Source organism: Protomyctophum parallelum (assembly GCF_964188405.1).
Source record: "Protomyctophum parallelum genome assembly, chromosome: 10".
Lineage (NCBI taxonomy): Eukaryota > Metazoa > Chordata > Actinopteri > Myctophiformes > Myctophidae > Protomyctophum > Protomyctophum parallelum.
In genome coordinates, this window is record NC_139704.1 from 22120558 (window position 1) to 22238955 (window position 118398).

General features: G+C 43.9%; 9 protein-coding genes and 1 pseudogene across 12 annotated transcripts; 3 read left to right on the forward strand and 7 right to left on the reverse strand.

The window, feature by feature from the left end:
- Positions 1 to 2348: 2348 nt before the first annotated feature.
- Positions 2349 to 76826, reverse strand: slc25a28 (solute carrier family 25 member 28). 3 transcript variants are annotated; one of them, XM_083775355.1, is made up of 6 exons: positions 76532 to 76826; positions 51571 to 51636; positions 29650 to 29762; positions 8134 to 8362; positions 6476 to 6532; positions 2349 to 4574 (listed from the first exon to the last, which is right to left on the reverse strand). In XM_083775355.1, exons 3-6 carry the CDS (start codon positions 29668 to 29670, stop codon positions 3973 to 3975), a joined length of 909 nt encoding a protein of 302 aa, XP_083631481.1. In that variant the 5' UTR covers positions 29671 to 29762; positions 51571 to 51636; positions 76532 to 76826; the 3' UTR covers positions 2349 to 3972. The 3 variants fall into 3 exon arrangements, 2 of the variants coding, with proteins under 2 accessions (XP_083631481.1, XP_083631480.1); XR_014569874.1 differs by lacking the exons at positions 29650 to 29762; positions 51571 to 51636; positions 76532 to 76826 and adding an exon at positions 13895 to 14491 and having other exon boundaries at positions 2349 to 2569; positions 2831 to 4574; XM_083775354.1 differs by lacking the exons at positions 29650 to 29762; positions 51571 to 51636; positions 76532 to 76826 and adding an exon at positions 13895 to 14491.
- LOC310865187 (solute carrier family 23 member 2-like) lies at positions 25935 to 27875 on the forward strand (the record flags this gene model as incomplete). The annotated part of the gene is made up of 1 exon (XM_083774211.1): positions 25935 to 27875. The coding sequence occupies one exon, from the start codon at positions 25935 to 25937 to the stop codon at positions 27873 to 27875; it is 1941 nt and encodes a 646-aa protein (XP_083630337.1).
- LOC310865930 (GPI mannosyltransferase 2-like) lies at positions 30656 to 32197 on the reverse strand (the record flags this gene model as incomplete). Its single annotated transcript, XM_083775130.1, has 1 exon — positions 30656 to 32197. The coding sequence occupies one exon, from the start codon at positions 32195 to 32197 to the stop codon at positions 30656 to 30658; it is 1542 nt and encodes a 513-aa protein (XP_083631256.1).
- LOC310865731 (RING finger and CHY zinc finger domain-containing protein 1-like) lies at positions 38919 to 39738 on the reverse strand (annotated as a pseudogene). The gene has a single exon. The product of its transcript is annotated as an RING finger and CHY zinc finger domain-containing protein 1-like (transcript).
- LOC310865732 (glyceraldehyde-3-phosphate dehydrogenase 2-like) lies at positions 41911 to 46139 on the reverse strand (the record flags this gene model as incomplete). Its single annotated transcript, XM_083774941.1, has 2 exons — positions 41911 to 42929; positions 46115 to 46139. 2 exons carry the CDS (start codon positions 46137 to 46139, stop codon positions 41911 to 41913), a joined length of 1044 nt encoding a protein of 347 aa, XP_083631067.1.
- Positions 46742 to 48091, reverse strand: LOC310866055 (6-phosphofructo-2-kinase/fructose-2,6-bisphosphatase 3-like; the record flags this gene model as incomplete). The annotated part of the gene is made up of 1 exon (XM_083775353.1): positions 46742 to 48091. One exon carries the CDS (start codon positions 48089 to 48091, stop codon positions 46742 to 46744), a length of 1350 nt encoding a protein of 449 aa, XP_083631479.1.
- On the forward strand, positions 48981 to 49682 carry LOC310865734 (aly/REF export factor 2-like; the record flags this gene model as incomplete). The annotated part of the gene is made up of 1 exon (XM_083774943.1): positions 48981 to 49682. One exon carries the CDS (start codon positions 48981 to 48983, stop codon positions 49680 to 49682), a length of 702 nt encoding a protein of 233 aa, XP_083631069.1.
- LOC310865735 (AN1-type zinc finger protein 6-like) lies at positions 57895 to 58503 on the forward strand (the record flags this gene model as incomplete). Its single annotated transcript, XM_083774944.1, has 1 exon — positions 57895 to 58503. One exon carries the CDS (start codon positions 57895 to 57897, stop codon positions 58501 to 58503), a length of 609 nt encoding a protein of 202 aa, XP_083631070.1.
- LOC310866054 (zinc finger MYND domain-containing protein 10-like) lies at positions 73893 to 75248 on the reverse strand (the record flags this gene model as incomplete). Its single annotated transcript, XM_083775352.1, has 1 exon — positions 73893 to 75248. The coding sequence occupies one exon, from the start codon at positions 75246 to 75248 to the stop codon at positions 73893 to 73895; it is 1356 nt and encodes a 451-aa protein (XP_083631478.1).
- A 25048-nt stretch (positions 76827 to 101874) lies between the features above and the next one.
- On the reverse strand, positions 101875 to 106024 carry epcam (epithelial cell adhesion molecule). Its single transcript, XM_083775357.1, has 9 exons — positions 105608 to 106024; positions 104806 to 104913; positions 104340 to 104601; positions 104130 to 104195; positions 103958 to 104024; positions 103706 to 103804; positions 103333 to 103530; positions 102366 to 102410; positions 101875 to 102234 (listed from the first exon to the last, which is right to left on the reverse strand). Exons 1-9 carry the CDS (start codon positions 105672 to 105674, stop codon positions 102211 to 102213), a joined length of 936 nt encoding a protein of 311 aa, XP_083631483.1. The 5' UTR covers positions 105675 to 106024; the 3' UTR covers positions 101875 to 102210.
- Positions 106025 to 118398: the final 12374 nt, after the last annotated feature.

A 118398-nucleotide genomic window follows, 5' to 3' on the forward strand; every position in this document is an offset into this window, starting at 1 on the left:
GTGGAGGTGGGCGTGTTCAACGGCAAATCTACAGGGACAAAAAGCTCAACTATACAAGCTATCTCAAACCCTCACCCTAACCCTAACCTCCCACGGGCAGCACACCTAAACCTAACCTTAACGCAGTTAGACCAGTCATTAGTCCTACAACTATACAAGCTATCTCAAACCCTCACCCTAACCCTAACCTCCCACGGGCAGCACACCTAAACCTAACCTTAACGCAGTTAGACCAGTCATTAGTCCTACAACTATACAAGCTATCTCAAACCCTCACCCTAACCCTAACCTCCCACGGTCAAGATTTTCCGAGAGCTTTTATTGTGAAATTTCGAGGCTTGGGGGGTGTGGCTTCAACTGGTCCGGTTGAGAGGTACGCCCACCGACCTCCTCGAGAGGTCTGTCTGCACGCTGCAGAGATACAGTCTTGGGCGAGTGCGCTCCCGGTGTGCAACTGTGGTTTCCCAAACGAATCCCGTTTGAAAAAAGTAGCCGGGGAGCTCGGACAAAAATGCTTTTTATTAAAGGTATATTCAGTGATTTCACTTAATTCAAATATCACTTATTTTTTTGTTTTGTTTAACTTGTGATAATCCTCCCTACTATAGAGTGTGCTGACCATATAAGGAGTTCCTCCCTGTCCCCAGTTAACCCCTGGGGGTCAAAAAACCTTAGGTTTCGTTTTTGACTCTCTATCCTGATTGGACGAAAGGCTGGTTCCCACAGCCAAAAACGAAACCTAAGGTTTTTTGAGTGAAATCACTGAATATACCTTTAAACAACGCGGGACGCAGCAATTCTTTATATTTGAAATCTGAATGTTTATATATACGGAAATCTTGTAAATGCAGCGAGCGCAAAAAACAGGGCAAAGTTACTGCATGACTGTCATGATAATCATCATGGCAGTCATGTTCCTGCATGACTGTCATGATAATCATCATGGCAGACAGTCATGTTCCAGGGCTATAGCCTATATGGATATGGACACTGGAAATGCATACCCTACTCTGCAACTTTCTCTCCCAAATACGAGCGTCTATAATTCTTGTACATTTAACGTTTAACCCCCAGCATCCCTATTCTGAGGGGAAACAAATTGAAAATATTTAATCTTTTTACCGTTCCGTGCCGTCCATTTGGCAAAAATAGGCGATCTACAAGTTTCCAACATGTCACAATGGCACACGTTGTGAGCTTGTAGATCTGGTAGAGTACAGTGTAACTCAGGTCTGTTTTACAAAGTCAAATATCAAAGTATTCTGCGGCACCCACTTTAAGAAAACGCAGCCTACGTACACTACAGTTTTTTTGCTTCCGGGGGACCCATTCCCTGGAAGATAAACGTTTTGAAATGGGGGTCGGTGGGCCAAATAATAGATAATACATTTTTCAGATCTTTGTGGAATCGGCCTCAGGTCTTAGGTCAGATTCTCACCTAATACTTCGGTAGACTCAGATCCGTATGGGCGGGGAATTGGGATTCTTGCATATTTAATTGGCTGGGGTTTGCCTTCACACTGTCATTCGCAGCAATTGGAAACGCAGCAGGGGGGACCTTTATCAATGTGTTCCATTCATAAACTATAGCCTACACAGTGAAATCTGTGATAAAGTTACACTCATAACGTGCATGTGTCGTGCCGTCTGGGACCCCCCCCCCCCTCTCTCTCTACGCACGCAGCCGCCACACACTGTTCTTTTGGGCATGCAGTACAGCGCTGCATGAGCGCACTGATATAACTCCCCAGTCCCACACAGTGACAGCACTCCATGTTTACGGCACGCACAGACAGACAGACAGAATATTATGTAGGCTATAATACACTGCAGTGTTTTTATGTGTTTTCTTAAGCAATTGATTAATGTACACGTCCTCATTTCGATCAGGGCTTCAGTCTCCTTATTCGACCACGTCTATCCACAGTAACGGGACATCTTTGCGCTGCGTAAAATATGCCTTCTCCGTCTCCAACTGTGTTCAGCTCCTCACCCGCCACATTATGTTTGCTTCATTTCCTTTATTTACTGCGGATTTACACACTTGCACCGAATCGTAGTCAAGTGCGATTCGAAACCCACGTTTTTGGGCGGAGTAAAATGCGGTTATTTGCTGCGCATTAGGATTCGAATGAGCCTTCACACCTGCCAAACGAAGCGCACTTTCTGACAATGCGCAGCAGGATTCGTTTTAATCGCAGCAAAGCTCTCTGGTATGAATGTGACCTTAATGGGTTACGTGACTTGGTTGAAACTTACATGAATGTCTTCCAAAAGGACATGTTGGTGAAGCAGCATAGTCACAATGACAGGCAAGACTTTCCAGCAAATATGAGCAGGAGGCGGCCTACAGCTCAGACTTTATTGAACAGCGACAGTGCAGTGTTGGGCTGAGTGGGAACAATCACACAAATTAATAAGAATCACAGCTCTTGCTCATGTCTCTCCCTACCTTGACAGCAGTAGTGGTTTTCAACCCTTTTCATACCAAAAATGACCTGCTTTTGAGTCACGGACCACCATTTTATGAGGTTTAGCCTCTCAGACCCCAAGAATTAATATCTTTTGTCTGCATTTAAGATTTTGTCCACAATTCCATGCTGTATTGATGTGGTAACATAAGAGAGACAACAGGCAAACGTTGATCAAAATAACAATTATTCTACATTCCCTAATTGCATGACCTCTTGTAAATTAATTAATGCAGACGTTTAACAAAATGTTTTACTCGAGCCAGTAAAATTAAACCAAATGGACCATTTAGTTTCATCTTACGCTCTCAAGATCTACCGGTAATAAAGATCTAATAAGGGTCCTTCCATTTGGTTACCAACTCTCCATCATTTAGCTGGGGACCACCTCGAAGCCCCTTTAAGGACCACTGGTTGAAAACCACTGGTCTAATGTGCATAATGATGATAATAGTTATTGACAGGTTACAATGTTATGGAAGATTTGATGCCCTGCATGGCAAGTACTAAAATGTGTTAACTCTGAAAAGGACCTCTGGCTGATAAGTAAAGTTAATCGGCATGTACACGTTTAAATGCTGCATGTATCTATTCGGTCACTCTGAAACATGACATTAAATATTGGATTTAACAATTACAGGATGGATTCAAGAGTCAGTGGACTAGCAACACATGCACAGATGTCAAGAAAGATTGAGATGTTTATGTTCAAAATGCCATTCTAGGAAACAGATCTCAGATGGGGGTCAGCGGCCAAATACATATAATTCTAGGGGTCCTTGACATTAAATAGTTTGAGAACCACTGACATAGAAACATAGGGTTTTTCAGAAAACTGTCAGGATTTAGAAGGCATTTGTAGAATCGTTCCCAGGTCAAAATGGGTTTTAAACTGACAATTATGGCTTGATGAAGAGATCACGGCAGGACCTTGATTATGATTAGTTAGTAGTACACATGCTCTTGGGGTGCTCTCATACTGACCAAAACGAAGAGACCCACCCATTCATAGGGAGATATCCTATGCTTTCATGATCTGATCCTAGAACAGCCAGTTCGGTGAAAACCCACAGGACTGCAGGCAAAGTTGACAAAGCCACATCACTGCCCCCTGCTGGCTGCCTCTCCAAGTCCCAACTAGTGTGGCTTTCCTCTTAATTTCATTCATAACCTGAGCTTTGAGGAACAGAACTGTCAAATATGATAGGATTGTCACATTATCTCATTATAATACTGCCTATAAAGTATCTGCTTTAGACACAAGTAACACAACTTAAACCACTCCCATTCTTCTTTAAAACAGCACAGCAGGAATGTAGGTGACTAAACAGCATGGGGGGGAGGGGGAGGGTGCTCTCCTTCTTTATTGGCTTTGTGTGATAGGCGTGAAGACAGCTGAAAGTGGTTGATTCTCTGAGTCCAAGCAGTTGACTTAATTTCCTCTCTAAAAGAGAGCAGACTGGTGGTGGTTGAGACGGAGACGGCGGCGGGCACCGTGCCTTCACATTTCGGCCTCGCGGTGCTGCTGCTGCTGCGCTCTCCTCTTCTCGTGCTGGTGCTTGGTGATGCCGTACTTGAAGAACTCGTACACCGACCAGCTGATGGCCGTGGAGGGCATCTGGTAGATGACCCTGGCCTGGACTCCCTTCAGGAAGCCCTGCAGGCCGCCCAGCCTGTACACGGTCCGGAAGGCGTGGGCCAGGCCCGAGATGTGTCTGTTGTTGTTGTTGTTCCCCCCCCCCGGCCCCCCCCCCTGGGGCCCGGGGTGGGGCGACGACGATGACGGCCGGAGGGCCAGGGACTCCTGAGTGTTCAGCAGGGTCTTGCAAACGTCCAGCGGGGTGGTGGCGGCGGCTGCGATGGCCCCGGCCAGCGCCCCCGACACCATGTGCGACGAGGGGTTGTACTGCCGCCGCGGGTTGAGCAGCTCCTGCAGGTACTCATAGGTCATGAAGTGGAGCGCCTGGAACGGCACGTTCATGGTGAGCTGCGTGGTGTAGCTGCGGTAGAAGGCGGCGGCGCCCTCCGCCGCCCATATGGCGCGCACGCACTCCAGCACGCCGCGGTACGGAGAGTTGTACATCTGCATGCGCTGCTTCACCACTTCGACGTGCCCGTTGTGTGTGTGTTTCGGGTCATTTGACGGATGGATGGATGGATGGGACACGTGGAGCAGGGGGGGCGATTGGATGTTTAAGAAAGAAAAAAGGTGGGAAAGTTAATAAGAAAGCAGACCAAACATTCACGCAAACAAAAAACAGAGTTGCAGTGTATCGTTCTAACAGTACAGTCAGTCCCACATCTGAAGCCGTGGAAAGTAACTAAGTACATGTTGCTTTTGAGGTATTTGTACCTTATTTGAGTATTTCCAATGTCCAATACTTTGTCTTCGACTCCACTACATCTCAGAGGCAAATATTGTACTCCACTAGACTTATTTGAAAACCTTTTTTGTTACTTTGTACATTTTTATTACAAAACATTTAATCACTTCAGCCCCATATACATTTCGGCCATTTGAAAATAATCGATTGTAGATCTGCCATTTTCAAGATTTTTATACATTTTGAAAACTTGGAAATGGGACATTCTGCATAATACGTTTTCGATAACAATATACTTTCACTCAAGTACCGTAGATCTCGAATTACGGGATGTTAATTAACAGTATTTCTACATTGCAGGATTGATACCTTTACTTTAGTAAAAAATTTGAGTACACTACTATTTTCACCACTGGCTTGGTGTCCTTCTACTGACACCCTTGGACAGGTGGCCTACACGTGTCAGAGGAACTACTAGACCACAGGCTCAAGGCCATTCAATGCAGAGAGCATGGCACCTGCAACTTTCTGCATTTTCTGTTGCAACTTTCAACTTGTGGAGGAAGGAATGCACGCACACGCGCACACGCGCGCACACACACACACACACACACACACACACACACACACACACTTTTGTTATGTGCCAAAACGCTACCCGTTGAGGAAAAAGAAAGAAAAGAAAATGTCTTCCAATGGATTCAATGTAGTTTAGTCTCCAATACTGCATTCACATGGAATCAGGCATGTCATTTTAGCAGGACGGTAAACGGAACAGGACGGCACGGCAGCCAGAACCGGTGATGGCAAACAGAACCGGTGACGGCAGACAGCATCAAATTGAAAATATTTAATCTTTTTACCGTTCCGTGCCGTCCAGCCGGTTTTGTCATTTGCCGTCTACAGCTTGCCTGATTCCATGTGAATGCAGTATTAGTCAACTTTCCATCGGTTAACTATTTATAAAACTTTCAACCTGACACCACCATTTTGGTAATTTAACATTTTTCACAAATAGCCGTTGTACAAGCTCACACTCAACGCGCCACATCGTGATGGGCTGTGAGTGAGCGTGTAGATTGGCCATATTTGTGACACCGTCGTACGACGAGTGTTGATTAGTTGATACAAGGTTTCTGGCGAACAGTGACAATATGAACAGGGACATGCACACAGACATCAAAGGGGGCTTCAGCCCCTGCCCTTTTACCCGTCTGTAAAACAACTGCCCTTTCCAGACCACGAATGCAGCATTTACTATGGTGAAAGAAATGCATATGCCACTCCTTTACCATACTATGCTGGAAGCAGCATTCAGGAGAATTCCTTTTTTTCCGAAGTCTCCTGAACTTGAACACATTTTGTTTAGAAATCCAGGTCGTATACCGCATCTCCACTAGCTAGAGTGCTGGGTTGTCCCCCGAAAATAGCTGAGAGCACCCTCCCCCTCCCCCCATAGCTGATCAACGCGTCGCAAAGCGACGCGTTGAGAGCTTGTAGATCAGCTATTTTTGTCTAAAAGTGCCCTTATGGGATGTCAGCACCTGCCTCTCTAACACTCTGCACGTCCACGTCTGAATATGAACTTGGTTTTACTCATTCCTTTCGTTTCTTCCTCCTGTCCGTCATTCATTTTTTATAAGAAATCAATGTATGTGTAAGAAGAAATGTCTTCTTTACCTTCAGAAGGGTTCATAGCTGCATCGTGAAGCAGTGTGGCCACACACCCTGCAGCTCCTGGAACACAACACCGCAAGAGGACACCACAGGCAAAATTACTACAAGAACCATGTCCTGGAATTCCCCACTGGGACACCTATCAATAACACAAGGACTCAAAGAGGAAGTGTGTGTGTGGACACACGTAGGCTATACTGTACATATAGTGTGTGCCTGTGTGGCAAACTGCCATATGTATTAAGTGTATTTAGCTTAACTCCGCAATAGACAGAAGTGACGCCTTTGATAACATTTACACAGCAGACTCGACAAGGTAGTTTCTGCCACACTGTAGTTAGAACAAGGTGATTTAGGTTAAAATCTGCAGTATCCCCCCCCCCCCATAAATAAAGTGCATATATTTGAGGTGCGGCTTTCTGCAGAGCAGAAGACTGCACTGCTAGGACTGCAAATCAGGTTGATAAACGTGCAGTTCTCTGGATCTGCAGGGAATCCAACATTGATATATTTGGCAAAACCGGACTGGTAGAAACTGATCACAGAGACTAAACCTGATCACAGAGAGACACCTAGTGGAGAAAGCGGTTCATTGCTTCTTGGGGATTAAGAACCAAAACCCATGAACTAGGAAAGAAAGGACGAACAGAAAGATGCCAGGTGACAGACAGGTGAGAAAGAGAACTTACCAAGACTCCTACTAAACTGGAAAAGAGGGAAGAGAGAGAGAGAGAGAGAGTAGAGACAACAAAGGAAGGTAGGTAAATGTAGACACAGTCAGACAGAGCATGACATTTTTCAAGAAGAATCTTTGGTAGAATGGGCTTCACGTGTCAAAACTACAGACTTTTGTGTGCTTATTTTTCTAAATTCTCAAAATCAGACGGATTTCTCAAACAGTTCAATAGTTGACATGACAGGTACTTCCCCAGGAGATTAAACCTGTAACACAAGCTATGAGAGGCTTTATTCCCCTCGGATGGCCTGCCAAGGCTACTAAATACTGGTCAGGCAGGTAGTGTCTCCGGTCTATATTTGGATTAGGCTGACTCAGCCAGAGAGAGAGAGCTGGCATTGAGGGGTAGGGGGGGTCACCTCAGGCCCCGTTATCAACTCCCTGGCTGGCTAACGGTGACCTCATGGCTCAGACGCGTCGCTGTTGTTCCTACCCGATTTCGCACCAGTGAGGGGTGGGAGGGCGAGACCCCCGTCACACACTGCCTTATTTATTACAGCAAAGAACCTTTACAATTGTTTTAGTTGGCTTAACAAGATTCATAACTTGTAATATGCTATTGGCTGTTTGAATTATTTTTGGAAAAATATAAAAAGTTATTTTACATATATAAACATTATTATTTTACCTATATAAACAATATAATTTAGTATATGTAAGGTTTAGCCCTACTTTAATAGGCTGTCTGCTGTTGTGAAAGTTTATACTTGGATGAATTCAAAGTTTCAACACCAAAGTAGTAGTACAAGTTGTTAGCAAACTGGTCATTTGTGTGCCCCCCCCCCCCCTCACTGGTATGAAATTGGGTAGGCAAAAACAGGGACACGGTTCAGACACCTGCACAACTGCTGTAGCACTGCGTGACACTTTTCACACACACATGTGTGTGTAGATGGTATACAATACATGTATGCTTTTATGGTACCATTAGCTAAATGACTGTTAGCCCCTGGGTGTATGGCATCGCTTAGAGTCTTTTTGAGTTTCTCGTAGCAGGCGAAATAGAGGGCGTGGGCCGGTCCCGCCCCTACGGCCGTCGCATTCAGCCCTCTGATTGGCCGCAAGACGCCCTCGGTGGTCACGATTCGCCGAAGAGCGTCCATCACGTTCCTGTAGCGGGCCGCAGGGTCGGGCTGGAGGCTCTGCATGCGCGTCTGCGAGAAGGAAAGCAGACATGATCACAAAGTTACCGTTATGCTCCCTCTCTCTCTCTCTCTTTCACCACCCACTGAGGGCTGTAGAGTCACATTAACACCAGGTCTCTCTCTCTCTTTCCCCACCCACTGAGGGCTGTAGAGTCACATTAACACCAGGTCGACTGAACAAGGTTAAGGCAACTAGCATGCACTAGGGCGGCTAACTAACAGTCTGGGCCCATGGGTCAGTTATATCGTCGATTGTGGCAAGGAAAAGCGTAGCAAAGGCTTGAGTCAAATCACAGGAACTTGGTTGTCCTGCATCGTGTGAGTGGGTCTGAATAGAAGGAAGCACAAGTTAATGATATGCAAGGTCAAAGTGGGACATAAGCTGACTTCCTGTAAGCCTCTTTTCCTGCTGACCTTAAGGCAAAGCCCTCTCAATCAATGTCTTTTAGCGAGACATTGTATGAATGTGTACTCACTCAGTCCTGCAGTATGAGATTCACATGGCATGCTAGTATTCAAATACCATTCATTTAGGCCTGACGTCGAAATAAATAACGTCTTCTGAAAGAATATATATTCAAAGATTTGTGCCACATTTTCACGATTTAAAAAAAATAGCGGACCTACAAGCTCGTGGCACGCTATGAGCTTCTAGATCTGCTATTTTTCAATAGCTAAAGTATAACATAATGCTTAGTTAAAACACCAAAACGGGTTCCCGTCCAGTAAAATAAGGTTTAAGTGGACAGCCCCCTCCCACCCCCACAAGACACTATCTGCATAACTTGAAACATTGGACTTCCGCCTGACTGGACACTCATTGCCTGCAGTGCAGAGAGTGTGTGTGTGTGTGTGTGTGTGTGTGTGTGTGGGGGCTCAAATCACTAATCAACAGCTGTGGAATGCTGTGCGCAGTAAGTACTAACATTGGAGTCTGTATTCTTCGCATCACTTCACATTTCAGGACGAGGGAGCTTGACTGACAAGAGGATTTTTTTTACATCCATTTATTTAAATTATTTCACATTTAGCTAATGGGAAAATGCTTGTATGGGCATTATGGACCAATTACCTAAACATTGATGACATCAAGATGAGATTGTAGGCTTTTCACTAAAAAGAATACTTCAGATCTTTGATAAATAATCATCAGTAATACATATAATAACTAAAATGTGGAAAAGGTAAATTAGACAACCTTTCTAATAAAGAAAATGACTCAATGAATCACTTTTACTGTAACCAGGAAAAGATAACATTTATGCCATAAAGATATGACATCCAACATCCCAGACGATATCTACTGTGTAGACCATACATGGGCAACTGGTGGCCCGGGGGCCACATGTGGCCCCCACCTTCACTTCCCTTAGTGAAGGTGATTTCAGCTGATTATTGATTTCAGCTGTTACAATTCCAAACATGACCCGCTTTTGTATGTCCAATGTGTTTGGATTTAGTTCATAAAGTTAACATAACTGTAACTAAATTAATTTGAAATTAAATAAAAAGGTTTTTTTTCATTCAGGATAAAAAAAATAAAAAAATAAACATTCAAATTCAAATATTTCAATTCAATAAAAAAAATAGCCTATCTACAAGCTCAAAACGCGAGCTTTGTAGATCGGCTATTTTTGCTACGACAGTAATATGCCACGTGGCCCTCTGGAGTGAGTGTGGAAATATCGTGGCCCTCTCCATCGTCAAAGTGTAGACTCATATACACTATCACTACAATGATTCAATATAGCCTAAGCCAACAAGCCCTACAATCAACCACTTCCTCAATGGCTGTCCCAAACTCATCTTGCATAATACAGACCCAGGGAGTGCAATGCCAAAAAATGTTGTGCAATGTGACTTTTACGGTGTGTGCGTGTGTGGGTTAGAGATTGTACTGTTTTGTAACTACTACTAAGGGCAAAGTTTGAAATCCGTTGTTATCATTGTCCAATTAACAGCCCTGTAGTAAGTAAACAAGGCCGTTGAATTTAGTTTGAGAATAATTATTAACCTCTCTACCTGCTTATGCAGAAAATATCCCATCCACAAGCTCGCGACGCGCTGTGAGCTTGTAAAATTGATTATTTGACTTGTAATGAGGTATGAATGAGGCTGTACTTATGTAAAGTTTTTCCTGTTAAAGCATTATGTTATACTTTAGCTATTGAAAAATAGCAGATCTACAAGCTCATAGCGTTGAAAAATCGTGAAAATGTGGTGCAAATCTTTAAATATATATTCGTTTTTAACTCAAATATTTGATTCTGCCACTGACATAGAAACATAGGTTTATCAGAAAACAGTTAGGATTTAGAACACATTATTTTCTGGGTGAGTCTTACTCTAGGTATGCTGTAAGAGGGGTGTTGTTTACATACTGTTGATATCTCCATATCCTAACTTGTAAATCAATGCTCTACTCTACTACTACTATCATACTAGAGCATCACACTAAAGTAGCAGATCTACAAACTCGAAATGTGGAGCGAAGCAATGCGGTTTGAGCTTGAAGATCTGCTACTTTTGCCGTTTTTGGAGTAGACTCCTGAAAAGTAACCGTGTTGGACATATGAGGTTTCCACCCAACAGAGACGATATCCTGAGCGCCCCCCACTCAGCAAGGAACTTTGCACTTAATGCAGAATGTAAATAGAATTTCAATGCAACAACATTTCCAGGTCATGAAAACAGTTTCATGACTGGTTGAAGAGACAGCTTTTCAGTTATTTTTTCCTTTTCAAAGTGAGAAAACTCGGCGAACAAGGTTATCTTTTTAGTATACGGAAAAAATAATTCCATAGTATACTACAAAATGATGGAGCGTGCACCCAAAAAATATATATCGGTATGTGGTATGTGGTATATATGTGATGTATTCCCATGCTTTTTGTTCCTGCTTAATGTAAGTCGCTCTGGATTAAGAGCGTCTGCTAAATGCCTAAATTGTAAATTGTAACTTCACCCACTTCTTCAAATCAGATTCTGCGATACAAATTTCATTTAAACAGGAGAGAACTCATACAGGATAAAGTAGTGCAATTGCAAGTGATGACACAGACAATTTGCAGACAAAATTGTAAGCAGAATACTATGCAAAAAGAACCACCGCTCATCTGCTGAAGAAAACTTAAGTGAGGTGCTGGACAAAGGGACACTCACACTCGGAATACTATAAAATGTAAGTTGACATGAGACTATAAAATAAATGTAAGTTGCTAAATTATCTTAGTGGGGTTATCTGATCTCTCCTGACAGTTCATCATATTCTGTTATAACTGTAGTCTACCTATTTTCTGACCAAAGTCACTGCCATGTGGGTACAACTTCTTCCTTGATTTGATTTTTCTTCTACTCCCAAACATCGCTCTAATAATTATCTTTCTAATAATTATCTGACCCAAAATTGGTTCGCCTTTACAATCTAGTAGACATTCACCTGCATGCGATGCCTATATTAGTGAATGAATGATAAAACCTAAAACAACCACAAAATGAATTCAGACTGGCTGAAACAGAGGACCGGAAGACATTGGACAACAAACGACGGAGACATCGATGAAGCTTGATGAAGCTCACCAGAATAGCTTTTCAGCATGACACAGGCAGCTGACCACCCTGCCTTTATAATGGCATTATTCATTACCACTGAAACAGACATACTGACTGAGGCAATACAGCACTGCCTGCTTTTGGTTTAATTAAATTCAACAACGTGGGGCTGTTGATGGTAAAAAAGTAGACCTTTGTCTGAAAAAGTAGAGACACGTCAGAGCTCTCCAGGACAGACATCCGAGTGCTGACCTGTGCTTCGAGGGGCGCCCTACCAACGGACTGATATGGAGCGAATCTCGATAGATTCGCAATATAACAGGTCGTATCTGCTTTTATTCATGTTCATTTGCTGTTCATATTTATTTATCATGAAGGGACGTCACGTGGTCTCATTTTGTAATCATTAAATATGCCAGTGCTAGGTTCCATTAAACCTGTCTACAGCCTTTTCATTGGACTTTACATAATTGAACAAGCCCACACAACGCAACACTATCCTCAACCGTACTACAACATCAGTGCCAGTGATCGCACATATAAGGCCCATTTCCAACGAGGGCACCTCCCACCCAACAGGGATATATTTGTTAAAGCTGGCCACCTTTCAGCCGGCATGACTTGCATGTGAGCATAACTCGCATGCCTCCTCCTGAGACAGTCCGTCACCAAACATTTTAAAACTTATTTTTAATAAACAATGGGTTGACTTATCAGAAAAAAAAGACAGGCCTGTTTTCTTTCGTAGTGAGGAGGAGGAGGAGCGGGGGTCATTCTCCATCGCTCACCAATGATGGCAGGTGTTTGGAATCGCCAAATAAAAAACACATAATGGTCTGTGTTGAGGCACATGTGTGTGCCAGTGTGGTGGATCAATGTGGTCAAATGTTTGATAGTTGGGAACCAAATTGGCATTTTAGGGGTCTGTTAACTCACCGCATAAGGGTCCATTTGGTTCCATTTGAACCAAAGGTGAAAGTAGAAAAAACATTTTTTTTTCAGTTAAATGAACCTGTTGAAAGTATGACTTCACACGCAATGACTGGTGCTGTGTTGACATGCAACAAGTGATGACATTTGCTTTGGTAGTTTCATATCATCAAATTATTTAATTAATTCATCGTGATATTAGGCCTGCTTTAGTACCATCATTTAATATCCGTCATGTGTATATGGGCGAGTCACTGGGTATGTAACCTTGGGTACAAAATTGTACCTTTATGGGTGACTAAACTGGGTACAAATGTAACCATTGCAGTAATGAACTTTGGTGTATAACAGGTGTCTTAAATGCCCTAAAAGGATCCCTGGCTAATAAGACAAATATGCGTTAAAACATTATACTTGCCCTCTACAACTAAAATAAAATAAAAAACACTTAAATACGATGATGTCATGTCCATGTGGTCTAGCCCTATAGAATGTATGGACTATGGAGTGCATATGCTAATACAAAACAACTGTATGCTTCCTAAGGATAATATGAGCATCAAAGCAACATTTTAAAATAGTTTGTATTAGGATGTGCATTCTATATATTCCATAGGGCTGGACCACACAGACATATGACATCATCAACTTCTAACAGGAGCAGTGAAATATTCTCTATTTATGAAAGAAATAAAATATTTAAGTGTAAAATTTAGTTAGAGGGCAAGTATAATCATGTTTTACGGCATATTTGTCACATTAGCCAGGGACCTTGTTCCTTTTAAATTGTCACTTCACGGTCACCCAATGGACCCTCCATTGGGGTCCACTCATGACACTGACTGACCTTGCCCTGGTCTGGTCGCTCGCACGGGGACAGCCCTGCCGCTGCTGCACTGTGTTTACTTTAGCACGGCAGGCTAGTTGAAGCGCTAAGCTAACAAGAGTTTAGACCATGATGCTAACACACCGACTGCACACAGTTTAGACAGAACCACACCATCACTTTAGCCCCGTTAGCCACACCGCTATACTAGCATCGATGCCGCTCGGCTATACCTTGACACAGTCGATGGGGAACATGAGGCAGTGCTCCATGATCCCCGCCACGGCCCCAGCCAGCATGTGCGTGCTGGTGGACGCTCCCACGGGGAGACCCTCATAGTCCGGCTCGTCATCTCCACCACCACCACAGTCCCGGTGGTGGAGGTCCCCCTCTCCTCCCAGCAGGTCCGGAACCGCAACGCAACTAAAATGAACTTTCTGCAGCTCTCCTCCTCCGAGCCGAAGAGGATGTGGCGGCGTCGAAATGAATGACATACTAGTCCGGCTACTCTCAGAGATCCCCCACAGTCCTCGTCCTATTCCTCCTCCTCCCCCGAGGAGCCATCGAGCTTCTGCCCCGGCGGAGGCACCGGCGACCGGTGGCGGCGAGGAGCCCGGTGGTGGCACCGGTGCCTCCTCCGTCGTCGTCCCCCGCCGCCGCCTCACGAAGGCGTCCGCTTCCATTCAGAGCCTGCAGGGCCAGGAGGAGGACGGCTTCAAGTCTCTTTGGTTCTGGTTGTTGTGAGTTATTATGATTCATAAGTTTCATCAACATCCTCTCCTTCACGGCTCTGCTGCTGCTGCCATCTCCACACGCACACGTCTCGCCATTCCCGAGGCGAGCATAGCAGTGCGGATATCCGCCCGGTAGTAAAGCCCGCCCACTGCCACTGCTTCCGGAAATATCCACAAAAGCACACAGGTCGTTTCCGTCTCCGCTCCAGGCCGGACATGACAACTACTACTAAGTGAATAATAATAATAATAATAATAATAATAATAACAAAAGTAAAATATATTCCATTGCAGTGCGGTGTCACTTGACGAAAAGAAAATAGGCCTATCTACAAGCCAGCAGTCACGTTCAAACCAGAATCGGCTCAAGGAGTTAAAAAAGATCAAATTACCTACCTAGGTTCCATCCTGGAGGCCAATCTTTCCGGTGATAAAATGGCCACCAACGTAATCAAAAAAGTCAATCAAAGAACAAGATTCCTTTACAGGATCTCCTCACTGGTCAGCAAAAACACCTTGAAGACCTTAACAGGAGCCCTCGTACAAGGTTTCTTTGACTATGCATCCACCTCTTGGTACCACAGCACCTCAAAGGCCCTTAAAACAAGGCTCCAGACCTCTCAAAACAAACTGGTCAGGCTCCTACTTGGCCTCACCCCCCGAACCCACCTCACCCCTGCCCACTTTGACAGGCTGGGATGGCTTAGGGTCGACGACAGAGTACAGCATCTTGCAATGGGTCTGGTCCACAAGATTCGATACACCACCAAGATACCCATGTACCTGTCTAAATACTTCCTTAATGTAAACGAAGTCCACACCCACAACACCAGAGGGAGTGCAACAAACCATGTACAACCCAGATTCGGCACAAACAAGGGACTAAATTATTTTCGCTCCTATGCCACCAAAATGTGGAACGCCCTACCAACAGTCATTAAGACATGTGAATCCCTTGACTCCTTCAAAACCGCTCTCAAAGGGCACCTACGGATGGCTGCATTTCGAAACTGGCCTCTGTAAAATCTGAATCCCCCCCCCCCCCCATTTTCCCTCACTGTATATTGTATCTTTTCCCTTTTTTGCTTCCCATATGATGAATTCCTGTTCTGTTCTTTACCTACAGAGAAATGTCTATTTGTATGTCTCTAAATGTTTGTATGTCTTTATATGTTTTGATGAATTGAACAATGTGGACCCTGTTGTAAACAAGTGTAATGCTTAATTGGGTCGTCCACTCACAGTTGACAGTCTTTGTATTGAGTTTGTGCTTAAAATGTACTGTAAATTCTACAAACTGTTAATAAAGATTTCAATCAATCAATCAATCAATTAAACTAATTTAGCTCCTATGCCACTAAAATGTGTAACGCCCTGCCAACAAGCTTTTAAGAAATGTGAATCCCTAGACTCCTTCAATACCGCTCTCAAAGAGAGCGGCTGCAATTCGAAACTGCCCCCCCCCTACTTTTTTTTTTTTTAAGATATTTTTTTTTGCGGCTTACGCCTTTTATTGATTTTTTAAGGGACAGATAGTAGGCTGACAGGAAACGGGAGAGAGATGGGGGGATGACATGCGGTAAAGGCCGTGTCGGGTTCGGGAGTCGAACCCGCGGCACACCGCGACTGGATCACCAGTCCGGTGCCCAGACCGTTACGCTATGGCCTGGGCCACCCCCCCCCTACTTGACTATACTGTAGCCTACATATTTTGAATTTAATATTTCCCCTTATTTTCTAACCGTGTATATGATGATTTCCTTTTTTTTGCATAGCCTAGGCTATAGTGTATATAAAGGTGGTCGCATGCACACCGGCCACGTTTTTCGGAAAATCGATGGAGAAACGCAGCAAAAAATCTGAAAAACGGGCTCGGTATGTGCGGACCTTAAGTGCTTTTTCTGGTTTTATCCTCTTAGCAGTATTGACCCGTACTTTCGTTGAACTGTAGTCTACCCATTCTACAAACTGTTAATACAAATTTCAATCAATCAATCAATCAATTAATCAATCAATCAGCGTTGAGCTAAAGCCGAGGCCGAGGTACTGACCGACACTGACCTACACTGACTGGCATGAAGGAAATGGAATCTGGTTAGGCCGTTAGCCTACACTGCAGCTACCAATCCCTCTCCTTTCATTGGCTAATCAATATGCCATTCAAGCTACAGGAATTTGGACCAACTAGCCTATCTTCTCTTATCTAAGCAGAGATAGTGTTCACAATAAAGTTGTAAAATAGGAAATTAACGTTCTCAGCGTGGGGTCGTCTGGGGACCCCCAGGCGTCCTTAAAGGTTTTATGACATTCATTTTCATTTATTTTTGTTTTTTGTTTTAGGTTTTATGACCTCAATTACACCCAAAAAACCTGAACTTCAGTGGATTTTGCTGGCAAATCCCATTGACATATATGGGATTTGCAGGATCTTACATCACAAACTGCCGGCAAATCAGAGCACCTGTTTGAGCCAGAAAACCCCAGATCACATAAAATCTACTGAATGTTAAAAGTTCATGTTTTTTGGGTGCAATTGAGCTTAGAAAACCTAAAAAAAATAAGAACAATTCCAAAACCTTTTTTTTAATGTCACAATCCCTTTAAAGGGAGTTCCAGGGGGTCCCGAACAAATGGACCCTCAGCTGTCTCTAACTCAGAGAGTGTAGCTACAAATGGAACCAAAATGAAAAGATTACAATCATATGAAATTGGGGTCCGTAACCCAATACGCGGCACAACACTGAATAGGTCTACACGCCTCTGATAGTTTGTTATTGTCTTGGCCCAATTAGGACCTGCAGAACTGCATGTGCTGTCCCTATAATGTCCCATTAAGAGTGTGGAAACTATATGCACAGAACCGAACAAAATAAATTGTTAATGGATTATGTGCCGTGGCCTTCTGTAACTTGGAAGTAGTAAACAATTAATGTCCTGTGTATTCAGGTTAGTCTTTCGACCTCTTCTAACCTTGACACCACTACAGCCCCAATATAGAGACACACGGGGACTACAAATTTCACGCCCCCAAATGAGACAGCGGCCCCACTTCTTGTCCGTTTGAACGGTGTACTGCAGCTGTCAATGCAATCCCTATGAGAGATATCATGAAATATATATCACTGGTTCATTACTGAGGCTGTAGCGATTATTTTTGTGTTCTAATAAAGTGTCCCATATGTTTGATTTGTCCTTTTCAATGTCACATACCTGCCATCTAAATATAAAACCCACAATATACTATAATATACTCCATCAGAGATTCAAAAGTGCTAACATTGTAAATTTCAAGTTAAAGTGGGCGCAGCCGCACAGTATATACATCACAGTCGCATCCCTTGAGGGTTTCAATACCCAGATATATTTGTTGTGTTTCTTTTTATATGCCATGTATTTGTGGAAAATTATCTAAACAGCATCTTGCAAGACTAATTATTAATACTCTGGAGAATTTACTAGGTATGACAATTTCAGGATATAATGTCACTCTTTAGCTGGGTTATTTACACAACTATTCAGCCAAGTTAATTATACAACAAGTTGACAACGTATAACACACCATCGGAGCTCCGAGGTAGGTAGAACATATTAGTAAGCCCGTGACATGTTCACAATATAGACATGAAATGAATGAACAAAGTCAGTCGGGATCGGGATGTATGAGAATTATGATCCATTCTTCAAAGTCGGCGCTCGTAGCCTCGTAAAGGCAGTGACGTCCCTTAAAAGAGTCAGGTTCTCTATCTGCCGTCTCCCCTCTGCTCTGTTAACATTATGGGTAACTCATTCAAGTGGTAAATTAAATGTGAAATACATCCTCTATTGAGAAAACAACAATATACGTTGACAAAGACACTTAATACATATGGAAACATATTTTTTATTCAAATCAGTATACCGGTAGTCTTCAGTTCATTTTGTTACATTTTAAAAGTAGGCTAACTACAGTTGAATTTCAATGGACTATGGGCTGGCCTGCAGTACACCGTTCTAACGGACCAGAAGTGGGGACGCTGTCTCATTTGGGGGCGTGGAATTTGTAGTCCCTGTGTGTCTCTATGGATACTTTAATGCTTAGTATGAGGTATAAAGTACAGCAGCCTTGTGTTCCTAAAACATTAATTGGGTAAGACTGACGTTATCTATCTTTCAGGACCTTTCACTGCTTTGTCTCAACCATTACTCAATGGCTCTGGTCTCAGCCACCGCAGATATTTTGACATTCCGTTTTCTTTTTATGTTGCCACTACTGTTGGAGCAGCCATAAACTACACAGGTTCATCCTGATGTTCTGGGCATCTTTGTAATGTTAGTGTTAGTAAAAAGCAGGTAAAAGAGTAACATTTGAAGCAGACTAACATCAGTCACTTTTCCATTCACTGTAGTAGAAGCTTGGTGCGGGGAAACCGCAGATGTGTCGTCTCCGCCTACAGGAAATACGTAGGCTGCGACCGTTACGGAATCGGTCCATACCAGTAGCATGCTGCAGATAAAGATAGAATCAGGAAGGCACCCCCAAGTGTTCATTCTGCGTCATAGCGCAGTCATAGGTCAGCTAGGCCGGGCAGAAAAAAGCCTACTAATCAATCATTAGTGATAGAAAGTAACTAAGTAGTAAAGTAAAGTACCGAAGTACTGTAATTGAATAATTTGAGGTGCTTTTACTTTACTTGAGTATGTCCATTTCTTGATACTTTATAATTCTACTCCACTACATCTCAGAGGGTTGTACTCGACTTGACTACAAATTTGAAAACTTTTTAGGTTTCGATTATTATTACAAAACATACTTTAACCAATTGAACCCTATTTTATACTTTTTGAAAAGATTCGACCAATGTTGAAAGATTCTGTAGTTTAAATAGGCCCACATTTTCATGCATTGCAAATACTTGCACTCAACATTTTTCCCCCCAATGTGAAGTATTTTGATAGGCCTACTTTAATTTAAAGCTCTATTATGTAAATTGTTATTTCGTCCAATCTGTCTAGTATAATTACTCTATCATAGTTCTATATAACTCATGCAATTGGGGTGGTTGTATTTGGTCTCCCTGCTCTTCTATTGAGACATTTAGGTCGATCAGTTGGACATGACCTTTGACTTTGACACAACGACAATCCTGTTTCTTGTTTGACATGCGTTTTGACCTTCGGGTCAAAACGGGGAACAAGTCAAAACCAGAACAAGCAATGTAAACAGGCTAGTCCGACCTACCATTAGTAATATATGTAAACATATGTTTCACATGCCAATAACTTGAGAGAGAGAGAGAGAGAGAGAGAGAGAGAGAGAGAGAGAGAGATGAGAACGCTGTTCTCTACAAGAAGAGTCCTCAGATTATTGTCTCCAGGCTAAGTATACCACTCTGCCTTGAGGGAAACAGGGTGATTTCTCCAGAAAATTAGGTAATTGTGTTTTGGTCCGGAGCTGTTTTAACATAATTCGATTTCCCCCTTTATTGCCTGGGAGGGCCTTCAAGGGGCGCAGTGTTGAATTTCTGCCGACAAAGGGGAATGAAGTGTTAATTTCTGCTTACAAGAACAGAATCTCCTGCTCCTGATCTAGTTAAGGTTGATTGCGCGTCATCCACAGACGTTCCTTAAGGAAAAGGAGGCAGACAGCATAGCCTGGTGATTCCTCTTCCCTGAAACTAATGCTACTCTAATTACACCAATAAGGGAGAGGCATGTTCGGTCTGGCTGGAAACCCAATCACACCTCACCTCATCCCTTCTCCTTAGAGAGTGCACCATCCGTAATATAGGCCTGAGGAGTTGTTTTACACCGGCTAAGCAAAAACATGGCAGAAAATTCACATTATAACGGATAGAAAATGGGAACGTAACTTGCTTATGTTCTGCTGTGTTTGGTTGTTTACTCTAGTTAACACCCTTCCTTCTTTCCTCCCTTCCCATACCTTCCTTCATTCCTCCCTTCCTTAACCACTTAGTTTCAATACCCTGTTTTGGGTATTATTATAGGCAAACATTTACAAAAGTTACATTGCTATTTCCGTTATTTCTTAAATAGAAACTTTGTATCTCCATATTTCAACTTTCTATGTTTTTTATCGTAATTTAATGGCCTATACTTCATCATACAAGAGTGTCGCACGGACAATAGCTAATTTACAATTTTCACTATATATATATTTTTTTTTTTAATAATAAAAAAGGAACGGTTTTGGACATTATACAGTCAGTAACGAAATAGGACTTAAGTGGTTAATTGGCAGGAGACTGACTCCCACGTGCTCTCTCCAGGTGCTGCTTAGCTCCATGGCATGATGATCTATGGTCTCTTATCGTATTAAAGTGCAGGCACTGAATCACTTAAAACAGTGGCCAAGGACAATTAGACATCCTCAATAATAGCACTATAGGAAAACATTTTGTGTTAAGAGCCCCGATGTAACACTCTTGAGACGGGCCCTTATGATAAGATAGCTTATGCATGTGGGCCGATACGTATTACGTATAGTCCACATACTATGTGCATACAGTATTATGTAACAGTCTGTTTTGGATTTGATTTCAGATTTTTGATATATGTTCATTATATGAGTACTATGATGCATTAAGTGCCTTATTCTCTGGGTGATTAGGTGGGGTGGGAGCGGCCAGCTTGGGAGAGCTTTCTGTTTTGTAATGTATGCATGGATGTATTTGTTGTAATGTTTTTCTCTACAGTATTGCTCTATATTTTCTCTATGTTGCTGGACCCCCTCGAAAACGAGATGATACATCTCAAGGGGATATCCTTTTCTCAATAAAGGTTCATACGTCACACCCTACCCAACCCTAGTCACCGTGGTGGACACTAGTAATAATAAGTACGTTTACTGTAGACCAGGGGTTTTCAACTGGTTTTGATCCAGGGACCACCATTCTGACTAGCAGCAGCCTGGGGACCACCATGTTGTGTCGGGTGGGTCCATCGTAGATCTACGATGGACCCACCCGACACAATAGTGGTGGGGCATTCATGCACCATGGGTTAGGGTTAAGATTGTTTTTGTTTTCTTCTTACTTGTTACTCACTAATCACACTATCACAGGCTACATTCATGAGCTGGACAGTAGGTTTGTTTCTGACAACACCCCCCCCCCCCCCCCCCCCCCCACACACACACACACACACACACACACCATTCCATTTTAATAATCTTCTCTTTATTTTAACCAACCTACAACCTGCACTACATTTTACTAGGGCCTTATACAGTACCTTTCTAACATACAGAGGGAACTGTTCATTGTGTACCGTCACTTTAAAAGCGTAATGTATACATCATCGTACGACGGTGTCACGCACCAAAAATAGCCAATCTACAAGCTCACACCGGGGCTCCACCGGTTGCGCCTCCGTCGTGTGCGTCAAAAAACGAACCGGCCAACCGGGGCAATTTTAATGCAGTCACGCAACGCAACACAACGTGGGCAGTGGAGCCACCCTTCATTGATTAAAACGGGAACATTCCCTGACGGAGACGCGACGCTGACGGGCCCGGTGGAGCCCGCACCTGGTTGCATCGCGTTGTGAGCTTGTAGCTCTGCCTTTTCGGCATAGATAGACTGAGAAGTTGCACATTGAATAGTGAATACGTCACGTATTATGTGAGACTATTCAATCGATCCGCGGCAGATATTATAACTCTATGGCAGGGAGATTTGACTTTCCCAAACGTATTATTATGAATTGAATGAATAATTTATGGAAACGTCTTACCGTGCTTGCCTAGGGCAGCAAGCACGGTAAGCATGCATGCGTTGGGTGGAAGAGCAGGATGGTTGTTCCGCTGGCCGCTGATGACTCTGTCAGCTTTTTGAGTGGTGCAAACCACTCCTACAACCAGCTTGCAATGTCCTCGTACCTGTTTGTTTGTTTGTGTGTGTGTCTGTCTGTCTGTCTGAGCATGAGTATGTGACTTAATAATAGCAGTAGGGGGCGCCAGAAACAGTGAGAGGGGTAGTGACTCTAATGAGAGAGAGTGAGAGAGAGAGAGAGAGAGAGAGAGGGGGGGGGGGGGGGGGGGGGAATTGCACCACTCAGTTCACACGTGTGTGATTTTTTTTTGTTTATTTGACACCTTGAGCACTTGACTTTTTGAAATGTTAGATTCGACTTAAGTTATTATTATTTACAAACAAGTAAAAAGAGTGCAAATAAGTTTTATATTATATATTAGAAAGGTTAAAAAAAAGTAAAGAAAAAAAAGGCAAAAATATAACTTTTCTGAATGCCTGGCTGCGGACCACCAGCAGTACCTCCGCGGACCACCAGGGGGCCGCGGACCACCGGTTGAAAACCCCTGCAGTGTAGACTACTAATTTACGTTTTTTTGCCTCCTATATACAGCTTTTGTCCCCACACGTCTCAATATTTGCCATTGGAAGGAGAAATTAGGTCAAATGTCCGCTAAATATGATGTAAATTTAACCAACTGATCACATGAATTCAGTTGTTCATGAGATGATGTATGATGATGTATAATGGTAAGAGCGGCCCTCACTTCACACGGGTCTGATTTTGTTTTAACGTAGGCCTATTTACACCTCTACATTTCAACACTTGATTTTGTATTTTTGAAATCAGCTGAAGGAAGCAGAAGGACTTCTTCAACTTTGAATCAGTGTTGTTTTCGTCGACTAATACTATGACGAAAAATGTTTGTCGACTACCTTTTTTTCACTGACAAAAACTACATAAAAACTAAATAAAAACTAAGCCATGATGACTAAAACTATGACTAAAATAAAAAACTGTCAAACTAAAATGTTAGGAAGGGACTAATGTATAAGAGATCCAGTATAAGTAATCCAGTATAAAATTCATTTTACACTTGGTTGCATGCTGAAAATAGCAGATCTACAAGCTCACAACGCGTCGTAGCCATTACAACGGCATCAAGGCCCGCCAAAACACATTTTTGTCGACTAAATCAACTGTAGATTTAGTCGACTAAATCTTATGATATGTAGTCGACTAAAACTAGACTAACACTAAAACATTCCAGGCTAAAGTGTGACTAAAACTAAATGAAAACTATTCAAGAGACTATGACTAAAACTAAAATAGAAATTTGCTGCCAAAAACAACACGTTTGAATAGTTTGTTTGACCATGCGCGCTGACTTGTCAGCACTAGAGACATCGTCATTGACAAACATGCATAATAAACATATATTTAATTTCAACATTCCTAATGAATTGTTTACATATATGAAAATATACAAAAACATAATAGCCCACTGTAGTTCCTTCTATGAAGGCTTGTCTAGGTTCTCAATTAATACAATTCTTTATTGAGTTTGTCTCATCTTGAGCAGTGCTCTTGTTCGGACCATAGGTCGCAGTTCACTATGAAAACCTGCATCTCCCGTCAGTCAGTCAGTTAGTCAGTCTGTCACACTTAAGACATGCTCCAGTACAGGATTCATTCCATATGTTGATCTGACTTCATCAAACCCGTAGATCTCAATATAGGCTGTACTGTATGGAGCTGGCCTGTTCTGACATCACAATGTGGTTCTGACATTTTTGGGTCAAAGTTGATCTCATGCCAAAGCGCCAGCGCTCGCCCAGCAGTCTGCCGTCACCCAGGCGGAGGCACGCACGCACCGACCTGCCCCAGCAGTGCAACCTCCACACTCTCACGGAGGAGACTGCCGACAAGCGGCGCCGCCGTCCGGCCAGTGAATGCCAGCAGCGCTACCGCCAGAGTCTCACGGATGCCACGACTCCATGCTGCAGCCCAACAGATGGCCTTTGACACCCTCTGCAAGGCCGTCCAGGCACGCAGCACGTGTGTGTGTGTGTGTGTGTGTGTGTGTGTGTGTGTGTGTGTGTGTGTGTGTGTGTGCAATGTGCATGCATGCATGCATGCGTGTGGGGGTTTTCTATTGTATTTTTATGCTGAAGTTTGTATAGGCTTTGGGGTCCTACAAGGCAGCTAGTGCATTCATTAGGTCTTTCAGAGGGTTATGGAACTCTCTCAAACTGAAACCAACACTGCAATGATATGAAAAAGAAAATGTAATTTTCAATACTAATATTTTAGTTAGGTAGGGTATGTGATATCTTTTGGTTAAAGCAAAACATGAAAAAGGTTAAATCACTATATTCTGAGTTATAGAGTTGCTTGTTCAGTAACAGTCTGTCTCCCTGTCTCTAGCTCTTTATTAATATATTTTTGTTTGTAAAAGAATATATTTGTGTGAAGTATACTCACGTAATGAAGAATACTCACGTATTCAAACAAAAACAAAAACTGCTTTGTTTGCTATAGTAGCTTTAGCTTACTGCAGTGGTTACACTTTGTCCTTTCCATGACTAAATTATGAGACAGGCTGGATGTTCAGTAGCCATGTTGTGGTTACACTATATGTCCTTCCCATTACTAGATTATGTGACAGGCAGACTGTGACAACTCGTTACTCGTTTTATGGTATAACTACTCCTCCAAGTGGTAAGTTGGAAAATGACAGACCCATATGACCTAATTTCCCCTTTGATTGTCAAAGGCATATGAGACGTGTGGGGACCAAAGCGGTACTTTTTTTCAACCATTTTTTCAGCAATGAGATTTATTTTGTTTTTGGTGGGTATATCTCGTTTAGCTGGGCATTTTGAAAGTAGCTCTCAAGTCAAAAAAGTGTGGGGGCCCCAGCTGTAGGCTATATGTGATTGGTTCGCCGATTTGCTCGTTTACAGATATATGACGTAAAATATCCCTTCATTGTCAATGGCATTTAATGTTTGTGTTGACACAAATGTATGTCATATTTGATGGACATTTGACCTAATTTCTCCTTTCATTTTCAATGGCAAATATGAGACGTGTGGGGGACAAAATGAGCTGTATCCCCTAAAAAAAGATCACAAACATGCATGTGAAGTGAGCGGCACACGCACACGCACACGCACACACACACACACACACAAAGCTGTGCAACGCCAACAAAAGATATATAATATCACACTCGTGTGAAGTGAGCGGTGTCTTTGATGAGTTGATCTGCTGCACTACCACTATCAACTAACCAATGACTTGAATTTCATACACATACAATCATCATCTGGCGTAGACATACACACAAAGCCACGCGTTGGAGTGGTTCGCACAGCTCAAAAACAAATCACGTGGATCTATATATTATATTATTATTATTATCATCATTATATGGAATGTGGCCAGTCCGTTGCGTATGTAATCTGACGTCAGATGTCTGTGACATATCATTATTCATGACGTATGACTAATTCGTTTAATATAGTATAAGTATAAAATGTGGACAAATACCTTGTGGTGGTACTTCTGCCTACACTGACCAGACACTGTGAGCAGGTCAACACTGTGTCTGATGAAAAGCAAAGTCTTTCCATGGACAACCTGTCCACTTACCGTATGGTGAGAGAATATAATATTTGACTTATTTGACAGAGCATAGTGCATTTCTGCACGGCTTCCTCTTAAATCCAGACCTCTTTCAAACCGTATCCGTGCTTCCATCACCACACCAACACGGTCTAAGTCGATGGATGGAGACGGAGAACACGGTGCAGACTTCTACTCCATCCCACTGGTGGTAAATGGCGCGGGCCAGACCGGCGGAGGTCATGATCACCATCAGGACACCGAGCTGGTGGCCGTCTACGCTAAAGAGAGCCAAGGAGCCGAGAAGAGCTCCAGCAGGTCCGACACGTCCGACGGCGCCACAGACAACGTGGACGCCAGGAGGAGGACGGACATGCTCTACACGATAGAAGACACCCCACCCTGGTACCTGTGTGTGCCGTTAGGTCTACAGCACTACCTCACGTGCTTCAGCGGTACCATCGCCGTCCCGTTCCTCCTGGCCGAGGCCATGTGTGTGGGCTACGACCAGTGGGCCACCAGCCAGCTCATAGGGACCATCTTCTTTTGCGTGGGCGTCACCACTCTTCTCCAGACCACGCTGGGCTGCAGGTTGCCTCTCTTCCAGGCCAGCGCTTTTGCCTTTCTGTCCCCAGCCATGGCCATTCTGTCCCAAGACAAGTGGAAGTGTAACGATGACACGGCGGTTCCACTGCTGAATAGCACAACAGGGCTCATGCAAACGGAGCACATCTGGCACCCCAGGATGCGAGAGATCCAAGGGGCCATCATCGTGTCGTCGATGATCGAGGTTGTGATCGGAGCGCTGGGCCTGCCGGGGGCACTGATGAAGTACCTCGGACCGCTGACCATCACTCCCACCGTGGCGCTCATTGGCCTGTCCGGCTTTCAGTCTGCGGGCGAGAGGGCCGGCAAACACTGGGGTATGGCCATGCTGACCATCTTCTTGATACTGCTGTTTTCCCAGTATGCCAGAAATGTCCATTTGCCTCTTCCGTTCTACAACAAGGCCAAGAGAGGATGGAGCTCTTACAGGCTGCAGGTCTTCAAGATGTTTCCCATCATCATGGCCATCCTGGTTTCATGGGGGTTGTGTTTCATTTTCACAGTGACCGACGTTTTCCCGCCAGAGAAGGACAAATACGGTTTCCACGCGCGCACGGACGCGCGACAGGGCATCTTGGCTGCGGCACCGTGGTTCATGGTCCCTTATCCCTTCCCGTGGGGCGTCCCAACAGTAACGGCTGCGGGCGTGATTGGCATGATGAGTGCGGTGGTGGCGAGCATGATCGAGTCTATTGGAGATTATTATGCCTGCGCGCGTCTCTCTTGTGCCCCTCCACCACCGATCCATGCAATCAACAGGGGGATATTTTTCGAGGGCATATCCTGCGTGCTGGATGGCCTGTTTGGGACAGGCAATGGTTCCACGTCTTCCAGTCCCAATATAGGCATAATGGGACTCACAAAGGTGGGCAGCAGACGCGTGATCCAGTACGGGGCGGTCATAACGCTGCTGCTGGGGCTTGTGGGTAAATTCAGCGCAATGTTTGCCTCGCTCCCCGACCCCGTCCTAGGCGCACTGTTCTGCACCTTGTTCGGCATGATCACGGCGGTGGGGCTGTCCAACCTGCAGTTCGTGGACCTCGACTCGTCCCGGAACCTCTTCGTCCTGGGCTTTTCCATCTTCTTTGGCCTCATGCTCCCGAGCTACCTCAGACAGAATCCGCTGGCCACCGGCGTCGTCGAGATAGACCAGGTGCTGAACGTGCTGCTGACCACCGCCATGTTCGTTGGCGGCTCCGTTGCATTCGTTCTGGACAACACCATCCCGGGTTCTCCGGAAGAGCGTGGGATCACGAAGCTAAAGTGCAGCTCCGGGACCAGAGCCACGGAGCCAGAGGGGATGAGATCCTACGACTTGCCATTCGGCATGGATTTCATCCGCAGACACGACGTCCTCAAGTACATCCCAATCAGCCCCACCTTCACAGGGTACCAGTGGGGTACACTGCACGGGGCCTGTGCCTGCTGGACCGGACATGCAGAGACTAGGGAAGTAAGGGTTGGAGTGGGAGTGGAGGGAGCGAGTGGGGTGTAACCATAGACATATAAACATATAGACGCCTCTTCCGGCTCTGATTCCTTGCAAATCATTTGCCTTCAATGTCAAGCTTCCGCATGCGTAACATTAGTCAAGTCAAGTACATTTTATTTCTAGAGCACATTTAAACAAACATATACCGTAGGCAAAATGCACAAGAAGATACAGTAAAAACATTTTTCACAGGTAAAAAAAAAGAAGTACAGAACAAGACTGTAGAATGGGAGAGCACAGCAACACATGATTAAAAAGTGGGGAGGGGCATGTGGTGTTAAAAGGCCAGGGAGAACATGTGTGTTTTTAGACGAGATTTAAAAATGTCCATAGAAAGTGCAGCTTTCACAACTAGTGGCAGGGCGTTCCAAAGTCTGGGTGCAGCGACCGAGAACGCCCGGTCGCCTTTTGTTTTCAGGTGAGTGGGAGGGATCTTCAGGACCATCTGGTCTGCTGATCTGAGTGCCCTAGTCGAGTCGGACGGAGTGATACTTTGCCCATTTTTTTTTTACTATTTTGAGAAACATTTTTTAATAGTTACAGTATAATAGCCTATACCTACAAGCTCACAACGTGTCGATGTAGATGGGCAATTTTAACTATTCAAATAAGCAAAAGAGTCAAAGTAGTTTAGGGATAAAGGGTTTAGCATGGATGAGAGCCCTTAGTGTAAGTAGATTGAAAGATCACACCTGTGTGAAGTGAGGGGCGCTCTTATAATCGTACATCATCATGATGTAAAATACACACTATGACGTAAAATTCTCCATTCATTGTCAATGGGAATTTAATGATTGTGTAGGGCAAAGTTTGTGGACAGACACCAAAAGCTGGATATATTATAAAAAGAATGCACCAATAAGTACAGTTAAATGCAAAAATAAGTAGAGTCTAAGTGGGACTTAGAGAAAGTAAAAGATGAGTGTTCTTTTTTTTCATTTGCTGCTTTCTTTCATTTTAGCGATTTTAGCTGTTTTTGACAGGGGGGGGGGGCGGGACACACACACACACACACACACACACACACACACACACACACACACACACACACACACACACACACACACACACACACACACACACACACACACACACACACACACACACACACGCACACGCACACACACGCACAATGCATACTGAACTAGTTAGTTAGTTTCATTTATTGTCCACGTGTGGAAATCTGTCTTCGGTCTCAACAACAGTAAAAAACAAACATTACAACATGCACACAATGCATACTGAATATGCACACACACAGACTCACACACTCACACACACTGTTACGAAACCCTTTTGGGTCTAGGGATGAGTCTGTAACATAAAGTTAGTTTACCAGGTTGTTGAGCATAGGAAGTGCAAATAAATGGAGCTAACACAGTTTTAGAGGGAGAAAAGTACAAAGTGTTCTCTTTACTCTTGACTTTCCAAAATGGTAGTTTAGGATATTTCCATATTTACAGTCACAAACAGTAGGTGTGCACAAGCACACATGAAACAGTAAAGCCACTACCAAGGGACACGGGTGTTGCCAAAATAACAAAAGAAGCATAGGGAAACAAAAGACAGACTAACTAACTAACTCGTAATTAGTAAAACAAAAACCTGCCTGCCAAAAGCCTGCCTACCTAACTTAGTTAAAAATACATGTGGTGGAAAACACCCGTTACCTAGTGTGCATAAGGGGGAGGCGTCATAAGGCGTCCTGTGGCACTGAGTGAGTTTTAACAATGTTCTACCTACATGGTGCCTGTGTGCACAGAGGCCTCTGTCTTACCTGCATGCTCAGGTGGAACATAGCCTTTTATAGACAGCAGGTGGTGGTGATTGGATGAGGGTGGAGTCAGGTAAGAGGCTGATTGGCAGATGAGGTAACTGGTGACTTCAAACCTGCAGAGAATGATAGAGTGGAGGGAAGGAGAGACAGGGGAGGAATACAGGAATACAGAAGAAAAGTCACAATTTTGAAAAATCGCAAAGTGTGGTTGCCGCAGTCGCTTAAATAGGCCCCTCCTTAATTTGAAATTTTCTATAACGCTTGAATAGTTTGGTCTTCTGCCCCTGCAAGGTAATTTATGTCTTTATAAATGATTGTAAAACATAGATTGGTTACATAACTAACAACAGCCAATTAACAGCCAATAACTACAAACGTTATGCAAAGCTCGGCCAATCACAGCAGAAGAAAATTGCAAAGTGTGGTTGCCGCAGTCGCTTACATAGGCCCCTCCCCCTAACATTGTCAGCCAATTACAATGTCACGTAAGCCCTGTGATCATGCGTAGATTGGTTACGTACAGCAACAACAGCCAATTAGCTACTACAAACGTTATGCAAAGCTCTGCCAATCACAGCGGAAGTTAAGTAGGTTACTCCGGAAGAATAATAATAAAGTGTGACAATAACTATAGTCTGGTCCACACTAATAACATGGGGTCATCTTAAATATATATCCAAATATAAATAAGCTGTCTCTGCGTTATTGTCAGGGAGGTGTGGAGGTCTCTGTATCGTTTGTGACAGTCAGTCACTCATATACAGTCTGTTTCTAGCGAAAATGTAACTTAGTAACAGTAACAATAGCATTTTCTCTCAGTCAGTTGATTCTTCATATCCATATGAGTGAAACAGCCGGGATGACATGTTTATTTTTCAAACACAGTTCTCATATGAGGCGATCTAAAATCCCCCTATGGGGATTACAATGCAAATAAAAAGTACATGAACCCGTGGATTTGCGGCCTCTACCGATATTGACGTCAGTCTTCGGTGCTCTATAAGCTTTAAGTCCAGGGAAGGAAATTGCAGTGCAGTGCCAGACCCAGCAACCAGTAGGAGATGAAGTATCCCAAGATGCATTGGGTGGTCAGGGAGCATGCCCTCCACTGTGACAGCAGAGCAGTGAGTGGGTTAAGATGAGGCATGTGCTCACATCCGTCTCCGGAAGAGACGCGGGTTTGTGACTGCAGGTCGTGCGTCGTCGTGGCCATTTTTCTGCGAAGGAGTGGCTCGTTGAGCAGCAGCAGATGACCACTGATCCAGAAGGGAACCGGAGAGGAGGACGCCAGGAATCTCGTGAGAACCTGCACGTGCATGCACAACGTCCCGAAACACAGCAGTGTGGTGCAATGCACAACATATACAAACACCCGTGGGCTGAGAAATCCATGTGTGCAGGGCTTATCTAGCTGCTTGTTGTTTGCACCCATTTCCCAAAGCCCCAGTGTCAGGCACACGTCTGGGTTAGCTCGATAGTACCCATAGGCCGCCGTTATGCCGAGGGTGGCCATGGGCAGAGCCAGGAGGAAGTTGGGTATCTGCTTCAAATGGTAGTAGCGCAGGAAACCCACATCCCAATACACATCCTGGACGTGGGAGTAGAGCACAGGGAGGAGTCCCTCGCACCAGAGCGGCAGTGGGGCATTTTCAACGGGGAGGTGGTAGCGTTTCCTTTCAGCCAGCGACAGGAGAGCATGGGGAATCCGCTCCATGGAGAGAGATGGAAAACAAAATGTCTTATATCCGTAATACTGGAATGCGCCGAATGGCAAGGCGATAATCACGGTTCCCAAAAGAGCCGTGGACAGCAGGCGAATTACGATCCAGGAGCAGTGACAGAGCGCGCCGTAGCCTTTCCCAGACGTGCGCCGCTCGCGTATCCAGGAAATGGCGCGCAGCAACAGAAGGTACAACAGGAATCCAATGTTCACCAGTCCATTGGATCGCGTCGCGGTGGCCATGCCCAATGCTAGGCAGGCCCTGAAGGTGAGCCCCTTCTCCAGGAGGAACAGGCCGCCAAATGTGAGCGTGGCGAACAGGCTCTCCGAGTATCCGGCCAGCATGAAGACGTTGGCGGGCGTGAGGCAGTAGAGCAGGCTGGAGAGCAGAGCCAGGCGCCTGTCCCGCAGAACTGTCCCGCTCAGGGCATGCAGCGCCAGCACGCTCAGCAGGAAGAGGCCGCTGTTGCCGAAGGCGACGGCCAGCAGCAGGCGGCCACGCGTCGTCAGCCAACCGCTGAAGGGCCACAGCAGGGTCTTGGACAGGCCTCGCAGGAAGACTGGGAGGAGGGGAAAGAAAGCAAAGCTGTGCTCGTACAGGTAGCCTCTCTCCGCAATGAAGAGGAAATGCTCGGCATCCCAGCGGGACAGGCCGCCCAGCAACCAGCCCACCACAGAGTCCAGATATCGAGGCTCGTCTGTCCGCGGGGGCATGAACGCCTCTGCCTCGTGATCAGGGATGACAGCGTTGAAGACAACCTGCAAAAGCAAAGACAGGGCCCTGGTGGCCGTGGCAAACTGTACAACCGTTCTGACATCCATCGCCATTGACTCGTTCAGCAGATTCTCAAATAAAGATACATACTGTCACTGGCTAACAAACGAGACAGTGTTTGAGGATAAATCACACCAGGTTACACTAAAGACATGATTTGTATACGCCATCGAGGATGACGTCATAGCCGTGGTGGCGAAAAAAAGCATCATTGTGTCTATGGCATCACCGCATACATGAATTGTATGCATGAATGTATGCACACAATTCTGTATAATGCGGATAGAAATACAGAATCGAAAAGGGTATTCTTTGACAAGCTACATATATCTACTGTGTTGGACAGTAATGCGTAACACTGATCGTATATGTAGCGTGGCAAAACAGTACTTTTACGTTTGTTTAGAGCACTTTAAACAAACATTACCAAGCACCCATCACTAAGTTCACACGGGTGTGATTTTTTATTTAGTTTTGATTTCCTACTGAAGGTTTAATATTTGCGTTATCGTTACTTTGGAAACATTCCTGCTCAGTCATTTACAAGCAGAACATGCATTTTGGTAACCAGCATTATTATTGCAAGGGTCCTCTTTGTCTGTGTGTCTTTAGGTAAAGTGTTAGAGCTGATGTAACTTTGCACTTCTAACAGGGATATAAACCCGGTTTCCTATGCTCAAGTGCTGACAGTGCAATTCAGCTACTGTAATAGAGCCTGCATGCTTGCTCAGGGGATACATTGAATCCTGACCATCAGGTAAAAAAATCATGTCAGATCCTGTGTCTAGTCATGACACAATCTAAATGTCTCAATAGAAGAACAGGGAGACAAAATATGACAACCCTAAAAGTTATATTGTATTAACATAATCTACCATACAGATTGGACACAACTACATTTTATCCATCCATCCATCCATCTTCAAGCGCTTATCCGTAGTCGGGTCGCGGGCGCAACAGCTCCACCAGAGTGTTCCAGAGCAACATTAGTGACTTCCTCCTGGGGGATCCCGAGACGTTCCAAGGCCAGTGAGTAGATGTGTTTCCTCCAACTGCGCCTTCTCTCTCGTGTCTCTGTCGTGTGACTGGGAGAAGTCCCAGCCACCCGTTGAAGAAAACTCATTTTGGACGCTTTTCGCGAATCACATTTTACTCATAAAAAAATAAGTTACATAAATCCAGGGGTCGTCCATTTCCATGAATTCACTGACCTGGTTTGCCGCTTACTCACTGGCAGATGCAGCAGCAGAGGGGTCGAGGACTGGTGGTTTTGGTGCACATTCAACAACAGCATGATGCATGGCTGCTCACAAAGCTGTCTTCTACATCCTCCCTCTCACTCTTGCTGGAACCCATAACGTCATAAATCACTCCCAACACATCCGTTCCACCTCTTCTTCACAGCTCTTCCCACTGTTCTCTGTTCTCGTTCAGAGACACATATTCTGTCTCACTCCTGTTGACTTTTATTCCTCTTCTCAAGAAAACAATAAAGGGCTCAGAGCCGATCCTTGGTGTAGGACAGGCCTACCCGCGGTGGTGGTAGAGTGGCTGGATGGTAACCGCAAGGTTGCCAGTTCAAACCCGGGCTCCCCCAGAGTTAGTGTCGAAGTGTCCTTGAGCAAGACACTGAACCCCTAATTGCTCCTGATGTGCTGGTTGGTGCCTTGCATGGTTTCCACCGCCATCGGTGTATGAATGTGTGTGTGAATGGGTGAATGTAATGCACAATCTATGTAAAGGTGTATGAATGTGTGTGTGAATGGGTGAATGTAATGCACATCTATGTAAAGGTGTATGAATGTGTGTGTGAATGGGTGAATGTAATGCACATCTATGTAAAGCGCCTTGGATAAAGGCGCTATATAAATGCACCATTTACCATTTACCCCCACCTCGAAATCCTAATGGCAGGCAGTAGGGCTCCAGTAAGTAACCTACTGGTGATCATTCAAAGCGGGTGTCCTTTTCTCCTTCTCCAACAGCTTCTTTTTCAGTGCCTCAATGTCTTTCTTCAGTTGGGCATTTTCCACAGCCACGTCTCTCACTCTCCGCCCCATCTCTTTCTCCAACAGCACTCTTCTCAGTTCCTCGATGTCTATCTTCAGTTTGGCATTTTCCACCATGAGCTTATTCTCTCTTGTGACGATGGTCTGGACAATGACTTCCTCCATCCGCAGTCGAACCTGTGGTTTGGGACCGTCAATGATCTTTTCCAAATCAGACATCTTGTCAAAGGTGCGAGGTGGTAACATTGAATAGCTCTCTGAAGACACACTTTTAAGAGTCTCACGGCATCTGTCTCACGATTAGTGTTACAACACCTGCTGTGCCCAAATATGGTGTCAACTATATTTGGGTACAGCGGGACCACCATGGGAGCAGAGATGGGCGAAAAAACATCAAATTACAAACCTGCAAGGGGGGGTCAACCACGACACTTATTTCCTATTGGTTGATGCCCGGACAAAGTTCACCAATGTTGAACCATGTTGAAAACCACATGGGTCAAAGCATTTCCTGCCGGCATGTTCTTGGGCACCTCTGTAAATGGTAAATGGTGCATTTATATAGCACCTTTATCCAAGGCGCTTTACATAGATTGTGCATTACATTCACCCATTCATACACCGATTGTGGCAGAAGCCATCCAAGGTACCAACCAGCACATCGGGAGCAATTTGGGGTTCAGTGTCTTGCCCAAGGACACTTTGACATGTAGACAGGAGGAGCCGGGATTCGAACCACCAAACCATGGATCATTGAACGACCTGCTCTACCTCCTGAGCCACAGTCACCCCACTGTAAACCCAAATATCATGTCTTCCCGAGTCACGTTGTGAATGACCAGAAGGTTTCCCTTCTTCACAGAGTACCTGCCTTTGAAAGTCTCATTGAAATGTACAGCAACCGTGCTTAATGTATAGAAAGTTCTCAGGATCTGAACAGGATCTCCCAGTAGCTGCATGTTCCAGATGATATCATTTTCATCCAGAGAACAGTTGAGGATGGAGCCTTGTACCACAGGTACATCGGTCCATTTCACAGTGTGGACAGAGGTCAGAAAAACACCACAGAAAAACAACAGAATCTCTACATGATTCTCCATGTTGTTGATCAGCTCACACACCAGGAGACAGGTGTCCTACGTATACTGTCTGTCTGTCTATCTGTCTGTCTCTCAGATGGCCTTCTGTCTGTCTGTCTCTCGTCTCAGCTGTGCTACTGTCTATAAGTACATCCGAGGTATGACGGCGGATAAACATCTTCCTCTTTAAAGTAATAACTTTGACGTCAGTCAAGCCTCCACTGAGTCTTTTTCTCAGTGACCACAGAAACCAGCTGACCATCGTTTTGGAAAGAACACCGCTGTATAACATCCTGTTTGACAGCAGTATAGCATCCTGTGGTGTGTGTGTGTGTGTGTGTGTGTGTGTGTATGTGTGCGTGCGTGTCACTGTCATATTGACTTCTACACGGTGACCAAAGTCAGCTGAAACGTAGTGTTGAATTATATCCAAAGTGAATAATTTTGTATTATTATTAGTATTATTATTATTATTAGCAGCTGTATCACTCTGGTGTACCCTGAGGTTACAATAAAAATAAAAATAAATCCACCTCATTATCATACTATAATTCTAACAATGTCTGAGTGTGTGTCTGTGTGTCTGTGTGTCTGTCAGAAACACTGCCGTAACTCCTTACTGCCTGCACCAATCACTCCCTTTTCACAATGGAATTGACCATATGCATGTGGAGGGCGTAACAAAGCCCTTTTTTCGATTTGACACATTAATGATTATTAATGAATTGATTAGTCAATTACAAACGCACCCGGGCGCAGTACCCCCCACGGCCCCAAGGGGGGGGGGCAAATATCTCACAACGGGTAAGGGCTAGTAATAATTATTATTAAATTAGTCTAGTGATGTTACATCTCGTCAGTGGTCTGATATGCACGCCTGATGTTACATTACATTATGTTAAATATGAACTCAAGACTGTTTCACAACTAAATTAACATTTGAGTAAACACTGTTACCTGCATCTGTAGAATACAGTTATGGTAAATAATATAATTGCTAATATTTGGAATTGAGTTCAATGCATTTTCCTAAAGGAAATCAGCTGCCTTTTATAATATTGTTGTTTTAGAACGTCGGGCCGTATTGAAATGCTCCAGGGACCGACAGGGCCATGGCCCTCGGACCGTATGTTGACCATGTGTGAACCTGATGCTGTGATCCACGTCACATGACCACAGACACCTCACCGTGTTGGCAGACAGGAACACACACAATCTACTTTGAGCTCTGAAAGCAGACCAGTATTCTCATCTTAAGCTTTTTACACTATATTCATTTAAAAAAAAGTTTGAACATGATTGATTGATTGAATACTTTATTGGCAGAAATGTAAACAGTACAGTCAAACACTTAGGGCCCTACAGTATCTATAGCGCCACCGTCCACCCCTTACGCCTTGTCACAACTTTTGTTTTAAACATTTTAAAATAGTTGATCTACATCGACACGTTGTGAGCTTGTAGAACTATTTGTAAAAAAATTGTTTAGGGATAAAGGGTAAAAGGGCAAGTAAAAAGTCCTTGTTGGTCTTGTTTCCATTCAGGTCCTGCATGGGTATTCAATTCATAGTCATGACATGAAAACCAATATTAAAGCTACTGGAAACCGTCAGTAAAAATGCAATGTCAATACTGTGCATTCCTAGTACGTTAGCTTGATTGAATATTGTATTGATGATTATTTTCTCTTTTTCGAGTAGCAAATTATTTTACCCCCCGTTTCTCCCCAAATTAGTCGTTATGCCAGTGTATTCCCCCCCCACACAAACATTTATGTGTTGTCACTGCTGTAGTATACTGACTCACCTGCCAGTGAGGAGCCCCCACCGAGAGGACATACTGTTGTATCCTACTGACTCACCTGCCAGTGAGGAACCCCCACCGAGAGGACATACTGTTGTATCCTACTGACTCACCTGCCAGTGAGGAGCCCCCACCGAGAGGACATACTGTTGTATCCTACTGACTCACCTGCCAGTGAGGAACCACCACCGAGAGGACATACTGTTGTATCCTATACTGACTCACCTGCCAGTGAGGATCCCCCACCGGGAGGACGTACTGTTGTATCCTACTGACTCACCTGCCAGTGAGGAGCCCCCACCGAGAGGACATACTGTTGTATCCTATACTGACTCACCTGCCAGTGAGGAGCCCCCACCGAGAGGACATAGTGTTGTATCCTACTGACTCACCTGCCAGTGAGGAGCCCCCACCGGGAGGACGTACTGTTGTATCCTTGATCGGCACAAAATATTGTGTTTGTTGTCATGATCCGAGTTGGCTTTGTCCGTGGCGTAACCGTCTTTATATAAATACTTTTTGAAAAGCCTATGGAGAAAATGAATGGAGAATAATTTCCTGGGCCACATGTCGTTCTGAAAAGGGGTGGGACTGCGACGCTCTATACTGACTCACCTGCCAGTGAGGAGCCCCCACAGGGAGGACGTAGAGATTTTGTCCTTCCCTCCCAACACTCCCTGCTGACAGGGTCCGCCCCTCAGCCTGTAGGCATACGTGCAGTGACAAATTCCCTACCCCACGTTAACTAGCATAAATAAAACCAAATGGACCTGTGGTCTATAGTGATTCAGTAAAACAGACCAGGCTTTCCTCCGAGGTGGAAAGCCTGGTGACGCCAAATGAGGTTACTATTGATGATTCAAACTAAACAGTAAATCACTAACTAAACAGTAAAACAGCAGTACAAACTAAGAGACAATCAAAGCTTGTCTCCGTTGTGGTCCATTAAACATTCAACGGTCAAACAACTGATTTAAAACAAGTCATCATATTGTAATTAACCGAATGTCTGAGTGTGTGTCTGTGTGTCAGAAACAGTGCCGTAACTCCTTACTGCCTGCACCAATCACTCCCACTTTTTTCGATTTGACACATTAATGATTATTAATTTATTTATTAGTCAATTACAAACGCACCCGGGCGCAGTACCCTTCACGGCCACAAGGGGGGGCAAATATCTCACAACGGGTAAGGACTAGTATTTATAACAAAAAAAAAGTCTAAATTTTGAAAAATTGCAAAGTGTGGTTGCCGCAGTCGCTTACATAGGTCTTGTCTTGGTCGATGTGTCTCTCTTGACTCTCTTGAAAAGTAATTTGAAATTTTCTATAACGCTTGAATAGTTTTGTAGTCTGCCCCTGCAAGGGAATTCATGTCTTTATAAACGATTGTAAAACATAGATTGGTTACATAACTAACAACAGCTAGCTACTACAAACATTATGCAAAGCTCTGCCAATCACAGCGGAAGTTAGGTAGGTTACTCCAGAAAAATAATAATAAAGTGTGACAATAACTATAGTCTGGTTGCAACCACACTAACAAGCAACAGTGAAACCAAATCAACATATCTATCTATAAATGCACCACGTCTCTGTGTGTACGTCTAATCCACATAACTCGAAAACCATTCGCCCCACCGACTTCAAACACGTTCCACACCCCCACAGGGAGGGCAGTGCCCGGTGTCGAGTCCGTCGGTTGTCCAGAACCAGCACTAAAGCCTCTGCCCAGGCTATGGACCTCCGGGCGGTCAGAGTGTTAACGTGCACCCCATTGCTCCCATATAATGTAAGAAACCAGCCTGACGTCGAGGTGTGACCGTGCTGTAAAACAGACATCAGTCACCCACCCTACTACAACTACCATTCTGATTCTTAGGTTCATTCTCCTGGATCTGGTTGTGGGGCTGCTGCAATGACATCCGTGTTGTAGGAGCCACAAACGCCACATTTTGTGCCCAAAACATGGAGAAGCACCGTGCAGTGGGCCTGGCAGATGTTGCATATGATCTTGACAGTCGTATCCTGGCGTTCGAGAGGAGGCATGGGAATCCGGGCAATGGCATTGTCTAGAACATTCCAAATGCCCTCCATGTTGATGGCATAGTGCTTTCACAGGGGGCAGCGAGCCTGCACATGTGTCGTTGTTTTGACCATGTCATCAAAGCATGTTGTATGCAGCAGGTGGCCACATGGAAGAATGCGGGCTTCGATTCTGGAAGTGTGCAGGTCCTCCAGACACACAGGGCAGCTCTGTCTCGACACATTTTCAACACACTTGTGGTTCTCATGCTTATCACTGGGCAAACACAGATTACACTTCTCACAGTGGAAAAAACCTATCGCTTGGCCCGATCCTGCATATTCCACAGGGTTGACAGTGGTACTGTTTCTTGTCTTCGTCAAACAAGTGGCACGTATCGCAGTAGTATTCCCCAAACTGTACATGACACTGCTGGCAAGACTGCTTCGCCGGCTGCAACGTGTGACAGTCCATACACTCCACCTATTTGACCTGGAAGCGGTCCATTTGGTGATTCTCCTCTGCATCATGGCACAGTCTGCATACATACAGTTTACCACAGCAGGGTGCTTTTAATAAACACCTGCGTGTGTAGTGTTCGCATACGGCAGCTGAATGCATGCTTTCCGATCGATCGTCAACAACCTCGCCTCTGGACTTCGTTGCAGCGTTGCCCATTGTTTATCATGGAAATTTGCCAGGTGTACTGCTATATGCCATAATGATGTCATTTTGACATCAATATCCCTTCACGACGAAATAGTGACGTCAGAAAATGCATCTGCTCAATTAACATTACAAACGTAGTCTTGAATATTCCCAGAGTATGTATGGATGTTCATGTAAGTGACCCTGTAACCTTTTTATTTGCATTGTAATCCCCATAGGAGGGGGATTTAGATCGCCTCATATAAGAACTGTGTTTGAAAAATATGTCATCCCGGCCGTTTCACTCATATGGATATGAATAATCAACTGACTGAGATAAAACGCTAATATTACTGCTGCTGAATTAGTAAAATTTTCGCTAGAAGCAGAGTGACTGACTGTCGGTAATAAGGCCGGCAATAACCGCGGTAATAAAAATCCCATACCGCCCCAGCCCTAGCTCAGGCAAAACATTTGTGACATATAATCCTGTCCTTATGTTGTCTCTCCTGAACTGCTGCAGGTCCTCAATGCAATCTCTCTGGTTCCGAGTTATTTTTGGGTGAGGTCCAGTTGGTACTGGAATTGTCCATTTACACATTATCGTATGTTGAATTGCCTGGCCATTTTTAAGATTCAGATTTAACATTAGCTATTAGTACAAATACATGTATGTGGAGTTAAATGTTGGTATGACTCAGCTAATGACAAGCATCATAGCTGAGGCTTCAGAGTGGGTAATAGTTAATAGTTATTCTTCTCCGAGTGCCCCATTCCCTGCCAGGTGTGTGGGTTTAGCAGACTCCGTCCAGACAGGGCCAGCCCATCTGCACGCAGTTTAATGACTTAAATATTAAACAATTCATAATTACATAAATTAGTAAAGAAAAGACATAAGAAATAAATAAAAACTAAAAATAATGGCTAAAAGAAAGGCCACACTAAAGAAACAAACAAAAAAACTAAACTCTTTAAAAAGCAATAAAAAGGGAGGTTATGTCTAATTGGCAGTGGCAGATGTGCCATTGAGTGGTCCAGTGGTTTGCTCATTTATCCACAGACATTCAACACACTATACCTATACCTAGCAACAGTAAGCATATTTGGACGTCGACCATTTTGTGTACCAGTTTTCACCCTAAATTAAGCATCGCTGCTACATGCAAAGAGGTTCCAGACAAGGAGACGGCGCTCAAGTGGTCCGTTACTCGTCTCCTTCGCTCCTTCACCACTAATGACTAATTTATTTATCCAACTTATGAATGGATCAAAGCAGAAATAAAAAAAAACGTTAATTCAGAATGTCAGTGTGCGCGTGCGCGCATGCATGCGTGTGCATGCACGCGTGCGTGCGTCGTATATTAACATTTGTTCAAGTCCATTTGACTTTACTTGATAAGAAATTACATCCCATAACACATGTTACTATAACAAAACTTTTACTAACGAACTAAACGACAGCATCAATAGAAGTGGACATTTGAGACATTGCCTGCTAACTCATTCCATTCTCTCTTTCCACTCGGAATTCCATTTCTCTGTCATTTTTGTCTGAGTAGGTACAGGTTCCATCTGTTATCCGAGCGACCCTCCAAGATGGTGGCAGATCTAAACTGGTGGAAGTGGGGTTCGAGGTGTATGTGGCCTTCGTCATCACAGCCTGAAGGTGACAGGTAGTCTACAGAGAACTGGCTCTGAACTTGTAAACCCTCAGTTAAATTACCACTGAGGATTTGGTACGGTATCAAATGGGGATCCGTGCACACTAAACTGGTGGTACTTGAATTTAAAAAAGGGTTGAGAAACACTAGGAATCATGGGATGCGGCCGTTGTGGCTGTGTCCCAGGAGTGCGTCCTGCGAGAGGAAGATCTTCTCTGTTGCCTCTCAATCTTTTCCTCACCTCTTCCATCTCCCCAATTCTTCTCTGCCTTCCTCCCTCCCTGTTGGTCTCTCCCGAAATGGCGGGAGCTGGTGTTCTCACCTCTGGTCAGCAATTACGTGCCTGAGCATCATACAGGCGTTTTGCGATGCACTGTGAGCTTATAGATCGACTATTTTCTGCGAATGTTTGCCCCCAGAATAGGGACGCTATAGGGTTCATGTCAGGTTAGGCATGCATTGGCTGGTGCCATGGTTGCCTTGGTAGAACATACAACTCCTTATTGTTGTTCCAGTCTGCAGGGAATTGCTTAAACCACCTCTAGTCCTGCGGCTCCTTGGAGTGCATGTACAGTAGCAGGTCGGCCACACGGTGGCTGTAGCCAAACTCATTGTCGTACCAGGCAATGAGTTTGACAAAGTTTTCGTTGAGGGAGATTCCGGCTCCGGCGTCAAAGATGCAGGAGTGCGTGTCACCGATAAAGTCAGACGACACCACCTGGTCCTCCGTGTACCCCAGTATACCATGCAGAGGGCCTTCCGAAGCCATCTTCACCGCTTCCTTGATCTCGTCGTAGGTGGCGGGTTTTTTCAGACGGCACGTCAGGTCCACGACGGACACGTCGGCCACGGGAACCCGGAAGGCCATGCCCGTCAACTTACCGTTGAGCTTGGGGATGACTTTCCCCACGGCCTTGGCAGCTCCGGTGGTCGCGGGTATGATGTTCTGCTGGGCGCCCCGCCCGTCGCGCCACACCTTGGTGCTGGGACCGTCCACGGTCTTCTGCGTGGCCGTGTACGCGTGCACGGTGGTCATCAGGGCCTCCTCGATTTCAAAATTGTCGTCGATGACCTTCGCCAGGGGAGCCAGGCAGTTGGTGGTGCAGGAGGCGTTGCTGACTATGGTCATGGTGGCGGGGTCGTATTGGTCTTCGTTGACTCCCATAACGAACATGGGGACGTCGGGGGAGGGGGCAGAGATTAGCACACGCTTTGCTCCACCCGTCATGTGAGCGGTGGCCCGCTTCAGACTGACGTAGACGCCGGTGGACTCAACAACGTAGTTCACGTCAGCGGTATGCCAGGGTATGTCGTGTGCTTTCATGCACTGAAACACGTGTATGACGTTCCCGTCGACAATGAGCTTTCCGTCCTGGTGGTTGACCTCGCCATGGTAACGTCCGTGGGTGGAGTCATACTTGAACATGTAGGCCATGTACTGGAGGTCAATGTAGGGGTCGTTGACGGCCAAAACTTTGATATCTCTTTGGAGGCAAGACCTCAAAACCAGACGACCTATACGGCCAAAGCCGTTGATTCCGACATTGAGGTCCATGATTGCTGTTGGGTGATTTACAGTTATAAGATTTCTGAGGTGGACGTCTCAATGAAAATGAATTATGTAGAATAGGCATGATGTAACACAGACGTAGAACAAACGGCTGCCCAAATATGGACTTCTGGACAGCTACAATGGTAGTGTGGAACTTCACTTTTGTGATTACCAAATAAGTAAGTAATTCATGAAAGATTCCCAATAGCAATGCCAATGTTAATTTGTGTTATGTTTTAATGGTGGGGGGAAACAACAGAAAGGAAACTAAAGTTCAGTCATGGCTGAGGAAATATTTAGTGGCCTGTGATTTTAATGGCAAATTAAACTTGCTGTTAACTCTGGACAAGCATCCAGGAGAGATAAACTTTGTTCAATGTTGATGCTGGTATGAACAAACTTAAATTATTGTATCTCATAAAAGCAAGTAACAACTTGCTACTGTTGTAACAATGCACTCCCTCACCTAAACTGATGGCTTGGAATAAATCCAAATTATGATGGATTTTAGTTGCAACTTTTAAACGAAAGCTCTTGTACATCTCTATACATTGGACATTTATTGACAACATTTTAAAACCAAGGCTCCACCTTGAAGTGACAGACAGGTCTAACTGGAGAACTGTGTATCACACAATAAGTTGAACTTGCCATTACATTTTATGAGTGAAATCACACTCCTTCAAATCGCACTCAAAGCTGCATTTATTCAACATTGTTTTGACAGTCAAAGTAAAAAACGTTTGTATCAGTAAAATTGTGTATGTGTGTGTGTGTGTGTGTGTGTGTGTGTGTGTGTGTGTGTGTGTGTGTGTGAGAGAGAGAGAGAGAGACACAAGTGCAAAATATGTTAATCTATTGATATACATATTTCATTGAATTAAATATCCATGTTATTGCCTGAGACAATTGAGACTGAAAAGTATTTCGATAAGTTTTAAAAGAAAAACACATTTATGTGGAATGGTGTTACAAAACCCTTTTAAATGTCTAGGGTTGAGTTTGTAACATAAAGATGGAATTACCGGGCTGTTGACCATGAGGTCCAAATAAAGGAGATCAAATTTCAAACAATATGCACAGGGCATGAACAAAAACAAGCCACTATACCAGATGCGGATGTTGCCAAAATAACAAAGGAAGCACAGGGAAAACAAAGACAGACAAACTAACGTGAGTCGTAAACTAGTATAGTGAAAACAAAAGGCTGCTTACCCATCTACTCTAACCAAACCATTGTTCAAAAATACATACGTGGCAACACATACGTGCTTAACATGTGTTTTGTCCGACAGGCATTAGTCTGACAACCTACCCAAAACCCAACCCTAAACCTAACCTCACAGGAAGCCACGGGTTAGTTTTAACCTGCCACAGATTAGTTTTAACCGGCCACGTATGTCGGGAGCTACGGCTTAGTTTTAACCTGGCAAGGGTTAGTTTTAACCGGCCACGCATGTCGGGAACTACAGCTTAGTTTTAACCTGATATTTAGTTTTTGATTAGAAAACATACATTAACCACTTCAACCCTATACATTTCGGCCATTTGAAAATAGCAGATCACAATGTGTCACGATACAACGCATTGTGATCTTGTAGATCTGCTATTTTCAAAAGATTTTGCACACCCGATACTTTTGTACTCTCACTCAACTTAGTACTTTTTGAATATGGGACTTCTACTTGTAACAAAGCACATCTACATTGCAGTATTTATACTTTTACTTAAGTAAAACATTTGAGTACTTTGTGACAGTTAAGTATTCGTCTCTCTCTGCATACTAGATATTCAAAGGTTGCTCTGGGTAAAGTTGACAGGTCAAAGGTCAAATGTGTTTAGGTCTGAATTGTTGTTTTGGCGCCCCCTACTGGCAGTTGCATGTACAATCATCCAGTTACACTTCTTGTCTAGAAAGGATGTTTGTTGTCAGAATCAGGAAGAGAATGAATGTCTGCAATATTCTTCTAGCAGAGTGTTATCTTATATGAATTATTCATCTATCTCCAAGTCTTGTTTAAGACGCAATGTCTGTGAGCATACTTGTTTATGAGGCAATTGCCAATTATATTGTTACTGCGGTAACGTGTAACAAATCGTACGAGTTCGACTTAGATAAAAGGAAGTTATTTAAATTATCTACTATAGCAGAAAGTTATATTATTCTCCTGTTATTGTGGATGGTAATGATGGTGTACAACTGTACATCATTTATTGAATATTTCCCTTAATCTGTCCCCTCCTATATTCAGCTATTAGTGTACATTTTCGTCTTGCACAAACATTAAATTCCCATTGACAATGGAGGGTGAATTTTATGTCATAGTGTCTGAGCAAATAGGCATAGCGTCTATTTTACGTTATGATGATGTAGGATGATAAGAGCGCCCCTCACTTCACATGGGTATGATTTTTTGTAATGCATGCAGCACGATATTCACCTTCTGTATATGCAATATTTACCTCTTTGGGAATATTTACGTACAGTACAGTATACTACATGAACTCGTTGTGTATACCTTGTATGCAATACGTATACTTTCCTCTTATTTTCTTTATACATGTACTTAAATTCTGAAAACACTTCTATGGAGTTATTGAACCAGTACAGAATGAGAATGAGCCTACGCCAGGGGAGGACCAAGCAGAGCCATCTAATAGAAGAGTTGCGATATTGAGGGGGCAGAAAACAGCCTGGTCACGTGTTTCATGTACTCGCACGAGCCCATGTAGTCTCCAATGCATTCCGTAAACATCCGGTTGTCCCTATTTGAATGGACAAACCAATAGAAGTCTATGTAGAAGAGCCACCATTGGACTGGCCCCATAAAGTGAACGGAGTTTGCGTAACTCTGTCTATACTCTATGGCTCTGGGACCAAGCCTGTTATAGACAGCATGTGGTTATGATTGGATGGAGGTGGAGTCAGGTAATGGGTTGATTGACAGCAGAGGAGCTGGTGACTTCAGACCTGCAGATATGGATCCCACTGCAGCTCTAGGCAAACCCTGCTGTGATTGGCCAGTAGTCGCTGTGATTGACAATTCTCGTTTTTGCAACTATATGCCTAAACTAACCCTAATCCTAACCCGCTAACCTCAGTAAAACTATACCTAACCCTAACCTCAGTAAAACTATACATGCATTCTGTCAACTTCCGGTCCAGGACTTTGTAACTATTCATATAGCTGACCTTGATAGCCGCACTGAGCCGCCATTGGACTGGCCCCATGAACTGAACTGAGTTGTCGCAACTCTCTCATGGCTAAATGCCCATATGACTCAGACATAACCATAAACTAACCATGTATGGTCATATATATGGTCCATCACTTAACCACGTAACCAAACAGATCTCCATATATGGACCTAAATGGGACATACCCTGATACATACAGAGATCATATGGGCATAAAAGGGACACAGTCAGACGGATACAAGAATCCAGGTAAGTGAATTTGAGGGCTGCGTAGCGGCCGAATGCCCGTTTTTTCAAACCCCTAAAAGTTTGAAAGATTCTCATGTTGATTGGCGTGTCATGAGTCATGACATAAATAAGTTGACATGGAAATTATGAAAAAATGAATACATTTGTCATGAAATAAAAACTAGAACATTTAAGATACTAATAAATAAAATATAATAAATTAATTAACTTTAAAACGGTGTGGGTTTTTATTTTATTCCTTCATTTAAGTGTGGTCACAAGGACGCCAGATGAGGAGGAGGTTCTGCAGATGTTGGCTGGTTAGAAAGAGAAAGTCCCACTTATTCCTCCCTGATCAAAATGTCAGTGGACGACTCCTCGATCTACACATTCTCATGGCCTGTCTCTGTGCGTGTTCACCGCCTCCACATCGAGCGAGATCGTCTTCACCTTCCACCCATAGGCGGCAGCGGTGATCTCCAGCACCGTGTGGAGAGGACACTTTAGGTAGGGGATCTCTTCCGCGCTCTTGTCCTGGAAGTACCCCAGCAGGCAGCGCATGACGGCCTGGTGGCAGACGACCAGGATGTTCACCTGCCTCTCCAGCTCCAGGATCACCGGCTCCAGACGCTGCACCATGTCCTGGTACGACTCCCCCATGGGGTAGCGGTAGTAGTACTTGTCTTTGTCTCTCAGCGCAAACTCCTCCGAGTATTTGTCCTTCATCTCGTCGTACGTCATCTCCTCACACACCCCGGCGTATAACTCGTCCAGGGCGTTCCACTGTTCGTAGGGCACGTTCAGGTCTTCGGCAGTCTGGATGCAGCGACGGAGCTGGCTCGTCCAGACCTTCAGATCCTTCGGGTTGCGCTCCTCCACGAACCGAGCCAGGGCGGCCGCAAACTTTACGCCCTGCGGCGAGAGGCCAGAGTCTCCGCCCAGGCGCCCCTGCAGGTTGTCCAGGCTCTCACCGTGGCGACACAGGTAGATGGTGCGGGGCTGCACGTGCACATTCATCAGGTAGTACACGATCTTACTCTGGACGTGGTCCTGTATCCGGTTGACTATGAACTGCCGGCCCACGTCGATCACTTTGATGAAGGACAGGTCCCTGTCATAAATATCAGGGTCCAAAGGTTGGTAACATGCTTTGTAACATTCAATCCTCTTCTGGAAATCCAAAATGGCGTCCTTTTTGGTAGTGTTCTTGTAGTCTGGGCCAGACACCTTTACGTCTACGATGGTAGACGCAACGATACTGGGATCATTGCACACCGACTCGCTGAAGAAGATACTGAAACCATTTTCCCTGGCAAACTGGAGGATCATCCCTCGTCTTTCTCTTGTGGTGTTGGTCGCGTCATACACCGCAACCTGGCCACCACCCCCCGTTAAATAGGACTTGACATCCCTTAATGCATTCATTGCACATTTCTGTCTGATTTTCACAGCACTCTCATTTTCAGGCTTGAAGAAGTCATAGGAGCTGTAGTACTTAACTGCCTCCCTACGATATTCTCCAACATTGAAGACCTTAGTAGGTATACCAATCCAGTTGAGGTAACGGGTGATTTTTCTGGAAATGGAGGTCTTGCCTCGAGCGGGAAGACCAACCATGACCAAGACAGTGGGGGGTTTAGCCAAGAGTGGCCCCCAACCGGATCTCCTGCGGACCAGGGGTTTGTCATCATTAGACGCAATCCAGATCTTTTGGCTAATATTCTTTGTGAGCGCTCTTGGCATTCCTCATGTGATGGAGGGGGAAAAGCATAATCCAAATGCTTGTCAGTTCAATTCAATGCAGACAGGAACGTCTTGAATCAGATTTTTTTTTAATGCTGGAAGTGTTTATAGGCCTCTATGCCGTGGGCATGATGTAACAAAAGATGTAGTACAATCGTTGCCCAAATATGGACTTCTGAGCAGACTTCCATTGCCTTGTTAGAAAATGTCCGCCAGAAATCTGAACTCTAAGCTCAACTAGATGAAATTATGAATGAACTATCGGAAAATGGGATTTAATGTTTGTGTTAGGGACTAAACAAACATTAATTTCTCTTTTGTCAATGGCGTTTTTAAAACGAACATTGACCTACTGTAAAAACAGACATTAAACCTGTGTAAAAATGAAACAAAAAAGCCCCTCAAGCCCCTGCCTACAAGTGGAGCAAAAGAGATGTGGATTATCTTAGATAAACCTTGAATAGGCAGACTTCAAAATAAGAGCAGCGTTGACTAATAATGCCACAGTACATGTACTGTAGCATCTGGCAAAGTGCTATAGCTTTGTTATAGATATCATATAATATCTGCATAATGTAGAACACAGTTTAGATCTCTGGAGGTGTTTGCTTGGAGTTTATACAGCAAGGTAGGGTCTGGCCGGTAGAACGTATTTGGGAAGTCGTTTGTGCTACGTTTATATTACGTCACACTGGCCTATTTATTGACTTCCAGCATGAAGTGATTAAATTAGTACCCTTTAGTTAATGTATGTACATTTACACATACATTTGCTGTCTGCATTTACATAGTCGTTTGAACAGCGGGCACAATCTGATTGTGCCCAAACAAGCTATTGTTTGTTGTATTTCGAACGTAACCATTATATCGGCATATAATGGCCGATAAAATGGATATGTCCTGGCGATATGGTCGTGCCCGTTCAGGCAGTGGCCGAGATGATTTCAGAGTAGGCGGGTCCGGCGGGCCCTTTAGGAACCGACATGGTCAAGGCAGACCAATGCCGTACAGCAGGCCACCTAAACAGCTTCCGGGTAAGTGGCACCATGACATATTCGACAATAGCTTTAACGGCAGTCCTGGCGCCACCAGTGGACTGGTTGTGGATACTGGGGGGCAGCTCCTCGTCACGAACCTACACTTTGGGGTGTCCGATGCAGATATCCAGGAAATGTTTGCCGAGTTTGGCAATCTGAAGAAGGCTGCCGTTCATTATGACCGGTCTGGAAGGAGTTTGAGCACTGCGGATGTCCACTTTGACAGAAGGGCAGACGCCCTGAAGGCCATGAAACAATACAACGGAGTGCCACTTAACGGGCGCCCCATGAACATACAGCTCGTCATGACAAAACAGCCTGAGATACTGCGGCTGCCTCCCATGCAGGATCTGAGCAGAGGCGTTGGAACAATTATTAGGAACCGTGTTGGTAACTTTGTAGCCATGCAGAAACCATCTGGAGGTCACGGTGCCGGAGGATCCGCAGGCCGGGGAGGTACAGGCGGTTCTGGTAGCAACAAACAGCAACTTTCTGCGGAGGCCCTTGATGCCGAGCTAGATGAATACAATGCCTTGAGGCCTGCGAAGAGATGAAGCCATTGTCCCTGTTCATCTTCCTGTATTTTCTGCCTTGAAGGGCAGTTGTTACAGTGCTGAAATGTGCCGGATATTTATGCACTTGGGGTGTCTTGGGGTGGCTCGGAAGGTCGCTAGCCAACTGTAAGAGGGTTGTCTGTGTGCGTGCATGTGATTGTTCGTCCGGAGCTGATCGTGCAAACTGCTGGACTGATCAACGCCTAATTCTCGTGCACACTGCAAGTAGTCCTCAAGTACTAACTTTTTTTTCATATGTTTTGTACTTAAATATTTACATTATATGCATGACCAATTACGAAAAGTGCATGATAACAACATTCTTGCATGGCAGAAGAGAACACGATGCAGACCTTCACCAAAAGTTTGCCACTCAAGCCATGGTGGAGCACAGCACGCAACAAAGGCATGAGGCCATACAGGAATGCCGACAATCATACAAACCACAACGGGGGTGCAGGCGGTGAGAGACACAAAAGAGTCTTGAGACATGAGTGTCTTGAGACAGAGTGTCCGCGACAGGGCACATGAAACAAGATGGAAGTCAAACAGGCGGAGCACAGGGAGCTTGAAACACACTAGCTCACACTTGATTGATTTAATAATAAAGGAAGTTAATGTCAGCCTTACGGGCCTGAAACCTTGCACAAATAGGATGCATGTGTCATAGAATGTCACAGGTGATTGAGGTCACAGTCTGGACACATGACGTCCGAGATCCACATGAAGCCACACCATTATTCAACTGTGTTTTTGACCAATGACTTTGAAGGAAAACAGTAATTTGGCACTGATCAGTCCAGAAGTTTGCAAGATTAGCACCAGACAAACACAGACAGATATGGACCGACCCTCCTAAACATGGCTATAGCTTTCTGTAGAGCCACGCCATTAAAACATGTTTGTCTGTGCGATAAGGCGTGTAGGATTTCCCTGTTACCTCTTCCTTTCCCCGGTAGGTCGGAACCTGCAGTACAAATCAACCACGTAATAATAATAATAATCATAATAATCCTAATGATAATAATCATCATAATAATAACAATGATAATAATAAACTAACATCCAGCAGAGAGCTTTTAGTAGCCAACAGCTGAATTGAAAGTCCACTCGACGTTCCAGGTCCGTTTTGCTAGAGAATGAAATCCCCTCTCATGGCCTGTCTAAGATTTGCACGTGTCACAGAGTCAGCCAACTAGTTAATTGGCTGGTCGTTAGGCCCCCACCTGTTGCTAGCCTGAGTTATTGGCAGAGCAGAATAAGAGATATTTAAAAGCCCTATAATTCGTGTGTCTGCGCTTCGTTACTGGTAACTGAACATTCTGTTACTGGTAGAGTTGGGTAACTGAACATTCTTAAGCGCGTCCTGTCTGTGTGTGCCTGCTGTTGCTTTGAGGCCATATTTCCAGCTGTTGATCGAGACGAAGAGGTCGGGGAGATCCAAGACTTGAGGCTATAGGAGGCAGTGATGACGGGGAAGTTCGGAGTCTGTACCAGGCTTTACGGGAGGCAGTGGCGGCAGGGAGATGAGACTATTTGGCTAGACAGGAGGTATAGTAATGACGAGGAGACGCAAGTCTACCAAATCTGGACAGTTTTTTTTGTTCGTTTTCTTTATTGTTTTTGGGTTTTTTGGGGCGGGAGGGAGGGGTCGATCCCTACTTTCATGTTGTCTTTATTTTTCCTCCTTTTCCCCTCCTGTATCTCATAGCCATTGAGGGCCCAAGCTAGGGGGGCTATCGTGAAACGCTTATTTCAACATGGTTATACTGCCCCTTATGCTGTGCCCGTCTTTAGTCCTAGTTCAGTGAGTATATGTTACCATGTGTGTTGTTCCCCTTTTTGTCCTGCCCGTTTGTAGGGCCAGATTAGGTGTGTGCAGTGTTACCTCTTAGCGCTGTGTCTTGCGTGCCATCCTTCATGCTCCATCCCCACTGAATGCCCCCCGTTAGACCTGTAAATGAAGGAGAGGGTCTGATTGATAACATTCAAAGCGGGTGTTCATAACTGCCTGTCCTGGTCAACAGATTCTCACTTCCCAAGATTGCAAACGGCTGACTTCTTGAGAATGAAGTCCAAAAAAGTAAAACGTTTGACTGGAAGCGTGGGCAAAATGTTGAATATAGGGGGATATGAGATACGACTGCAACAGCATCGGGACAGTAACGCGAACAGCGCTGAGTCGGCTGAAGTAGACTTTGCAACACTCGACGCGGCGACTCGCAGCGACCAACTTGTGGCTCCACATTTTAGTTTTTTTTGCGGATGCCCTTTTACGTCTTGGGTTTTTAAATGGCAAATATAGTACGTAGTGTAAATGTAGTGGCTTAAACATTTTTAGTTTATTGTGTTGTCTAATATAATACTAACTCAAGTGCACTGCCTCAAATGACTATACCACCACCACATTGCTTCCCAAAGCCAACAAAGTCTGCCAGCTTGGAGCTGCAGGGTTGTAGACTGCGACCAAAATTAATCATATTTTTTTGATTGTGTGAGTTCAAATTTCACGTTTCAGCTTGAAGACTACCAATGCCAAGAAACCCATGCAGAAGATAAAACGCATGCCTACATCCAATCATTAGGAGAATTGGCAACAGGCTGCTGACCTGCAGTGCCTGAGGAATTGAAAGCTGCAATACTGCTCTGACCACTGCTCTGGAATCAAAATAAGACAAAACCTTCACAGGGAGCCATCTTTTTCCTATGCCCAGCTTTAGCCGTTTGTGTGCACGATGATAGCGATGATTTGATTGGCTGAGCAAAGTACACATTGAGGATAAAAAGTGAGGGCAGGCGAGTGAAGACGCCAAAGGTTATTGACATTTGTGATGCTTTGATTGGCTGAGCACGGAATGTGATGTATGATGATAAGAGCGCGCCCCTCACTTCACACAAGTGTGATTCTTTTAATGTATTGCTCTTTACAAACCCTTTGTATTCTGTATTATTTATTTTTTCTATTTAGCAAAGAAGAAAAACTCTTCCTCCATTGTTTCAGTATACAATAGCACGTCACATTGATATATATATATATATATCCCCTCAGTGTTTTATTTCACACTGTTACGTCAATACTGTATAGCCATTCAGTCCATTTAGCCACAACTTTTGTTTTTATTTTTCTATTGTCTACTGTCATGCTGTGCATTGTTATTTATTGTTTTGGGAACAGACCCACCAGTCATTTATTCCAGTCCAGTCCATCTCTGTCAACTACAGAGCCTTTACCTTGCCATTTTTTGTTGTCCCCCACCCCATATTTCTGCTCATCAGTAACGTGTTGATCACGGTGTGCCACGTAGCCATTATTCTGTTAAAGGTCCCTTTAATAGACATTTTAGATTGGAACGTTGTACAACTCGCCTGAAGATGCTTCATGTGTCTTCTACGTACGCAAGGCATGTTTGTCTGTTTGGCTTCACGGCAAGTTACAGTAGCATTTTGTTTTTGTTTTTTGTCCCAAGACAGTTTGTGAAGAGTTGTTTTGCTTTGTTTGTTCATATCAGCATTCAGTGGTGGGAAAGTAACTAAGTACTTTTCCTTAAGTACTGTACTTAAGTACAATTTTGAGGTATTTGTACTTTACGTGAGTATTTCCAATTCCAGTACTTTTACTTCTACTCCACTACATCTCGGAGCCAAAATTTGTACTTTTACTCCAGTACAATTATTTGAAAACTTTAGTTACTATAGTTACTTTGGAGATTTAAAAAACATACATTAACCACTTCAACCCTACATTTTCAGCCATTTGAAAATAGCGTTGCGACGCATTGTGAGCTTGTAGATCTGCTATTTTCAATAGATTTTGAACACATTTTGAACTTGAACGTGAAAATCTGCACAATGAGTAGGCCTACTTTTTGTACATTTTGATGCCGATACTTTTGTACTTTTACTCATACATTTTCAATTCCGTACTTTTACTTGTAACGAAGTAGTTCAAAATTGCAGCATTGGTACTTTTACTTTTTTTTATTATATTTTTTATCCCACAATTTGTAACCCATTTTTCACCCTTGTGTCAATCATTTTTAATGTGATCCTGGGCTCTACACACCCTCCGCCAACCTGGGGAGAGCAACGGACTTAACTCATGCTTCCTTCATGCTTGAGTGTCCAAGTTGCTCCTTTACACCTGACAGGGGGGAGTTTCCCTGGTTGGACGTAGCGCGTGGAAGGAACACATTATTCCAACCAGTTCCTTTCCCCTCCATCAGGCTGGCCAGGGGGAGGCAGTTTAGAGACCAGGATTACTGCATGTTTTTGTGAGGGTACCTACCCTAGGGGACACGGGGAGAACATGCAAACTCCACACAGAAAGGCCCTTTTGCCAACCCCGCCTTCGGGTATGGGCACTGATGACGCAGAGGAGGAAACACGCCGCCAGCACCCACAGCGCCCCGAGCGGGAATCGAACCCAGGACCTTCTAGCTGTGACCGCATTGGTACTTTTACTTAAGTAAAACAATTGAGTACTTTTTCCAGCAGCATTACAGTATTAGATTTGTTCGGTGAACAAGGCAAGGACGTCGCTGCCCGGAGGTTCACGTTATTTGTGAATGGGTTGAGCTACACATTGTCAAACATGACAGGTAATTAAGGTTCCTATAAAGGTCCAGTGTCATACCCTGACTTTATTTGTTTAGTTTTTTTTCCCTATAGGCCTATCTACTAGGAGAGGTTTCATAATATCGTTAACAATTTAGGCATTTAGCAGACGCTCTTAATCCAGAGCGATTTTCAGTAATCAAAAACAACATATGGTAATACATGATATACATAGAAATAGTCATCAGGGATCATAATTTAACTGTTAAGCCAAGAACCTCACATCCGTCTAACAGTAGAATATCTGTACAATGAAACCAAGTATGCACTATAGAATGCTATGTCTACATAATATGCTATCCAAATTATTATACTTTCTGCCTTTGCATACTGTACGCCTGCAAGGTCATCAAGGCTTGGGCAAGTGCTATGGCAAGTGTTGATTTCGTCGACTAAAACTATGACGAAAAATGTTCGTCGACTACGTTTTTTCACTGACGAAAACTAAATTGAAACTAAATGAAAACTAAGCTATGATGACTAAAACTAAGACTAAACATATTGACAACTTCGTCAACAAATAAAAACTCGACTAAAATGTTAGTGCCTAGTGGACAAGAGATCCAGTATATGTCATTTTTCACTTGGTTTCATGCTGAAAATAGCAGATCTACAAGCTCACAACGCGTCGCAGCGTGACGCGTTGTGAGCTTGTAGATCGGCTATTTTCAGCAAGTGTGTCGACTGAATCAGCTGCAGATTTAGTCGACTAAAATCTTATGATATTTAATCGACTAAAACTAGACTAACACTGAAACATTCCAGGTGACTAAAATATGACTAAAACTAAATTAAGTTTCAGTCCAAAGACTATGACTTAACAAAAATATTTTATAATTTATAATTTTCTGCCAAAAACACTGGTTTTCAGACTATACGGCGGACGATTGGGAGTCTGCAGTTCTGATTGCAATGGGAAGTTCATTGCATTAACTAAGCATATATAACTAATGAGCATATAACAAATAATAGGACAGTAAGTAAAGAAATATAAACTATACATTCTCCAAAGTAGGGCAGTCGGTTTAAAGGCAGTGCATCAGATAATTGTAAATGCTGGAAATTCAGATATATATACAGTAGGCTATGCTATGCATGTTACTAGAACTGTGCCCGACGGGTAGAAAAAAAGATGAAGGACTGTATAACTTCAATGACTCAAATGAAAGGAAAGACCAGGCTGTAAGCCAAAATGTAGATACCCCTGGATGTACCGGTAATCTAATTACAAGAAGTACAGTTATAAAACAGTTGTAATGTTTAGAATTAGTTTTAGCAGGAATAACTTTTATAAAAAAATGTTTAGTTTAATGTATAATAAACCTTCAGATGAAAACACTTAGAGAAAATACCTTAAGTACACAAAGTGAATAGTTTTCCACAAAATGAAGGATTTTCCAAACAGCGGTTTTTAAGAATATGCCAGCATGTATTTGGAGAGAGAATAAGATGAAGGTCACATACAGCTGTGGTAGGAAGGATTCTCTCTCAAAGTATGACAAATGGAGACAATATTTATATTACAGTTTATCTTGATTGCCGTTGTAATGGGGACAATGTCTAGCCCATGACAAAGGCTCACAATACAGACATGTCAACTCTCCAGTAAGTCCTGTAAGTCCAGGAAACATGATTATTGGGCGATGTAGTTCTATAATTGAATAATTCACACATTAATCATGTTACCAAGATTGCCTTTTTTTTCACCTTAGAATCAGAGCCTATTTGTCATTGGATGATGCAAAAACGCTAATCCACGCCTTTGTTTTTTCTCGGCTTGATTACTGCAATGCACTTTTTTCTGGACTGCCTAAGAAAACAACTGACAGATTACAACTTGTCCAAAATACAGCAGCCAGAGTTTTAACTAGAACTAAGATGAGAGAACATATTACTCCAGTTTTGGCTTCACTGCACTGGCTTCCGGTTGTTTTTCGGATTGATTTTAAAATTATTTTACTTGTTTATAAAGCTCTCAATGGTCTCGCACCTTCCTACCTACATGACTGCCTGCCATATGTCCCAAACCGCCCCCTGAGGTCATACAACTGCTGGCCTGCTTGCTTTGCCTAAAAAAATGGCAACTAAAAAATACCGGGAAACAGCTTTTTGCTTCTACGGGCCGACGGCATGGAACAAACTCCCACTGTACCTTCGACAGGCAGCCTCTGTAGACATTTGTAAAGCACAGCTCAAGACCCACTTCTACACCCTTGCTTTTAATTGATATTTTATTTTTTGTTATTCATGTCCTCACTGTATTGCATTACTGCTCTTACTTTTCTTTTCTTTTGGTGGAAAAAGTACTACATTTATTTACATAATGTAAAATGATCAATACTGCAATGTATTTAGAATATATACTCTGTTACAAGTAGAAGTCCTACATTGAAAATGTACTTGAGTAAAAGTATTGGCATCAACATACTTAAAGTACTCATTGTTATGAATATTAGAAATCACACCGTGTGAACTGAGGGGCGATCTTATCATCGTACAACATCGTCATACATCATCTCATTCCGGCGAATCAGAATCACCTCACATTCGTCTTCAATGTCTGTGTTACGCAATTGATGTGTACACGATGTTACGGTGTCAAAATGTTCTGAACCCAAAATGCAGAGTCACGACTCACAACCAGTGGAATAGTGTTCAAACACTAATTTATTAATTGAAATGCAGAACAAAGGCAGGCTCACAAAAAAGGCAGAGGATAAGCAATCCCAAAAATGCACACACAAAAATAGGTACGAGCAAATTACCAGAGGTATTCAAGGCAGGGTCCAGAGGAACAGAGACACAGGCAAGAGCTCCAGGGTAGACGTCATAACAACAATGTATGAACTGACAAAGTGTGAGTGCAATGAGTCCAGTTATATAAGGGGCAGGCTGATTGTCAAAGTGTTCACAGGTGGGATGACGAGGGGGTTGGAGACAGGTGAGTGAACTGACTGTGTGAGTGGAAGGGAAAGTGGGAATGGCCAGGTCTGACATGGTCTGTGGAGAGACAGATCCTAACACACGAACACTCAAAATTGTCCATTCATTATCAATGGGATTTAATGTTTGTGTAGGACAAAGTTTGTGCACATATACACCAACAGCTGGACATACTGTAGGAGGGGCCCCTCAATATGCCCCTCAAAAAACATTTTCAAATTACCAAAATATATATAGGGCTGAAGTGGTTAGTGTTTTAATAACAATCAAAAATCTACAAAGTAACTAGTAACTAAAGTTTTCAAATACTTTTAGTGGAGTAAAAGTACAATATTTGATGTAGTGGAGCAGATGTAAAAGTATTGAAAATTGGAAATAGTACCTCAAAATGACTTACTACTTTACAGTTTGTTAAGAATTGTCTCTTTGCTGAGACGCACGCGTTCATTTACAAGCAAGTTTGTTCATATCAGTATCACAATGAACAGAGTTCAGATCTCCAGGTGGACATTTGCTCAGTTAACAACAAGGCTGGGATATCTGCCTGGCTGGAACCCCATATTCGGGCAACCGTTTGTGCTGCGTCAGCGTTGCATCACGATAGACTATGTAAAGCTGCCTGCTGGAGATTTCTGCTCCGTTATTGAGTAGCAACATGGCCCAAGGAACTAACCAATGTCAATCCCCCCTGCTGTGTGTGACCGGCTGTGGTTTCTTTGGCAGCCCAGGGACCAATGGCATGTGCTCCCTCTGCCACAAAGATTTCCTCCAGAGGCAGAAGATGAATGGGCGCATCAGCCCGCAACAGTCATCGACTACTATCAGCAGTATTGGAGAGTCCCTCCTCGCAGAGAATTGTACTCTACCCGTACAGGTGCCAACAGCCACACCACTCAAGGACATCAAATATGGACAGAGTGGCGATGCGAAAGCCTCCGCAACCGTGACAGAACCTCTTCCAAGCACCTCAGCGGTTAGAGTCAGTGTTAAAACCGAGGAGATGCAGACAACGTCAGTGCCACAGGACTCTGCCAAGGTCGCAGTGGAGACCGATGACAAACCCAAAGCTAAGAAAAACCGCTGCTTAATCTGCCGCAAGAAGCTCGGCCTCACAGCCTTTGACTGCAGATGCGGGGGGTTGTTCTGCAGCATTCACAGATACTCGGACGAGCACGACTGCACTTTTGACTACAAAGCCGATGCTGCGAAAAGGATCAAGAAAGAGAATCCCGTCCTTGTCGGAGAGAAGATCCGAAAGATCTAAGGGTGTTCATAGCAGAAGTCACCACACTATTCAAATAAACGTGGTTCCTTTACAGTTCTTCTGACAAGTTGTTGCTTTAAGCGACACCTTGCTTTACATTTTTATTTCTCTGAAACTGATTCCTTGTCCTCATTTTTTACTTTAAATGTTATGGTTTGTGAGTTTTTGTTCCAATCACAATACTTTTATTTCCATTATCTTAAAAAGTTTTTATTTGCAGTCAATTAAAGTGTCTTCAAGGCTTATTTCTTGTTATACATGTATGTTAAACTGAATATAAATAAATGAGAACAGTTTTAAACAAGAGAAAAAACGTAAAAACTGAAGAGAAACATGAGACATCACCTATAAATACACATACTGTATTAATATTCAATATACTATTTTATATAAGTTCCTTGTATCTCACATACCTTGGGTTCAAGCTATCTCCCATCTTCAATTGCTACAAAATCCAGCTGCTAGACTGTTAACCGGAACGAAATCGGATCATATATACCCTGGCTTCTCTGGCTGCCTGTGAGTTTCAGAATGTATTTTACTGATAACTTTTAAAGCCGTGTAAGGCCAGGCTAGTTATAGATAAGCTGCTCCTGCACGAGCTAGGGCCCTCTTGGTCGTGGCCAGACGCTAACAAATATGGGCAAACTGGGAACCCCAATGCCCCAATGCCCCCATTTTGTTTTTGAAGGCACTTTTTCGGCTTATTCAAATCTGCCATCTTTGAACTTCCGTCCCCAAAACACCCCGGAAACGTCTGGTATTGGCTGCAACCGATGCAAGGGTTCGGTAGAACCAATAGAAACCCTAGAAGCATACTTACTTACTTACTTAGGCCCATCACTCCCAGTGGAGCATAGGCCATCGACGACTCTTCTCTATCCAACACGGTTTTGGGCTGTCTTTTCTGCCTCTCCCCAGCTGATTCCCTGTCTCTTCAGCTCCACCCTCTCTTCCTCTTCCCCTGGGGGTTCCAAGTCAGTGCCTGGCGTGTTGTACTAGCTGCCGGTTTCCTCAGGGTGTGACTGATCCATCCCCACTTTCTCCTCAAGATCTGTTTCTCCACTGGCTCCTGACTCCCTTTCCTCCAGAGTTCCTGAGTCATTTCTGATTTTGTTTGGCCACTATATATTGAAAATGCGCTTCAGGCAGCTGTTAATGAATGTCTGGATCCTTTGCAATGTCCTCTTAGTCATCATCCACGTCTCTGAACTGTAGAGAAGGATGGATTTGACGTTGGAATTGAAGATCCGCACTTTGGTTGTCAAGGCTATTTCTTCCCTAAATACATACCCTATCCAATCATTAATTTTAAAATGGGTAAACCATAATTTACGCATATCATGATAATTAAAAAAATACTTTAAACTAGAGATTGAAAACATGAAGTGTTTCTGAAAATGTCTAAGGTAATAAAAACCTTGTTGGTCACTTGTATAGAGCGTCGCAGTCCCGCCCCCTTTCATGACGACGCCAGGCCCAGGGAATTCCCAATGCATTTTTCCCATAGACATTTCAAAACTTATTTATTTAAAGACCTTTTAAGCGTGACAAATCATGACAACAAACACAATATTTTGTACCAAACACATAATTAAAAACAAGAAAAACAAGAAAAAAAGTGTTTTAACCTGACGTTTTTTTCTTCTTTCTAATTATTTGTTCGGTCCGAAAAATTGTGTTTGTTGTCATGATTTCTCACAACTCGAGTTGGCTTTGTATGACGCTTAAAAAGGTCTTTAAATAAATACTTTTTGAAATGTCTATGAACAGGGTTTCATTTCCTGGGCCCTGGTAGGGGGCGGTAACCTGACTCCCCCAGATGGGGCAGCAGAGAGTACACTGGGTTCCCCCCCTCCTGCTCCCATCTGGGAACTCTCATGCAGACTTGATGCTCCGCCCACCAAACGGCCTGGCCAATAGTGGCAGCTAGAGGCGGGATCAAGGCAGCACTGTGTATGCCTTGATCCCGCCTCTAGCTGCCACTGATTGCTGCCCCATCTGGCGGAGTCAGGTTAAGGGGGCGGGACTGCGACGCTCTATAAAGTAAATCCTTATGGAGCCTGCAGGAGGTGAAATAGCGACATCTGCTCCGCTCTGCTGGGAACTGCACGCTTAAGAGATTCAAATCTATCAGAGATTACATGGCACCTATAATAGGGAAAATTAGCTAAATGTGTCGCAGATCTGCAAAAGAAATGCTTACCAGTAGCTTTCTTCACAGATGTGTTCATAAAAGGTATCTACAATCACATATAAGTTTGTTCCAACCCAACCCAACAGCTGCTAAAAGTTGGGGTACCATTATCAACCAATATAAGGCAAAGAAAATCCAAATTTAATTACTGGTATATACTTTATTAATAAGTAGCATGCAACATGTCAAACTAGGGGGTTTCATGATTCTGAATCCATTGCAAGCATTAGTTTTGCACAAAAAACACTCCTTTGCCTAAAAATGCCCATAGCCGTCATCACAAATATATTTGGTCACATTTGGGCAAGTGGTGAATTTAGCTCAAGGAGTATTTTCATTTAAAACGAATGCTTGGAATTGATTCAGCATCATGAAAACCCCCTAGTTTGACATGTCACATGCTACTTAAAGCATAATGATTTTTGGGGAATTTTGCCTTATAGCCTATTGGTTGTTAATGGTACCCCAACTTTCAGCAGCTGTCACAAAGTTTCCCAAGGGAGTTGGGAAATGTATATCTTATAGTACACTACTACACACCTATATGAACATTTGTGAAGAAAGCTAGTGGTAAGCATTTAGTTTTTGGCAGATTTGCCACACATTTCGCTAATTTTCTCTAACTATAGTTGTAACCTGCCTCATTATCAGAGCCATTCAGGCTTTTGTGGCCTACGTGCCTCCGCTTAACGAACACACCATAAGTTAACGCTATTGTGTATTTTAAACACCTTTAAATTCCTACTGAAAACCTACTGTTATAGATTGGTGAATATGACTCCATATTTGGGCAAGGTTTCACTTTCAGCCTGATCCGACCACCATTGACTTTTTAATTATATATTATTATTAAATTAAAGACTAAAAAAAAGAAGAAAGAAAGAAAGAAAGAAAGAAAGAAAGAAAGAAAGAAAGCATTAACCAAAACAAGGATCACTATAGAAACCACAACTGAAATACAGTTCAAGGGCACGGATCGTGACAGATTACAGCCCCATTAACTTCCATTATAAAAATAATAAAATATATATTATATTGCAAAAAAAAGGAGGGAAAAACAAGGTGGCCAGTGTTGCTGAATAAATCTGCGAGATAATTTCTGGATATCTCTGCACAAGGAACCATAACTGATTTAATGAGCCTTTTGAAGTTTCACTGTACAATCTGTTTACTTTGACATTGTATGCTAATAATGTCTGGCATGCAACCAAGTGTAAAATCTGCCATTACGACGCCATCAAGGCCTGCCAAAATATTTATTTTGGTTGACAAAATCAACTGTGGATTTAGTAAACTAAAATATTATGCTACGCTACTACATGTGAAGGGCACAATAATGGCTTTAAAAACACAGCTGAAACCTGAAGTGAAGGCCGTCAAATCCTGCAATTTCCTTCTTCCCATTACCACTGCAACGCAAAATAGAGTTGAGCCGCCCCAAAGGGCGGCGAAATTCTAGTACAGTACATTTGCTTAAAGCAAGGCAGCAAAATGTCTGGAAGTCCATATTTGGGCAACATTTTGTGACACTTGTGTTGCAGTACGTCATACACACAGGCCTATATCACGATGTCCAGCAGCATAGCACTTACACCACACAGCTAGGTGTCTGGATGACGTCACAGTACTGTCATCCTCACCAATGTAATAAACTGCCTTCCCAAGTGCTCTGACAACGCAATCTGACATCAAATGAGTATCCCTGCTGAAGACGTGATACTGCACTGGCACTGGTTATGGATAATCCGAATTTTTCAGAAGAGAAGATTAAGAAAGAACTCGCGTTACTTGGGTTCCATAATGTATCAAAGACCCGACTGCTTGAAATCAAAACGAATCTTGATAGACTGGTTCAACGTAGAACGCCAAAGATGCAGGCTTTATCCAAATACACACAGCCCTTAACAGATCCCACCAGGCTAGATGTGGAGCCAAGGAGCCACACCTTCAGCCAGACATCGTCTCTAAGCAGTGACACAGGACAGAGACAGTACTCATGTTCTTCTCCTCATCCGAAGTCTGATCCTGCTTTCTCAGAAGAGGAAATTGAGCAACAGCTTCTGTTACTTGGGTGGGACAACATACCACGGCACCGACTGCGTGAAATGAAGCGAGATCTCGATGGACTGATTCAAAACGTAATATCAAACAGGCAGGCCTCGCCCATTGAGTGTATCCCCAGCACACCCGAGACAGTCACACCCCAGCCGAGTCCTTCTGCATACAGGAACGAAGTTAATCCATCTCATAATGCAGACCCTGGTGACGGGTGTTTGTCATCACATTCTAGTAAGCATAGTAAAAGACAGGTGGCGCCCAGGTATATACGGTCCTCAACAGATCCTAGCGGGATAGGGGTGTCGCCCAGCCAAACAGACACCCGATACACCTTCAGCCAGACATCCATGCCAGACAGAGACAGGGCACAGGCACACAGTAGCAGGAACTTCACGAATACAACAGTAAAACATACAGTAAACGGTCTGGAAGAACATCTAGATTGCCCACATATGTCCATGTCTGCCCAGGACAACTCTGAACCAGAGGATGAAATTGGTAGTAGTAGCAGCAGTAGCAATAGTAGTAGTAGTTCCTCTGAGATTGATGGACTCTCTCTTCTGAGCACCTTCGAGTCCGAATCCGACGACGGAAGCTCAACTCCAACGCAAAGTGAGCATGACTTCAGGCCCAGGCCCAAGGGCTTCATCGTCGCAGCACGGGGTCATCCTCACACGAATAACCTGAAGAAGGATGACCCTGTCGCAAAGTATATTCAATATCAGAAATACTGGGAACTGTTCCCATGTCCTGGAGAATGGGATAGGAGGGAACTACGCTTGGAGATCAGGGAAAAGCTTGCATACCAGCCTCCGCCGCCTAGACCTCAACGAGTATTAGTGCCCAATAACTATGTCGTGCCAACATCGAAGAAACGCTCTGCCGTACGTTGGGACGTCAGGTGTGATTTGGCCAACTTCCTAATGCCAATACCCACTTACCCCAGTGATTTATTATTTTAGACCTTATTCTCTGATCATGCTTTTTGGGCTTTTTAAATATTTCCTCCTATACAAAGGTTTAATGTTTGTCTTTAGTTCAATGTTTGTTTTGTAAACACATTAACAATGAAGGGAAAATGTACGTAATTTACGTCATATTGTCTCTTTATTGTTAATGGCGTTTAATGTTTGTGTTGGCACTGTTTGTTTTACATCACCATTACATCACCTAATCAACATGAGTTAGACTTTATTATAATATCGCCCCTCACTTCACACAGGTGTGATTTTTTTTATATAAAAGGATGCCTGGATAATACCGCCATATATGCCTTAATGGGGTATTTCACTTTCAAAACAATTTTGGTCATTTCATCGTCTACTCAAGCTTATGTGAACACCCCATATGGTTTTTAAGTTGCTCGATTCAATATTTAGATATTTGATATTCCTTTTAGCTGCCTTGCCCCCTTCCTATACAAAACCATTGTAACTTCAATGATAGATTCATCGAAACCACCCGTCCTTTTTTCTGGTGGCTACGGTTATGCTGGTACGTGAGGGGGGCGTGTTTTTTTCGTGCAAGTACTCTAATCGGCTGTGTATGTCGGTGTGCGTATGTCGGTGTTGTCTGTCGGCCAATGGCGGTCCATCATTCTTGATGACGTAACTACGGTACGTGGGTAAGAATGGTGGTCCCTTATTGGCTGTTGATGGTGACGTAACTACGGTACCTTTCAGAGTTTGCATAAGGTCAATAACAGGACTAAAGGATTTAGAACAGCAGTTGTAATAGACACTAGCAGTACTTGTGTTCTGTGCTCTGACTGCGCACATGGCCTACTTGTGTGCAAGGCGCAAGTTGGCAAAAAAACCAAAATAATCTAAGACATTCCACAAATGCTTGTTTAAACGGCAATGTTTTTAAAGGACAACTTTTTTCAACCAAGGTTCATGTTTTAGGTTGTTATTAGAGAAACTAAAAGATGAGTGTTTTTTCATTTGCTGCTTTCTTTCGTTTTAGGGATTTTAGCTGTTTTTGACAGGGGGGCGGGGGCATTCGAGCATGGGGCTAAATATGTATTTTTTTTACAACATTTTATAGCGATTTCTTTTTTAATTATTTACTATAGTCCTAATAAACCCCTGGAAATTTCATCTGGCCACAAAACATCACGAGATCTACTGAATGTGTCAAACTGACATTGAGCCTATGACACACAGTGTGGCTTCCCCCCAGTAGGCTACCTTCACATTCAGTAGATCCTGTGATTTATTTGTGGCCAGATGTAATTTCCTGGGGTTTATTAGGGCTATAGTAAATAATAAATAAAAAAAATCTCCATAATATTTTGTAAAACAATACATATTTAGCACCATGCTCGAATGCCCCCGCCCCCCTGTACAAAACAGCTAAAATCCCTAAAACGAAAGAAAGCAGCAAATGAAAAAAAAATAACACTCATCTTTTACTTTCTCTAATAACAACCTACAACATGAACCTTGGTTGAAAAAAACTAAAGTTGTCCTTTAAATGTTTCTTAAAAGTGCCCACACCTCTTTTCATCCGGCGGCATAAGTTCTGTTTCAGCCCACAGGAGTGTGGAGGGGGGCAGTTAGGGGTTAAGCGGTCTTGCTCAGGGACACTTCGAAACTTAGGCTTCCCAGGCTGGCTCTCTAACCATTCAACTGGCGCCTAAACTGGTATGTGGAATGACCAATAGACCCTGGACAGCTGACTGTATAGGGTCCTGCTGGGCACATAATATTATTGAGGGGCGCTCGCCCCTCCTATATACAGCTTGTGTCCTCACATGTCTCAATATTTGCTATTGACAATGAAAGGAGAAATTACGTCAAATGTCCACCAAATATGACCTCAATTTTATACAAACATTAAATGCCATTGAAAATGTACGTCCTATGTAGACGAGCAAGTCGGATAACCAATCACAAATGCAGTTGTTCATGAGATGATGTATGATGATAAGAGTGCCCCTCACTTCACTTATTTATATAAAATAAGACATATGCCTTAATACATTTTAATTGCCCTCTATAACAAAAAAAACACAGTAAAACTGCAAATATCCTAAATAAGGAATCCTCTTGTCCAGTCAGTCATTCACAGACTGCATGGTTCTCAGTGAGTTGAGCAATTGATTTGAACTTGCACACAGGCATTGATCATTAGCAGAAGCCTGTTTTATTTACATTCCCATGAAGAAGTAGTAGTAGGTCGGGAGTGGCTTATTGTCAGTATCAGCCGGTAACACGCGGGAGACTATCCCCATAATGCACTATAGACCCCTGGGAGATGATTGCTGAGGTGGAGCGCCACACCTACCATCAGCTCCCAGTACATCCCGGCGTTCCCGCATGACTTGCCAAAACCCAAGCTGTTCTATTCATACCCTGAGTCGGTGGTGCCCGGGATTGAACCCATGAACTTGTGGTCCAAAGGCGAGAGCTCTACCGACTGAGCGGTAAGCTGTCAGTATCAAAGAGCCAGAAAGATGGACAATATGTCACTTCTTTCCAGCTGGCAGATTCGTCAGCCACTGTGTTGAATAAATAACATTTATTTCTGAATTATTTTGAAAAAGGAGAAGAATAAATAAAGTTCAGGAAGACCTTCTATTTGATCTTTTTTTTATGCACACTAAACAAGGTGATGTACACACACTCTCAGGTTTGATGGTGAATTGTGCCATCTCGTGGCAAAATAAAGCAATGATTTAATCTGAGCCTCAAATTGTATACACAAACTCAAGACTAACATTCTATGTTGATTGTTATTTAGATAGTTTAAACAGATGCTCGGTTCTTGTTTCATTCTGGTATCCTAGTTACCTGAGGCTCAACAATCTCTCTGCATTCTATGTACAGCATGTGATTGCCTTGCATATTGTAGGCCATACATGGATATACAATACATAATATAGTTCGCTACTGACATTGTCTGAGCTCCCTGGCAACAGTTGCCTATAGTGATTAAGAATCTCTGCTTGCCCCAATTCAACACATAGCCGGTAGCCACGGACAGATGGATGTTAACTTACTTGGCATTCGGAATCTTTGTGCATGTTACGGCCCTTTAAACCTGGCTCGAAACCAAGGGCTACAACAACATAATAAAAGAACAAAAGTCAGTCAGGCCTTCACTTGCATCGAGTGTATTGCAACATAGTAAGGCATGTGGTTTTATTTTTCCACACAAAAAATGCAAATGTAAATAGAAGTGGAAACAAAACTGTGACCTAACTAAAATCCTAACCAAACAATAAAGGTGATGGGCTCGCTAAACTCAAAAGTGGAGAGTCTGGTGAGCCATCACACTCACCACACCCTCATAAACTACCAAAACAACAAAAAGGCTAAACTAACGAGAAAAGAAACAACGCCAAACACTCATGAACAAGCCCATCACCATTGAAAAGAACTGAAACTGAAAAGAAGAAGAAATAACTTAATAACTAAGGCATGGTGTTCTCTGCTAGGGTGCTGGGGAGATACGGCAAAAGCTCCTCTTTATAGTCTTGGCCCTAATCATGAATGAGGGCCAGCTGGGACTGGGCGGGGCAGCCTCAGTTGATTGACAGCTGAGTGTCCACACCACAGCATAGATATTAAAAAAATCTGACCTGTCTGAAGTGAGTGGTACTGTACTGTACTGTACTGTACTGTACTGTACTGTACTGTACTGTACTGTACTGTACTGTACTGTACTGTACTGTACTGTACTGTACTGTACGAGCCATCCTCCTTGGCCTGTGTGTGTCTGTGCTTTACAGTGACACCTGGTGGTATACAAACGCTATATATTTCCGTGCTCGGACACAGGGACACAGGTACACAGGGAGACACATATAGCTGTCTATAGGAGTTGCACTACTCAAAAATATAGATGCCTCATTGGCCGCTGCAGTTTGTTGGAGAGACCTGTCTCCAACGGGAGGAGGAAGTCACGCGGAATCTTGAAGGCAAGTGCTGCTGGGAAAGAGGGAGTCACGCCTCTGATTGGCCTACCAAACGTCTCCTTACGTTCTTCCGTTTTGCTTCCGCTATGCTTCGCAAAGGAATCTCGGGAAAGCTTGCCAATGCAATGCAATCACGCATCGCCATTGCCGCCCGTTGCCTCCATGTTGCCTTAAATGGTAAATGGTGCATTTATATAGCACCGGTCCTTTATCCAAGGCGCTTTACATAGATTGTGCATTACATTCACCCATTCACCCATTCACACACACATTCAGAAACCATACAAGGCACCAACCAGCACATCAATTAGGGGGTTCAGTGTCTTGCTCAAGGACACTTCGACACAGGCAACCTTGTGGTTACCATCCAGCCATTCTACCCCTGAGCCACCTTCACCCCCGCCACTAGCTGTTTTTCATAGAAGTGTATATTTGTACGTGTTTATATGTTCTGATGAATTGAAAATGGAGGACCCTGATGTAAATAAGTCTTTTCATGGTTTCATGGTTTCGCCCTCAAAGTAGCAGTTTTTGTATTGACTTGTGCTTTCGTTTGAAGTTCTACATACTGTGAAATAAAACTTTCAATCAATCCCATTGAGAAATACAGGGAACTTTGACAGAATCAGAAACATCATTAGCATTAAAACAAGCATGGCTACTATATAGGTTCGGTACTTACATTTTGGGTCATTTTTCTATATCGTCTACTCAGGCTTTTGTGAATATCAAATAAATGATATTTACTGAATAAATACTGAATCAAGCAGCTTAAAAAATGTCCTGGGTGTACACAAAAGCCTGAGTAGGCCCAAACATTTCTTTTAAGTGAAATACCTGTAGCATCAGTTTTTTTCCTCAGCCGAAAGACTTGTGAAAGCTTGTGATTGCTTTACTTTTGATTGAGATACTTTCAGTTACAAGCAAGAGTAATTTTTTTTCTCTCTAGCAGACTTTTGCTCAGACGTATATAGAGAAGTCTGCCTGGACGACCATATTTGGGCAATGGTTTATATTATGTAATGCCACAGGCATAAGCCAATATATCAGCGTCAAGCAGCGGAACAATCTTCCACACGGTAATTAGTATCTTAGTATAGGCTATTAGTATAGGGCTAGTATAGGGTTTGAACAAGGGAATATTAACCCTGTCATCTCGGATATGACTTCAGGTGAGGAGATTAAGAGGCGGGATCAAGTGTTCCCAGTGTTCCCTTATTGGTGCAAGCCCAGGTCCAACTACTCCTTTACTAAGAATGAGGTTTACGGTATAGAACGTGAAAACCTTCGGCTGCTTCGTGAGCTGTGCCGTATGAATCCCAAGACCAGACCAGCCAGTACGACGAGCAACACGACTCCAATACTCAAAGTGTACCACACTGGGCGCAACAGACACCGGAAACTGCAGCGCATCGAGTCGGAGAACCTGGCTGTCTTGAAGAGGTTGCACTCCACCAAGTCCACGCCTGCCATAAGGTGCTCGGGGCAGCTTGAAGACTACCAGCGCCTAGCTTCGTACCCAGGAACTCCTTCACTCTTTAAATACAAGCAACCCAAGAGCAGCAGAGGCGCCAGCCTTGCTAAAAAATTGTCCTTGAAGCCCCCTGCTGGTCCATGTCCCTATCTCGATGAGGACAAGGAGGCGGAGAATGCTCTACGAGAGCTGGAGAACCAGTGGTTAGAGTATGTGCCGTCCAGCGTCATTAGCAGACCTTCCGAGGAAGAACAGCCCGTTGGGGGACCCGAGGAAGATGAGATTCATAGCAGACCCGAGGAGGATGGAAATCCTGAAACTCCGACATCTAATTGGCTCATTAATCTTAAGGACAGGATAAGAGAAGGCTACAAGTATATTACAGGTGCAAGTACAGAAGACACAGCTATAGAAAGCTCCTCTGTCACAGATGTGAATCAATCTCTGGACCCGACCCAGGGGGCAGACGGAGGTCTCCAGCAGCAGTCAGAGGATATGACAAATATTGTCACTGGCACACAAAAGGATAAAGATATAGCCTCAGTTGCGGATATGTATTCTTTAGGTCTGAGGAGCAGTGACAACGACTCTAATGAAGTCTGTCGTATAAACCATGAAAACATGCAGCTGCTTCGAGGGTTGCCACGCACATATTCATACTACACTGGGAACAACCAACACTGGGCACAGCAGGGTATGGAGCGTATGGAGAAAGAGAACCTTTCTGTCTTGAAGAAGTCCACACCCGTCTTAAGGCGCGCAAAGGTCCTTGAAGACTACCAACAGTATGCTCATTCCCCAAGAAATGCCCAGTACCCAGGAAATCAAGCACTTGGCAAGTACGACAACATGATGGCAGCTTATGCCTCAAGTCCGATTCCCAAGCCCTTCAAAGTCAGAGTGCCCCGGCCAAATTGGATTGATTAATTGGATCAATCCAATGTCTAGATGATCTATCAGGTTGTTGGTGACACAACAATTTTATGTTTTATCGCCAATGACGACCCCACAGCCTAAACAGTTGAGGTGGTGGTGCTGCAAAGTTAATACGAACCTTCAAGAATCGAGAGGTTTATTTGTCACAGGTTCAAGCAGAAAACATCCTATACCAACATGTCACTGGTTGTGCCTACAAGCAGCGAACATTTGGTGAGACATGTTCCACAAAGACTGCTTAACACAACTATGCGATAGTGTACAAGATTTAAAAAGAAATAAAGAAATTAAAAATATATATAAATCACAAAACAAGAGAAAATAAGATAATAGTTAAAAGTTAAATAAAATAGTACAAGTAAGACTGGCAGGTATGTTAAAGAGAACATCTAAGGCAGGTATATGGTCCATTTTCTAGCAAAAAATAGGGATGTGCCGAATGCACGCACGCATGCCGTTTTTGTTTAGTTTTCCATTTTTGTTTAGTTTTCTTTTGGTGTTTCGTATTCGTTTTGGTGTTACCTTTTCTTTGTCTTTGCTATACGTTTCTGAGCCTTTGAGCACGGGGCTTTGAAACACCTCAAGCGCTTGCCAGTCCGCAAACGGATGGAGCTGTTGCACTCGGCCGACAGCACCACCTTACACAGGACTTGCAGATCCTGAGAGTAACAATACTCCCATACCATATACAATCATTGCCCTGTCAGGATGCTCTGGGTGTTTCAGACTTTATTATATTAAAGTCTTATAATAATATAATAGTGTTTGAACTGTTTCTGGCCACACAATCATGAGTTAAGTTAATATTAGGGCTGCAACTATTCTAGCAATTACCTTTTTTTGAGTGTCGCAACCACTCCATAGAACAGCAATATCTGTGACTATGTTACTATGTTTAGAGTACCAGTAGGGGCAAAAGTGGCGCTGTTGTGCCGGAAACAGAGAGAGAGATAGTGCTGCACTGTTGCCTGCTAATGAGAGGGGCAAGGGGAGAGGGGAGTTGCACCACTCAGTTCACAGGTGTGATTTTTTTAATTCATTGAATAATCAATTAGCGTGTTTTTTTATTGTTTTAATTATTTGTATATCAAATCAATGAATCCACACAAATACATCTATCTATCTATATCTATAGCGTGTGTGTGTGTGTGTGTGTGTGTGTGTGTGTGTGTGTGTGTTAAAAATGGTGTACTCAAACTATAGATAATTGCTTATAATTGGATACACAAAAGTAATCCCTCATACTGTATGTTTAATAATGGACTGTCCTCCACCTTGCAAGTGAAGCTGAAGTGATTAGCAATTTACATATGACCATATCTACTGTAACTTTCACCACGAAAAAACAAACCACATTTTTTTCAAGATTAACCGTTTTAAATGATCCATTACATTTATTATTTTGCTACTCTTTCTATGCCACGTTTGAGTCTCCAACTTTGTGGGAGAGCAGCCCATTATAGGCCATTTATTGATTACAACTCTGCCTTGGCTTTAACACTATGGTCACCACCAGGCTGGCTTGGCTGGTTCCTGGACCTCTTGTCTGCCAGACCCCAGGTGGTCAGTCAAACCTCCACCACCCTCACCCTAAATATGGGAGTCTCCTGGGGTTGTGTACTTATCGTCCACTGTTATACTCCCTGTACACTATATGGCTGCACCAGTTAAGGTCATCTGAGAGATGTCTGTATTTTCCCCTTACAGTCTGTTATAGCTTGGAGTCTCCACCCCGGGTGCCTCAGCTTGGTGGTATTGAGCTTGGACTCCATTCTTTGACTATTTTGGAAGCCTTGACCTTTGACCGCTTTACAAATCGTCATGTCTCTCTGTCTAGCTGTTGTTGTGTGTATTTTGATTCAAATTAGGAGTGAGTTAGCAGTGGGATGTAATTCATATTCTGGTCTTAAAAGCTATAGACAAATTCATGGTCGCAGCTTACGTATTTCCTAGCGTATTTACTAGGTAAACCTGCACCTCTTCTACTACAGTGAACTGTAGAGTGACTAGTCTGCCTCAAACATTACTCTTTTACTAACACTAACATTACAAAGATGCCCAGAACATCGGGATGAACCTGTGTGTAGTTTATGGCTGCTCCAACTGTAGTGGCAACATTAAAAAAATAATTATATATATATATATATATATATATATATATATATATATATATATATATATATATATATATATATATATATATATATATATCCACTGCGGTGGCTGAGAGCAGAGCCATAGAGTAATGGTTGAGACGAAGCAGTGAAAGGTCCTGAGAGATACATAATGTCAGTCTTACCCAATACCCAATCTTTCTGTTTTCTGCTGTACTTTATACCTCATACTTTAAATCCTTAGTATGAGGTATAAAATACAGCAGCCTTAAGTTGTGTTCATAAAACAGAAAGATTGGGTAAGACTGACGTTATGTATATCTTTCAGGACCTTTCACTGCTTTGTCTCAACCACTACTCTATGGTTCTCGTCTCAGCCACAGCGGTGGATATTTTGACATTCCGTTTTTTTTTGGGGAATGTTGCCACTACAGCTAACTACACAGGTTCATCCCGATGTTCTGGGCATCTTTGTAATGTCAGTCAGACTAAAAAGCAGGTAAAAGAGTGACGTTTGAGGCAGACTGTGTACATCACTCTACCATTCACCTTAGTAGAAGAGGTTTTTTAAGAGGCAGGTTTACCCCGCAGTTATGTCGGCTCCGCCTACAGGAAATACGTAAGCTGCGACCATGAGACCCATTTCTGAATTTGTCTATAGCTTCTCTATAACCTGTGTGAATAATACATTATTTCAACTAATCTGTAGGGTAGAGTTTGTTTAGTACAATATAACTAACACAACTGCAGTGGCAACAGGTGGTCTGGGTAGGACCATCTTTTTTTTTAGCTCAATGGAAAGAAAAGTTGCTTAGTTAGACGTCACTAACTGGTAGTCTGGGGTTACGGGTCGGGACAATACATATCCAGTGAAAACTGAGAGAAACTGATGGATAAAATGAAGTCAGTGTTTTAACAACAAGTTTTAACAACAGGGAAAAGGACTGGTGAGTATCTAATAAAAATACCCCAAATCACACTTGTTGAAGTGAGGGGTGTTGAATTTCTGAAAGCCAGACAATGGAGTAACTACTGAACAACAAAAATTACTTCTCTAAACACAATATTAAACAAAACCCACTACTCTGACAATTAAACAAAAATACATGGGGTAGCACTCTCACACATAACCTAATGTGTTAAATTGTGGGTTCGGATTTATAATGATCACGACGGACAGCATCGTAGTTTCAGGGATAACAGCCAAAGATCCTACTTTTAATAGGACCCTATGGAATGCAGGCGCACGTCTCCTGGTGCTGGGGGGTGACGAAAGCATTGCCTAGCAACCGGGTCAGTGTTAAAAGTAGATTTTCGACAGATGGGAATTAGGTATGAAAAGGAAAAAATAAATAAATGGAAAATAAAATAAATATATCATTTTCAATGATATCATTTTCAATTATATATTCCATTTTTATTTGCTGTGTCCACAATTATGAAATAAATTGTCTTTCACGATTATGATTGCCCATTGTCTATTATTGGCAACATCTGGTTTTAACCAGATGGAGGAGTTGGTCCAAAAACCAACAGACGTACATTGGTGGTAGGCCTAATCAAATTTACCTTTATCGGCCTACTATATAATGTTGTCTCTGATTAGTGGTCAATATACAGGAATATCACTTTAACTGGCGCAAATTGAATCCGTTTTGCTTGCTTGATTTAACTCAAATCAAATCTTTCTCATGCCGCCATATTCAAATCCTTCTGAATCTTCTCTGTGGCCTCAGCCATCAGCTGGCATGCAGTCTTGTGTTTGGGCCAGTGCTTCACCTGACATTCTCGGTTACAATACCAGTCTCCCTGGCAGCGAGAGCATCTCTTTGTGGCCTCCTCTTTTCCACAGGATCCACACTTGGGTTTCTCGGGCACTAAGCTTTCCATTACATCAAGTGTATACGTCTGAGCCAACCTCTGTGCTTGTTGTCTCAGGTCTCTTTCAGAGGGACTGAACGTTTCTTTGGCTTGGTGTACGGCAATGGCCTTCCACTTCCCACAATTCTCATGCATGATGTGGTTCCACATTTCCGGAATCTGTTCCAGAATGAGTTCCTTCTTTGGAGGGCCGGAGTCCATCAGAGGGAGCTGAGCGAGAAAACGCTGCAGCGTTACCAGGATCGGCAGCTGGTCGATTAAAACCTCTGTTAAGAACCGGCCGAGCTTCAGAATCTGGTCCTTGTTGAAGTTGTTGAAGTCGTATTTTCTTTGACAGTCTTCCCTTAGCAGCAGGTTGAACAGGGCAATCCAGACCTGGCCGTCCAGCTTTGTCATCTTCTGATGGTCCTCCGAAGCAATCTTCTGCCATTTGCCATCCATGTACTTCTCTACCCCACCTTCACCGTAGCGACTCCAAGGGCAGCATTCCAACAGATGAACCAATACACAAGGCACGTTATGGGTGCACAGCATACGATTGATCACACTGATGCTGTCGGCATGATCAGTGATGTAGCGCAGCACAGACAGGGCCTTGAGGGAGATGTCGAACTCCAGCGCAGCACTCTGAACCTGCAACTCCTGCAGTGTGGACACGTCTGCTTGCAACGCTAGTTGATGTCGGTCCCGGGAAGGAGCTCCCTCCCTGGAGGTCTTGCTGGCCAGCAGGGCGAGCTTGCGGTGGCAGTAATCCACCAAGTCGAGCACAGCATCATCGGCTGCTTCACACGAATCATTGTGAAACATTATGGTTTCAAGCAGATTTATGATTGTGGCCTCATGATGAATGACTATGTAGAGAGGAAATGTAGCCTTGGGACTGAAGTCCGACAGTTGACAAAGGATGGGGAACACTTTCTGTTTCCACACTTCCACTAGAATCATTTGGTGGACAAGGGTAGGAATCTTTGAGTGCAACACGAGTAGGTCCTTGACAAAGTCATCGTGTGTGGCAGACACATTTAGTATTGCCTGCATGTTTAGTTTCTCAATGTATTCATGCTGTGTGAACCACCTTGGAGAGCCTACATCCCTGAGGGAAAAGGTCTCCAGGCTTTGCACATATGCCTCCGCTTCATCAGGGAAAATAACCGCTGTATCCATTCCTTCGATTCAAGCCACATAAAATAAAAGCAGAAAAAGTGAAGCAGAAAAATGAAAGTGACCTTTAACTATTAGTATTAGTTTTCTGTTGGACATGATTATTTGGTAACGACGTAACAGAGATGTAGCACAAACCATTGCCTAAATATGGACGTCCAGGTAGCCTACATTGACGCCACATTGACACTTTTGTCATTATTGAGGGGCGCTATGATCCCCTCCTATTTCCAGCCGTGTGTGCACAAACTTTGTCCTACACAAACATTCAAATCCATTGACAATGAATGGACAATTTTGAGTGTTTGTGTAAACACAAACATTGAAGATGAAGGTGAGGACGCAAATTGTGATTGGCCAGAATGAGATGGTGTAAGAGAGCCCCTCACTTCATACAGGTGTGATTTTTGAGGGGCTAAAAATGACAAAAGCAAGCAAGTGATTGGGGGAGAGTTGAGCACCAATGCGCGTTACCCCCGCACACCCTGAGGTCGGTCGTAACTGATAACTAACTGTAACTGATAATATTAATGTATTAAAGACAATAGCCTAGATAATATAAAATCAGACCTCTTATCATCGTACATCATCGTGACGTAAAATAGACACTAGGCCTACGCCTATTTATTTATCCACCATAATCATGAAAACGATTGTCGATGAGAGAAATGTGTTTCGTATAGTCCCTCAAATGAACAGTTTGGATCTGGTCACCCTATAGCTGGTATGAACAAAATGGTCTTATTCTTTTTGCGTTCTATAATGTGTGCTGTTGAAATCAACAAATATATCAATATTTATTTACATTTAAAAGGAGGTATTATTTTGATTGCACCCCTGTGGTAATGCTTCTGTGATCACACCAGAGGGCGCTCTCCCATAAGTAATTTGGTGAATGTCACACAGGAGAAACAACGCACGCACACGCACGCACGCACGCACACACACACACACACACACACACACACACACACACACACACACGTTTGAGCATGGTTTGAGCCCGTGTTTATCATAAACGCATATTGAGGTGCTGAAGTGTTATAAAAACTAGGCTACTTGTAACTTTGGGCTACTGCTGCCGCCAGGTGGCCAGAGAAAGTCATTTCCAATCAGTCAATCAATAACATTTGCAGCAGCAGTTTACACAGGGGCCCGCCGGCTCACAACACACAACTACAGTAGGCATTTGCAGTTCAGTTGGCACCGCGGCTCAACGTTATATTAGATACCGTATAAAATACAGTATTAAGTTAGGGTGGACCACAGTACGGAATGCTAAATACCTGCATGCGCGTTGTTGTTGTCCTTATCCAAGTTCCTCCTCCTCCGATGACAACTCTCCGTCTCACTCAATAATCCTACTTAATTCTGTACTAGTCTTTTTTTATTTCAGGCCCACCAAAGCAAGCGTTATGATATTCAATTCTGATCGAGCCATGTTGTAAAGACAGGTGTCTTTGCGAGATTTGGCAACCAGTCAGTTCTGTTCATAAGAACTCACCATTTTGTATTGAAAACAAAACGCGTGCTGTCCCCAAGGCTAAACAACTCCAAGTAGCAGTTCAACTATTGCTCCATAAAAGTATGTTTATTGTGCTATTTTGTCTTAAATAAAAAACATTTGATAACAAAAAAAGTATGAAAGTTCCTATGTTCATAAGTTGTTTTTATTTACGCACCCGGCACCGTCAACTGCCGACTACGGCAGCGTCTAGTGAGCTAATCTAGTGAGCTAATTTAAGACTTCCGGTGGACGATCTCTTCAAAATAAGAGTACCCTCTAGAGTATTGAAAAAAAGTTTAATTTGCACATTAAAACTACAAATTAAGCATTTAAATGATGCTATATGATGCTATAAGACACACATTATGTTTCTGTGTAAGAATAAGTAATTAAATCCTTATAATAATAATAATAAAGTTATCTAAATGGATAAATGCTATTCACTGGAGTGCATGGACTTTATAAAGTGGACACTGGACAAAAGACGGCTCCGCAAGGCAACTATCTGGACATACCCACGCGTTCGGGGAGATGTCCTATACCACACCCCACTCTCCGCTAAGCGGGAGAGGTGTAAAATTCACAGTAGCAGACCTTCTACTGGGGTCAAGGCTGACAAAAAGTACCGTTTCCGGACCCAGAATGGACACTGGACAAAAGACGGCTCCGCGAGGCAACTATCTGGACATACCCACGCGTTCGGGGAGATGTCCTGTACCACACCCCACTCTCCGCTAAGCGGGAGAGGTGTAAAATTCACAGCAGCAGACCTTCTACTGTGGTCAACGCTGAAAAAAGTACCGTTTCCGGACCCAGAATGGACACTGGACAAAGAGGCCTCCGCGAGGCAACTATCTGGACATACCCACACGTTCGGGGAGATGTCCTCTACCACACCACACTCTCCGCTAAGCGGGAGAGGTGTAAAATTCACAGCAGCAGACCTTCTACTGGGGTCAATGCTGACAAAAAGTACCGTTTCCGGACCCAGAATGGACACTGGACAAAGAGGCCTCCGCGAGGCAACTATCTGGACATACCCACACGTTCGGGGAGATGTCCTCTACCACACCACACTCTCCGCTAAGCGGGAGAGGTGTAAAATTCACAGCAGCAGACCTTCTACTGGGGTCAAGGCTGACAAAAAGTACCGTTTCCGGACCCAGAATGGACACTGGACAAAAGACGGCTCCGCGAGGCAACTATCTGGACATACCCACGCGTTCGGGGAGATGTCCTGTACCACACCCCACTCTCCGCTAAGCGGGAGAGGTGTAAAATTCACAGCAGCAGACCTTCTACTGGGGTCAATGCTGACAAAAAGTACCGTTTCCGGACCCAGAATGGACACTGGACAAAGAGGCCTCCGCGAGGCAACTATCTGGACATACCCACACGTTCGGGGAGATGTCCTCTACCACACCACACTCTCCGCTAAGCGGGAGAGGTGTAAAATTCACAGCAGCAGACCTTCTACTGGGGTCAAGGCTGACAAAAAGTACCGTTTCCGGACCCAGAATGGACACTGGACAAAAGACGGCTCCGTGAGGCAACTATCTGGACATACCCACGCGTTCGGGGAGATGTCCTGTACCACACCCCACTCTCCGCTAAGCGGGAGAGGTGTAAAATTCACAGCAGCAGACCTTCTACTGTGGTCAACGCTGAAAAAAGTACAGTTTCCGGACCCAGAATGGACACTGGACAAAGAGGCCTCCGCGAGGCAACTATCTGGACATACCCACGCGTTCGGGGAGATGTCCTCTACCACACCACACTCTCCGCTAAGCGGGAGAGGTGTAAAATTCACAGCAGCAGACCTTCTACTGGGGTCAATGCTGACAAAAAGTACCGTTTCCGGACCCAGAATGGACACTGGACAAAGAGGCCTCCGCGAGGCAACTATCTGGACATACCCACGTGTTCGGGGAGATGTCCTCTACCACACCCCACTCTCCGCTAAGCGAGAGAGGTGTAAAATTCACAGCAGCAGACCTTCTACTGGGGTCAACGCTCAAAAAAGTGCTGTGCCTTGGGGCATTGACATGAAATCACTTTCTCTACGCAAGCTAAGTCAGGTCAAGGAGTTACCTCTAGCTTTGGAATGGGTGTCACTTGTGTGCGTTGATTGCATCTGTCTGTGCATTTATGCATTTGTTTGTCCTGACGAAACTTGATTATTTCTCGACTGTTTATTTTCTCGTATGACACGACATAGAAACTACCTGTGACTACTGTCTTTGTGTGCTGTCGAGCGGATGTTCTTTGCATCAGCTCAAAGGTATAGCCTGCTGTGTCATTCGATTCATTTGTCCAGATATGCCATTTATGATCTTTAAGGATGTACAATGACGCATATGGTGGCCTGTCGAAAAATACACACATACTGGTCAAAGCATACTCATTTTGGTGGTACAGACAGGATAAATTGAACGTTTTTGGAATTCTTGTGCCAGCTCTTAACAGGAGAAGTAAGGTCTGTGGGCTGTTAATTACTTCATATGTTGATAAGCTCTTTTCCTGCTGACATGTTTCACATTGTTCAGATTGAGCAGGTAATATTTGTGCAATAGTGTCTAAGATGCCTTTTTGTGACACGTCAAGTGGCTGCACTATGAATTGTGACATGTTCTTTGTAGATGGTAAGGCCTTGTCACCACATTGAGTACAACTATACAGACTAAGACTTTTCAGGCAAAGCAGGTCATCTCCAAGGAAAGGAGACCGAAGTGTGTATTCTACAAATCTATTTAATATGGTGCATACTTCTGTCCTAGAACATTTCTGAGACACTAATGACACTGATGTGTTGGCTAGATTGAATTTCTCAAGTTTCCGTCTAAATGTTGAGTCCTGCGCTGCTGCTTCTTCAAGCCGTGTGTGACATTTTTTGATAGCAGATGTCTGTTGTAGAAATGTTAGAATTGGTAATGGTATAGCTTCACACATATTGTCATTTAGACTTTCATTGCATAAAACCACATCATCATCATCTTCTTCCAAATTGTCCTCCGTTATTGTTCTGTTAATTGCTTTCAACTGTCCAGGCACAGAATGTACAGATGTCTGTATGTTTTGCTTGAACAACTGTGTGGACACCACACATACTCAACCAAACTACTAGTTTGTGTATAAAATCTAATGGGTCATTGTGCATTCCTAAGGCCAAGTAAGATGCTATTCACTAGTTGTTGAGTGACACCACAGATTGTTTTGCAATCAAATGTGTGACCTGGATTTTGAAAAAAGGCTTGAATGAGAGCTGCTAAATTCCCCGGCATAGATGACAACTGAACCATCGAAGTAGGTGTCAATGGTTTCAATTTATCTTGTACTACTTGTAGATGCAGTATACCCACGCGTTCGGGGAGATGTCCTGTACCACACCCCACTCTGTGTCCTCTCTGTTTAATATATCTATAATGAAACTATATAAACTATGCATATACCATGAAGTGCTATGACTACTAGCTCTGGTCCATAGCTCTAATGCGTTTCATTTAGAGCTATGTTACTCTAAACTTCCCCGCTCGCATGAATGCAGACCAGCCTCTACTCTTTGGCGTAAATAAAAAGAACGTTTTTGCTACACATAAAAACAAAGGCGAGTTGTGTCATTAGAAAGCCTACTTTGGTAATTGGTTCTAGTTCTAGTGAACAGAAATAATAAATAAATAGACTTGGTAACCTAACTGTAGGGAGTGCAAACACATTAAAGAACCTGGGGGTTATCATCTATGAAAAGGCAACACAATGAGCAGAAAATAAAAATGAACCATGTAAATACAACAAATTGAGCAGAGCACTGCAGGGAGTTGAACCCCATTCCGGTAAACCAGAAGTACCACAACCAGTGCCTTGGTTTTTGTTTTGTTTTACGAGGTCCATTCGTTGAAATGTAAATTTTGCATTGCAACGGTAAAGTAATTTCACAATTGACATTGTAGGCAATAATTAATAACGGTATGGCACCAGGCCAAAGCCATGGGGATAGAGTATGTTTTGCACTCTGAGTGAGTGTGTGTGTGTGTGTGTGTGTCCGTCAGTTTGTTAACAGCTAATCTCCAGCACCATTAACCCGGTCGATGCCAAATTTTGCACACACACTCCCTGGATGCCAACGATGAACCTCTGTCCCAAATTTTCCAGAACGGCCTGTATAGCACCACACATTTTTGTATGCCCTCCGAGACTATGGACTATATAGCCTTTCGCTTTTCCGCGATTTAACCTTTTTTCAAATCGTGAACAATGATGAAGAATCGCGCACTATAGCATGCCACTTAATGACCTTGGGGTCATCAAGGTCATTGATATTGATCAATAACCTTGAGCAGTATAAATGACCTTCAATAAGACTAGTAAATGACCTTGACCAGTATAAATGACCTTGACAAGTACAAATGACCTTGACCAGTATAAATGACCGTGACCAGTATATGACTGACCAGTATAAATTACCTTCATGAGACTAGTAAATGACCTTGACCAGTATAAATGACCTTTAGAAGACTAGTAAATGATCTTCACCAGTATAAATGACCTTTAGAAGACTAATAAATGATCTTCACCAGTATAAATGACCTTGACCAGTATGCGGTCCGTGACCATGGACTATAGCCTTTTGCTTTTCCTTGATTTTCACCTTTAAAAAATCCTCAACAATGATGAAGAATCGCACACTATAGCGTGCCGCTCAATGACCTGAGACCATGGACCAATGAATGAAATACAACACATTGAGCAGGGCACTGCAGGGAGTTGAACCCCGTTCCGGTAAACCAGAAGTCCGACACCAGTGCCTTAGTTTTTGTGTTGTTGTTCATTTAAAGGTCCAGGTGTGCATACGCATGTGCCCCTGTGTGTGTAGGTGCATGTGTGCATGTGTGTGCACGCTTCAATGACCACTGTTGGACCCAATGGCGATCAAGGACCTCAGGGAGCCACCCATAATTCACAACGGTCACAGCGAACTCTGTTGCATCACAACTGGTGATGTTGTGTATTAATGATGGTGTTTTGAATAAAAAGCAAACACCTTGGAGCAAATCTGTGTGCGGACTCTCCTCTCTTCATTGTATTTACTTTAGTCCAGCACCAGACAAGAACTGGATGTGCGCTAGCCACCTACCTTTTATACTAATCACAACTGGTGGCCAACAGTCGTAACCAACACCGCCACGACCCACAGGAGAATACCATCGCACAGTGGTATCAGACCAACCACAATCAGCCAGCCCTCAAACCAAACCCTTCGACCTAGAAGAACTCAAAACTGCAATGGGAAAGTTGAAACCCGGAAAAGCAGCAGGGATTGATGACATACTGGCAGAAATTATACAGCACCTGGAACCTAACGCAAAGACCTGGCTCGTGGGGATGCTGAACACATGCATGGCACAGAAAACCATCCCTTCTGTCTGGAGAAAAGCCAAAGTGGTTGCAATCCCCAAACCTGGCAAAGACCCATCATCCTCAAAGAGCTACCGACCCATTTCCCTCCTCTGCATCACCTACAAGAGAGGCTGCTACTCCAACGCCTCATACCACTCATAGACACCAAGCTGACTAAAGACCAAGCTGGTTTCCGTCCCGTCCTGTGCTGGACAGAGCTCAACCTCACCCAACACATTGAGGATGGGTTTGAGGGAAAACAAATAACTGGAGCAGCAACTGGAGGGCGAAGCAAGCACGCAGGCAGCTTGTGCCTGCCTGCGTGCCTGCCTGCCTTCCTCATGTGGAAGCTGCATAGTTGAGTTTGTGTGTGTGTTTCTTTTTCTGTCTTTCTTTCTTAGGACGAAGATCAAGGTAGACGCCGTTGGAAGGCTCAACACAAGCCGATGCCCCTAGAGATCCATCCCAAAGCTTCCCTCAGGGAGTCCAGCAAGCCAGCTAGCCAGCAAGCCCGCCCAGTCAGCCAACGCAGCCAGCCAGCTCCGCCAGTCAGCCAGTGTAGAAAGTCAGGCTGCCAAGCCAGCGCACATCAGCCCTTGCAGTCAACCATTGTAGCCATACCAGCCTTGCTCAGTCAGCTCAGCCAGGCCTCTCTCGAGGCCTGGCTCTCTGTCTGCCTGGCCCGGTCTGCCCCGCCCTGCCTTGCAGCAACAGAACCAGCCTTGCTGGCAAGCCAGCCAGCTCAGAATACGAGCTCAGCAAGCCAGCGCAGCTGGCAAGCACGCAGTTAGTCTAAACCAGTTTCAGACTGGCAGGCCAAGGCAGACAGACAGGAAGACCGAGGCGCCTAGGCAGGCAGACAGGCCAGGAAGGCAACAAAGTGCAGGCAGGGGGACTGTCCGGCCTAAGGCTGCGCTGCAAGGGTTGGAGCCTGGCCAGCTCCTGCTGGTCTAGACTGAGTGGCTGTGGCTGCACAGTAAGGCTGCGGTAACCTAGTCTGGGCTTGCTGCTGCACTGGCTTGCTCAGCTCGCATTCTGAGCTGGCTGGCTTTCCAGAAAGGCTGGTTCTGTTGCTGCAAGGCAGGGCAGGGCAGACCGGGCCAGGCAGACAGAGAGCCAGGCCTCAAGAGAGGCCTGGCTGAGCTGACTGAGCAAGGCTGGTATGGCTGCAAGGGCTGATATGCTCTGGCTTGGCAGCCTGACTTTCTACACTGGCTGACTGGCGGAGCTGACTGGCTGCGTTGGCTGACTGGGCAGGCTTGCTGGCTAGCTGGCTTGCTGTGCTCCCTGAGGGAAGCTTTGGGATGGATCTCTAGGGGCATCGGCTAGTGTTGAGCCTTCCTATGGCGTCTACCTTGATCTCCGTCCTAAGAAAGAAAGACAGAAAAAGAAAGACACACAAACCCAACTATGCAGCTTCCACCTGAGGAACCGAGACGCGAGAAAAGAACTGAGCGTCACTTGGGATGGTCACAAACTCTCCAACCATACCCACCCCATGTATCTTGGAGTTACACTGGACAGGACACTCTTCTTCAAAAAAACACCTGGAGAACACAAAAGCCACGGTCAACACCCACAATAACATCCTGTGAAAACTAGTGAACTCCCAAGTGGGGCGCAGACCCACAAACAATCCGTGCAACTGCCATGGCCCTGTCTTTCTCTACAGCAGAGTATTCCTGCTCAAGCTGGAGCCGATCACGTCACACCAAATTGGTCGACACAGCCCTAAATGACACCTGTCGCATCATCACGGGATGGGTCAAGAAAACACCTGTCCCGTCCGTGCCTTTATGCGCTAGCCGGCACCTCCCCCCGCACATCAGACGACTGTGTAACGCTCAAGATGAATGGAAAACACAGGAGATAGACAGTGAAGTCTGGAATGAAATGATAGAGAACACCTCACACACACAGTTTCCTTTCGTGGCTGTTTACATTCGAGGGTCGCCGGTCCTCTCAAACGGAACAGTTTAACGTCATGCCCAGGACGAAAAGATATAGAGAACACCATAATGACAAATGACAAATAACAGCAGGAAGGCATGGGCCACAATCCACCGTCTTGGCAAAGACCACACCACCCATAATTCACAACGGTCACAGCAAATTCTGTTGCATCACAACTAGTGTAGGTATTGGATGGAGCCCGCACACCACAGGTATAAGAAAGACGTGATGCAGAGGAGGGAAATGGGTCGGTAGCTCTTCGGGGATAATGGGTCTTTGCCAGGTTTAGGGATTGCAACCACTTTGGCCTTTTTCCAGACAGAAGGGGTGGTTTTCTGTGCTGTGCATGTGTTCAGCATCCCCACAAGCCAGGGCCTTGAGTTAGGTCCCAGGTGCTGTATCATTTCTGCCAGTAGGTCATCAATCCCTGCTGCTTTTCCGGGTTTCAACTTTCCCATTGCAGTTTCAAGTTCTTCTAGGTCGAAGGGTTTGGTTTGAGTGATGGCTGATTATGGTTGGTCTGATACCACTGTGCGATGGTATTCTATGTGGGTCGGTGGCGGTGTTGGTTACAACTGTTGGCCACCAGTTGTGACCAAGACCGCCACCAACCCACAGGAGAATACCATCGCACAGTGGTATCAGACCAACCACAATCAGCCAGCCTTCAAACCAAACCCTTCGACCTAGAAGAACGTGAAACTGCAATGGGAAAGTTGAAACCCGGAAAAGCAGCAGGGATTGATGACCTACTAGCAGAAATGATACAGCACCTGGGACCTAACGGAAAGACCTGGCTTGTGGGGATGCTGAACACATGCATAGCACAGAAAACCATCCCTTCTGTCTGGAAAAAGGCCAAAGTGGTTGCAATCCCTAAACCTGGCAAAGACCCATTATCCCCAAAGAGCTACCGACCCATTTCCCTCCTCTGCATCACCTACAAGCCTATCCCGTCACACCAAATTGGTCGACACAGCCCTAAATGACACCTGTGGCATCATCATAGGATGCATCAAGACAACACCTGACCCTGTCCCAACACCTGTTTACATTCGAGGGTCGCCGGTCCTCTCGAACGGAACAGTTTAACGTCATGCCCAGGACGAAAAGATATAGAGAACACCAACATGACAAATAACAGCAGGAAGGCATGGGCCACAATCCACCGTCTTGGCAAAGACCACACCACCCATAATTCACAACGGTCACAGCAAACTCTATTGCATCACAACTGGTGTAGTTATTGGATGGAGCCCGCACACCACCAAAAAAAAGAAAAACAACATACTATAGTATGCCCTCCGTGACCATGGACTTTAGCCTTTCGCTTTTCTGCAATTTAACCTTTTTTCAAATCCTCAACAATGATGAAGAATCGCGCACTATAGCGTGCCACTTAATGACCTTGACCAATATCAATGACCTTGAGCAGTATAAATTACCTTCAATAAGACTAGTAAATGACCTTGACCAGTATAAATGACCTTGACAAGTACAAATGACCTTGACCAGTATAAATGACCTTCACCAGTAGAAATGACCGTGACCAGTATATGACTATGACCAGTATAAATTACCTTCATGAGACTAGTAATTGACCTTGACCAGTATAAATGACCTTTAGAAGACTAGTAAATGATCTTCACCAGTATAAATGACCTTTAGAAGACTAGTAAATGATCTTCACCAGTATAAATGACCTTGACCAGTATGCGGTCCGTGACCATGGACTATAGCCTTTTGCTTTTCCTTGATTTTCACCTTAAAAAAATCCTCAACAATGATGAAGAATCGCACACTATAGCGTGCCGCTCAATGACCTGAGACCATGGACCAATGAATGAAATACAACACATTGAGCAGGGCACTGCAGGGAGTTGAACCCCGTTCCGGTAAACCAGAAGTCCGACACCAGTGCCTTAGTTTTTGTGTTGTTGTTCATTTAAAGGTCCAGGTGTGCATACGCATGTGCCCCTGTGTGTGTAGGTGCATGTGTGCATGTGTGTGCACGCTTCAATGACCACTGTTGGACCCAATGGCGATCAAGGACCTCAGGGAGCCACCCATAATTCACAACGGTCACAGCGAACTCTGTTGCATCACAACTGGTGGCCAACAGTCGTAACCAACACCGCCACGACCCACAGGAGAATACCATCGCACAGTGGTATCAGACCAACCACAATCAGCCAGCCCTCAAACCAAACCCTTCGACCTAGAAGAACTCAAAACTGCAATGGGAAAGTTGAAACCCGGAAAAGCAGCAGGGATTGATGACATACTGGCAGAAATTATACAGCACCTGGAACCTAACGCAAAGACCTGGCTCGTGGGGATGCTGAACACATGCATGGCACAGAAAACCATCCCTTCTGTCTGGAGAAAAGCCAAAGTGGTTGCAATCCCCAAACCTGGCAAAGACCCATCATCCTCAAAGAGCTACCGACCCATTTCCCTCCTCTGCATCACCTACAAGAGAGGCTGCTACTCCAACGCCTCATACCACTCATAGACACCAAGCTGACTAAAGACCAAGCTGGTTTCCGTCCCGTCCTGTGCTGGACAGAGCTCAACCTCACCCAACACATTGAGGATGGGTTTGAGGGAAAACAAATAACTGGAGCAGCAACTGGAGGGCGAAGCAAGCACGCAGGCAGCTTGTGCCTGCCTGCGTGCCTGCCTGCCTTCCTCATGTGGAAGCTGCATAGTTGAGTTTGTGTGTGTGTTTCTTTTTCTGTCTTTCTTTCTTAGGACGAAGATCAAGGTAGACGCCGTTGGAAGGCTCAACACAAGCCGATGCCCCTAGAGATCCATCCCAAAGCTTCCCTCAGGGAGTCCAGCAAGCCAGCTAGCCAGCAAGCCCGCCCAGTCAGCCAACGCAGCCAGCCAGCTCCGCCAGTCAGCCAGTGTAGAAAGTCAGGCTGCCAAGCCAGCGCACATCAGCCCTTGCAGTCAACCATTGTAGCCATACCAGCCTTGCTCAGTCAGCTCAGCCAGGCCTCTCTCGAGGCCTGGCTCTCTGTCTGCCTGGACCGGTCTGCCCCGCCCTGCCTTGCAGCAACAGAACCAGCCTTGCTGGCAAGCCAGCCAGCTCAGAATACGAGCTCAGCAAGCCAGCGCAGCTGGCAAGCACGCAGTTAGTCTAAACCAGTTTCAGACTGGCAGGCCAAGGCAGACAGACAGGAAGACCGAGGCGCCTAGGCAGGCAGACAGGCCAGGAAGGCAACAAAGTGCAGGCAGGGGGACTGTCCGGCCTAAGGCTGCGCTGCAAGGGTTGGAGCCTGGCCAGCTCCTGCTGGTCTAGACTGAGTGGCTGTGGCTGCACAGTAAGGCTGCGGTAACCTAGTCTGGGCTTGCTGCTGCACTGGCTTGCTCAGCTCGCATTCTGAGCTGGCTGGCTTTCCAGAAAGGCTGGTTCTGTTGCTGCAAGGCAGGGCAGGGCAGACCGGGCCAGGCAGACAGAGAGCCAGGCCTCAAGAGAGGCCTGGCTGAGCTGACTGAGCAAGGCTGGTATGGCTGCAATGGCTGACTGCAAGGGCTGATATGCTCTGGCTTGGCAGCCTGACTTTCTACACTGGCTGACTGGCGGAGCTGACTGGCTGCGTTGGCTGACTGGGCAGGCTTGCTGGCTAGCTGGCTTGCTGTGCTCCCTGAGGGAAGCTTTGGGATGGATCTCTAGGGGCATCGGCTAGTGTTGAGCCTTCCTATGGCGTCTACCTTGATCTCCGTCCTAAGAAAGAAAGACAGAAAAAGAAAGACACACAAACCCAACTATGCAGCTTCCACCTGAGGAACCGAGACGCGAGAAAAGAACTGAGCGTCACTTGGGATGGTCACAAACTCTCCAACCATAACCACCCCATGTATCTTGGAGTTACACTGGACAGGACACTCTTCTTCAAAAAAACACCTGGAGAACACAAAAGCCACGGTCAACACCCACAATAACATCCTGTGAAAACTAGTGAACTCCCAAGTGGGGCGCAGACCCACAAACAATCCGTGCAACTGCCATGGCCCTGTCTTTCTCTACAGCAGAGTATGCCTGCTCAAGCTGGAGCCGATCACGTCACACCAAATTGGTCGACACAGCCCTAAATGACACCTGTCGCATCATCACGGGATGGGTCAAGACAACACCTGTCCCGTCCGTGCCTTTATGCGCTAGCCGGCACCTCCCCCCGCACATCAGACGACTGTGTAACGCTCAAGATGAATGGGAAACACAGGAGATAGACAGTGAAGTCTGGAATGAAATGATAGAGAACACCTCACACACACAGTTTCCTTTCGTGGCCGTTTACATTCGAGGGTCGCCGGTCCTCTCGAACGGAACAGTTTAACGTCATGCCCAGGACGAAAAGATATAGAGAACACCATAATGACAAATAACAGCAGGAAGGCATGGGCCACAATCCACCGTCTTGGCAAAGACCACACCACCCATAATTCACAACGGTCACAGCAAACTCTGTTGCATCACAACTGGTGTAGGTATTGGATGGAGCCCGCACACCACAGGTATAAGAAAGACGTGATGCAGAGGAGGGAAATGGGTCGGTAGCTCTTCGGGGATAATGGGTCTTTGCCAGGTTTAGGGATTGCAACTACTCCAGCCTTTTTCCAAACAGAAGGGATGGTTTTCTGTGCTATGCATGTGTTCAGCATCCCCACAAGCCAGGTCCTTGCGATAGGTCCCAGGTGCTGTATCATTTCTGCAAGTATGCCATCAATCCCTGCTGCTTTTCCGGGTTTCAACTTTCCCATTGCAGTTTCACGTTCTTCTAAGTCGAAGGGTTTGGTTTGAGGGCTGGCTGATTGTGGTTGGTCTGATACCACTGTGCGATGGTATTCTATGTGGGTCGGTGGCGGTGTTGGTTACAACTGTTGGCCACCAGTTGTGACCAAGACCGCCACCGACCCACAGGAGAATACCATCGCACAGTGGTATCAGACCAACCACAATCAGCCAGCCCTCAAACCAAACCCTTCGACCTAGAAGAACTTGAAACTGCAATGGGAAAGTTGAAACCCGGAAAAGCAGCAGGGATTGATGACCTACTGGCAGAAATGTTACAGCACCTGGGACCCAACGCAAAGACCTGGCTTGTGGGGATGCTGAACACATGCATAGCACAGAAAACCATCCCTTCTGTCTGGGAAAAGGCCAAAGTGGTTGCAATCCCTAAACCTGGCAAAGACCCATTATCCACAAAGAGCTACCGACCCATTTCCCTCTGCATCACCTACAAGGCTATATGAGAAGCTGCTACTCCAACGCCTTGTTGCCACTCATAGATACCAAGCTGACTAAAGACCAAGCTGGTTTCCGTCCCAGCCGCTCCTGTGCTGGACAGAGCTCAACCTCACCCAACACATTGAGGATGGGTTTGAGGGGAAACAAATAACTGGAGCAGCATTCAGAGATCTCTCTGCTGCCTACGACACTGTCCAACACCGCACAATGGTCAGGAAAAGCCTCCTCAACAACAGGCGCTTCTATGTCCAGTTAAATGACCAGAGGAGTAAATGGAAAGCCCAAAAGAACGGCCTCCAACAAGGTAGCGTGCTCGCCCCCCTCCTTTTCAATATCTACACAAACGACCAGCCACTACCCAATGCCTAATGCCAGCGTTTCATCTACGCCGACAACCTCTGCATTACGACCCAACAAGCAGACTTCCAGAAGATTGAGTCTGTCCTTGAAAGTGCCCTCCAAGAAATGTCAAGCTACTACAATACAACCACCTGAAACCCAACCTATAGAGAACACCTCACACACACATAATTTCCTTTCGTGGCCGTTTACATTCGAGGGTCGCTGGTCCTCTCGAACGGAACAGTTTAACGTCATGCCCAGGACGAAAAGATATAGAGAACACCAACATGTCAAATAACAGCAGGAAGGCATGGGCCACAATCCACCGTCTTGGCAAAAACCACACCACCCATAATTCACAACGGTCACAGCAAACTCTGTTGCATCACAACTGGTGTAGGTATTGGATGGAGCCCGCACACCACAGGTATAAGAAAGACGTTCTTTGTTGAAATACTGACAGCGTTTCGATCCATTTGATCTTCATCAGGTCATGTGTACACAAAACATACACTTTTATACTAAGGGAGTGCCCCCATTAAACAATCAAAATACCACATTTTGGTGCCCCTCCCATCACTGCAGGTGTGACACGTCAACCCTGAGTGAGTAGGTGGGGACCCAGACATATTGATGTAAATATAGTCTGTTCAGAAATTGTAGTGCCTCTCATAGAGCTTGTAGGTGATGCAGAGGAGGGAAATGGGTCGGTAGCTCTTCGGGGATAATGGGTCTTTGCCAGGTTTAGGGATTGCAACTACTCCAGCCTTTTTCCAAACAGAAGGGATGGTTTTCTGTGCTATGCATGTGTTCAGCATCCCCACAAGCCAGGTCCTTGCGATAGGTCCCAGGTGCTGTATCATTTCTGCCAGTATGCCATCAATCCCTGCTGCTTTTCCGGGTTTCAACTTTCCCATTGCAGTTTCACGTTCTTCTAAGTCGAAGGGTTTGGTTTGAGGGCTGGCTGATTGTGGTTGGTCTGATACCACTGTGCGATGGTATTCTATGTGGGTCGGTGGCGGTGTTGGTTACAACTGTTGGCCACCAGTTGTGACCAAGACCGCCACCGACCCACAGGAGAATACCATCGCACAGTGGTATCAGACCAACCACAATCAGCCAGCCCTCAAACCAAACCCTTCGACCTAGAAGAACTTGAAACTGCAATGGGAAAGTTGAAACCCGGAAAAGCAGCAGGGATTGATGACCTACTGGCAGAAATGTTACAGCACCTGGGACCCAACGCAAAGACCTGGCTTGTGGGGATGCTGAACACATGCATAGCACAGAAAACCATCCCTTCTGTCTGGGAAAAGGCCAAAGTGGTTGCAATCCCTAAACCTGGCAAAGACCCATTATCCACAAAGAGCTACCGACCCATTTCCCTCTGCATCACCTACAAGGCTATATGAGAAGCTGCTACTCCAACGCCTTGTTGCCACTCATAGATACCAAGCTGACTAAAGACCAAGCTGGTTTCCGTCCCAGCCACTCCTGTGCTGGACAGAGCTCAACCTCACCCAACACATTGAGGATGGGTTTGAGGGGAAACAAATAACTGGAGCAGCATTCAGAGATCTCTCTGCTGCCTACGACACTGTCCAACACTGCACAATGGTCAGGAAAAGCCTCCTCAACAACAGGCGCTTCTATGTCCAGTTAAACGACCAGAGGAGTAAATGGAAAGCCCAAAAGAACGGCCTCCAACAAGGTAGCGTGCTCGCCCCCCTCCTTTTCAATATCTACACAAACGACCAGCCACTACCCAATGCCTAATGCCAGCGTTTCATCTACGCCGACAACCTCTGCATTACGACCCAACAAGCAGACTTCCAGAAGATTGAGTCTGTCCTTGAAAGTGCCCTCCAAGAAATGTCAAGCTACTACAATACAACCACCTGAAACCCAACCTATAGAGAACACCTCACACACACATAATTTCCTTTCGTGGCCGTTTACATTCGAGGGTCGCTGGTCCTCTCGAACGGAACAGTTTAACGTCATGCCCAGGACGAAAAGATATAGCGAACACCAACATGTCAAATAACAGCAGGAAGGCATGGGCCACAATCCACCGTCTTGGCAAAAACCACACCACCCATAATTCACAACGGTCACAGCAAACTCTGTTGCATCACAACTGGTGTAGGTATTGGATGGAGCCCGCACACCACAGGTATAAGAAAGACGTTCTTTGTTGAAATACTGACAGCGTTTCGATCCATTTGATCTTCATCAGGTCATGTGTACACAAAACATACACTTTTATACTAAGGGAGTGCCCCCATTAAACAATCAAAATACCACATTTTGGTGCCCCTCCCATCACTGCAGGTGTGACACGTCAACCCTGAGTGAGTAGGTGGGGACCCAGACATATTGATGTAAATATAGTCTGTTCAGAAATTGTAGTGCCTCTCATAGAGCTTGTAGGTGATGCAGAGGAGGGAAATGGGTCGGTAGCTCTTCGGGGATAATGGGTCTTTGCCAGGTTTAGGGATTGCAACTACTCCAGCCTTTTTCCAAACAGAAGGGATGGTTTTCTGTGCTATGCATGTGTTCAGCATCCCCACAAGCCAGGTCCTTGCGTTGGGTCCCAGGTGCTGTAACATTTCTGCCAGTAGGTCATCAATCCCTGCTGCTTTTCCGGGTTTCAACTTTCCCATTGCAGTTTCACGTTCTTCTAAGTCGAAGGGTTTGGTTTGAGGGCTGGCTGATTGTGGTTGGTCTGATACCACTGTGCGATGGTATTCTATGTGGGTCGGTGGCGGTGTTGGTTACAACTGTTGGCCACCAGTTGTGACCAAGACCGCCACCGACCCACAGGAGAATACCATCGCACAGTGGTATCAGACCAACCACAATCAGCCAGCCCTCAAACCAAACCCTTCGACCTAGAAGAACTTGAAACTGCAATGGGAAAGTTGAAACCCGGAAAAGCAGCAGGGATTGATGACCTACTGGCAGAAATGTTACAGCACCTGGGACCCAACACAAAGACCTGGCTTGTGGGGATGCTGAACACATGCATAGCACAGAAAACCATCCCTTCTGTCTGGGAAAAGGCCAACGTTGTTGCAATCCCTAAACCTGGCATAGACCCATTATCCACAAAGAGCTACCGACCCATTTCCCTCTGCATCACCTACAAGGCTATATGAGAAGCTGCTACTCCAACGCCTTGTTGCCCCTCATAGATACCAAGCTGACTAAAGACCAAGCTGGTTTCCGTCCCAGCCGCTCCTGTGCTGGACAGAGCTCAACCTCACCCAACACATTGAGGATGGGTTTGAGGGGAAACAAATAACTGGAGCAGCATTCAGAGATCTCTCTGCTGCCTACGACACTGTCCAACACCGCACAATGGTCAGGAAAAGCCTCCTCAACAACAGGCGCTTCTATGTTCAGTTAAATGACCAGAGGAGTAAATGGAAAGCCGAAAAGAACGGCCTCCCACAAGGTAGCGCGCTCGCCCCCCTCCTTTTCAATATCTAAACAAACGACCAGCCACTTGAAACCCAACCCATCAAAAACCCAACTATGCAGCTTCCACCTGAGGAACCGAGACGCAAAAAAAGAACTGAGCATCACAAACTCTCAAACCATACCCACCCCATGTAACTTGGAGTTACACTGGACAGTTTAACGTCATGCCCAGGACGAAAAGTTATAGAGAACACCAACATGACAAACCCTACACTTAAACCCTCTATATTTAATAAAAAACAATTCTGGACAGGAATCCTGTATTGCAGGGGTGCCCAAAAGGTACATCGTGATCTACCAGTAATCACAAAGGCTGTGCAGGTAGACCATATGGCATGCCCCTGTATATAATCTATCACTTGAATTAAGGTGACTTGACACCAGCTCAAATGTTGCACACAAACATCAGTAGCAAAAGTACAAAGTTATTGTGACAGTAATAATTGCTATAGTGTGTGTTCAGTAACAGGAATATTCCTGTCTCTCCAGCTCTTTAATAAATAGAAAAGGGTTTAATCAGGAGTTGTAGTAGCCACAGGATAATCTAAGCGGTGGATATTGCTCTTTTCTTCATGTCTTTATGTATGTAAATTGTCTTGTTGTTTGTGTTATGTCAAATGCGTGTATATGTGTTCTGCATATACTTGGCTGCTGTGTTGCAAGTTACTGAACACACACTATAGCAATGATTACTGTCACACTATAGAGCTATTTAACACTGTTACTGAACACACACTATAGCAATGATTACTGTCACAATATAGAGCTATTTAACACTGTTACTGAACACACACACTATAGCAATGATTACTGTCACAATATAGAGCTATTTAACACTGTTACTGAACACACACACTATAGCAATGATTACTGTCACAATATAGAGCTATTTAACACTGTTACTGAACACACACTATAGCAATGATTACTGTCACACTATAGAGCTATTTAACACTGTTACTGAACACACACTATAGCAATGATTACTGTCACAATACAGAGCAATTTAATTTAGGTAACCAAATTGACCCCAATAGTAGATCTTTACACTCTCAATAGTTCAATTGTTGTTAAGCATCTGCTTAATTTCCAAAAAAACTACACAATTAGAGAATGTAGAAGATTGCTACTTTTGATCCTTTGATTATATAATGCTGATTGTAGCATAGTGGTTAGTGACTGAGCTTTGTTAACATGAGTGCCCGGGATCGTTTCCCACCAATTTCAAAGAATGTTTGTTGCTTCGTGCCAATTTTCACAGAATGTTTGTCCTTTTACCTACCAAACAATACTATTTTCACCTCTAGTCGATTATTTATTCAGCGTTTGAGCCACGGACCACCATTTGAGGCCATCTAGTCTCTCAGACCCATTTGAGCCACTGACCACCATTGTGAGAGTCTATTAATGTGAAATGGTGGTCCGTGGCTCAAACATGTTATCACTTTTGAAGTTACTTGTTGTGTTTAGATATGTAAATACTACTCTTTAAAGCCGTGTTTCGGTAGTCGAGTGGGTACTGTCGACGGTTAGTAAACATTGAGGCCGGGCATAGTTGTTTATAAACCTTCGACACTAACCATTCGGCTACTGAAACACTGTTTTACAGTTTCGTACAAACATCATATATAAACATCATAACAAGTAACTTCAAGTGATAGACGTTTGAACACACAAACAACAACAGCGTTAAGTATTAAATAACATTTAATCACTTACTTGCTCCGAAGACGGACCCGCGATGGTGACGTGGCACGTTCCAAACAAACACTGACCAAACCTACCTCCACGCGTCTCTTCCGTATTTGAGGGCGGCGGCACTTCCTTCCGGTGTGAGGCCACGCCCGCGAGATTTAACCGCGAATCTATTGTAGTCCTCTTACGTTACATCCGGGTCCCTTGGTCCCATCCGCTTCTAATGCAAAATAGCTACATATGAACGTGTGAATCTTTTTTTTTTTTTTACAATAACGTTATTTGTCAGAAAGGAAGCCATTGAGGGTTAAAATGGGTCTTAATGCTTCCAACTCATATAACTGTCACCAACAACACTTTTAATGATATTACATGAAGCAGACAGCCCTGTGATGAAACCTTTAGCATTACACTGTGGTTAATAGGTTTATATTCACAATGGAATGTTATTGTACTCTTAATATATCATGGTGTAGCACAGCACAGTAGATTCATATTTCAATCGATCTGGGATGTTAAAATTGTGCAAAACTCTGTTCAATGAATGGCCTCTTCTGCTACATTAAACATTACTAAACATTAAACGTTACTTATACCTGTTATTGAGACTCCTATAGAGCATGTTGACATGGATAGCTTGGTTAGTAGTATCTCTGTTAGTTAATGCAGTTTGATTGATTAAATTAATAGCCTATTTTATTAGACAAAAATGTAGAACAGTAGTGTCATAGAGTGGAAAATGCCATTTGGTTTAATGTCACAGAATGCAGTGCCACGTAGAGCAGCATGATAAATGGTTAACTTTATAGTGTGTTCAAAAATGGCAGATCTGCAAGTTCAGTGTCTTGAATGAGATGTGCTGTGAGTTTGCATATCTGCTATTGTCCAGCATAGGACCGTTGCACAGTGAAGTATAAACAAGGCTTTAGGATTTATAAGTCGTTTTTAGAATAGAATAGAATATTCACTCCAGTGAATAGCATTTATCCATTTAGATAACTTTTTGATGTTATTTAATTACTTATTTTTACACAGAAACATAATGTGTGTCTTTACAATAACTGTAATGTAATAATAATACTAATAATGTAATGTAATAATTATTAATTAAATAACCTTATTTTATTCTGAAGGCAACCGGATGTCTTAAATTAGCTAGCTCTCAGACAGGAAGTTCTAAATTAGCTCAAAAGACGGAGCCACGCCGGGGTTCCATAGCCACCTATTTCCTCTCAAAGCGGGCACACATTTCAAAATAAGAGTGTTTGTACTTGCAATGTGATCATTCAAGTCATATTTTATTTTGGTATCATACTGGAAATAGAAGTAGCTATGACGAGGAAGTTCAAGTGTGCCCAGGCTGTAAAACAGCTCCCCCTATCCACAAGGAGTAGCAGTGCACCAAAGCATTATGGAAATTGTAGTTCAGTAAGGAAGTGAGCCCAGTGTCGATGACATCAGACACTGAAATATCTAAAACCACATATTATTACACACATAAAGACCCCCAGGAAAGTGTTCTAAATCTTCTAAATGTAATTGTTTTGCAAAAAATACTCTGTTTAAATAGCCTACCATACAGATGCCCCGTACCTTTCATAATGTATGATTTATGAATCGTACATCATTTATGATGTACATGCCATAATTTACAGTATATGCCTATGTGACTGTGTAACCTTGTGTGTGAGGTGATCCTGTTGAAAGTGATGTGTGCAGGTGTGTGAGCTCAGAGCTGAGTGAATGATTGAAGACTAACTTCTTAGACCCCTTTGTTGACCGAGGGCCCCTCGTTTCTTTTTTTATATACATCTATCTTTGCCTGTTCACTTTTATAGCCCAGGATAGGGATGCTAGCTAGGGTTCATGTGCATGGTTGTGCATCTGGTCTCCATGCATGGCTGCATGGGTCGCAAGACAAATTTCAGTTTTGTACATAATTTGTATGCCCATGGTTTGCCTGGTGCGTGGGTGGTGATCCACCTCCTGAACTGAAGCTGCACCCACAGCTGTTGTTGTATGATAAAGGGGGAGGGGTTAGGTGAGCTGATGATATTGTGATGTCATTATATGAGCGTGCACTGTTCCATGGAAGAAAATACAAAATCTTCACTTTGCTACATTACTAAATGCATGATCAGGGACCACATGCAATACCTTCACGGACAACCTGTTGAAAACCCCCTTGCACATAACAACTACACCAAGGGGTCTAATGAAGTACTGTCACCTCATAAACACATGAAAAACTGGAATAAATACAAAAATCACGGCACTCAATCATTAATTTGGGTTGTATGGAGCGAGGAATGCCTAACACACCAGGTACTTCCTGTTTCTAGCCTCGTCAGACGTGCAGTCTCTGTCATTCCATGCAACCTGGCATTTGACTAACATTTGGCTGTTTTTCCATTATACTTTACATTCAGTGCTGTGGTGCTGTATAGTCAAATATCCACTCATTTTCCTTGTGTCGCTGGGTTTTTACAATTTTGTCACAGATGTTTTGTCTTTCCTTTATATTCTTGTTGCATAAGGGTTTTTATTACCTGAGTCACAAACATAATTTTACGACAATTCTGTGTTTGCAGTGTACTTCCACTGTGTTGTTAAGTCCCTAACGCTACCTCATGTAGGTAAGGTGTGTCCATTTACACACCGAGGCATTCATGCATACATGCTATGCACGCACGCACACACGCACGCACACACACACACACACACACACACACACACACACACACACACACACACACACACACACACACACACACACACACACACACACACACACACACACAATTTCAATTCAAAGGATCTTTATTGGCATGAGAAAACATATGTTTACATTGTAATGGTAGTATCAAAATATAGTAAAATAAACTGTTGAAAATGGGGAATTAGGCTAGTAGGCTATATACACCCACCCACACACACACACACACACACACACACACACACACACACACACACACACACACACACACACACACACACACACACACAGTCACACACACACAGTCACACACACACACACACACACACACACACACACACACACACACACACACACACACACACACACACACACACATGCTGGACAGAAAAGGGCAGCATGTAGCCTGGTTAAGACCAGTATGATGAAGAGGTTTATCATTGGTGCTAGCCACTCCTATAGACAGCAATGTCTGTCCCTATGTCTACGTCTGTCTCTGTGTCCGAGCACGGAAAACTGAAACACCTCGCCAATACCACTGGATGGCACTGTTGCACAGCGTCACACGCATGCACGCACACACACACACACACACACACACACACACACACACACACACACAAACAGAGGCCAGGAGGAGAGCTTGTACAGTACAGTACAGTACAGTACAGTACAGTACAGTACAGTACAGTACAGTACAGTACAGTACAGTACAGTACAGTACAGTACAGTACAGTACAGTACAGTACAGTACAGTACAGTACAGTGTCAGTACCACTCAGTTCAGACAGTTCATTTTTTTGTCATTGATTGAATACTTTATTAACAGTTTGCAAATACAGTTATTAGATAATGCTAGAAGGGTAACAAAGAACCGTGGGCTTAAATACAATACTATAGGAATCCCCAATACTAGGAGCAATATACGTATATTTACAGAACAGTGCCGGCGTGCAACTAGTTGCACTTCCCCGTTTGCGCCAAATCTGGGGGGAATGAGGTCAGTGGTGCTCCCTCCAGTGTTGTATGGTGCCCGTGGGCGTTCCTCAGTCTTTTGACAGTACTGGTCCCTTGAGTATGGAAAACCAGGCCCATTCCTCTGTCCTCTACCCTGAGCCATGCCACCCTAGCATAATGAGCAGGGGTTAGGTGAGTCCTAGGTGTGTGGCCGGTCTAATGTAATCTGTGTGTTTATTAGATTGCGGTGATATTCTCAACAATGTCATTCTTTTTTTTTATATACATGTAGGAGCTCCTATAGGAATGTGAGGAATGTTAACACAGACTGTTGAGTTAACATCACAAAGACAGACAAGACTGGGCGTGGGAGATTGCATTTCTGTTTGTCAACAGCATTCCAAAGGTGACATCACCTTTTAATTTATGCTCTTACTTGTTAGTCATACATTTTAGAAAAGAGACAATGAGTATAGATGTATCCGCATAATAGCAACTGAGAGAGGGCATTTCTTATGATTAATTATTTCCCATGGAACGCCGCTGCCGCAGAATATGAAGAAATGTTTTAGATTCTTTCTTATGACGATGGCAGTGATGATGGAGACCGAATGCAGTTAATAAACAATGATTGACATAACGGCAGGGTGGCTAAGGGTGGAAACTGAAGCATTTCCTCATCCCTTTATAAAAGTATAATATACACACATTTACTATAAAATTGTTATAACTTAAGTCCTCGTTGGAGGAAATTGTAACAGACTAGGTCCAGTTTTAGAAATATGGAATGAATGATGCATTACAGTCAGTTACTTATTTCTAATACCATATCCAAGTTAACTCTTTATTATTCGCAAAAGTTGCTGCCTCGAAGCATAGCTGGTTTGAGCTAAATTCAACTTATCAAATAAGTACATAAGCGCGAAAGCCCATTTTTCATTTAGCCTATTAGGAAAATAAATAAGAGTGATTAATGAGGTATGTGATTAATGGTATGTCTACTGGGCAAGTGTTGAGAAAGACTTATAGAGGAAAGAACTGTGGACATCAGATTGTGCCCTGTGTGTCCTCTTAGTTACTGAACAGCCTGGAGCCAGGTGAAACTTTTAATCTTTGACAAAAACTCCCTTGCCTTTCTGGTCAATGGGGTGAAACTGAAGTGGGCAACATACAGCTCTTTACTGTGAGTTCATATTTCGCTGTACGACGGTATCACAAAGCTAAGCTCACAGCTATTATGTTGTGAGCTTGTACACCGTCATAATTTAGGTAAATAAGCATAACGGATGGACAGTTATGTGACAAAGGAGATACACTCTACATAGAATGTAAAGCAGGATGTCATAAAATGTTGGAAAGAATAAGTTGAAAGACACAATGGTTTGAGAAGAAAAAGGAGGGATAGGGTATGTCATAGAGGCAGGGAGGTATAAGAACAGCATAGGGAACATGGTGACCCATTTAACCTTTATAGTATGAATTACAAATATAGTTGGAAAAACCTGAAATCGATTGCTCCAAATTATGTTCCAGTCTATTTATTTTTCACATAGCAAGTGCACTATTGTCTGTTTGTTCTTGCCATAATTGTTTAAATAAACCTCCAGTGACAATGTCATAAATTACTTGTTACAACCCAAGTCAGAAGGACACTAATCCACTGTCTGTGTATGACTATTATCTTCACACACCAACACAGATGGGGATTTCATTACCCTGCCCTCAGAATCAGAAACCATAACATTAAGACATTGAGCACTCTTACACAATATTCACTCCCCAGGGATTAGCACATTACTCATTTCCTGTTCCGCCCCTAAAACTGCCGTTCGGATCCGTCATTGGCTCAAATGTGATTGACGCCTCGATACCAGCAATGGAGGTTGGCGTACGTAGCCCCCTCCCCCCCACCAGGTAATGAGCAGTGCACTCCGAGGGAGGGGAATCAAGACATAGGACACCTGAACATGTCTCAGCAGGCAGAATAGGCTCCTTTCCTTTGTCACCTTGAGGAAGAGTGTAGGAAGGAAGGACAAAAGTGAAGGGAGCGAGCCAGCTAGGGAGGGATGCAGAGGGAACTGATCACAATACATCATCATCACAATACAATTTAAATGGTTTATATGTTTATACTGTGTTTGTATATCTGTCTGTCAAGAAGGGGAACCGATAAAACCAGTCAATAAATAAAATGTATGTGCTGGTCCTATGTCACATAGGATAGGAACAGTAATATGGAACAATTCATGGAATGCATCAAATATCAATAACAGGCCTGGCCAGTGGCCACTACTTGACCAGATTCTTTTCATGACTATTCAGACTTCCTGCCTCTGACGGAGGTGAAATAAGGCCGATCCTGCAAGGACAAACAGGCAACACTGAGCATGTTGTGACAGGATTATCTGTGAGCTAACAAGTGAGACAGAGTGAGAGAGGGAGACATCGACAGAACTTGAAAGACAGGTTTAACATGCCAAAAGCCTGCGAGAGATTGAGTCGGGGTTAGGTGACTCACTTCTTCCCTCCCATTCGCCAGGAGGCGAACCCGGGTTCCCCTTTCCAAAGGCACAGTACGTTACCAGTCGACTAAAAAGCCATGGCCCAATAGGCAAGTAGTAACGCAGCACCGTATAGCCATAGCCTACAGTCTAGTGTAGGCAGAGACCAAACTTTTTGTAATGATTACAGGATTAGCTAGATCTTTTAGAAGATGAATTGGTACACAGTAAAATCTTGATTTATCCCATTTGTATCTGAGAGGGAACCTTTAGACTGGAGGTCCAGCTGGATACATTTGTACACTCAAGTGTTAAATTAACATCAAGGATTTTGTAAGCAACATATGCTTCAGAATGCTTGGAATTCTCAAAGAGTATCAGCCAGACAGCCACTATAGGCTGTCTGGCTGTAGTAGTAGTTTTCCTCAGTGCACTAAAGATACCTGAGCGGAACCACACCTTCCAAACAAGCCTCTCATGTAAACAAGTGGCTCACTGGAGTCATCTGTCACACCCATCAGGAAGACATCTTGCATGTGTAGTAGTGATGGCACAAATAACTACATAAAAAGCACAAAAAAGTGACTTCATCTTAAAACGAAACAGGCAAATTTGAACTCTAAACACAGCCAATGTTATCTATTGAGAAATATCTAAATAAAGCACACCCTGTGTACCGTAGACAGCTGATACAATCGAGAATATTTTCTTCTTGTGATCTTGCATGAGAAACACAGAAACTGCATGCCCCAACACTCACAGTACTTTTCCATTCTGGCAGAGGACACCTCTTAGTTCAATTCAAATTAGAACAATTGTTTTTAAAGTAATTTTATTAAAAACAAGTCATAAAAACAAAACTGTACAAATCAATGACATGGAAAGTTCTTTGATAAAAACAAATATGTGGGGGGGGGAAAAGCAACATGTATGGGGTATATTAAAAAAAAAAAAAAAAAAAACAGTTTTGGCATGAGGGCGAGGCGCTCAAAACTTGACGGCTTACAGTATAAATAAAATTACACAGCAACAAAACAAAAAGCATAAAAAGGTTGATCCTTTACAATCTCCATTTCTTCAAGTTGAAAACGGGCTCCCATTACAACTAGTGCCGCCTCCACAGGCAATGTACAAGCTGACAACCCATGGAACATTTACATGGCCTCCATCTCTCTGGGCTGGAACACAAAAGCAGAACAGAATGTGGTCAACAAAACTAGTCTGTACTGAACTACCAAAAAAGCACCATCACACGAGGCATAACACCAATGCATTACTACTGCACACGTAAATATGACGTTCAACTCACCTGTGCTTTGGCATACCGCTGCTGCTCTCTCCTCTTGGCAAAGAACTATGTAAATTAAGAAAAATATATAGTTAACCCCTTAATCCACATTTTACATGTTATCATAATCATACGACTGTCACGTGGTGAAAATGCTCAATTCGTTGAAAGCCATTATGAGCTTGTAGATGTAAAAATGTCAACTTTCACTGATGTGCCACGCTTGACTCCAGGGTGGGGGCAGTTGAAAATGACAAGAGGGCACACATTTAACCTAAACCAAGGTTTGACCTGTGATATGCCCAAAATACATACACCAGGTTGAAAAGAAGTAATGTTCATATTCCGAAGCTCAAGAGGTTTCTCTTGTGTGTAGAGTCTAGTCCAGTGGTTCCCAAAGAGGGGTCCAGGGACCCCTAGGGGTCCTTGAGGGAATGCCAGGGGGTCCTTGAGGGAATGCCAGGGGGTCCCCAGGTAGTCAGTAACTCAGAGTGTACAAATTGAACCAAATGGACCTTAACGGTCCATTTAGTTACATTTGTACACTCAAGTCAAGAGTTAAATTAACTTTGATTTTACAATATACAGTGGGGTCTCAGATAGAAAAATGGCATTAAATGGGGGGGCCAAACCGGGGGCCCTTGGAATGAAAATGGTTGAAAATCACTGCTAGGCCTGGGCCGTGGCTCAGCAGTCCAGGCACCTTAGCCGGTAGTCCAAGTCTGGCAGTGTGCCACGGGTTGGACTCCCGATCCCGACGGCCTTTACTACACCCCCATTTCCCGTCAGCCTACTGTCTGTCCCTCTATAATAATAAAAATGAAATAACAAAGGCGAAAGCCGCAAAAAAAGAAAATCACTGCCAGAGCCGTAAAAATCTTCTCTTGGCATATACTTTCAAATGGGGGGGTCCGCAGGCTAATGAGTATCATTTTGGGGGATTCTTTGACATGAAAGTTTGAGAATCAACTGGTTCTAGTCTACTCACCAGAACCAACAGGCCAGCGACCACAGCCAGCACCACCACCACGATGACGGCGATGATGCCACCAGTCAGCCTCTTCATGGTGAACGTGGGGGCCTCCTCGTCCACGTAGTACACCAGGATGTTGTCCATCTCTAGCTTCTGTCCGTCCACGATGGGCTCAAAGTTACCCTTGCCCTGGAATATGGGCAGGATCTTCACCTGTTTTTAAAAGCACAGCATCACAGAGGGAGCAAGTTAGGAAAACAAAGGACATGACATGTATGGGAGCCCATATAGCCTCAAATAACAGATCTGTCACAGATGTCCGTATAACCAACTTAGCGGTAGTACAATATAAAACCACATTTTAACACAAGTACGGTTTCCTACGTACGTCTTTCTCCATGTAGTAGGCCATCTTGGAAATGTCAGTGAGGCGCTCCCCCTTCTCTTTCGAAATGTCAACCACAATCAGACGTGCTTCAGGGTCATACTGCAGAATGGAAGACAGAAATTGAGGATCAAACATGCATAGTGGCAATAGGACGGATAAATGTCAACATTAGATTTGTCGGAAAATATTTAAAATGCGGAAACCATTGTGCTGAATTTCACACTGCTCAAAATAATGAGACATATTTCTTACCTGGATTTCCTTCACAAGGTCCTTGTTGAAGTTGTCATAGCGCTTGTTGATGGCATCAGCAACGGCGCTGTATCCAGAGAAGAAAACGTGGTTATTCTGTGTATCAAAAATGTGATTCTGATCAAACTTGATAATTAAAATGTTAAATTAAATGACATGCAGTTATACTTACGCCTTCAACTTGGTCTCATCCACAGTTTTGTTGACTGCTTTGTGTGTCAGCTGCAGGCGCACCATACTTAAAAAATAAATAAAAAACATTTAGTTTTGTACACCCTCATCCCCCTCCCTCCACCACACCAAACACAATGTGTTGGAATCAGAGTGCCAGAATCTAGCATACCAAGCCCAACTCCACGTGATGATTGTTTTCACTACTCACTAGGTCTCCACCAGTTTTTCACATTTCAGGGTCTTGTCGCCCTTGTCGGTTCGTCGAACGCCAGCGCTGTTGACACACCAGCACTCCTCCGTGTTGTTGCACTGCTTGGCCTTGAACTTGCCGTCGTTCTCACAGTCTGGGTTGTAGATGCCGTCGTTGTCCACAAAAGCCGTCTCCACTGGCTTTCCTCCGATTGTGCGCGTGTCCAGTCCTTTACTCTTCATGTACATCTCTGCCTTCATCAGGAAGCACTTGGGGACCACTGCACAAGGAAGTGGATGGAAGAGAGGTACACGTTAAAATGCATATTCATTAGTTTAACAAAACAATAGCATCCCACAAAATATGCAGCACCGGCCCAAGGCAGGCTGCAGGCCTGGCATGTGAAAACACGATGACTCAATGCAACAGCATCTCGAAACAAATATTGCCAGGGAAAAATGTGCCAGTGCTAAGTGGAACTTACTTTTGGTACAGTCCAGTTTTTGTTTCACCCCATCTTCGACCAGGAGGGTACAATCGCATTTTGGTACCGTCCCCTCGCACCTGGCCCATTTAATAGACGCACATTGGCCTGAGGGAGGGATGCAACAGGTAAGACACACACAATTAAAAACACTTTTAATATTTTAGTCCTGTTGTAGTTGCAAGGGCACTGTACCTATGTCCCCCAGGTTCTATGTTCCCCACCCCGCAAAAAAGGTTACAATAAACCTAACCCAGCCTAAACCTAGGGGGAACATATACACATTACAACATTACATAGAACCCGGGGGACATCATAGGGATGACTCCATTTTAACTAAGTGCAAGCAGGTGGAACCAGGTATGGGTGGCAGTTTGATCAAATGGGCGTTGGTCACACACACAACACTCGACCTCCCCGGAAAACACTCCCGGCTATTCCCCACCCCCACTCTGCTCTACCCACTGAAACCCGGATAGCAAAATGGCTCCTAATCCTGCTTTTGTGAGTACAGGTGCAATTTCATTATTATGCGACCCATCATGTCCCACTGCATTGAATAATCTTCAAGAACAATCCCAGTTTTAAAGGAAATGGTTGGTTAAATGTAGCCAAATTAACGACCATAAAATAGGCTTACAGGCTGCCCAACATGGATTATTAATTATGCTAGATATATAAGCTACATTGACTGTTTTGAGACGATGAAATGCTAGCCTTGCCCCATTAACCTGTGAGGTTAATGCGTACAAAACAATGCTCGCAAAAATAATTAATAGAACATAGAAATGATTTAACTTACAAATAGACTGGGCCGAGGCTCCCACAGCCAAGGTGAGGAGAACAAGAGCAGTCAAAATCTTCATCATTGTCGCAGCTGTAACAAAACTCCTCCAGACAAAATCGTCTCTCTCTACAATAACTTCCCTGTGCTCTGTCTGCGGGCCGTGTCCTTCTCTCACAAAGCTCCAACACACACTAACTACTAAGTAACCAGCCGTGGAGTCACACACACAAGCCTCCTTTTCTTTCTCTCCCACAGGTGTGTGTTCTCGTCAAACCAGTTTCGAGAGAAACTGTGAGGTCGCGTTTTATTATTCACCCGCCCAGGCAACAACAACAGAAGGTGAGCTCCTTGTTCGCTATAATAATAAAGTCCTCTCGAGTTATTTGATGCTGAGAAAAAAAAATCAAGTGTGTAACTTCTTCGCTTGTTCCAGACGAAATGATTTTGGAAGTAGTGTAGTTAGTTTATAAGCATCAGCAGTCTCATGACGTATAGGGCCTAATTTGAATACTAGCCCAGCTAGGGGAGGGGGAGGCTGGACCAATACCTCAGGCAAAGACACACCTTGTTTCCGTTATGACCATAATAGTGTGGCATGAAGCGAATGTGAGACACATTTTAAGAATATTGGAGTAATCTTCCATGCATTATATCTATGCATAGCCTATAGCCTACTGCTTATGGTGGAGAAGGAGTAAAAAAGAAGAAAATGAATAGTTTGAAATGGCAATTTATCAGCAGTTTTGTTGCCGTTGAAATGTGAAATATAGCCTAACTACATTTGTTCCATACATGTAGTACTACATATGTTACAATGTGTGGCTTATGTTACATGACATAACAACAATAATATCATCAAAATTGCCAGTGTTGATGTCTTTTGTCTTGACATTAATTAACTAGAAAAAAGTTAGAATAATTACAGCTCTTCCTAAGTGGTAGCTTAGTCCCGGTTATCAGCCAACACCAGGGACGTGCACACACAGCCCCTGCCCTTTTACCCGTCTGTAAAACAACTGCCCTCTCCAGATCATGCAAGCAGCATTTATGGTGAAAGAAATGCAAATGGCACTCCTTTTCATGCGTTGAACAAATTTGTTTAGAAATCCAGGTCGTACACCGCATATTCAGCCCCTGCCTCTCTAACACTCAATTCAATTCAAATCAAAGGTATGTATGTATGAACTTTATATAAAAAGTTACCAACACAACACATAGCCTATGCATGGATACAGTTCCATCGTGCAATCCTTCCAGCACAGTAAAATCGGTTTAGGAACATGGACATAAATGAGGAAATAATTGGGTTTCATCCCAATTATTTCCTAATTTATGTAAATATGCTTTATGACAAAAGGTTGCATAAGTTCTCCATGGTAACAGTCGGGGCCCGGGCCGCTAACATAATGGTCCGGGCACCGCCTGACAGCGTGTTGCAGGTTCAAATCCCGATCCCGACAACCTTTGCTTCGCGTCACTCCCCATTTCCTGTCAGTCTAACTCCTATCAATAAAGGCATACCTGTATATAAGCCCAAAAAGGGATATCATGTTGCAAAGTACTTATTAATAAGGACCCTACAAACAAACTGGTACAAATTACATTTTGCCACCTTATAGTAGGCTATGTGACCCCGAATTCTGGTCTGGCCCATATAGTTTCCACTGTATTTAGCTGAGATAAATAGAACTCCTGAGTCTCAAACACAGGCCGAACAACAGCACCATTTGTTTACTGTAAACGACAAATACAATGCGACGTCATTATGCTGCTCCGCAGTAGGCCACTGAAACCATAGGTAAAGATAAACATGACATTGTGCTGCCTTCTGGGCCACGCCCTGTTGCTCGTCACTGCTGCTGAGTCACTGCATGGGGGGCTCTTGGCGAGGAGGACATGTGACGAGTTTCAGTGCATCATTCACTAGAAACAACACACTACCTGCTTCATATGACCAGAGGACAACAATCAATTACACTTCTACAAGAAATGTAGAAGCGCATGAGTGGGTCCGCAAATATGTCCAACACGTTAGACGAGTTTAAGCATGCACACACACACACACACACACACACACACACACACACACACACACACACACACACACACACACACACACACACACACACACACACACACACACACACACACACACACACACACACACACACACACACACACACACACACACACAGAATCCACCTCACTCATTTAGTTAAACACCCAGGTCCACAAGTCCATCTTAAACGTGTCAGCTGCAGACAATCATTCATTGTCATTTATTCCATTTTGTAAACCTGTTTCACGATTGAGTTATTATGTCTTGACTCTTTTGCCATCTTTGAAGTCACAGTAATGTGCTTGGCAAAAATGTTAATTTCTTCTTGAAAACCATTACAGAATCATTGAATGATTGGGCAATACCAAAAGAATCATTGCATGCATACAGTGAATGGCAAATCAAGTGGCAAATTGAGTGGCAAAGCAACAGGCAAAGTGTATTTAACATTGTTTAACGTTGTTTAATGCAATCAGATAGGACTTTTCTGTTCGGATGTATGGGCTGTCAAGGCCAGAAAGTAGTTTTTTGCCACTCAGTAGGCATTCCTGCATAACTTCCTGGTTTGATGATGATGTCACGCGCATACCCTCTATAGACTTTCTTGAAAAAAAAAGTTTACTTTTTAGATCATGGTATTCCAGCACCAGTCACAATGTGGAGTAGTTTAAAACCTGTTTTAGGGGGAAAAAAAGTTAAATGTTTCAGAATGGCTTCTCTGTGGGGGTGCCATTGTATCTTTCTTTAAACAGGCCTAGACGTTCAGGTGAAGTTCAATACAGTAATAGGCTACTAAATATTCACCAAATAGTTCTCCATTGTTCTCATGAATTGTTGACTTAAATCTTTGTCATGTGTAACAACATGCATGTGTAACAACTCAGAGATTTATGTTCCTTCCAGCAGATATCTCCTTCACTGGTTCTATCCATTGTGGCCTGCAAGAGGAAAAGACCACTAGCTTCATTGGACCAATCTTACATGGGGCACCCAGAACTTGAGGCAAGTAAAGTGACCCTATATGGGAGCCAACCCAGGGCAAATCCAGGAGGGGAAAGAAGCGTACCACCTATGTAGACAAACTAGACATGCCACGACAGCTTGGCTGACAACACTGCAGAGCTCAAGAACCTGATGTTGGATAGATAATTGTGGAGGGCAGGAATCCCAAGTTGGTGTTGGCTAGACATCACTCTCGCAGCAACTAACTAACGAACATGTAGGACATTGCCCTTGGGCGGCAACATTTTCTTTATTTTTTATCAAATATTTATTTATTGTCAAATTAGAGTACGACAAGACAAAACTACAAAACAAGAAGAACAAACATAACATCTAAACAAGACAAGATAAGGATAAGGTCCTAAAGCTACATCCGGCATCCCCAACAAAGTTAAACCATTATAGGTGGATTAGGTGCATTATAGACACATGGAGAGACACATCAATTCCACACAAGAGTAGAGTTGGGAATCAAAAATCTCCACCAGGAGGCATGCCCCTACCGGCCTACCGGTCCATCGTTGTGTCTAAATCTCCACCAGGAGGCATGCCCCTACCGGTCCATCGTTGTGTCTCTGTCTGTGTGTTATTGTTTCGTTGTTTTGGCTTTATGCACGTGAAAGGGAAATGACGAGGGAGGGGAGGAGGGGAGTCTAGTTACCCTCCAAGATACAACCCAGGTATTACACTGTTGATTTTGCTGCTATGTATTCCTAAGTTAGTTTGAAGTCTGGGCTCTTTCCTAATTTGACATACAAGGTTTCCACTCGACAGCAACGATAATAAACGAAAAGTAATCATATCTTTGTGTACAAACCATAAAGTAAAACAAATACATCTTTACTTTTTATTACCACCATCATCACAATCCTGAGAACTACAGTTTATGACTTCCATGTTACGTGTGACAAGTATAAACGGTATTGCATTGATTGACAATTGACCTATATTGACTATAATCTTTATGATGTGCCATAAGAGCTGTCTGCAAAATGCCTTATCAGCCTGGTAGCTCTGACTGCCAAGGATTTACTACCCTGTGTTTATTTATGTTAAGCAGCACTTTCTATGTTTATTTGTAGTTGTTACGTCCCCACCAAAGATGTCCAGGTGTTATTTTGTGCAAAAGCACATTATTGGCTGGTTCCCCTACCCTAAGCCCTCATTGGGACGTTGGGTTTTAGTGCTAATTCGCTCATTTCCATCAAAATAAATAGTAAAGTGTGCCGCTTGGGATACTATTTACATTATGAAGAGAGGATATATAGAAAAAAAGAAGATTTTTGAGCGATGTAAATTTGCAAGCCATCACTCCTGAGATCATCATGTGTATTTCATTTTCATATAGGAAGGGGGTCTGATAAAATTAATATCTAAATACTGAATGAAGCTATAAAAACTCTGGGGTGCTTACAAAAGCCTAATGGCCTATTCATACTCCGGTTTTAGGTGATAAGTTGACCACCGGGTTAGTAAAAACAGAGAGATGTGTTTGAGTGAGCGGTGAGTCTCTTATCACCACAGCGTGGTGTCATGTTGTAGTTTTCTGTGGTCACCTTATCAACTAAAACTGGAGTATGAATAGGGCTTTTGTAGATATTAAAGATATATTAATATTTGAAAGTGAAATATCCTTTTAATACAACACAAATACTTCCAAACGTCAAACATTATCCTCAATCCTGTCCTTAATGCAAACAGGTTTATGGTCACACAGGCGAATGTGGGTGTTCTCCTTCTCAGAGGTTTAAGATGTCAGGGAAAGGGACAGGACAATATGGTGAGATATGTGCTATTATACCGAGTCCCTGGGGAGGGGGGGTGTGGTTGGTAAAGTGGAGAAACTGACAACACAAGTGGAGGCGGAAGGAGTGATCCAGCCTGGATGAGAAGTGGTACGGAGCGCAGAGACACAGAGAGACACAGGTGACGATGCAAAGAGACCCACCGCAGGGTCGTCCTCTCACTCTCATCCCCAATGAAAGTCATCAAGAGACTGGAAAATATGCGGTAAGTCAGAACCAGTGGTCTTAGTGTATTGGAAGTTTAGTCTTTGTTGGATCTTCTTGGAATCATGCAGCTTCATGGCTGAAGAGATTCAAGAGAGATGTCTGGTTTGATTTGTGTTGTTTTGTTTTGTAAAGTTAATCAAATATTTCAGAGTAGTAAAGTTATGTTTCTCCCTGTTCTAAATTGTAATGTTTGACTATATAGGTGTCTTTTGTGTCTTTGTCAATGTGGTTCTTTTCACGGCCTATGAGGAACCACAATAAGAGGACATGAACTGTGGTCATGAGAAATATCAGGAAAATAGATTAAAACTAATATTTTTCATTGTATTCATATGTTCATTTATCGCATTATTTTATTATTATTATTCTAATATAATAGTCTATTCTATAGATAGTGCGGAGAAAGTCATTTGCGAGAATGAATTAGCTGCACTGTCAGTTAAAGGGACACTTAAACCATTTTGCAAAAAAGTATATGTATGACGTTTAAAATATTTAGAACACTTTCCTGGGCGTCTTTAGTGTATTATGTGGTTTTAGATATTTTAGATTTTAGCAGTGAGCCCAGTGTCTCTGATGTCATGGACACTGGGCTCACTTCCTTCCTGGACTACATGTTGTCTCAGTAAAACAGCCCTCCCCCTATCCACAAGGAGGAGCAGTGCTCCAAAGCATTATGGGAATTGTTGTCCAGGAAGTAAGTGAGGCCAGTGTCCATGACATCAGAGACACTGGGCTCACTGCTACAATCTAAAATATCTAAAACCACATATTACACACATAAAGACCCCCAGGAAAGTGTTCTAAATCTTCTAAACGTCATTAACATGTACTATTTAGCAAAAAGGGTGAAGTGTCCCTTTAAGCAACAGGACATTGAAATGGACTGCTTGTAAACATGCAGTAATCGTGGTCTCTAAACTGCCTCCCCCCTGGCCAGCCTGATGGAGGGGAAAGGAACTGGTTGGAATAACGTGTTCCTTCCACGCGCTACATCCAACCAGGGAAACTCCCCCCTGTCAGGTGTAAAGGAGCAACTTGGACACTCAGGCATGAAGGAAGCATGAGTTCAAGTCTGTTGCTCTCCCCATGTCCCCCAATGACCCCATATATGGGGACTAGGTTGGCGGAGGGTGTGTAGAGCCCAGGATCACATTAGATAATTGATACAGGGGTGAAAAATGGGTTACAAAAATCGTGGGATAAAAAAAATATATATAAAAGAGGTGAGAATGCAGAATGAAGGTGCCTAATACTTGTAAGCAGACTTTCGCGACAACAGTGCCAAGACCGGGTTTTTAAACAGCTGGTGGATGTAAATGACGCTATAGTGTCCGCCTTCAACGCTTTGCCCACGCTACAAGTCGAAGCACTACGCACTACAGGCTCATAGCGCGGCACTAAGTGCCACGCTACAAGCTTGTAGATCTGCTAATTTTTAAAAATCGTTAAACTGTGGCGCAAATCTTTGCATATATATTCTTTCAGAGCGAACGTTTTGAACTCAAATCATTGCTTCTGGGGGGTCCCTGGAACAACATATTTTCACCACAGTTTTAGAACCACTGGGTTAGAGGATACCACCAGCCCATATTTCAATACACCAGCCTAGGCCAGAGGTGGTTCTGTTTTGTTGTCATATATGAAGTGGCATGAGCTACACACACACACACACACACACACACACACACACACACACACACTATGTAGACACACTGCCTGCCACTCTTCCTGAGGGACAATTTTAGTATTTCCAATTTGCTGTATCTTGTTCCCTAACCTTTGCCCTTCTTATTTTCCATAGGTTTCCACTGCTGTGGTTGGTGTGTCTATGTGCAGTGCAGAAATACTGCTATGCAGGTAATGCATCATCTGGACAATAAAAAATGACTACCGGTATTAATATTGTTTGTTTGTTTGTTTTTTACACTAATGCTCAGTTTGAACCCTTGAAAGTAAGAGTGATGGTCCTCCTCTCAATATGTCCATTTGTGAGAGGACCTTTGCTGTTACTTTCATCTGTCGTTCACTTTGTCACTTCTAACTTTTGTAGGACCGTCACCGTCTCTATATTATCCCTAAACCTTTTTACTATTTTGAAAAATATTTAGGGTAACTAATTTTGAATAGTTCAAATATAGTTATAAATTACACAACGTGTCTGTAAATATCAAAATGGTAAAAAAGGCAAAAAGGATTAGGGATAAGGGGTAAGGCGCTGATGAAAATCAATATCAAATATCAAATATGTCAAAATGTTGTTTAATTACACATCAGAATCTTACTTTTATTTTCCAGAGGCTCTCCTGGAGGACTGCGAGGCGGGGGGAACCAAATGCCACGCGTCGCACGCCGAGTGTCACAGAACCAGCGACAGCTATGTCTGCGTGTGTCAGAGCGGCTTCCAGGGCGACGGCATGTCCTGCGAGGACAAGGACGAGTGCTCGAGCGCACGGCTGAACAACTGCCACGGGAGGGCCCGGTGCAACAACTCCCTGGGCGGCTACACCTGTGCCTGCCTCGATGGCTACGTCGGGGACGGCCGCCGCTGCGAGGACATCAACGAGTGCGAGACGGATAACGGCGTGTGTAACGGCTCATCATTCGGCTATAATGGATGCCAAAACCTTCCTGGATCATACCGCTGCACGTGCAGCAGTGGCTATGCAAGCAATGGACAAACGTGTGAAGACATTGACGAGTGTGCCGACAACATCTGCGCCACGTATGCAGACTGCACAAACACTATAGGCTCTTACCTATGTACCTGTCGTGTCGGTTTCATAGGGAATGGACGAACCCGGTGCCGAGATATCAATGAATGTAGAAGGCCATCATTCACAATAATGATTGAGAATAAGTGCCACCGCAACGCAATTTGTATTAACCTGATAGGCAATTTTGACTGCTCTTGTCGGGGAGGTTTCGTAGGAGACGGTGAAAGTTGTGCGGATATCGACGAGTGTGGCACGCCTGATATCTGCCCCGCTAGCGCCACCTGCGTTAACACAGCCGGGTCGTACTACTGTGATTGTGGCATCAGCTACGTCTACAACAACTCCAAGTGCCAGGATGAGGATGAGTGTGGCACGGGCCGCTGCAGTCCATACGCTGATTGTAATAATTTCCCTGGCTCTTTCACCTGCGAGTGCAAGACTGGGTACAGGGGCGACGGAATCACGTGCGTGGATGTGGATGAGTGCTCACTGGCCCAGCAGTGTCACTCCAACGCCCTCTGCGCCAACCTCCTCGGCACCTACAACTGCAGCTGTCAGGCGGGCTACTCTGGAAATGGAGTGTCGCAGTGCAATGATATTAATGAGTGTCAAGTGGACAACGGAGGGTGCAGAAACAGGGCGACATGTGTCAACAACGAGGGCTCCTTCACCTGCCTGTGCCAAACAGGCTTCAACTTGATCAACGAAACCATTTGCCAAGACGTGGATGAATGCATGACCCTGGATGATGCGTGTGATGACAACGAGGTGTGCACCAACATGGAGGGCTCGTACGAGTGCCCTTGCGTCGTGGGCTTCTCCCACTCCACCGACACGATGCAGTGTATAGATGTGGACGAGTGCAGAGACAAACCGTGCCACGCCAACGCCACATGTCTCAACACCATCGGCTCCCACTCTTGCACGTGCAAGCGAGGCCTCACTGGCAACGGCCACCGCTGCGAGGACATCGAGTGTGAGAAGGATAACGGGGGCTGCCATGCCAATGCACAGTGCACCAACACTGATGGTGGGAGACTGTGCGTGTGTAAGGCAGGCTTTGAAGGCAACGGGTTCCAATGCACTGATTCCAACGAGTGCGTCCATGCAACGATCTGCCACTTTAATGCCACTTGCACCAACAACCTGGGATCCTACGTGTGTACCTGTAACAACGGATACAAGGGCAACGGAAACGACCTGTGTTTGGATATAGATGAGTGTTCAGAGACTCCCGGTGTGTGCCAGGATGAGGATGAGTGTGGCACGGGCCGCTGCAGTCCATACGCTGATTGTAATAATTTCCCTGGCTCTTTCACCTGTGAGTGCAAGACTGGGTACAGCGGCAACGGAATCACGTGTGTGGATGTGGATGAGTGCTCACTGGCCCAGCAGTGTCACTCCAACGCCCTCTGCGCCAACCTACTCGGCACCTACAACTGCAGCTGTCAGTCGGGCTACTCTGGAGATGGAGTGTCGCAGTGCAATGATATTAATGAGTGTCAAGTGGACAACGGAGGGTGCAGAAACAGGGCGACGTGTGTCAACAACGAGGGCTCCTTCACCTGCCAGGATGTGGATGAACTGCAGGTTGATGCCAGCCCGTCACACTCCAACTGCATCAACACCTCGTTATCATCAATCATCATCATCATCGTAGGTTCTACAGTATGTTGAAGTTACTCTCAAACACAGACCAAACCATGTGCAACAAACTCAATTGTGTTTACTCTAAATGAAACAGTCACAACCTCAGGCTGGGGGCTTCTATTGATTGACTGAGGACGAGTTCCAATTCGACCCACTAGGCAATTGTAATGTAGGATATACCATGGTGAACAACGAACCTATTATCTGTCTAAAATAACCTGTTATCTAAGTTTAACATTGTGGTCAATAAAGAACAAGCCATTAGAGGAACAGAATGACTAATCTCCTTCAAATGAATTGTTATGCAGAACATTTTATTAGGTGCTGTAAGTAATATTTTTGGGTTAAAGTTTAAAAACTAAAAGTTATCATGAACAGGTCCTGAACTGCGTAAATAATGATCATTTTTTATTTTTATAATAAAATGTATTGTGCAAAAAACATCATTGTTGTGTCTGATTTCAATTATACTTTTCAAATCCTTAAACCCTTTTCTCTATCCATGCATTTCTAGTGTCCCATGAAGCCTTGGCCCCTTGTCAGTCATTCAATGTATTTGCAGTGTCATAATGTGGGGGAACAACCTGACAGAAATCAGAAAGGGTCTGCCGGTTCCCTACAAGATCTTCCTATAATGATCAATGGCTCTATTGAATCTTGTAGCTTGACTCCTGTCCTGCAGTGCAGTTTCATTCTGCTGGCTGCTGCTGTGATACCTGAATCTCTGCATGGGGATTATATGGTGGTAAAATGTATGAATGGACCATTGTAAAGCGCTTTGAGTTAGCACGTAGTGCATAGAAAAGTGCTATAAAAATGCAATCCATTATTATTATTATGACACAGACGTAGGTAGTGCCAACCCATTTGTAGCATTCTTGTATAGACTCCATTCAGGGCCCTTTCCTGTTGTGTTCAGTTGTGAAGGTCCACATTCTCAACCACATACAGCGGTACCGACTCGGTTTTCTCCCATGTCAGATTCTCTCCTCACCCTGTGCAGGGCATTTCAGGCAAGTGCCCTCTGGACCTTTTTTAGGTCCTGTTCCGTTTAAGCAGTCCAGGCCCAGAGATATTTGTAATCCTCAACTGCCTCGAGCACAGTCAGCAGTGGCAGTGGTTTTGTCCTGTGTCCTTACTTTTGTTTTCTTGGCATTGAGCTTGAGGCCGATATTCCTGCATCCCCATTTGTACTGCCAGTAGCAGTTCCCTTCTCTTTGTTTTACCATACAGTAAAACAAACACATGTATTTTTATTACCACCATCATTACAATCCTGAGAACCACAGTTTATGGCTTTCATGTCAAGTGTAACAAGTATTTAAACGGTAGTGCATTTCCAATTGACCAGATACTATAATCTTTATGGTGTGCCATATCAGAGCTGTCTGCAAAATGCAAGCCTTTCTCCCACCTGTGGATGGAGCTCATGAAACAAATCACAGTCTGTGGCTGGTAGCTCTGACTACCAGGATTTACTATACCCCATGTTTAAATGAAGCACTTAAACCCTCCATACTTAGTGAAACAGACATGAGATGTGTACTTGAACTGTTTCTTTTTTTTACCCTGTACATCAAAAATATTCAATGGCTGCATTGTGAGCTTCTAATAGATATTATTCTTATTCTTAATGTTCCTCCAAGAATATGGATGTTGGGTTCAAGGGGGACGTTTCACTTAAATTACATCTCTGCATGTGATCTCACATGATATGTTAACGTGTTATAAAAAAAATTAAGAGGTATTTTTTATATTTCTTTTATGGAGGGATAGACAGGAGGCTGACAGGAAATGGGGAGAGAGATGGGGGAGTGACATGCAGTAAAGGCCGTAGGGATCGGGAGTCAAACCAACGGCACACTGCCAGACTAGATTACCAGCAAAGGTGCCTGGACCGCTGAGCCATGGCACAGGCCTGTGTTAATTATTAGAATTATCGGAATGTCCTCCCATTCATGTATACATGAATGGGAGGACATTCCGATAATTCTTAAACATTAAACACTATAGTGTTTAATGTAACAGACGTGACGTGATTAAAATGAATTGCTTTATATCATCTTAAACAAATTATCCATGGTTTACTACCAAATATATGTAAAACTAAACTTTACCATGATTATAGATTATTATATTGAATTAGAAATAATAGATCTTCAACCCCTCCTCAAAGAATCTCAATCAGAATGTAGCAGTTTTTATACACATTTCTATTTATGGTTTTCGCTGTTTTGTTCCTGTTTTAAGGCTTATGTACCTATGGGTGGGGTTTGCCACCTAGAGTATTATTGTAGCACATTCTGATTACACAAAAGATTAGATAATTGCAGGAAGCATCCCAACGTCAGTTTTGAGTAGACTGGGACATAAAATGGGGCACATCTCAACAGTTCCAGGTATTCCTATCTGTCCATGAACTGTTACTGTTAAAAGAAAGACAATAATTTACCACTTCTCCAGTTCTTCCATGCATGCTTTTTTAATTGCATTGTCTGAATTACAGTAGTGTGAAGCAATGTCACATTTCTGGGTTTATAATTATATGCAACATGTCATAAAAATAAAATAAATATATATCAGGTCTGTATGACACTAATATCAATAATATTACAATTTGAACTGCTTTGCTGTAATATATATAACACAATATAATAGTTGATTTATCACAAATACTTAAAAAATCACACATTATTATACGGTATGGCATTTTCCTCCTCAGAAATCAAACGGTATAAACACACCCTGGGCTCCATTTTCGTCACCGCTAAACCCCTTATCCCTAAACTTCTTTGCCTTTATTCTTTATTTTTTTGCTAAACATTTTTGAATAGTTAAAATGGCCAGTCTACAAGCTCACAACATGTCAATGTAGATTGGCTAGTTGAACTATTCAAAAATGTTTTTCAAAATAGTAAAGAAAAGGGCAAAGAAGTTTAGGGATAAGGGGTTTAGCGGTGACAAAAATGGAGCCCCCTATGTATTATGTGCTGCTGTACAGCATGTGCATGTCGTTATATTGATTGCATAGGGCCTAAATGGAAACAAGACCGCATGGTGCTATCCCTTTTGAATTGAGTGTTTGACTGTACTCTGTTGCTGTTTTTACATTTACGTTCAATAAACTATTCAATCAATCAATCAATATTTATGCACTTATTAACAATTTACTGTAAAGGATGTAAAGGCCGTAGGGATCGGGAGTCGAACCCACTGCTGGTTGAATAAATTCAACCAATCAACCAATTGTCTCAAACAGGACACTTCCTATTCTAATGAATTAACACATCCAAGCGAGTCTAACTCCCTTTAAAACCCATGCGTTCCTTGTTCTGTTCTCAGTTGTTTTTCTTTTCGTAAACGGTA

What these genes read in the sequence shown, in the direction of transcription:
- epcam (XM_083775357.1), bottom strand. Translation starts at nt 105,674, where the DNA reads ATGATGAAGATTTTGACTGCTCTTGTTCTCCTCACCTTGGCTGTGGGA. An exon ending in GATGAGACCAAGTTGAAGGC is followed by an intron (nt 104,025 to 104,129) that starts GTAAGTATAACT and finishes CTCTGGATACAG; the next exon opens with CGCCGTTGCTGATGCCATCA. An exon ending in AGCGGTATGCCAAAGCACAG is followed by an intron (nt 102,235 to 102,365) that starts GTGAGTTGAACG and finishes TTTGTGTTCCAG; the next exon opens with CCCAGAGAGATGGAGGCCAT.
- slc25a28 (XM_083775354.1), bottom strand. Translation starts at nt 14,344, where the DNA reads ATGGAAGCGGACGCCTTCGTGAGGCGGCGGCGGGGGACGACGACGGAG. An exon ending in TCCCCATCGACTGTGTCAAG is followed by an intron (nt 8,363 to 13,894) that starts GTATAGCCGAGC and finishes TCCTTCTCGCAG; the next exon opens with ACGCGCATGCAGAGCCTCCA. An exon ending in AGCTATGAACCCTTCTGAAG is followed by an intron (nt 4,575 to 6,475) that starts GTAAAGAAGACA and finishes GGCACGTCGAAG; the next exon opens with TGGTGAAGCAGCGCATGCAG.